The sequence below is a fragment of the Synchiropus splendidus genome, chromosome 1, assembly GCF_027744825.2.
Source record: "Synchiropus splendidus isolate RoL2022-P1 chromosome 1, RoL_Sspl_1.0, whole genome shotgun sequence".
NCBI classification, from domain to species: domain Eukaryota; kingdom Metazoa; phylum Chordata; class Actinopteri; order Syngnathiformes; family Callionymidae; genus Synchiropus; species Synchiropus splendidus.
The window spans coordinates 2,762,437-2,881,788 of NC_071334.1; the positions used below are offsets into that span (position 1 = coordinate 2,762,437).

The following is a 119,352-nucleotide window of genomic DNA, read 5'->3' on the forward strand; positions in this document are numbered from 1 at the left end:
TAGTTGACAGTTCATTGGGACTGGAGCATTACATGAGAGAAATGGGGCTGATTTTTGAGTTTTCCTCGCCTCTCCAAAACCTTGAGAAGCTTCCAGGTCTGGCTGCAGACCTGCTGCTGGATGGTTATCCATTAGAACTCCTGGATGGAGAAGCCTCCAACATCCCTCAGAGATGGATCTCACATGTGCTGATGGAACTGGACCAGAAGGTTGGAGGGAGAAGCCGACTGTTGGTGCTGACTGTGTTGGGAGTTCAAAGTTCAGGGAAGTCCACACTTCTGAACACCATGTTTGGAGTTAGATTTCCTGTCAGCAGTGGGCGCTGCACAAGAGGAGCCTACATGCTCTTTCTGAAGGTTGGAGAGGACATGCAATGTGGCTTTGACTTCATCCTTCTTATCGACACAGAGGGTCTGAAATCTCCTGAGTTAGCTCAGCTTGATGACAGTTATGAGCACGACAACCGACTGGCAACCTTTGTCATCGGCCTGAGTGACATCACCATCATCAACCTTGCGATGGAGAACGCTGCTGAGATTAAACTCGTTCTTCAGATTTTCATTCACGCCTCTTTGAGAATGAAAGAAATTCGTAAAATGCCCATTTGTCATTTTGTGCACCAGAATGTAGCAGGTGTTGCCGCTCATGGAAAGAACACAGCAGGAAGAAACCGTTTGTTGGACCACCTGAATGAAATGACTCGGCTTGCTGCTAAAATGGAGCAGAAGCCTTCTGTTCAGTCCTTCACTGATGTGCTGGATTACAACGTGGACACCAACAACTGGTACATCCCAGGACTCTGGCATGGAACCCCACCAATGGCACCTGTCAACACAGGTTACAGTGAAGCTGTGGCAGATTTCAAGAACAAGCTTCTGGAGAGTGTGAAACACAACCAGGACAGAGAACTCTCAACAATCCCAGAGTTCATTGAATGGATCACAAGTCTGTGGAGAGCAGTGAAATATGAAGACTTCATCTTCAGCTTCAGAAACACCCTGGTGGCTCAGGCCTATGACAACCTGTCTAAAGAGTTCAGCCAGTGGGAATGGGAGTTCAGGAAAGAGATTCTCTCCCAGAGTGGAGAGGCAGAGTTAGAAATCCAAAATGCTGATCTTGACTCAGACTTGTCTGCTTCAGTGAGGTCAAAGAAAACAGAGCTCATCGACAGCATTAAATCACAAGAGACCAAGATGAGAGAGAAGCTAAATGGCTACTACAAAAGAAAAGACAAACATGTGAAACTGATTGAAAAATACAAGTCTGACTTCTTGAACAGCATCACAAGTCTTTCAAATGAGATCAAGTCTGAAGTCAACACAAACCTAGACTCTGCACTGGAGCGGAAGAAGGCATCCGAAAAAGTTCAAAACATTCAGGGTGAATCCAGGACGATGATGGAGCAGGAGGTGATGAAGCTTCTGTCGAACGTTCGAGACGACACAATGTCTGATGAAGAACTGAGGCGTGAGTTTGATAAAATGTGGACTTCAGCAACTGATAATGTGCCTCAACAGAAGGAAAGAAACATTTCAGACCTTGTTCTTTACCAACTGAAGGAAAATCTTTGGGGTCAGAATGTGAATGAACTATTCTTTCATGTTGGAGATCTGAGTCAACATGGTCGAGGCCAGTTCCAGGTCAGAAATGAACACATTGACTCAAACTTCAAGAAAGGTCAACAACTGTGGAGCGATGAGCCCCAAGTGTTTACAAATAAAGTGATCGAGCATTCAGAAAAGTTCATGGCTGATAAATCCCAAACAAATCAGGACTACAGTGATTCATTCACCAGAGAGCTGCTGCAGGAAGTTGATCAATCTCTTGAAGAGAGTTACAATCGTCACAAGACAAACAAACAGTTTGGATCTGAGCTGAAACTTCACATTTGTGGAATCGCTGCGAGGAAGTTCCAACAGATGCACAAGAGATTCTTGTCCGATAATGATCCAAGATTGCAGCTGGAAAAGCAGAAGGAGCAGTGGTTTCAGGACTTCCTGGACTTGTACAGAGAGAGGGACGACTGCCAGCGCAAAGCAGAGTACTTTGTCACCCTTTGTATCAAACCAGCTGTGGAGGATTACATCAACAGGTCACTGGGAATCAACATTGTGGATGAGGTTCTGACAAGCTCACACGCAGTGTTCAGCTCTCGCTCCTTCTTCCAGTACAGCATCCTGAAAGAGTTGCTCCTGCAGGATGACTTCAAGGCTTTGGTCAAGTACTGTGGTGAATATGAAAGGTTTGTCAAGGATTGGATACGTCAGCATGTTTCACAGAAGCTGCAAGAGACTCTTCTTAAACTGCAGAGTAATATGCTTCACATAATTGTTGAGAAGATCAGAAGAGTGATAGAAGAGGCAGTGAGAAACTCACCAGATGACAATGAAAACATCACAGAGCTTGTTGATGGGATCCGCAGGAGTCTGATGAAAGACGTCTCAATATCTGAGGAGGCTGTCAGACGAAGCTTGTCCCAGATCAAAAGCACAAGTCATCAGTTTGGAAAGATGGTTTTAGAGTCCCTTAGTAAGATGACAGAATCCTTCCACACTGATTTCTTAAAACCTGAGGACGTCACAGAAACTCTGAACCAACTTCCTGTCAAACCAGAAGATGAGCTGTTCAAGAGGGTCTTTGGTTGTGGCCACCAATGTCCGTTTTGTAAAGTTCCCTGTGAGGCAGGAGGCAAAGATCATAAGAAGCACCATGCTTCCATCCATCTACCACAGGCTTTTGGAACATACCGTGAAAGAGACAGTCAAATATTAATGGACACCATCTGTACAACAAGTGTGACGACTGGCAGCATGTTTCGATCTCAAGAAACCAGGGAAGAGTTTGTTCCTTACACACGATATGCAGAGTATTATCCAGACTGGAACATCCCACCAGATGCCAGCATACAAGCATCTGACTATTGGAAGCATCTTCTTGTCAAATACAACCAACAACTGGCTCAAGAGTTCGACGCCAAACCAGCCAAGATTCCAGAACTCTGGAAAGAAATCACAGAGGAAAAAGCTCTGAAGGGCCTGAGAGAGGCCTTCAACATGATTGAATCTGGCTCTTCTGCAATGTTCTGACAAGTCAAAACAAATTATTGTCACATGAAACATATGGAAGGTGGGCAAGCTGAAAGCTACTGAAGACAGTATGTGAATATCTACCCTGATGAGTTTTAATAAGTACCTCAGTCGATGTGAACTTTAAGATGATCTTTCAGTGACCTTATGAAAACATGTTAGAAATGTCTTGACCACAGTGCTTAGACAGTCTGCAACAAAACTCTCTTGTAATAGAACGCTGATCAGGGTGTTGAGCGAAGTGCAGAATAATGTAATTCTGTGATTTATACAATGAAATACAATGAATACAACAACATTTCATGTCATCGTATTCCATTAGAAAGTAAATTAAAAATTAAAAGTAATTAATAGCTGTGTTGTGACACTAGAAATAACAAATATATGTATTGCTGTGTAACAGATGAAGTTTTGCCTTCCAATCATCATTCAGGAGAATTAGTTGGCTCTCATGACAAAGCATGTGATTGTAAATAAATTTAGATAAGAGGAATTTATTTGGCAAATTTTCTTCTTTCACTAATTCTCAAAAAAATAAATTTTCTATAACAAGTATCTCAGAATCAAATAAAGATGTGTGAAAACCAAACTTTGTCTGGTGACATATGTTAGGGGGTATGAGTTCAAATAGATTTTTTTGTTATTTTTTTTGGGCTGACTATGAGGGACACAGTTTGAAAATAGTATATCTGACAGCTCATGGAGACAAAGTATGGAAACTCAGATGTTTGGACTTGTGGAGAGGAGAGAAAGGTGTGAGGACACATACAATGAGGGGAACCCAAGTGCAGGAAGTGTGGGGGGGCTGGGAAACAAACTGTGGTCCTCGATCGGAAACTATATCAGATGGTAGACCGTGGTTCTTGAAAACATGCAACACTAACAAGTCAGCAGTCTCTATGGCGGATGGGAGCTTCGGCAGGGGAATAAAATGGGTCATCTTTGAGAATCTGTCAACCACTGTGAGTATAACTGTGTTACCTTGTGATGGAGGGAGACCGGTGATAAAGTCCACTGTGATGTGGGACCACGGGCGTCCCGGGACTGGGAGTGGCTGTAACAACCCTGCAGGGCACTTGCCCCTGGAGCAAACAGTACAGGCGAAAACATAGTCTCCAACGTCACGTGACATATTGGGCCACCAGAAGCGTTGACGTAGAAAGGAAAGTGTCCGATGAACTCCGGGGTGACAAGTAATCTTGGATGTATGACCCCACTGCAGGACCTGAGAACGAACAGCCAAGGGCACATAAAGGCAGTTATCAGGTCCGTTACCTGGGTCTGCTTCCAGCACCACGCGCTCAATATCCCAGGTGGCCACACGTAACATGACTCTGGCAGGATTGTCTCTGGTTCCAAAGTCTCCTGCGGAAGTTCAAATTGGCGAGACAGGGCATCGGGCTTAATGTTCTTAGATCCTGGGCGATAAGACATGGAGAAATTGAAACGGCCCAAAAAAAAGAGACCACCTGGCCTGACGAGAGTTTAGTCTTTTAGCCGTTCTCAAATAGGTCAAGTTCTTGTGGTCTGTTAGGATGACAAGCGTCATCTCCACACCCTCCAGCCAGTGCCTCCATTCCTGTAATGCGGCAACCACCACCAGGAGCTCCCAATTACCCACGTCGTAATTCCGTTCTGCCGGGGTGAGTTTGCGGGAGAAGAATGCACATGGGTGGACCTTGTCGTCAGAGGGATCCCGCTGGGAGAGTACTGCTCCAACACCGGTGTCTGAAGCATCCACCTCGACAATGAACGGCAGCGCCGGATCAGGGTGGCGAAGAATCGGTGCCGATGAGAAGAGCCGACGGAGCTGTTTGAAGGCGGAATCAGTATCCGGAGTCCAGACAAACGGACGTTGGGGAGAGGTGAGGAGAGTGAGCGGTGCAGCGACCTTGCTGTAGTCCCGTATGAACCGTCGATAAAAGTTTGCAAAACCAAGAAACTGCTGCAACTGCTTACGGGTTGTAGGTTGTGGCCACTGTGCTACCGCTTCAGTCTTGACAGGATCGGGCTGTCTCGGATGTAGCTCTCAAGTGCTTCTCTTTCGAGCCGGGACACGTTGTAAAGACGGCTAGATGGCAAAGAAGAACCCGGCAGGAGATCTATACAGCAGTCATAAGGGCGATGTGGAGGAAGCGAGTGATCGCGTTCCTTACTAAACACCTCACCTAGGTCATGATACTCTGGCGGTACAGCAGACAAGTCAGGAAGAGGTAAGGGTTCACTGGGGAAAGAACGAGACATGGACTGAGCAGGCAATGTGAACTCCAGCCTGAAATTGATGAAGACACCCAATCTATATGGGGATTGTGTCTCTTCAACCAGGGGAGACCCAGAACGATAGGTAAGGAGGAGTTAATCACTGGCAAACTAATAGATTCTGAGTGATTACCAGAAATTGTCAGGGACAAGGAAGCCGTTCGGTGTGTCACATCAGGGAGTGAGCTCCCGTCAATAGCGCAAAGGTGACGTCGGTAGTCTAGTCTATTTAGAGGTATATTCAGAGATTGGGCAAAATCTGAATTGATGAAGTTATCATCAGCATCGGAATCTATGAGTAACCGAACCGGAGTCTGGGTTCGGCCTGACATTAACAGGGCAGGAAAAGCAATGCGGTTATCAGACAGGTTTGGGGTCCGGGTGTGGCTCACCTGAGCTCTGGATGGATTGCTAGTCCGAGGGCGAGGAGGACGGGCGGGACAGCTCTGGAGCACGTGACCTGCCTGACCACAATAGAGGCAGAGACCATGGGATTGGCGGTGACGTCGCTCCTCCGGAGTGAGACAAGTGTGGCCGAGTTGCACCGGTTCGAGCTTGGAAACACCAAGCTCTATGGAAGATGACTTAGACGCAGGAATGCCACAACTAGGGAGAGGAGAAGACCAAAGACCCCTACATTCTTTGCTCACGTCGTTATTCCCGTAGCCGGTTGTCAAACCTAATGGCTTAACAGATTAATTCTTCTAGCGATTGCGGCTTGTCTCGTGTAGCCAGCTGATCTCGGATGTCACCTCCTAGCCCCTGGATGAAGGCAGATTTAAGAGCCGTCTCGTTCCACCCACTTTCTGAAGCGGCAATGCGGAATTTGACTTAGAACTCAGCAACAGAGGCGTTAGACTGTCAAAGACCAAGAAGACGACGTGAGGCTGAAGATGTGTTACGATAGGGAAGGTCAAAAACACGTCGCATCTCTGAGGCGAGTGACTCAAAAGTATCCAGAATGGGTGACTTGACCTCCTACAGAGGTGGCCCATTCTGCAGCACGACCCCCCAATAAGTTCAACAGGAAGGCGACACAAGCCCGGTCAGAGGCATAAGAACTCGGCTGCAGGTCAAACACAAGAGAACACTGTAATAAAAAGCGATTACATGAACCAATCTCGCCTGCGTAAGAGTCAGGCATGGGAATCACAGGTTCGCGAACAAAACCCTGAGCTCCAGCGCAGGTGTGAGAAACAGTGTAGGGCAGTTGTCCAGAGGAGGCCGAAGCCTGTCCAACAGAGTCTGACAGGGATGAAAAAGCCTTCAAAATCTCATGTGAAAAAATCTCCAATGTGGAGATCCTGGTGCCCAGTGCGCTTGCAGCTAACTGCCAATCCTCACTTCCTGCTGGGTTCATTGTGGCGAGATCGTACTGTGAGGACTCATACAATGAGGGGAACCCAAGTGCAGGAAGTGTAGAGAGGCTGATGTCAAAATGTCCAAAAAAACAGCGTTTAATAACAAAAACTGCAGAGCCAACACAAATGGGACGCAGCCCAAGTCCAAACAGATAACTAAAAGAGACTCCAACGGAGCAAGGTCAAACAAAGTCCAGGGAGTATCAAAAGAGTCCAGACCTGCAATGAAAACAGGTCAGGCACGAGTGATGAGGAACTAAGAAACAGGAAAACAAAAGTTAGAACAAACTTATGAAAACTCTCAGGCACGAAATCCCAAAAATGTTCAGCATAGAAGTCCACAGCATACCACGGCGTAGAAGCATTCACAATCTCGCGCTGCATCAACCTCCAGCTTCTCCTTAAGAAGTGGAGGCTCATCAGGGAAAATAGATTGCAGCTGCTGATCGTGCCCAACACTGTTAAGAGAGAAGAAGAAACACAGGAGCAGGAAGTAACTGACAAAATAAAAGCATGGCAGGAGGGGCCATGACAAAAGGGATAACATCATGAACAAAGAAGGTCTCAAATGTAAGTTCCAGGGATAAAAATGAATAAAATAAAACTAATACATTTAGTAAATACAATTAATGATGATCCACCTGCACTCTTAAGTAACACGAAAAACACATCCATTAACTACTGATCAGCTTGCTGTCATTTGCTGAGCACCTTCATCAGAACCAAGAACAGAACCAAAAGCCTTCAACACTCATCCAGAGTGCTCCATCAGACTTTGGCTGATCCAAGTTCTTGGAGAGACTGCTTCAGTCAGTTTTGGGACCAAAGACCCACGTCTGGGCTTTCTTCACCTCTGTGTAACTTAAATTTCTTGGTCCGTTGTGGTCCATGTCTAATGTCAGTTTAAAATACGCCCCAGTTTTGTCATATTTGTGATGGTAAATGCCTCTCAGAGAGCTGCTTCTGTTTCACCCTGTTCGGCATCCGATTTGCCTACATTTGGCTAGGACCACCCCCTATCCTCTGTATGGTCAGGTATGTTAGCACGGGAATCCCGCCCCCGCAATTGGAGAGAAAACAGTGCAGCTTTTGTTCAGCTTTTTGAAAATGTTGTAATCATGGCGGTTTATGTTTAAAGCAGTGGCTGACACAATCGGTAGGAGGCATTAGATAAAGTTCTGAGTGAACACATTAAGCTTGATGTTGACAGCAAATGTAATTAGGAAATCTAAATAATCAATTCATATGCATAATATAGATCACCAAAGTCGGCAACAGGTTGACCGGTTAATCTGTGTGGATTCCCACTGGAATGTCCTCAAGAGTCATTCTATGGCGAAACAGAGTACATTCTGTTGAACAGCAATTTACCTGCAATCAGTTGAGTGGTCTTCGATCATTTCCATAGTTCACAGTGTTTTTATTTTAGATAATGAGGTGTAAACACCCTTGCGTGATTTAACTGTTGAAAACTACTTTAATCATCATCTTGATGAGGTGACAATATGACAAAAAGCAAGGAAAAGTCACAGAAGGCTGTAGCAACTCGCTCTGAAAGCAAAGACGAGGGTCAACTGACCAAAGGCTCACCTAGCTCATTAAATCATGAGGAAACACATCAGGCTTCAGTCCCCCCTTCATTCATACTGGAGGCTATCAAGCGTGTGGAATAATCCATGAACGGAAGGTTCGATAACCTGGAGGCCACTCTCGAATGGATGAAAACTGCCTTAACAACTGCCTTCAAACAGCATAGGATTCTAAGCACCATACTTTGTGACTTGGAGGGATGTTCACAGCAAAACATCAAGATAATGCCTGGCATATCCACTGGACTCTCTCTAAGAGGTTCTGAGTAATATACAAGAAGACTGCAGACAGGGTCTGACTCTCTACAAAAGATCTCCTGCTGAGAGTAGATTCCTGTAAGTTGGCACCCATCTTCCCCATCTCCAAGGTCAATAACCCGGTCTCAGTTAGACTCAATTATTTCGTAGAGTTGCACTTCTGCTTTGTTCCTGCATGATCCTCCTGTCATATCAGTGATTTTTTCGTCTAGTGTCAGTTTGTCTCAGTGTATCCCAGTGAGAGAGTTCCAGCATTACATATTCTGTAAGTGACCCTCCATACAAGACTGCAGCTCCTCTTTAGCTTCACTTGTCCAGATCCTCATGCTCCTCACCACAGGCTTTGCCAGCTTCAGCTTCTGCTTGTATGTGGGAACAAGATGAACCATCAAGTGGTCAGAGAGTCCCAGTGCAGCTCGAGGGAGGGCGGTATAAGAGTTGCGGAGCGATGAGGAACAGTGATCCAGCACGCTCTGCTCTCTGGTGGGACATTTCACAACCTGCCTGCACCTGGGAAGCTCCTCACTCAGAGTCGCCTTGTTGAAGTCACACACTGAGCTTCACGTACATCTGCGCTTCGTGGAACGTAAAAAGCAGCCAGAATGAATGAAGCGAACTCACACGGGGAATAAAATGGCTTACAGTTCACGATTCACATTCCAGAGAGGGAGAGCAGTGCTAAAGAATCACCGTCACGTCTGTGCACCAGCGATCGTTGATGGAGAAACACACTACTCCACCTTTGGTTTTGACAGGGAGCTCCGGAACCCGGTCCATGTGGTCCTCCCTCCAGATGAAGCGCAGTAACCGTTCGCCACAACGGTGCCGTTCCTGGTGAGTTGAGACCTTTATTTACTTAAGTTTACTGAAGATATATTCGCCTAAACACGGTGTCTACCTAGTTTACATAGCGAATGTATTGCAGCAACTGTAGAAACTACGTATGTATGGCGACTGGGTAAATAAGTTTCTGATTTAATTTAATTCAGATGACATATCCTGGAAAAGTGGAAAGGTCTGTTTATATGCGGGGAGAAAGGTGACTGAGGAGCGTTGAAGTGACTGTCTCTCTTCTGGAGCCCTTCATCTCCAGGAGAGACCTTGGTGAACATGACTGGAGATGCAGCAACAGGTGAATCATGAGCTAGGTTTGTACGTTTGTTCATTGCTGACAATCTGAATGCTGGCTAAATAAAAAAAAAAAAAAAAAAAAAAAACATACATGCTTCCTGTTTAGCTTTTTTTCCCTGTATAGCTAGTACAATAATGTAATCACGCTATGCTGTCATTAATGAGAGGAGGAGGATGGATCCACTCATGATGTTGGTGACGATGAGGAGGAGAATGGACCTTCCTCCCGCCTCACCTGGTGCTGCTGCTGGATTTCCTCCAACTGCCACAGGCCCCTCCTCGTCGACTCCTGGTCCCGAGGTATGTACATATAGCACTTTTTAGTTTTATTCCATTTCTTATTAAATGTTATTGTTCTGCGTCATTCAAGAACTGACGTAGTGACATAACTAGCTTTAGGTTAACTCTATTGCTGTCCTATATGTCATGACTCCACTTCTTGGCTCAGTGTCCCTGAGCCATGTTTTGCTTATGTTTGGCATACAGCTGGAGCAGATTAACCCCTAATCAAGTACTTAAGCACCTGGACTCCAGCAACATGTGCCAGATCGTCACCTTCTCTCTGTTCCCCATGATCGTCACTTCCAGTTCCTTGGACTCACCCGTTGTTTCCCTTTCCTGGGATTTTGGACTTCTCTATCCCCCGTGGTAACTCCCGATTCGCGTGTCGCTCCCTCTCTGTTCGGCTTCTTGTTTTCTCATGCTAGCTAGCTCATTTAACTCCCGGTTCTCATTGTTTCGGTCTCTCATGCTAGCTAGCTCATTTAACTCCCGATTCTCATTGTTTCGGTCTCTCATGCTAGCTAGCTGGTTCTCGTGTCTCTCCCTCTCTGTTCGGCTTGTTGTTTTGTGTGCTAGCTAGCTCATTTAACTCCCGGTTCTCATTGTTTCGGTCTCTTGCCAAGGCCACCAGGGACAGTGAGGTAGACATTATTATTCAATCTATGTTTAAGGTGTTGCACTCAATGTCTGAGTCAGTTGCATGGCTGTCCTCCCACTCTTATCTGTCCAGTGCTCGGCTTGCTTCCTCTGCTCTTCCTCAAACGGGGGAGGAAACCCTGTCTGTTCCCGTCCGTGAATTTTTAGTCTGAGACTCTTGTGTTTTCCCTTTGCATGACGTGGACTCCGGCGCGGCATTCAGGCCGGCGCCTCCCTTAGACTCCACCGCAGCTCTCAAGCAGCCGCCTCCCTTAGACTCCGCCGCGGCTTCCAAGCAGCCGCCTCCTCCCAAAGACTCCTGCGCGACTCTCAAGTGCCCGCCTCCCGAGGACTCCAGCGTGGCTTCCAAGCCGCCGCCGCGGGCTACCGACGACTCCAGCGTGGCTTTCAAGCTGCCTCCCGATGGCTCCTTTAACTCCCGGTTCTCATTGTTTCGGTCTCTCATGCTAGCTAGCTGGTTCTCGTGTCTCTCCCTCTCTGTTGGGCTTGTTTTGTGTGCTAGCTAGCTCATTTAACTCCCGGTTCGGTGACGCTTTCCATTGTGTTTTCTTGTTTAATTATTAAATATTATTTCTCACTTGCTTCTCCCTCATTGTACCTTTCACCATTTGCATTTGGGTCCCGCTCCTCATCCCTTGACTCGTTACACTATATATATATATATATATATATATATATATATATATATATATATATGTGTGTGTATTTTATTAGTACGAATCACAATGGGATGTAAGTGAACCCAACTTTCATTATGTGCAGGACACAGAAGGAAGAGAGCAATGAAGGAAGGGGTCGCCGGATGCTGACGCTGAATTCAAGCATCTACTAATGAACTCCCTCACATACTCAGCTCAGAAGATGGGATAGTTTTCAAGGTCCTGGTTCTTTCCCGGTTCCACATCCATTTTAAATTTAATTATTTACCAAGCAAAACAACAGCTGATTGAAATTTGGATCATTCATTTTCTTTTTGGCCACAGTCTCATGGAAGAATTGGATGCTGCCCCACTTCCTACTTCACTCTTGACCCTCGTCCCTCCAGGGAAGATCCTTCCAAACACACCTACATAGTTCACTTCAAGTTTGACAATGATTCTGTGTGTGTTGAATGAGTATAACTGAATGAGTTATTTTAGTTTTGCAAATAAAAAGTTTGACAATGAATATTTGTTTCGTGGAAAATGGCTTCACAGAAAAAAAAAACAAAATCAAAAGAACTTTGCAAAATGTCAACAAAGTGATTTGAGCACAGCTTTGTTTCATTGCAGAGATTAATTATATATGCAAGGACCTTTGCTCTCTTAAAACAGGTGGGTGACTCTTAAACAAGCAGTTGTGGTGCACTGATAACAGTTTTTTCCAAAAAGGAGAAGCCTCATCTGCAACAAAAGCACACATGTTCCCTGGCTTTGGTCCTCTGGTCAGCTCCTGGTAGTGGACGGTCACACCAACACAGAAGCAGACATACAACAGTACATGTACCTCATAGAATTAATAGTTTGATCACAATGCAACTGTTGATTTTTTTTTTTTTTTTTTACCACAAAGTGGTGCTCACTTACAAGACAAAAATACAATTATCATTTCAAAAACTCTAGTTTTGGTGAGAAAATGAATGACTTCCAAAATTACTTCATACAGTAAATACGACTGCGGACTTCATCAATTGATGACAGTTCAGAAAGACTTCGCATACATAACTACACATCAAGGTGCTTCCCGAAGACAGACGTTCGCCAGAGGACAGACCGCAGGTACTTCGTGTCCTGTATTCAGCCACTGATCTGGACCAGCAGGTCATCCAACTGGCAGCGGTTCCTCCTGAAGTACTCCTTGTTGCGGGCGCATCCAGGTGGCGCTGCTGGTGGAGGTGGTTAAATTCACCAGTGAGCAGCTCTGGCAAATGCTACGAAATGAGCTATGTCTCTTTTTCCATGTTTTCTTTTAATAAGTAGCGATAGTTTGAGCGCCGGCTCCGCCATCTTCAATCCACCTTCCACAACTTGAGACCACGCCCCCCGGCGACTGACCTACTTTACTGATGTGTTCGAAGGGCAGGTGACAACTAATCACAACCTGAGCAAGCAACCAGCTACTGACGACTGGCGCTACCACGACTAAAAAGTCGGTCCCACTGTGAACATGCCTTAGGTCTGACAATTGGACTTGGGGTGGCAGCCAGAGGAGAGGCAGACAGTGGCACCGATGAGGTTGCAGAACTCCTTCCATAACTGCGAAATGAATTGTAGACCCTGCAGTCACCATATTCCTGGGAAACCCAAGAAAACGAAACACGTGATAGATTGGCCTCTGCTGTATCCTTTGCAAAGGGGAGCTTAGGCAGGGGAATGAACTGAACCATATTTGAAAATTGATCAACAGTCAAAGTTGCAGCGTTACCATCAGATGAGGGTAGTCCAATAGTGATGAGGGATCCAAAGTGATGTTGGACCAGGGATGATGCGGAATTGTAGGATTGCTGTAAGATTTTAGTGAGCGTCTTAGAAATGCATGAAAGGGACTCACATATGGGGGATCTGTGGCTCCATTCAGCAGTAGTCCAGGCCGCTGCTTTGCCAGAGAGATGAGAAATTAAGTACGCCATCTTTGATCGTTCAGTTGGGTACAAGGATACTTGGAGTTCAAAATGGATGTTGCACTGACCCAAGGAGGCCTTGCAGCCACCAGAATTACCAGAGAATCTTTCTGGTCTTGACAAGTGAGGATGTAGTGCAGGAGAAGCTCCATGAATAGGAGGGGACTGGACGTGTCTAAGCACCAAAGTTTCTTCAGACTCAAACTGTAGCTTTTTAACAGTTTCAGTCAAAAAAAACTCATTTGGTTACCACATGCCGTCATCATCTTCCCCAGTCTCTCAGGCATGTCTTTTAGGAACACATCAATCTTCTCGCCCTGATGGTGAATCCCGCAGAGACTCAGCTGAGTCCATTTTGGCCAGTTTGTTCTGTCAAAGGTGCAGGAAAGTGAACTCAAGCGCTCGACTCACACAGAAGGTACCAGTCAAACAGGTCTTTATTCCAGGCAAGGTTCGGTACACATGTGCAACTCTACAAAATAAAACAAGAAGTAACAGAAAGAATACGCAGAATGGGGAGTAAACAGATAAACACGACACAAAGATCTGCTTCACTATGAAATTCACATTTTTCAATGAAGGATTGGAAAGATTTGAGAACTTCAGGCAGAGATCACGCGAAACGCATTTTTATTTCCTGCTCACATCATCTTTACTCATGGAGCTATGACGAAACTACTCACCTCGCGATGCAAAGATTTTGATCACCACATCTGTACTGCTGGTGCTGGTGACTAAGTTGAAACTATGTGGTAATGTTTTTTTCTGCGCCTCCCATTTTGCTACTTTGAATTGTATTTTTTTTGTTGGGTTTTAACTTCAGTTCTCTGAATAACTCTCACACTTCTTCGTTTCTTTTAGTTTACTAATTTGCCAGTTTACCGTTGTAACTGACATGCTAGAGAGCTGATAAGCCGATAAGCTGGTGAGGTGGAGGTTTGCCTTAGGAAGGAGAGGAATGAAGGTCAGTCGCAGTAAGATGGAATCCATGTGTGTGAATGAGACGGAGCCAAGTGGACAGGTGAAGTTACAGGATGCAGAGATAAAGAAGGTGGAGGGTTTGAAGTACTGAGGCTCAACTGTCCAGAGCCATGGAGAGTGTGAGAGGGAGGTGAAGAAGCGGGTGCAGGCAGGATGGAATCATTGGAGAAATGTGTCAGGTGTGATGTGTGACAAAAGGGTGTCGACAAGGATGAAAGGGAAAGTGTCCAATAGGGTGGTGAGGCCAGCAATGTTGTATGGTTTGGAAACAGTGTCACTGAGGAGAAGACAGGAGGCAGAGCTGGAGGTAGCAGAGATGAAGGTGCTGAGCTTCTCTCTGGGAGTGAGCAGGATGATGATAGGATCAGAGGGACAGCACATGTGCTGAGGTGTTTAGGAGACCAAGTCAGAGAGGCTAGATGGAGAAGGTTTGGACATGTACAGAGGAGAGAGAGAGAGCCAGTACATTGGTAGATGAAGATGCTGAGCTTCTCTCTGGGAGTGAGAGCAGGATGATGATAGGATCAGAGGGACAGCACATGTGCTCAGGTGTTTAGGAGACCAAGTCAGAGAGGCTGGATGGAGAAGGTTTGGACATGTACAGAGGAGAGAGAGAGAGCCAGTACATTGGTAGATGAAGATGTTGAGCTTCTCTCTGGGAGTGAGAGCAGGATGATGATAGGATCAGAGGGACAGCACATGTGCTCAGGTGTTTAGGAGACCAAGTCAGAGAGGCTGGATGGAGATGGTTTGGACATGTACAGAGGAGAGAGAGAGAGAGAGCCAGTACATTGGTAGATGAAGATGTTGAGATGTTGGAACTGCCATTTCAAGGGCATTTCTTCTTCGGCATACGGCAGCATGACTTCTTCCAGTATTCTGATCTACTCAAACTGATCTATGATCACTGGTATGCGATAAATAGGACCAACACCATAGTACAGGAAACATCCCCATACCATGGGGATGCCTGCACCACCATGCTTCACTGTCTTCACTGTGTACTGTGGTTTGAATTCAGTGTTTTCAGGTTGTCTGACAACATCCCGAATTCGGTAGATATTGTCCACCACTTACCTGCCGGGCACACTATACGTCTGATCCCGGTGGATAATATGCTCCATGAGTCCCCTCAGCCTGGCCAAGGCTAGGACCTTGGACCAGAATGTAGTCCACAAACAGCACCGACACGGGCCACCAGTTACTTCATGAGAAGGCCGAACACCGCTCTCCTTCAGGACACTGGCAAGGCGGCGAAATGGGCATTGATGACATGACAATGACGTGTCATCGTGATAGGCCAATCAAATGACAAATGCAAGCTGATTTTGTATTATTAATTTATTTATTTATTTTACTAATATTGTATTTATATTCAGACATGCCAAATGAAAGTTTTACTTCACAATGTAAAAATGACATAGCAGGCCTTTCTCTGGAAAAAAAAATCACACAACTTGCAATGCTGCAGGCAGATGAAGGCAGCAGTTTGGCAATACATTTCTATCGAGGAAAATGACAACTGAATTGCAGTTCGCAACATGTGCACCCACAGATTCAGACGGAGCGTTAAAACATGACGCTTCATGCGCACATAATGTGCAGAACATGAGTCCTTCCATAGCTGGAGCTGTGCCCACGCAATGAAGGCAAACATATCGCCTGGCTCTTGCAGTGCCAAGGGTCTGGTCAAGGACTTCACCGCCCAAGCGAAGTGCTCTACTTACTGCCAAGTCTCGAGTCTCTAAACTCAGATCTTAAGATGCGCCATCTCCGGCTGCACACACAAGAGGTATGTTTTTGCAGTTTTGTCTGCAATTTACCAAGCTAAACCTGGCATGTCTCGGCGCGCGGATGAAGCCAGAGTGTTGTTGCACCACCGTTGCACCTTGACACACAGCATGGGGTGAGTGACTCCTCCTTTTCTTCACATGTGGACGGGTTAATGATGGAGATTCCATCCAGAGCCCTCCCTCTGTCGAACTACACACGGATATGAGAGGAGCGGTGTCCAGGGTTATCCAAATGGATAAAACAAACACTAAAGGTGGGCTATGGACTCCAATTCAAGTCTCAACCTCTACAGTTCAAAGGTGTTCTAAAGACCCAGCTGGAGAATCCCATAAAGATCTCCTGTCTCCAGGAGGAGGTTTGTACGCTGCTCAGAAAAGGAGTAATAGAACCAGTCTCCCCACAAAATCAGGTTTTTACTCTCATTATTGCCTGATCCCCAAGAAGTCGGGCGGCTGGAGACCGATTTTGGATCTCAGCAACCTAAACGACTTTATCGTGCCGCGTCCCTTCAGAATGTTAACAATAAAGAACCTTCTGAAGTGCGTATGTCAGGGAGATTGGATGACTTCCATAGATCTGACAGACGCTTATTTTCATGTGCCAATCTGGCCCAGTCACAGGAAATATCTCCGGTTTGCCCTCCAAAATCCGGTGTTTCAACACCGGAGACTTCCGTTCGGTTACTCGCTCGCCCCGAGAACCTTCACAAAAATTGTAGAGGCGGCTTTGGAACCCCTCAGAACCCAGGGTGTCAGAATTTTATCGTACCTGGACGATTGGCTAATCCTCGCCAGATCTCAGGAGGAGTCACTTGCTTACTCGAGGATGGTGTTGGAGCATATAAGTCAGCTCGGGTTTGCTGTGAACCTAGAGAAGAGCTCACTGAAGCCAGCCCAGTTGATGCCATACCTGGAAGTGCTCCTGAACTCATGATATGGGCATGCACGGTTAACAGACGACCAGATTCAGCCCATCTTAGTACTAAGAGCACATATTCTCCACCTCCACCTCACCAGGTGTGGTTCCAGCTCTGTGGCTTATGAGGCTCCTGGGTTTGATGGCGGCGGCCCACACAGTGGTCCAACTGGGTCTTCTGCAGAGGTGGTTCAGCTGTCTTGGACTTCATCCCGTAAAAGACCAAAGACGCCAGGTAAAAATACCATTGAAACCACTAAGAAATGCAATTTTCTGGAGCTCGAGAGCCAACCTGCTTCGCAACGTGCCACTGGGCTGTCCAAACAGGATTATTCAAATGTTTTCAGATGCCTCCTAGCAAGGCTGGGGAGGACCTCTGGGTCAAACCTGCATCAGCGGGACATGGAGCAGTTCCGAAGGTCGCCACATAAACCTCCTGGAACTGACAGCAATACAAAAGGTGTTGGTGGCTCTCTCTCCACATCTAGAAAGAGCCCACGTGACGGTAAGGTCAGACAGCTCCACTGCAGTAGATAATATCAACCGCCAGGGCGGGGTGAGATCCTCAGCTCTGCGCAAGCTGGCCAGAAAAAAATTTGGTGTTGGCATTGGTGTCACATGCCCGGCTTACTCAATGTAGCCGCGGACAGAATGTCCCATGGACCCCTCCCAGACGAATGGGGTTTGTCGCAGGACTCTGAATTTAATTTGGAAGAAGTTCGGGCACCCGGTCATGGACTTATTTGCGTGTCCCCTCTGGTTTTCTCTCTGCAGAACAGACAACCCACCACTAGGAGTGGACACTCTGGCACATGAAAGTGGCCAGAGGGTCTCCTCTGTGCCTTTCCTCCCCCTCACTTTCTGCTCAAAGTGTGGCTCCTGCAGGGCTGATAGTCAGTCACCGGTCCCCCGAGGTCCAATTAACCATTCAGAATGCGAAAGCACCATGGACCTGGAAAGCATATAATGCTAAGTGGTCGGTGTTTGTGCGATGGCGTTCAGCACGCTCTGCCCTTCCTGGGTCTGCCTCAATGGTACTAATTCTCTCTTTCCTGCAGGAGCTTTTGACTGAGGGAAGATCAATCTCCACCCTTCGTGTGTATGTAGCAGCCATTGTCCTCACTACACCAAGGTATGGATGGCCGCCCAGTAGGGGAACATCCGCTGGTAAGACGGTTCATGTGTTATGGTTTAAAGAGTTCGAGTTGAGAGTTAGGCCCCCCACAAAGCCCATCTGTCCTGATTGGGACCTGCAATTGGTGCTCGGAGCCCCCGCCGAGGCGCCCTTCGAGCCACTCGACCAGGCCCCTATAAAACTGGTGGCTTACAAGTCTACTCTTCTCCTGGCCCAGGTTTCAGCCACGAGAGTAGGGGAACTATGCGCCTTTTCACCTAGCCCTGATTGCATTTCATTTGCCGGCCGCGATTCAGGATTTAGGACAATGGGGGCAAGCACTATCAGCACAGCGCCTATCCTGATGGCTTAGACTAGCCATCACGAAAGCCTACGAGGTAGCAGGTAAAGAGGCCCAAGACTACCTGAGGGCTCACTCCACAAGGGGCCACAGTCACAGAAATTTGTCAAGCGGCTGCTTGGGCCTCCGTTTCTATGTTTCCAGATCTTATTATCTTATTTGTCAAATATAGCTGCACCTTCACTGTCTCATATTGTCCTGTCCACAGGTGCCACGGGTCGCGGGGACCAACGACGGGAACTGCCATACGGGAGCCAGGAGGGTGATCTGGCTCCCTAGTCTGATGGATGCGGTGCAGCACCTGCCCAGGGCCGGGCGCTGGCTGGACGCTGAGATTCATTTTACATTGCTCATACAATAAAAATTGCATGTCCATCTGCAGCACACATATGAGTCAAGCGTGTCTCCGTTGAAGGTTGTTTGTCCCACTCAGGTACGGGAGGTTATTGGTGCCCATCGTTGTTTCCACGCTGGGCTCAGAGTGGTGCCGCGATTAAAAGGATGTCCAGACCTCCTCATGGAGGACTGTTGCCTTGTTCCATACACTGAGCCGTCAATTCGGTGAGCAACCTTGGAGCAGGGTCGGTCGCACAAGAAGTATAGTAGGCTGGACTGGCGTGAGATTTTGCGGTTGGAGATATCCGCAGATCTCTGGGCACACCTCTTTCTTAACCGCGACAGGTCACCGGTGGTTCCACCTAGTTTGGTGGCCTCTCTCCCGCGCACAATGAAGCGCTGTGGTGCCCACCACTCAAGGTCTGGCTACAGTATTTCTGACGTGAGGTCGGGATGCTGTAGTGCTGTCCTGTTTCGCACTCCATTGGTGCCCCTGGCGGCGAAACGCGCATCTCCCTTGACGGCCGCTAAACCTATTGGGCAGCGAGTCCGCTCAGACGCCTGTCAGGGTGGCCATGGTTCACAAACCATGGTTTTAATGGTTAGACCGTGAGGAGAGACAAAGGTCTTTCATCTCGGTCAAGATGACATATATGGTGGCCTAGTGTCTTGGGTGGAACCCCAACTAGCGTGACTCTGTGCCCTCCTTTCCTCCCACCTCTGCTACACCCGTGCTTCAGCCACAGAGAGATGGAATGAGAGGCATGGGACCTCCTGCACTAAGGCACATCCGGTGGTCGGCAGGGTGCTCCTTTTGCCAAATGTTGCCTGCGTTTTCAGCTTAAACCAGGACGTAAGACAAGAACATGTCACACCTCCTGGTCACGGCATTTGGCGGTAACATAGAGTCTCGGGCACGGCCCCGGCTGACATGGTTCCATGCCTACCTTACTCGTCCCTTCTCTGCCACACTCGGACAACGGTCACATGGAGAGAAGGGAGCGAGAAGCGGTGAAAACTCTCAATCCTGGCTCACGAGAGTGACCGGTGGGGGTACATTCATCGCCGGTGTTTGCCGGTTTTCACCAATAGCGAAGCCCGGTCAGAGGGCTAAGCAAGCTGAAATAGAAAGCGTGGTTACTGAACTTAACACCCATTCTATGAAGCGTGCAATGCCCTCTGACCGCGTTGCCCACGGGCCCTTCCTGTTTGGAGGAAAAATTGAAGGGAGAGTTCCGGGATGGATGCCCTTTTATAGTAGAAGGGGCGGAGCCCTCTGCTGCCGGATTGGGCAGCGAGTTGATTCTTTTTACTCACTGGCTAAACAGAGGTTTACCAATAGCGAAGCCGGGTCAGAGGGCATCACACGCTTCATAGAACAGGTTTTACGTTCTGTAAGATGACATACGTCATTTGTGAATTTCTATTTAATTTTTTAGATATCTGTGGACACATAGCGCTTTCGGAGCCTCAGATTCAACCATGACATATTTATGATCCTTTTCTGAAATATTCTGACTGTGAATTGCAGTATGAGTAATTATTAATAACAATACTTTGATGAAACTGTGATTACAATTGTCTTATGTGTTTGTATGTGCTCATGTTCCTCACTGAAATGGCTGGCTAGTTGATCAACATTCTAATATACAAATTACCATCGTGATAAAAGGAAACAATCCTGTGTGCCTGTGATAACTGTATACAATGATAGGTTGATAAGGTTTCATCAAACTGTCCTGACTTTCCGAAGCCACCAGATGGCACTAGATGAGGACCACCATCATTGCTCACATCAGTCTGTTGTAAAATGTTGGGTAGATTTGAACAGCTAATGTAGTGAAACCTCACATCATTTCTAATCCAACAGCGTCATCTAGTGGCCACCATCAGTCCTGCAATTGATGATGCCTCATCGACCCATTACTTTTTGCTATGGAGAGTTTTCAGCTTCAGCACAGACATTCGAGTTGAACAATGTGAGTTCAGCAGTGTCCTCAGCTCTTAATGAATGAATTTGCAACTCCCTCCTTGTACTGAAAACAAAACATTGATATGTAGCGTCCTGTAAAAGGAAGTGCACAATGTGCTGCAGAGATACGGACAGTACTAAACATGCATGTACACATGTAATGTGTAGTATGTGTACTTTCCTGCAGCCGTCAGGGCTCATTGTGAGGCTTCCTGAGATTCTGACTTCCAGGCCTCATGCGAAGTTTCCTTCCATGGGAGCTCAGCCTGACTTGGAGAAGCAGCTGGCAGCTGAGCTTCAGCATGGATACCAGCTCTCTTGAAATATAGAGAGCAACTAGCTGGACTCCTCTTGATGACGAATTAATTCAGTGTGAGTGTGTGAGTGCAGTCATGAAGCCCAGGTCTGAAATGTAACCCTTGTAATCAAAGTAATGTTCCAATATTTCGCCTCCAGTTTTACTGGAGTGTGTGTCCTTACACCTAGCAATGAAGGCACATACCAGTCTACACATCAGTCCTTCTACACAAGCCATTGTTGATCAAACCATCTTAATTGGAGCTTCAGTTCCATCCTTATCACAAACGGTACCACCCATCCTCGAGTACATTACTAAACAGTTTTATTAAGTCATTGGGAAAAATTTGCATTTCTCAATATAAAACATTTAGAAATGTAAAAACAAAATGAAGACCACCTGATGATAATAGGACTAAAATAAGAACATAGCTTCCCTCTGAGTCAAGTCCTGGCTCACAGACGTTTCAGTAAAAGCCTACAAAGGTAGGGATAATAAAATGTTATATACATGACCTTGATGTTTGAGGTGTCTCTCCACCAGTCTAGTCAAGATGAAGCTCTCTACCTTGTCTGCATGAGAAATCTCTCTTGAATGACTCTCCGCCTGAAGGTTTGGATGGCTACTCGACCTCCAAAGACTTAACCTTCACTTCAAAAGCTTTGAGAACGGATGAAAGACTTTTGTATGTGTATTAATGTGTTTCCAGAGTCTCTTGACCTTTTATCCAATGTGACTTCCTATGTGCTCTACCGATTTGTGTATTTTGTCCAGTGTGAATTGTGAGGTGTGCCCTCAGGGCGATACTGCTTTTGATACATTTATCACACAGTGAGCAGCTGGAAGTTTGTTTCCCCAGTGTGCATCCTCACGTGATGTGTCAAGTTGCTTTTCTGAGTAAAACTTTGGTCACACTGAGAGCAGCTGAAATGTTTTTTCTCCAGTGTGAATTTTCATGTGAATCTTCAGGTAACTTTTCTGAGAATAAGCATTTACCACACCACCAAGTTTTTCCACTCGTCTTCATGTGTTTGTGATCAGCTTCATCTTTCTTCTCACTGACATGAACTGTTGGATTCTCCAGAGGTTGAAGGTGACCAGTCTTCAGTCACCGGTGTCAGATTCAGGACACTGCAAGCTCCGGTGGCAAGTGTGAAGAGATGTCTCCAAGTCACTTGCTGGGTTTGGTCCTCCAAACTCAAATCTATAGGCTTTTCCTTCTGGTCCTGGTGCCTCCTGATCCAGTCTGGAGCTGCACTCCTGCTGCAGAGTCATATATTCTTCTTTAATCTCCAGGCGCTGCAGGAACTCACACAACCACACAGGATTGTCTTACCATCTTTTTGAGGAACACCTTCCCCAGCCTCTCCCAATAAACCTCAGAATCAGAATCAGAATCAGAATCAGAATCAAATTTATTGCCATGGTCAGTGGGGAGCCCACTGACTAGGAAAGTGCCTTGGAATAAAGTGCAACAAAAAACAAATAAAATAGAATAAATAGAATAACATTACAAAAAGGCTGTTCATGAATTTAACAGTCTGACGGCCGAGGGAAAGAAGCTGTTCCTGTGACGGGAGGTTCTGGTCTGGATGGACCATAGCCTCCTGCCAGAGGGAAGAGGAACAAACAGTCCATGTCCAGGGTGAGAAGGGTCGGCTCTGATCCGACCTGCACGTCTCTGGGTCCTGGAGACACACAGGTCATGAAGAGGTGGCAGGCTGCAACCATCACCTTCTCAGCAGAACGTACGATGCGCTGCAGTCTGCTCTTGTCCCTGGAGGTGGCACTGTTGTACCAGACGGTGATAGAGGAGGTGAGGATGGACTGGATGATGGCCGTGTAGAACTCCACCAGCAACTTCGTCGGCAGTCGTAGTTTTCGTAGCTGCCTCAGAAAGAACATTCTCTGCTGGGCCTTCCTGATGAGGGACCTGATGGTTGGCTCCCATTTGAGGTCCTCAGTGATGGTGGTTCCCAGGAAGCAGAAGGAGTCCACAATAGGAATGGGTGAACCAGCCAACATGAGAGGGGACAGAGGAGCTGTGACTCTCCTGAAGTCCATGACCATCTCCACTGTCTTCTGAGCGTTGAGCTCCAGGTTGTTGTGGCTGCACCAGGACACCAGCCGCTCCACCTCCCTCCTGTAAGCCGACTCATCTCCATCTGAGATGAGCCCGATGATGGTGGTGTCATCCGCAAACTTGATCAGCTTCACGGACTCGTGGCTGGAGGTGCAGCAGTTAGTGTACAGAGAGAAGAGCCATGGAGAGAGAACACAGCCCTGAGGTTGTTGATGTTGAGGGTCCGAGTGTCGGAGACAGTCGTCCCCAGCCGCACACGCTGACTCCGGCTGGTCAGGAAGTCTGTCATCCATCTGCAGAGGGAGTCAGGCACGTCCAGCTGGCGAAGCTTGTCTTCAAGCAGAGCTGGAAGAATTGTGTTAAAGGCAGAGCTGAAGTCCACAAACAGGATCCTGGCATAGGTTCCTGGGCAGTCCAGATGCTCCAGAACGAAATGAAGGGCCTGGTTCACTGCATCGTCCACAGATCTGTTGGCTCTGTAGGCAAACTGCAATGAGTCCAGGTGAGAAGCAGTGATGGACTTCAGGTGAGAGAGAACCAGGCGCTCAAAGGACTTCATGAGCACAGACGTCAGTGCCACCTGTCTGTAGTCATTCAGTCCTGTGATCCTGGCCTTCTTGGGAACAGGGATGATAGTGGAGTATTTAAAGCAGGCAGGTACATGACAGGACACCAAGGAAGCATTGAAGATGTCCGTGAACACTGGAGCCAGCTCAGCAGCACAATGATTCAGGATGGCAGGGGAAACTCTGTCCGGACCTCCTGCCTTCCGAAGGTTCAGCCTCCTGAACTGAGTGAGCACGTCTTGCTCCATGATGTCAAGAGAAAGAGGGGGGAGGTGAGGGGGTGGCTCATCAAAAGTGACTGTGATCTTTGCTGTCTCAGTGACATCATTGGTCTTAGTTGTGTCACTAAGAGACAGCACAGTCCTTTGTTGTGAAGTGGAACATGGGGCTGGAGAGACCACAGAGGTGTTGGTGCAAAATGGCTGCTCAAAGCGACAGTAGAAGTTGTTCAGGTCCTGTGCAAGAGTGAGGTTGTTCAGACTGTGGGGGGCACGTGGCTTGTAGTTAGTGACCACCTTGAGCCCTCTCCACACCGCAGCCGAGTCATTGGCTGAGAACTGCTGCGTGAGTTTGTCAGAGTATGCGGCCTTAGCTTTCTTCAGCTCCCTCTGAAACCCATACTTCAGCTCTTTGTAGCACTTCCTGTCCCCACTCTTGCGAGCTGCCTCCTTCTCCCGTCTGATCTGGCTGAGTTTAGCTGTGAACCAAGGTTTGTCATTTGCATAACTCACCTTGGTGCGTGTTGGAACTGTGCACTCTTCACAGTAGCTGATCCATGAAGTCACAGTGTCTGTACACTCATCCAGATGATTGGTGGCAGCCCTGAACACCTCCCACTCTGTGGTCTCCATGCAAGACTGCAGCTCCTCTTTAGCTTCACTTGTCCAGATCTTCATGCTCCTCACCACAGGCTTTGCCAGCTTCAGCTTCTGCTTGTATGTGGGAACAAGATGAACCATCAAGTGGTCAGAGAGACCCAGTGCAGCTCGAGGGAGGGCGGTATAAGAGTTGCGGAGCGATGAGGAACAGTGATCCAGCACGCTCTGCTCTCTGGTGGGACATTTTACAAGCTGCCTGCACCTGGGAAGCTCCTCACTCAGAGTCGCCTTGTTGAAGTCACCAAGCACAATCACAGGAGAGTCCGGGAAAGTTCGCTCCACATGCAGAACCTGATCCGCGAGCGCACTCTGAGCCTCGCGTCCATCCGCGCTGGGCGGGATATATACGGCAGCCAGAATGAATGAAGCGAACTCACGTGGGGAGTAAAACGGCTTACAGTTGACGATCAGACATTCCAGAGAGGGAGAGCAGTGCTGGAAGATCACCGTCACGTCCGTACACCAGCGACTGTTGATGTAGAAACACAGTCCTCCGCCTCTGGTTTTGCCGGCGAGCTCCGGAACCCGGTCCGCGCGGTGAAGCTGGAAACCCTCCAGATGAAGCAGTGTCCGGGATGAGATTGCTCAACCACGTCTCTGTGAAACACAAAACACAAGAGGAGGAGAAGTCTCTGTTCCGTCTCAACATCAGCGCCAGTTCATCCGTCTTATTGCTGAGCGAGCGGACGTTGGAGAGGATTATCACGGGAAGCGCGATCCTCTTGGACGAAGGCGAACGAGCGCACTGTGCGGCACGTTTCCCTCTCCTCCTCAGTTTCTTCCGCCCCGCCAAAAGATGAACCAACTCCGAAAGTGACACCAAAAATACTGGTAGTAAGTCAGACGGAGTCATAGCCCTGATGTTCATCAACTGATCTCGTGTGTAAGAACACGCAGATGCTCCATCTAAACACAAAACTAAACAAAATAACATGCACGGTAATTCCAGGCCAGCCTTCGTCGGCGCCATCTTGAAACAACCAAAACGAATAGCTCACCTTCACCAGGACTGTTTACAAAACTTAAGCCCAATAATAATGACCCAGTTATTTTGAAGGCCCCATCCTCAAGTGGAGATTTCTTTGGAAGAAAGATTCCACAAAACAAGCACAAACATGACTCCACTGCCACAGATTTCGCTTTGAACAAGTTTAGCCGGGGCAATGTTTGCATATGTTGATATACAGGTTTGTATTTCATAGAAATTAAAAGTAATACGATATAATATTACAGTTAACTGAACATGTTTGATTTTTTTGTTTTGTTTAGAGATGCATGGATGTAAAATAGATGGTAACGTAGTTTTTGATCAGCCTCATTGTGTTGCTGCGGAGGGGCAAACAGAATGTGACCACATCTGCATTTGGTTGAGGCGGCAGTATTGGTTGATCTAAGTAAGAAGAATAAATGTCTTTGAATGACGAAAGCCTTTGCTGAAACTCGACCAGAGTGTCATCATGCTGCTGCTCTCTGATTTGGGGTTTGCAATTTTTTTTAGAAGTGAGGACAAATCCACACCGTCAGACTCAGAACTGGACCGCTCCTCTTCTGCCAAGTTGTTGGGCCTCACCTTCCACCAAGGTGCTTCAGACATTCAGAGGGCGGTTTATGATGGCTCACCTACTATGCTATAGATCTTAACCTCAAACGCTAATGTCCAATCTTCTACCGTCATGTTGGTTCATTTTTCATCCTGAAAAAAAAAATCAAGTCCTTGTCACAACTGCAACCTTGTTCAATAAAAACTTTGGATATATGTGGGAAACCAGTGAGAAAAGAAAAGGAAGATTTTTTTCGGATAAATTTACTTTGAAAAAAACATTTTGGAACGTTGATTTGCCATAATACAGGACCTTTAATACTCTTGTGTGGTCCAATCTTTGACACAGATCTTGTGAGGTCATTTTGCTTCTCGAGTATAAGGTTTTGAGGGTAAAAACGTCAAAATAACCAGGTCATTATAATTGGGTTTCCATTTGGTTCGGAGTCCTGATTCAGGTTAGCCATGTGTTTTGGTTCGGTTCAGGGGAAGAGGCTGGGAAAACGGCACGGAGAGGTCCCCACAAAGAGAGATATGCATGTGTACCTGCTCTCTTGGTCTCCATCTCCAGCAGGATTCTCTTTTGTTCTTTCTCATCATGTGGAATGATGACAGACGCCAATGATTCTGTCCATGAAGTTCAGGTATCTTGATCAAACTGTGAAACTACAATCTTACCGTATCATCTGGAGGAGGCTGGAAACAGCTAGTGTTTCAGACGATGAAGCCACACAGAGGTGGCCAAGGCCCAGGTCTTTGGTCCCAAATAAGGCTGACTCGTCCAAGAACTTGGACGAGTCAGTGTCTGATAGAGCATGTTGGATGAGCGGCAAAGGCTTTTGGTTTTTAACTGGTCTGCATCTCCAACTCAATTCCTAAAGTAGACTGGTCAGAACTGGCGTGTTCTGCTGAAACCCAGGATCATCCTGGTTGATGATTCCTCTGCATTCTACTGTACTTCACAGACTCATCATGCAGTGGTCAGTTAAACCCTTCCATGTCGCATGACTCGGAAGACAGCTGCTTGTTGGTCCACAGGTTTCGTTGAGTAACAGGAAATGGTGAAATTGAAATGTGAGGGGACAGAGGATTGTACTGTGCACCTTACATGGTCCTGATTCATGTTCTCAGTCGTAGTTACATTGTAATAAAATAAAAAATGAAAGATGAGAATCAGCCTTTAATGTCATTGCACCACAAGCAGTAACAATGAAATTTTACTGAAGAAACGCAGTAAGCAAAGACATGCGAGTCAGTAAATAAGTGTAACCCATTAGGTCCACCCTTAGCAATTCTCTTTTATTTTAGACGGCTGTTCGACATTGAGCACCACCGTTGCAAAATGTGTGAAAGGCAGCATCGCTGCATTCAAACAAGCCCAGCAGGAAATATGAAGCCTGATGTACAGTAGCTGCTACTTTACACAGGCAGATGGAGGACACCTGTAACCTCAATCTGACCAACATTTGTGGGCAAGAAGCCCCACCCCCCTGTAGAGGAGACAAGGGAGGTTGTGGTTTAGTTTCGGAGCATACCAGAGATGTGGAGAGCAAATGTGACTGACTCCGATTCTGCAGCCTCTCATGAAGATCATACAAGACAAAGTGGCACGCAGAAGAAGAACTACTTCAGCCCAAGGAGAAAGAGTGAATTTGCCATCACAGTCCAGAAGCAGTCTGTACTGGTGCTTTGCCGAGTCCCAGAAACAAATAAAATAAATAAATAAAAAATAAACACAGAAATACTGGCAGATGCTGTACAAGCCATGGGGGAAAAGGCAGTGGTAGCGCTTTCAAGCTACAACTTTGAGTTTTAACATTTGACGTCTCCATGAGTTTTCATGTGTCTTGTGAGGCTAACGCTATGTTTAAAACATTTTCCACACTGAGAGCAGCTGAAAGGTTTTTCTCCAGTGTGAACACTCATGTGTATCTGAAAGGAGTGTCTCCGTCTAAAGCATGCGCCGCAATGAGAGCAGACAAAAGGTTTTTCTCCAGTGTGAATTCTCATGTGGATATTCAGGGTCCCCCTTTCTTTGAAAGACTGTCCACACAGAGAGCAGCTGAAAGGTTTTTCTCCAGTGTGAAATTTCATGTGTTTCTTCAAGGTGTCTTTGCGTGTAAAACTCTTACAACACTGAGAGCAGTTAAAGGATTTTTCTCCATTGTGAATAGTCATATGTCGCTTCAGATTAGCTGCTTTGCTGAAACATTTCCCGCAATGAGAACAGTTGTATGACTTTCTGATGGAGCAGGTTTTGCCTTGTCCACAGCAGGATGCCACGTGTCTAGTCAGTCCAGACATTGCCGAACATCTCCTCGTCCATTCTGAGCAGATCGGTGATTTGGGATCAGCATCGTTCTTGTCACTGACATGACGTGCTGGATCCTCAGAGTTTGAACGAGACTGAGCGTCACTGGTTTCTCCCCAGTCCTCACTGTCATCAGTGTCATCAGATTCAGAGCACAGCGACCTCTGGTGGTCAGCATGAAGAGATGTCTCCACGTCGCTGGCTGGACTTGGTCCTCCACACTCGTCTCCATAACTATCCGTTTTCATTTGTTGAGTCGAGCTGCTGATTCCAAGTTCGTCATACTCACTCTTGACAACAGTGAGGGAGAACTGAGTGGCTTCTTCTTTTATTTTGTCCTCAACATCTTTCTCTTCTTTAAGGAGAGAAAGGTCTTGTCCCTCCTGATCCAGACTGGAGCTGCACTCCTGCTGCTCAGTAGCATCTTCTTCTTCTTTCATCACCAGCAGCTGCTGGACACCTGCAGGGACACACACACACCAGAGTCACTGAACAAACAGATTATACATGAACACTTGTTGGTGTTGTATCAAGTGATGACCTGTCAACATCTAAATCTCTCTGCTTGGGTGGACCAGGGCAACATGTGTCTCATTGTTGGAGTCAGTGGTTCACACTTCCTCAGGTCGTCGATCTTCACTTTGGCAATTGAACCTGTTTTCTGAGCCAGACTCATTGAACTCAACAGAAGTGAGGATCATCAGCAACTGTAAATGTGGCACGTACGAAACACAGTCACACTACTGTCAGGAGGTTGGGCTTCGCTGGAGTGTGAAATATATGAAGAAGTGATGCCTCATGTTGCAGAATGTTTGGAAAAACTTGTGAGTACATTTTGCTTGGTGGGGACATTTTTGCTCATCTGCAAAAGGTTAGGCCTCAATTTGAGGATTAAAACTTCAAAATAACTAGGTCATAATTTAAGCTTGGTTTAGAGTCCTGGTTACTGTTAGCCATGTGTTTTGGATGGTTAGGTTTAGGGGCTGCGCAACGCATGAAAGTCAGTGAATCATAATGGTACAAGTGTGTGTACATGCTCTATCAGTCACCATCTCCAGCACCACTCTCTTTTGTTCCTTCTCTTGTTTATACCCTTGAAACTGTTTTATGATGAAACATACTCAGCCGTCTGTCTGCTGTATCTCATGTCTCTGAACAGTTGACTTGAACTATGGAGCAGTCTGGACACAGTTCCTAGATGATGCTGAAGAAACATTAGAAACCATCAGGTGAAGAAATGATCATGGAGTCAGAGTCTATTCTCCAGATCATGATCCAAACTGTCAGTCCTTTGTCTTGTGTGGTGAAAAACCTTGTCACAATTCTCTCTCCTAAAATGCTTGTTTTCCATCACCTTATTGAAGATTTCGCAAATACTTTGACCACTTTAGAATTTGTTGATGGTCCCTAACTGATGACCGATTTATCGTGAGATGCAGAATTGTCATCACGGAGATTGTGTTTGCCAGTGTATTGTGTACGGTAAGCTATCGCCCAGCCCAAGTTCACACCAAACAAAATCCAAGCGACTAAAGTGACACAGCTCAGAACCAGGCTCCAGAGTGCGACTGAGAGTTTTCCTGGTCACACAGGTGCAGCCGGCTGGAGCCCGAGTGAAGAGACAGACTTCTGCGGTCCACAGACGCAGCAAGTCTGCGCCGTGCTGGATGGTTATAATGAAAATGTGGGAGCAACCAAAACCAAACATGAGTCTGGAGGCCCACAGAAGCCAGAATGATGGTGACAGACGACCTAACAGTAGTGATATATTACAATTTCTTTTGGACCTATTCCTGTCATTGAGGTATACTGTGATATAGGGCTGTGACGACTCCTCTAGTACACTGCGTCAATTGAACTAGGATCCAACTGAACATCAATTTAACGTGGTTTGGAAGTGTAATCTACCGATTGTATCAACACTCAAGTACAAAGCACTGCATTTCATCCTGGCAGAATTGACACAAGTGCGTTTTTCTGCATTCTTTGTGACGGTACTCAGACAACGCAGGACAACAGTGTGTGCGTGAAGACAAGTTCATTGTCAGGACCAAGTCCTTGTGCAGTTCAGCGGAGGAATGAGTCGCTGATCAACAAAGTCACTCCAGCATACAAGAAGAAAACGCACTCAACACGTCACAAACGCAGCAGCAAATCCAAGTACGTGACGTATTTTAAAAGAGCTGCACATGTCTTGACCACTAACCCTGTGAATCTGGGGCGACTTCACCGAAGAATTACGAAATAAATTGAGTTTACATGAAGTAAAAATGTCCACACTGCATTTTGGACTCGGTGAAACAGTCACTATGTGTTTATTTACTTTGCTCGGATGGTTGCTTAACTCCCGTCAACATGACAAAGATATACTGTATTTAGGATCAAAGGAAGTTCACAACGAAAACTAAACGAAAGAAAAGACAAGTCAAAACAAAGATACTCACCTCGCTCCCTTGGCTTCTTCAGTTAGCTTCAGGCTAAAGAGCCACAAAAATGACCGGATATCAACACGCATCGACAGACACGGAGTTTTCTAGATAGAATTTAGACGAATGTGAACTGAACCAGCAGAAAAATGGGCCGCTAACTTCCCTATAAAACAACGGCTGGTGCAATAAGAAACAGGAATAGCAGACGTCCGGCTCGAGGTCAAACCCCCGGATGTGTTGCCAAGATAAAGTTGGCGCCCCCAAGCGGCTCCAACGAGCCATTACTGGCATAAATTATTGAGAAGATCTTTACAGAGCCTTCTTCGACATTTTATGCGGCATATTGATGGTAATGACGATCATTCCACAGAGCTGAATTACCGAACGTCACCTAGTTGTCAAGTTTATTTTATTTATTTGTTTATTTTTAAACCTAGAATACGATGAGACGGTCATTCTCAGCTAAACCATAATCGATGTATCCATAACCAGGCTATGTTTTTACATGAAGAAAATCAGATTGTGTCCAACATTATTTCATCCCCTTTTTTTTTTTTTTTGGCAACTTCATTCATCCCGGCTTTGTTTATTTTTTCTTTCGCCAGTCAACGTCAACCACATGTATCCACACAACCAATTCTGCATTAATGCAATGCAAAACCAATAAGGAATATATTCATTGTTTATAACAGCTGAATATGTTGTGACAACTCTGTCTGGACATCTACATCCAGCGACTGAGGGAGAGAACTGGGATTCAGCTGCTTCAAAGTGGATTCTTGCACAAAAAAATAACATGCACAAGTTAAACGTTTTTCATCTGCTCTCAGTGCAGAGAAGTAAAGTCAAAGCAAAGTCTAGCAACCATCCAAAACATCGTGTGAAGCATCATTCAAGAGAGAGTTCTTCAGATTTGATGGTCTTCATTCGTCCCACAGTGGGGAAACTCAACGTGTCACAGCAGCTAATGACAACGAAGACACATACCAAAGACATTGAAGATACACAACAAACGTCCCATTCTGAGTCTTGGTCTCACTGAAGCCTGAGACGGTCTTCAGGCCCTTCACGACTCGTCTGTTGTCGTTCTGCTGCAGCTGCTGCTCCATCTTCTCCCTGTACACTTTTCCCCTCACCAGTCTTCCTGCTCAGCCGCCTCTACATCTCTAAGAGTTAATGATCATTTCTGTGTGGAATTCAGGAGTCTTTCTAAGTTTACAAAACATAATTCAGCAAAGTAAATAGCCTTAAAAGACAGCTTCATTTAATATATACACTGTCTGTTATGCACGTCTAACATGCTCATGAACCATGGCCTCTGCTTATATTGAGCATAAAAACATTTAAAATCATGCTTGTAGGTTTTCAAGTAGTAGGACGCAACACACACACATTCAATTTTCCATTGTATTAAAGGACCAACTGTTGCCATGTATTTGCCATATGTAGTTTCATATTGTTCACAATGTTTCCCTGACAGCTGGCGCTGGGACTTCCTTTCAGGAGACGCCATTTCTCCATTCCTCTGTTGTGTCGGACAGATAGGAAACTCTACTGGAGATTGTATCTGCGTTTGAATCTCTTCGTCCAAGTGTCTAGAAGCTGCAGTCATGAGTGTGGTCATAAAGGTTAGGAACTGATCTTGTGTAGTCACTGAAGGAACTGCACCCTGTGGGAAACACTTATGCTTTGAGAGTGGTGAGGGACATGTGATGCTTTGAGCCATGGCTGCTTTTGTCAGTGACCGTGAGCCTGGTGTAAAGGGATGGAAAAGTTCTGTCTTGTGTCTTTTATTCCATACTTTGTGAACATACAGCAGTTCTTGGAATAAAAGTCTTGTGACGCCAAATATCCAGAACAAACCTTTGCCTGGGGCCTGCACCTTCAGAGAAGCCATCACTGGAGTACCAGTAGGGGGCGCTCACTGCTGGTTGTCCTTCTCAAAACGTTGCCATCCATGCTGTTCGGGTGGACGCTCTGTTGAAACGGGTTGACGGTGAAACGCGACGTTGCAGACGTCGGCCACCTCAAGCGGAGGTGTTTGGAGTCGACACATTCAGCATGAGTTCTGGAATTCTCATGAAAAAGTTGTCCATGAAGCTGGCAACAGTGAGAGTTGCAGCCACTTGCAGAAGTCTCCTCTCAGAATGCTTCGGACGAATCACGACCACCTGATCTGGAGGCTGGGTGTGTGGCGATGACTCTGCCCTCACTTGAAATGCATCAGTAGATTTAGAGACACATTAATACAACAAATCAAGCCAATTTATGAACAATTCTGCAGCACAAAGTCTCCAAATCCACAGGAACTGTAGTCAAAAACACCTGAAACAAGAATCGAGGGAAAGTTTTCATTAACCTTTTACAAGAACATTCTGAGCTGTACAGGTGACATTATTACAACACATAGACATCATAGACAAGAATTCAGTGAAATCCTTTGTAGTTGTTTTTTAATACATCAGTTTTATTTCTCAGACGAGGGAGACTGTCAGGTTGAATCAATGATTTTAGCATTTCTGATGAAAGATCTTCATGTGGGTCTTATAGTTGTAGCTCCGTGTAAAATATTTGCCACAATGGGAGCAGAGATAGGGTTTTTCTCCAGTGTGAATTTTCATGTGTAGCTTCAGGTTCCCACGGTCTTTAAAAGAGCTACCACACTCAGAGCAGATATAAGGCCTTTCTCCAGTGTGACCTCTAATGTGAATATCCAACGAACATTTTTGAATAAAACATTTACCACACTGGGTGCAGCTGAAAGGTTTTTCTCCTGTGTGAATTCTCATGTGACTTGTCAAAATACTTTGCTGAGCAAAGCATTTATCACAGTGAGTGCAGCAATAAGGTTTTTCTCCTGTGTGAATTCTCATGTGACTTGTCATATTACTTTGATGAGCAAAACATTTACCACAGTGAGTGCAGCTATAAGGTTTTTCTCCTGTGTGAATCCTCATGTGCAGTTTTAGCTCTGTTGTATTCCTCAAACATTTACCACACTCAGTGCAGCTATAAGGTTTTTCTCCAGTGTGAATTCTCAGGTGTCGTTTCAGATGGGCTGTAATTCTGAAACATTTACCACACTCAGTGCAGCTGAAAGGTTTTTCTCCTGTGTGAATTCTCATGTGATTAGTCAAATTACTTTGATGAGCAAAACATTTGCCACAGTGAGTGCAGCGATAAGGTTTTTCTCCAGTGTGTATTCTCAAGTGTCGTTTCAGATGGGCTGTAATTCTGAAACATTTACCACAGTGAGTGCAGCTGAAAGGTTTTTCTCCTGTGTGTTTCCTCATGTGCCGAGTCAGGTTACCTGAAAGAGAGAAACATTCAACGCAATGGCAGTCCTTAAATGACTTTTTTTCCCTTTTTTGTCCACAAATGTTTGGATCCTCAACAGAGTTTGAACCAGAATGATTGTTACTGGTTTCTCCCCAGTCTTCACTGTCGTCAGTGTCAGATTCAGAGCACAGCGACCTCTGCTGGTCAGCATGAAGAGATGTGTCAAAGTCGCTGGCTGGGTTTGGTCCTCCACACTTGTCTCCATCAGCTTCTGTTTTCATTTGTTGAGTCGAGCTGCAGCATCCAAGTTCATCATCCTCGCTCTCCACAACAGTGAGAGATGGCTGTGTGGCTTCTTCCATTTCATTCTTAACTTTCTCTTCTTTAATGAGAGGAGGCTCTTGTCCCTCCTGACTGGAGCTGCACTCCTGCTGCTCTGTAGCATCTTCTTCTTTCATCTTCTGCACCCCTGCAGGGACACACACACTTGAGTCACTGAATCATCATTCACCTGTTGCAGAAACCCTGCTCATTCTGAACTTTGACGTGAGAATCTCTGCATGTCAACTCTGGAGCTGCTGTCATTGGCGTGAGTACAGTAACTTTGATACGTACTGAAACACCAACAAACTCCTATTGGATGAATACAACTGAACTTCACAGTGAATAAGGACAACCAAAGTGAAGAAAGCATCTTCACTCATCCAGAGTGACAGCACTCATGATTCAGCGTCTCAGTTGGGAGTTTTGCCATCACACTAAATCACGCATTAAAATGCAGCAACAACTCACATCTGACGGCAGCACTGTGTGCGATGTGACCGCAGTTCACCACCTGAACCGCTACAGTTCCATCGTCATGTGTGTCAGTTCCATTTTCTATCAACAAACTGCCTCATTTAAGCTGCTTTAAATGCTTTGGTGATGGACATTTGGGACCAGATGGGACGCAAAGGCAGGACTCATCCGCCCATGTTTGTAGTTAATCAGACTGTACAACTCTGCTGTGTAGTTAACACCACGTGCAATGACCTCTGGACCTGCTGACCACCTGTAACCAGCAACCATCACCATATACACCTCATCTGATACTGTGACATGTACATACCACCCCACATTGCACTAAACTATTGTAGATTTGTACATTTTGTAGTGATAGGTCCAGCGACACTGAGGCGTCGATGCGTGCGCCGAGCTTCCAGGGCAAACCCCGTGTCGGTGCGCGTACCGCTTTAAGAAAGTCACGTGACCACTACCGGAACCGTGTCGACACAGTGCTCCCGCGCCAAACTGTGTTTATAAGGAAGCGCATCTGTCAACAGGATGGACGCTCAAAACAAGCATCGAGTTATTGTCGCATTACTCTGCGTTAAATATCCGCAAGATGGAAGACGTCGCTGGTAAACGCAAGTTTTCTGCAGTGTGGGACTATTTCGGTCTTGTCTTTTCAGACGACCTGTGGCAGCACCTCGACCATGAAGTTGGCCAGATGATGCGCAACCCCATTGTTGATGCGCACTCAGAGGTGCAGCGCTATATGTCAACAGGACACGTTGCACGTACGGAAGACCCGCTCTTATACTGGAAGTCCATGGAGGCAACGTTCCCTCACCTATTTATATTGGCCACACAGGTGTTGTGCACACCGGCCTCTTCAGTGCCTTGTGAGAGGATCTTCTCAAAGGCGGGGGAAATTGCCTCAAAAAAAAGAAATAGACTGAATAACAAAACGCTGGAGAAACTAATTTTTTGGAATAAAAATCTTTAATTACAATGAGTCCATTGTCATTCACAACACTTTTACTTAGGCATTCAGACAGATGTTCACTTAATTTATCAACTGCGTCTCGAATATCAAAGATTTTTTTTTAATGAAATTACGTATATCTAAAAATAATGTGAATGCAAATGCCTAATCAATGGAATTGGATAAAATTGGTTTGACAGATCAGTGTCAGATGACCCTGTCAAATGTTTCCTGCAAGTCCACCAGGTGTCAGTATTCAGCAACACAGTGTCAACACAGTGTCAATACAGTGTGTCACTGTGTCGAAACGATACAGGATGCCTCATCTACCCATCACTAACATTTTGTATGTTATGTTTTCACTCACTACCTTCTTATTTCTGCACCTTATCGTAACCTTTACACCCACTGTGGCTCTAAGAGCTCCTGTAACAGTGAACTTCTCCTTGGTGAGATGAATAAAGTCTTATCTCTGCAGTCCTGAAACGGGAAAAGTGCATTTGACCAAAGCAGTCGTTTTTCAAACTTCAACTTGTTCTACATTTTTAGTTACAAGCGCTTCAAATGTCTGGATGTGAAGCCATGTTGTTAGTATGTTTTGATATCTTCTGACCACTGCTGGTCAAGACAGGAAGGAAGGAACAGACGATTCTGCACACAACGATCCATGTACGAACTGAAAATACTTCGTGTTAAAGCACTGTTTATAACACGTATGACAGGTTGATAATAGACGTAAAAGCCCACATTTAGATATTATTCAGACATAACACAAGCTGGAAGACAATCTGGTGTCATGTTGGTAAATCAACCAGAGAAAAGACCGGTCAAAACACAGGTGCTCACCTCGCTCCGGATACAGACGCAGCTTCCTTGGCTTCTTCAGTTAGCTTCAGGCTAAAGAGCCACAAGATGAGCGGATATCAACACGCATCGACAGACACGGAGTTTTCTGGATAGAACTTAGACGAATGTCTAGTGAATCCGAGGAACAATGATCCACTAACTGCCCAATAAAACAACTGTTGCACCAGCAGAAATCCAGGAATAAACCAGGAAGCTGACGGACGCAGCCAGAGAGACTCACTCGAGGTCAAACACCCGGATGTGTTCCCGAGAGAAAGGCTCACTGGCGCCCCCTGACGGCTCCAACGAGTCAGTTACAATTTAAACTCTTTCACGGTAAACACACAAGTATTAAAACAATAATCTATTAATGGAGCCTTGTTTGACAGTTCCATGCTGCATGTTGATCATAATGTAGCGACCTGGTGAACTGTGACACAAGGGTTTGTGGGCAGTGAAAAAAAAGTGTTTTGATGTGTTTGATTTGTTGTTCCTTTATTTGGTGCAGAAGACTCTCGCTGTGTTCAGTGGTTTGGGGGTGTGTTCTACACACACGATAAATCTGATCAACAAACACTGTGGGACCATTAACAGGCAGCTAATCTCATCTAAAACCCTGCTGCTTCATTGTCAACTCAGGTGCTGGAATAGTGAAGAAACCAGAGTGGACTGTCACCAATAGCCAGCGCTCCTAAAATCAGACCTGATAAATCCATCGGAAATGAACACGTGACATAGCAGCCTGATACTCTGAAGAAAACAAATGGCTGATCAGACACTTGTTAGTGATCTAAATCATGAAAAGCTCCCGACTTGACTCTCACCCAGGTGAGGACCCAGCTCAGGAAGATCAAGGTGAAGAAAGCTGCAGGTCCAGACGGCATCAGTTCCAGGCTTCTGAAATCCTGTGTGGACCAGCTGTTTGGACATGTCCAGCACATGTTCAACCTGAGTTTGAGGCTGGGCATCAACCCTCAGCTGTGGAAGACATCCTGCCTGGTTCTGGTGCCAGAGACCCTCCACCCAAAAGAGCTCAACCACTACAGGCCAGTGACGCTGACATCTCATCAGATGAAGACTCTGGAGAGACTCATCCTCGCCCACCTGCTCCCACTGCTGAGCTCCTCCATGGACCTGCTGCAGTTGGCCGACCAGCCTTGCATCGATGTGCTCTCTGGACTCAGTGGAGGAGGTGGGAGACAGGAGGACTGTGGCCAAGCTGTCACCCCTGATGGACCACCTGTCTCACCTCCTCCAGGAGACTCTGACAGCACTGGGCGGCTCCTTCAGTCACCAGCTGATCCACCATCGCTGCACCACGGAGCGATTTCCACGCTTCTTTCTGCTGTCAGGTTGTACAACAGTAAAACCTGAGGGAATCATTGTACATTTTTTCTCACAGTTATTGTTCATTTTATATTTGTTGATGAATTATGGGCATTTATCTATGTATTGACTTGTTTGATAGTTTGTGACTTGACTGTTTTTTGTAGCTTTGTGTTCTCATGTATGGTGGTGCGTTGTTGTTGTCGTGACCTTGGCACAAAAGGACACATCTAACGTGTGATATTCTTTGCTGATGTTCCTGTTTTGCAGCCTGCTGCTTTGTTGCCCATGATGCCCGAAAGATCTGCGGCGGATGGAAGTATGACCAGAAGCATGTTGCGCCTTTGAAACAATGTGCTGGGCTGACGTGTGCACGCACTCTGATTGATACATCATGAAGCTTCAGTGACTGCTCCAGCAGAGGGCGCTATAAAACAGCACGTCTGTGAAACTCGCGTGTGACTGCGCGTCTCAGGTCAGCTGTGATCCAGGAGATGGAGAGCCATCACGATACATGATCTAAGGGTTAACATCTGCAACATTCGGACTTCGGTTGGAAATTTCTTTCGACTTTTATTTTGGCGCAGAATATACAGCGTGAGACATTTTCATGGCATCTCTGCCTCTCGTGTGTCACGCTAATAACAGTCCCCCGGTCAACAACACGGAACAAAACTTGGCTCCAGGGTGAGTCTCTTTGTCCGCGTCCTTCGTCTTCGAGTCCTGGTTTTCCGTTTCACCTAAAGTTGTTTCACAGGCGAGTTTGCGGCTCATTTTTCCCGCCGATTCACCCCACATTTGTTTAAATAGTATCCAGACAAGTCAATTTCAGTCGATGCTTGTAGATGTCTGGTCATTTGTGGCTGTTTCGCTTCGCCTTGAAGCTCGCTGAAGATGCTACACCAGATCCATGTGAAACAGGAGCGAGGCGAGTCCCTTCGCTTTGACTCTCTCGACTCTTCTTCCCTTCTCATTTGCTCACATTCTTTGATGGTCAATATCTGCCAGATTGTTGGGATCTGTTTTATTGCCTCATTGTTGTGAATATCCACAGCGGGAACGTAATCCGATCTTTGCCGAGCATCGTTTCTTTTCAGACTTTAATGTCTTTGAAAGCGCCAGTCGCCAGCCTTCAGTACCGGACTGGCTGCTTTATTGACATCACAGTTCAGTGCGAATGGAGCCGAAGTCGGTGACACAGTATTGATGTAGAAATATGGCCACCAATAGGTCTTGGTGCATAGCTTCACTTTGACAGCGTTTTCTGAACATGGCTTTATTTATTTTTGGATACAAATTTCATAACGTGTAAATGTGCAAAGAAATAAAAAAAAAGTATAGATTGGCTAAATAACAGACGGGTATTTATTAACGGTGGGACTTTAACAAGTTAATTACGATTAATTAATTACAACAAAAAATAATTAAATGTAATTTAACAGTTTGCTTTTTTTTGTAACCTCTGATCCCACTGATGCACAAGACACGTGGCAGCTAGGATGAGAACAACAACAACAAACATGGAGGAATCCTCCCTGGAACAAAGCAAACAGATGCTTTTGTTTTTCACTACACAATGACCAGGGTTTCCAAGGTATTTGAAATTATTACACAATTGAAATTCTTACACAAATGTTTTCAAGACATGAAAATAGCTTCAGTTTAACTCAGGTGATATAAAACCTTGAATATAGCCACCATGGTGATTTATTGTGCTGTTGTCAAACTGACATTTTGTTCTTTAAATGTATTTATGTGTCGATCATTTGATTCAGTAATGTACCAAATTCATTGAAATTGAAAAATGTGGATTCTTGTGGCAAATGTTCTTATACCAATGAACTGCGATTAATTTAGATGAATTAATCACAAATTCTCTAATTAACTGGATACATTTTTGGAATCGAATCCCACCCCTAATATTTATATTAAATAGATAAAAAAAAAAACGTGAAGAATGTTTGGGTCATCTTAACACGCTATAAATGAAGTTCTCTGCTGTGTGAAAGTGAAAATCCTGGCTCTAGATCTTAAAGAACTCATGGCATCTTTTATATTTATTATTTTATTTATTATTATTTTATTATTTATATTTTATATTTATTTTCTCAAACGGATGGATCCATATACACTATATTCCGGGGTCACTCTTTGAACTGTGTTTTTGATGAGAAGGACCCTGTGTTGAGTTCAGAATCCCCAAATGATACACAGCACTTTGTCTCACACTGTGAAATGGTTCTGGGAACAGATGAGTCAATTTTGGGAGTAGCCTTGAATTCAGGCAGATATGATGCCGCCATACTCCCGGTGGTCTGTTGCAGTTGTTTTTGCAATGAGTTACCAAGTCGATGTGAATAAATGTGTCAGTATGATGGCAAATAATCCCATGAAGTCTAATTTGTCTTTGGTGTGAACATTCAGTGAGAGTTGAGTCCTGATTCAGGCAACATGCTTCGGGTGGTGGGTTGAGTGTTCTCTCTGTAAACTTTTCAGGGGGATCAAAATGTCCAGACTGGAACATTTGAAAGATTCCTTCAAGCAGCGGCTGATAGCTGCTGCCGACGATCATCTGCTGCCGAGTCTTCACGACATATTCATCGGGTATAAACGTGAGACGGAACGAAGGAGACTCCTGCTGGAGAAGGTGACAGAGGGAGCAGGTACACACACACACACACACACACACACACACACACACACACACACACACTGATGATTAGATTAGATTTGTGGGGAAATTCACAATGTCACGTTTTCATTTTCACTTGCCGAGGTTGAGAGACAGTTATCCTGGACTCTCACCAAATCGTCGTCGTTTTCGTTTCACTCGGTGTATCCGATACTTTTTGAAGCCAGGTCCCGGAGTGGATACATGTGACAATGCCGGATACGTGTCTCTGGTATACGATACTTTCTGAAAACTGACATGTCACTGCCCCGCCTCGCTCACGACCCAGAAGGCTTCGACAGTCACCCCACAACAACGACGACGACGACTACGGTGTTGCACTCTATCTGCGGCATCTGTTGTACTTGCTGGAACTTTTATCTGAGCACATGATCAACTAGCACTAGTACGGGTGAGACAATGTGCGGCTCCGTGTCGACAGAGTCTCAGTCCACTGAGGAAGTGTGAACCACTGACTCGGGGCAGATGCGTCGACGTCTCTGGTTCCTCTGCCAACAGATGTTTCACAACTGCTGACACGTAAAAAATAGCAAGAACAAAGCCTGCACCAAAACACATTTTGAAAATTGGTTTACTGATCCACCCAGCAGAAATATTACTGGACAACACCAGCAAGAGTTCATGAATAATTGGATTGTTCAGTGACTCAAGTGTGTGTGTGTGTGTCCCTGCAGGTGTCCAGCAGCTGCTGGTGATTAAGAATGAAGATATTACGAAGCAGCAGAGGTGCAGCTTTAGTCTGGATCAGGAGGGACCATCACCTCTTCTCGCTAATGAAGCAAAAGAAGTTGAGAGTGAAATCAAAGAAGAAGCGGAAGATGCAACCCAGGTCTCCATCACCGTTGTGAAGAGTGAGTTTGATGAACTGGCATCCAGCAGTTCAACTCACAAACAAATTCAAACAGAGTCTCATGGAGACGAGTGTGGAGGACTATTTCTAGCCAGCGACTGGGTTCACCACCAGAGGTTGCTGTGTTCTGAATCTGGCACTGATGACAGCGAAGACTGGGGGGAGAACAGTTGCACTCAGTCTGGTTCAAATTCTGTGGAGAATCCCGCAGTTCATGTCAATGAAAAGAAAGATGATCTTAAATCACTGATCTGCTCTAAATGTGGGGAGAAAATGTGTACAGATACTCGAGGCAATACTCACAGCTGTGGTCAATGCAAAACCTGGACTTGTGAAAAACCTGTTAGCTGCCCTCAGTGTGGTAAATGCTTTGCACATAAAGGCAATCTGAAACGACACATGGTTATTCACACGGGAGAAAAACCTTTTAGATGCTCTCGGTGTGATAAATGTTTTACTCAGAAAAGCAACCTCATGAGCCACATTAGAATTCACACTGAAGAAAAACCCTTCAGCTGCTCTCATTGTGGTAAATGTTTTACACTGAAATGCAGCTTGAAGATTCACATGAGACGACACACTGGAGAAAGACCTTTCAGCTGCTCTCAGTGTGCTAAATGTTTCAAAGACTGCGCAAACCTGAAGGCACACATGAGAATTCACACAGGAGAAAGTCCCTTTGTCTGCCCTCACTGTGGTAAATGTTTTACTCAGAAGTGCAACTTGAAGATTCACATGAGACTACACACTGGAGAAAACCCCTTCCGGTGCTCTCTGTGTCTCAAGTGTTTTAAACATAGCAGTAGCCTCAAGAAACACATGGTAACTCATGCAGAAGTCCAAAGTCTGTCTTCCGCTCACAGCGTGTAAAGGTTATGTCTTCAGTGAATATCAGCAGTAATTGTGGATAGTGGCTGTCATGTCTTTAGTGACAAGATTACTCAGATTAATCCTGCCGAGACTTTAAAAAATATTTATAAGAAAATATTTAATGGAACCCATGGTGGTGAGATGCCTCGCTCCTCACGCTTCATGTTGCAGTGTTCTGTTCCTTTGAGATTCTTCACACCTCTGCCTTGCTCAGCGTTTTCACTTCACCCACACAAGGGCAGCAAATACCGGAAGAGGCTTTGTTCATGCGAATGCGTCATCAGCAATGCGACGGCACAGTTCATGATCAAAACACACCTTGTTGTCGTGAGTGACGGACATCTGAGATCTGCTCCTCTTTATCTATGTACATCTTTCTACTAAGAAGTCATCAACATGACCAGCTTCTATACTTGTCAAACTTCCGTAGCCCGCCAGTAAAGAGTCTGATCTCGCTGTCTGGGTGGACAATATCATTCAAAAACAACTTCACAAACTGCTGAAACTACGGTACATCCTGCTTGGATTTACCCCCCAACTCACTGGATGGATGAGCTTCATTCTTCTCACCTTTTTTTCTTTTCAAAAGATGCCTTTAAGCTTTCTTTAGATTTCCAATGCATTTTGTCATGCTTTTCTGCAATATTCTGCAATAAATTATATAATGCTGTCGAGCTGTGATCCCTTTTCCCTCATAAGTCAATGGTTTGATAATGTCCTCGAGTATGGGCAGCATCGCTTGTAAAGCTTCAGAAATGGTAGGGTTTGATCCACATTGTGGAGATGGAGGGAGGGGCTGATGAGTGGGTTTGTTTACTGAGGAGATTCAAAGACAGCTCATCCTCCACCCTGAATCACCAACAATGACCGAAGGCTGTCACAGAGACAGCAGTAGGGTGACAACCGTGGCACAAAAGGCTTTGTATATTCTGATCAGGGACTGGTGAAACAGACTGTTAACACAGAGTTCTATTCTGAATTCACAGTTGTCTTCTTGGTCTGCATTCAGATTGTTCTGTACATCTTTACTGTCTGTTGTTTGTCTCGCAGGTGTAGTCAACTTTTTGGACATTAACTCATCTATGATGTTACCGGAATCCTCACATTTACCCATTCCAGTAGAGCTTTCAACTGCTGGCTGGACTCCGAAATGGACTGCTCCGCAAAGAGAACTTGCGGACCCTCCTAGACATTCAAAGAGCATTTTGTGTCGGCTGACGACTGCTGTTTTCCTGGGAAGGAAAGGGGAACAAATCTCTGATCACTGTAAAAAATGAGAAGCAAAACCTCCAAAAGGAGAATGTAATTTTACATAGCCAACATGCCCGTGCTGAGAATTTGGTCAGTCATAGACAGACAGACAGACAGATATACTGAACTGCAACATGCACGGCTGAGTCTCACCATATCGCCCACCGCGAGTAAAATGCCGTCTGTATGTTTCTTAAATGCTCCAATCCACTCTTCACCACCTGCGGTCAAACATGGCGATCTATTAGTTTCCACGGTCGGATCTTTCACTTCCCACGTACGGTACTGCAATACTTCCTGATTGTTGATAGCTTGTGCATCGGTCTGGAGCTCGTCTGCGCGCTCCCGTCTCTGACCTGATCTGGGCTGCGTTGCAGGGGCCGCTGCTCCATCTCCTAACACTGAAGCCAGTGCGATGGCCGCTAGCATCATATCATAAACACGCATTCGCATCTCCTCATTCCCTTCTATCAACTTTCTCAACTCCCTCTTTGTCAACCATGGAGCTGATTTCACCTCATCTTTCAACTTTTCTTTTTTCACAACTCTCCTTTCCTTCTACTGTAAATTCTCAGACTAATGTTCCACAGTGCATCTCTGCCTCAGAAACTCATTCTCCTTCTTTAACATCTTTATTGAAACTTTTTCTGTGCTTCTCTTTTCTCTCCTTATCAACTGCTGCCAAAACTTGTCTCGAATTCCACCAACAGGTCATCCATCTTTCTCTGACTCTTCTTACGATCCTTGTTGCATCCATGTAAAGTACACACATCTTACTCCTGTTCACTGAGCAACACATTCATTTCTCCTTCATTAGTTTACTTTTTTTTCACTTTTTTTTAAATCACAAAACGCATCCCTGACCTTGTGTGAACACTGAGCGTCAAACTCAGATAAAACTCTTGACGCTGTTTCAGGGGTTCCCAGCAACATTGCAGAATGACTACCAAAAACCCACAAGTTAAAATCTGAAAGAATGTATTCCCTGACAGAGCTGTGGGTCCACAACTACACCTGACTCAGCCTCAGCTCCAGTGGTGTAGAGTGACCAAGACTATCTCTGGCCCTGACCCTTTTATGACACATTTCAGTTCATCTTGAGGTGTAGTCTCCACTGATTGGTCCTGGTCTCTTGGGGTCCCGGTTGCCATGGTGCCAAATTCCTGATCCTGTGCTGACACCTCTGGGTTTGGAGCGACGTTGGTGAATCCTCTTGTTGTTGCCCATTTTCTGGCCTGTTTTGGGTGAGAAGCTGTGAGCAGATGATCCGGTCCTCTCCTCTGATAGTGTTGCTTCTGCTGGTGGACCGGCTCGTCCCATCTCTGCCTGGCTCCATCATTCCTCCGCCTCACCCGTATCGCTGTCCCAGAGGTTCATTATCTTCCACATTCCTTCACTGGGCTGTTTGGACCGGTTCTGATCCAAACAGCCACACCCAAAGTTGGATGTGTATATTATAGTGACGTGTCCGCTGTGTTGAGTACATGAACAGCGCACCGAGAAATGCTCCAATGACATAGCTGATGACATTGCTGAAGACAGTAGAAGCCTTTAACTGGCTGTACCACTTGACCGGTTCAGGAAGTGGGTCGAGCAGTTCAATTCCAGATTTAAGTGGCGCGAAACGCTATGGAAGTTCCCTGTTTTGTCACATTTTGTGAGCAGCTGTGTATCCATTATTGATTACTGTGGTCATGGAACCATCAAGAAAGAGAAGGTTTTCACCGGTTTGGGAAGACTTCGATCTCATCTCTGCCAACAAGATCAATACGATGGAGATATAGCAGGGCAGATTCTGTCAAAGAATAGAAACAGGCTCAGTCCAAAAACAGTTGAAAAATATATATTTTTGAATAAAAATTATTTAAATTAAATTTTGCTGTGTGTGTGTTTGCATCTTATCCATGTCTTCTCAAACCCCATCACAGCATTTCCCCCCATCTATGTCTTATATTGTTGATGACAATCCTACTGAAAGCTTTGGGCAACACAAGTTCATGCTTGCAGAATCTTATATTTAATGTCCACTTGCGCATATGAACATCATGTGTCGAACCAATTCCTCTAAATGCCTCAGTACGACAAGAAGCTTCATCTCGCCATCACTACAATGCCTTTTTATTAATTAATTTCAATAAAGTGTTAACCTTAAAAGTTTGGTGAGAACTTTTGCTGGTGACCGTGATACATTATTTCCCTATTTTCACAACAGTGCTGCCATCCACCTTAAATCTCCGTTCACATAAAATAGTACGACAAATGAAGTCATACTTAAGTCATTTATTTCACACATCCTTTCAGTCGTGGTATGAACATTTGTTTTACTGTAATCCTAAATTAACATTCAAATTACCCAGATACTACAACACTGTTTTATTCTTTTACCGGCATTAAAGAGTTTACTATCCACAGTCTTTTGCGTCACAGTTCACCAGGACGCTACATTATGATCAACATGCAGCATGAAACTGTCAAAGAAGGCTCCATTAATAGATTATTGTTTAAATACTTTTGTGTCTTTCAAGAAAGTTTAAATTGTAACTGACTCGTTGGAGCCGTCAGGGGGCGCCAGTGAGCCTTTGTCTCGGGAACACATCCGGGTGTTTGACCTCGAGTGAGTCTCTTTGTCTGCGTCCCTTGGCTTCATTGGTTTTCAGCCGTTGCAAAAGTTGTTTTATCGGGCAGTTAGTGGATCATTGTTCCTCGGATTCACTAGACATTCGTCTAAGTTCTATCCAGAAAACTCCGTGTCTGTCGATGCGTGTTGATATCCGCTCATCTTGTGGCTCTTTAGCCTGAAGCTAACTGAAGAAGCCAAGGAAGCTGCGTCTGTATCCGGAGCGAGGTGAGCGCCTGTGTTTTGACCGGTCTCTTCTCTGGTTTGGTTTTTAGATTAGACTCCCCTTGTCCTTCACATTCTTTGATTGATACTATATGTTGTTGTGTTGTCTTATTCGTCTGTCTGATCTCGGTTTATTCACCATTAAGACGCCAGAATGACTTCCAGCTTGTGTTGTGTCTGAATAATAGTGATGGGTAGATGAGGCATCCTGTACCGTTTCGACACAGTGACACACTGTATTGACACTGTGTTGACACTGTGTTGCTGACTGAAGAAGCCAAGGAAGCTGCGTCTGTATCCGGAGCGAGGTGAGCGCCTCTTTGTTTTGACCAGTCTGATCTCAGTTGATTTACCAACATGACACCAGATTGACTTCCAGCTTGTGTTATGTCTGAATAATATCTGAATGTGGGCTTTTACGTCTATTATCAACCTGTCATACGTGTTATAAACAGTGCTTTAATACGAAGTATTTTCAGTTCGTACATGGATCGTTGTGTGCAGAATCGTCTGTTCCTTCCTTCCTGTCTTGACCAGCAGTGGTCAGAAGATATCAAAACATACTAACAGGATGGCTTCACGTCCAGACATTTGAAGCGCTTGTAACTAAAAATGTAGAACAAGTTGAAGTTTGAAAAACGACTGCTTTGGTCAAATGCAGTTTTCACGTTTCAGGACTGCAGAGATAAGACTTTATTCATCTCACCAAGGAGAAGTTCACTGTTACAGGAGCTCTTAGAGCCACAGTGGGTGTAAAGGTTACGATAAGGTGCAGAAATAAGAAGGTAGTGAGTGAAAACATAACATACAAAATGTACAAATCTACAATAGTTTAGTGCAATGTGGGGTGGTATGTACATGTCACAGTATCAGATGAGGTGTATATGGTGATGGTTGCTGGTTACAGGTGGTCAGCAGGTCCAGAGGTCATTGCACGTGGTGTTAACTACACAGCAGAGTTGTACAGTCTGATGAACTACAAACATGGGCGGATGAGTCGTTCCTTTGCGTCCCATCTGGTCCCAATCACCAAAGCATTTAAAGCAGCTTAAATGAGGCAGTTTGTTTATAGAAAATGGAACTGACACACATGACGATGGAAATGTAGCGGTTCAGGTGGTGAACTGCGGTCACATCGCACACAGTGCTGCCGTCAGATGTGAGTTGTTGCTGCATTTTAATGCGTGATTTAGTGTGATGGCAAGACTCCCAACTGAGACGCTGAATCATGAGTGCTGTCACTCTGGATGAGTGAAGATGCTTTCTTCACTTTGGTTGTCCTTATTCACTGTGAAGTTCAGTTGTATTCATCCAATAGGAGTTTGTTGGTGTTTCAGTACGTATCAAAGTTCCTGTACTCACGCCAATGACAGCAGCTCCAGAGTTGACATGCAGAGATTCTCACGTCAAAGTTCAGAATGAGCAGGGTTTCTGCTCCATGTGAATGATAGTGGTGCACTGCCAGGGCTCATATGAGGGCTGCCACACTGAGAGTCTTATTTGTTGTTCCTCTGTCTCAGCTTCAAAAAGTCCAGGCAGAAGCCCTGAGGACTCGCGGATCCCATGATCCTTTGCGAAACACATGAACGTGCTTCGTGATGTCAAGCATCAACGGTTTAACATCTAAATCACTCTGAAATGGAAGAACGTGCTTCTTTTACACCATCAGTTCAGGTGCTGTGTCGTCCTGCAACACTGTAGAGAACTCTTCAGCCATGGTGCCATAGCTGCTCCCCTGTAATGACTATACTGAGTGATCAACCGACAGCTGTCTGTCACATCGACTCTGCACACAATCATCCGTTTGCAAAAGCTACATATTAAATTGTGGTGTCATGTTGAAAAGGAAAAGGTACATCAACTACAAAATCTACTTATTTTCTGCAGTTTGGAACTTAAATATTCCAATTTAACGATATGCAAGTCATATTAAATGTGATTTGGGTTTGGTGTGAACATACAGTGACTTCAGTTTTGATGCATGTAACATGCTTCTGCTTTTATGTTTTTGTTGAGTGTTGTTGTCTGTAAAATCTTCAGGTGGATTACAATGTCCAGACTGAAGAGATGGAAAGTGTCCTACAACAGAATCATGTTGGAGACTGGAGACAGCAGACCAGGTACAGGGACACCACACGTCAGACATTTTGGGCGTCTGGTGCCTAAGCTGGAAAAAAGGGCACCCATCACAAAAGTGACCTGTTTTTGCTGGGTTGGTTCAACACAGAAAAACTCCAGCCTCCATCAAAATCCATCATGTGTCTTCGCGGTTACAAAGTGGTCCAAGCATATCCATGTGGTTTATCACCAATCAATAAAGTAAAAAGTTTGTAACCAATACCTGGACCCTCAAGTTTCAATCTCAGTTGTGAGATTGTCAGATTTGCTAAGGGCTTGGACGATGATGGCTGTGGTGCAAGACTAGTTCCATCCATCCACCCATCCATCCATCCATCCATCCATCCATCCTAATCCGTTGCCGGGTCACAGGGGCCTCAAAAGGCTGTGCTAAACTCTCCTGGGTAACATCCAGCAGCTCCGGCCGGAGGATCCCCAGACGCTCCCAGGCCAGTGAAGTGATATCATCCCTCCACCTGCTCCTTGTATGTTGAGATCGTGTGTTGCTCAGAGTGACTTCAGGATTATTGTCAAGATACACGTGTTGCCTTCTTGAGCTGATGGAACTTAAATATAATACTGAGAACTGCATTTCACTCTGTTGGCTTTTTCTGTGTGTGTGTCCCTGCAGATCTCCAACAGCAGCTGATGGTCAAAGGAGAAGATACTTCAGAACAGCAGGAGTGCAGCTCCAGTATGAGTCAAGAGGGACAAGAACATCCTCTCATTAAAGAAGAAAAAGAAGAGATCCAGACCTTCCTCATTGATGTGAAGAGTGAATATGATGAGGCTGGAACCAGCAGCTTTGATCAACAACTGAAAACAGAAGAGGAAGAAATTGAGAGTCAAGTCAACAGAACCAGACTCTCCCCCCTGTCTCTTGTGAAGAGTGAGGATGATGAACTTGGAATCAGCAGCTTGACACAACAAGTGAAAACAGAAGCTGATGGAGACAAGTGTGGAGGACCAAACCCAGCCAGCGACTTGGACACATCTCTTCATGCTGACCAGCAGAGGTCGCTGTGCTCTGAATCTGACACTGATGACAGTGAAGACTGGGGAGAAACCAGTAACAATCATTCTGCTTCAAACTCTGTTGAGGATCCAAACATTTGTGGACAAAAAGGAGAAAACGATCAATTTAAGTGCTCACATTGCGGTAAATGTTTCACTCTTTCTGTTACCCTCACGCGGCACATGAGAAAACACACCGGACAAAAACTTTCTTGGTGCTCTCTGTGTGGTAAATCTTTTACTACAAACACTATATTGGGCAATCACATGAGAATCCACACAGGAGAGAAACCTTTCAGCTGCACTCACTGTGGTAAATGTTTCAGATTTACAGTCGATCTGAAACGCCACGCAAGAATTCACACAGGAGAAAAACCTTATAGCTGCACTCACTGCGGTAAATGTTTTGCTCAGCAAAGTACTTTGACAAAACACATGAGAATTCACACCGGAGAAAAACCTAATGGCTGCACTCAGTGTGGTAAATGTTTCAGAAGTACGACCGAGCTGAAAGAACACATGAGAATTCACACAGGCGAAAAACCTTATAGCTGCACTCACTGTGGTAAATGTTTTTCTCATCAAAGTAGTTTGACAAGTCACTTAAGAATTCACACAGGAGACAAACCAAATGTCTGCACTCAGTGTCCTAAACGTTTTATGAAGAAAAGTTTGCTGGATATTCACATGAGAGTTCACACTGGAGAAAGACCTTATATCTGCTCTGAGTGTGGAAGTTCTTTTAAAGCACGTGGGACCCTGAAGTTACACATGAGAAAACACACGGGAGATAAACTTTCGAGGTGCTCTCTGTGTGGTAAATCTTATACGACAAAAAGTAAATTGGCCGCTCACATGAAAATTCACACTGGAGTAAAACCTTTCAACTGCACTCACTGTGATAAACGTTTCACATTTGCAGCCGATCTGAAACGACACATGAGAATTCACACAGAATAAAAACCTTTCAGCTGCACTCACTGTGGTAAATGTTTTGATCAGAGAGGTGTGTTGAATATTCACTTGAGAGTCCACACTGGAGAAAAACCTTACACCTGCTCTGATTGTGGTCGCTCTTTTCGAGACAGTGGGACCCTGAAGTCACAGATCATAATTCACACTGGAGAAAAACCATATCTCTGCTCCCTTTGTGGGAAATATTTTACATGGAGAAAGAACTATATGGCCCACATGAGGGTCTTTCATGAGATCTCCCTTCATGGAGAAGTGAAGTCTTAAGCCTTTGGATGCCAGAGGTTGCCACATCACATATCACTATTTGAGAAGCTGTATCATGACTGTCAGAAATGAGGGTATACTATAAATGAGAAGTTCGCGTCACCCAAAGTTGGATGTGTATGTTCTCACAACGACAGTGATCATGGTGCATCCACTGTTATTCATCATTATCTACAAGCATCGACTGAAATTGAGTTGCTTGGATCCAATTTCAACAAATATGAGGTGAATTGGCAGAAAAATGAGCTGCTAACTCGCCTGTTAAACTACTTTTAAGAGAAACAGAAAACCAGGAATAAAAGATGAAGGACGCAGACAGAGAGACTCAACCTGTTGCGAAGTTTTGTTCCGTGTTGTTGACCGGTGGACTGTTATTAGTGTGACACAGGAGAGGCAGAGATGCCATGAAAATGTCTCACGCTGTATATTCTGCGCCAAAATAAAAGTTGAAAGTAATTCCCAACTGAAGTCTGAGATGAAATGTTGCAGATCTTTGTCCATATATCATGTATCGTGATGACTCTTCCTGGATCACATATGACCTGTGACGTATACTCAGAAGCTTGCTTTATAGCGCTCTCTGCTGGAGGAATGAGTGCTGTCTTTGTGCACACGTCAGTCCAGCACATTGTTTCAAAGCAGCAAAATGACTTCAGTCCTGCTGGTCATATTTCCATCCGCCACAGATCTTTAGGGCATCATGGGCAACAGTGGCAGTGTCAAAGAGGAGGACGAGTTTCCACATCATGCTCATAAACCCAATTCTTTCATTGAGGTTTTCATTGGGTCCTGGAGACATACAGGTCCTGAAGAGGTGGCAGCCTGCAACCCATCACCTTCTGAGCATGTTGGAAATACACCTCCCGTGTACCTCCGCGTGTTTGTTCACTCTATGTTATATCCAAGAAATGTCTTCCCTGACAGAGGAGTCTAATACAAAAGCAGAATTCTGGGTCAGCAGCTCTACATGACTTAGCCTTAGCAGAAGTCTGGTAGAGTGACAAAAAACTGTCTGAGGTCTTGACCCTTTATACCCAAAAGTTCCTCTACATGGGCTCCGTCCTCGTCCGATTGGTCCTCCACTGTTGACGCCAGTCCTGGTCGCTGGCTCCCTCGTAACCATGGCAACGACCACAAGGCATGCGCCCCCCTACCTGACACAGGTGGCTCTCATCAGGGCCAGCTCCTTCCAGCTCTGGAGAAGATGGTACTTCCCAGCCTCCTCTGTCTGACCTTGGACCCTCCAATGAGTTCTAATGTTTGTTCCTCCAGTGTGCTTCACTCCCGTCTTTGGACTTCACCTGCAACTTCAAATTCTCACACCCACTCAGCCACACTGCCTCCTCCAGCATTCCTGCATCTGTGAATAACTGCTTTATTAGTAGAACAAACAATGAATGATATTAATATTGTATAATAAATGCAAGGCACATTGCGCTGCAGTTTGCCCTTTTCCCTGGAGGTGGTGCTGTTGTACCAGACGGTGATAGAGGAGGAGGATTGACTCGATGGCTGTGTAGAACTCCACCAGCAACTTCGTCGGCAGTCGAAGTTTTCGTAGCTGCCTCAGGAAGGACATTCCTGTAAGCCGACTCATCTCCATCTGAGATTTGATCAGCTTCACCGACTGGTGGCTGGAGGTTCAGCAGTTAGTGTCCAGATTTTATTTTATTTTATTTTAGCACTTTCCTAGTTGGTGGGATCCCCAATAACCATGGCAATAAAGTTGATTCTGATTCTGATGTGTAACCGTGATCCAGCACGCTCTGCTCTCTGGTGGGACATTTTACCACCTGCTTGTACCTGGGAAGCTCCTCACTCAGAGTCGCCTTGTTGAAGTCACCAAGCACAATAATGGGAGAGTCCAGAGCAGTTCACTCCACATGCAGGTCCTGGTCTGTGAGCACCCACTGAGCCTCACGGACGTCTGCGCTGGGCAGGACGTAAACAGCAGCCAGAATGAATGAAGAGAACTTACGTGGGGAGTAAAATGGAGTTGCAGTTACATTCCAAAGGAGAGCAGTGCTGAAAAATCACTGATGGGGCGGTCAAGAGGCTGCCATTCTTACTTTTAAAGGGTTTTCAGGACAAGCTGCAAAACAAGAAAATCAGCGAAGAATATCACACATTAGATAAGATGTCCTTTATCTGTCCCACGGTGGGGAAATTTAACCTGTCACAGCGAAGATACACAACAAATATCAAAGACATTCAACAACCATCACCACACACAAAACTAACAAAAAACAGTGGCGTCACAAACTATCAAGCAAGACAAGAAATAAATATCATGAGATAAATAGATGACAATGATTCCATCAGGTTTTACTGTTGCACAACCTTACAGGAGGAAGAAGCGTCAAAATCGTTCCGCCGTGCAGCGATGGTGGATCAGCTGGTGACTGAAGGCGCCGTCCAGTGCTGTCAGAGTCTCCTGGAGGAGGTGAGACAGGTCCATCAGGGGTGACAGCTTGGCCACAGTCCTCCTGTCTCCCACCTCCTCCACTGAGTCCAGAGAGCACATCGATGCCAGGCTGGTCGGCCAACTGCAGCAGGTCCATGGAGGAGCTCAATAGTGACACTAACAAGTGTCTGATCAGCCATTTGTTTTCTTCAGAGTATCAGGCTGCTATGTCATGTGTTCATTTCCTATGGATTTATCAGGTCTGATTTTAGGAGCGCTGGCTATTGGTGACAGTCCACTCTGGTTTCTTCACTATTCCAGCACCTGAGTTGACAATGAAGCAGCAGGGTTTTAGATGAGATTAGCTGCCTGTTAATGGTCCCACAGTGTTTGTAGATCAGATTTATCGTGTGTGTAGAACACACCCCCAAACCACTGAACACAGCGAGAGTCTTCTGCTCCAAATAAAGGAACAACAAATGAAACACATCACAACACTGCTATTTACAGGAGAATTCACTACCCACAATCCCTTGCGTCACAGTTCACCAGGTCGCTACATTATGATCAACATGCAGCATGGAACTGTCAAACAAGGCTCCATTAATAGATGATTGTTTTAATACTTGTGTGTCTATCATGAAAGAGTTTAAATTGTAACTGACTCGTTGGAGCCGTCAGGGGGCGCCAGTGAGCCTTTCTCTCGGGAACACATCCGGGTGTTTGACCTCGAGTGAGTCTCTCTGGCTGCGTCCGTCAGCTTCCTGGTTTATTCCTGGATTTCTGCTGGTGCAACAGTTGTTTTATTGGGCAGTTAGTGGATCATTGTTCCTCGGATTCACTAGACATTCGTCTAAGTTCTATCCAGAAAACTCCGTGTCTGTCGATGCGTGTTGATATCCGCTCATCTTGTGGCTCTTTAGCCTGAAGCTAACTGAAGAAGCCAAGGAAGCTGCGTCTGTATCCGGAGCGAGGTGAGCGCCTGTGTTTTGACCGGTCTTTTCTCTGGTTTGGTTTTTAGATTAGACTCCCCTCGTCCTTCACATTCTTTGATTGATACTATATGTTGTTGTGTAGTCTTATTTGTCTGTCTGATCTCGGTTTATTCACCATTAAGACGCCAGAATGACTTCCAGCTTGTGTTGTGTCTGAATAATAGTGATGGGTAGATGAGGCATCCTGTATCGTTTCGACATAGTGACACACTGTGTTGACACTGTGTTGACACTGTATTGACACTGTGTTGACACTGTGTTGCTGAATACTGACACCTGGTGGACTTGCAGGAAACATTTGACAGGGTCATCTGACACTGATCTGTCAAACCAATTTTATCCAATTCCATTGATTAGGCATTTGCATTCACATTATTTTTACATATACGTAATTTCATTAAAAAAAAAAATCTTTGATATTCGAGACGCAGTTGATAAATTAAGTGAACATCTGTCTGAATGCCTAAGTAAAAGTGTTGTGAATGAGAATGGACTCATTGTAATTAAAGATTTTTATTCAAAAAAATTAGTTTCTCCAGCGTTTTGTTATTCAGTCCATTTCTTTTTTTTGAGGCAATTTCCCCCGCCTTTGAGAAGCTCCTCTCACAAGGCACTGAAGAGGCCGGTGTGCACAACACCTGTGTGGCCAATATAAATAGGTGAGGGAACGTTGCCTCCATGGACTTCCAGTATAAGAGCGGGTCTTCCGTACGTGCAACGTGTCCTGTTGACAGATGCGCTTCCTTATAAACACAGTTTGGCGCGGGACCGCTGTGTCGACACGGTTCCGGTAGTGGTCACGTGACTTTCTTAAAGCGGTACGTGCACCGACACGGGGTTTGCCCTGGAAGCTCGGCGCACGCATCGACGCCTCAGTGTCGCTGGACCCATCACTACTGAATAATAATATCATCCCATGATCCTTTGCGAAACACATGAACGTGCTTCGTGAGCATCAACGGTTTAACATCTAAATCACTCTGAAATGGAAGAACGTGCTTCTTTTCCACCATCAGTTCAGGTGCTGTGTCGTCCTGCAACACTGTAGAGAACTCTTCAGCCATGGTGCCATACCTGCTCCCCTGTAATGACTATACTGAGTGATCAACCGACAGCTGCCTGTCACATCGATTCTGCACACAATCATCCGTTTGCAAAAGTAAAGTAATTATGGTGTCATGTTGAAAAGGACATCAATTAAAATGAAGTCAGAAGTTTGGAACTTAAATAATCCAATTTAATGATCTGCAATATCATGCAATAAAGTCATATTCAATGTTGTTTGGGTTTGGTGTGAACATACAGTGACTTCAGTTTCGATTCATGTAACATACTTCTGTTTTTGTTGAGTGTTGTTCTCTGTGAAATCTTCAGGTGGATTAAAATGTCCAGACTGAAGAGATGGAAAGAGTCCTACAACAGAATCATGTTGGAGATGGGGAACAGCAGACCAGGTACAGGAACACTACTGTTTATTTCAACCGTCTGGTGCCCAAACTGGAATAAAAGGGCACTCATCACAAAAGTTACCTGTTTTTACTGATTTGGTTCAACACAGACATAAAGTTTTTGAAATCCATTATGGGTCGTCGCAGTGACATACTGGTCCGAGCATATCCAATAATGTAAAAGTTTGTAACCAATACCTGGACCCTCAAGTTTCGATCTCAGTTGTGAGATTGTCAGATTAGCGTAGGGCTTGGACAATGACGGCTGTGGTGCAAGACTAGTTCCATCCATCCATCCATCCATCCATCCATCCATCCATCCATCCATCCATCCATCCATCCATCCATCCACCCACCCACCCATCCACCCATCCATCCATCCATCCATCCATCCATCCATCCATCCACCCACCCACCCATCCATCCATCCATCCATCCATCCATCCATCATCCATCCATCCATCCACCCATCATCCATCCATCCATCCACCCATCCATCCATCCATCCATCCATCCATCCACCCATCCATCCATCCATCCATCCTAATCCGTTGCCGGGTCACAGGGGCCTCAAAAGGCTGTGCTAAACTCTCCTGGGTAACATCCAGCAGCTCCGGCTGGAGGATCCCCAGACACTCCCAGGCCAGTGAAGTGATATCATCCCTCCACCTGCTCCTTGTATGTTGAGATCGTGTGTTGCTCAGAGTGACTTCAGGATGATTGTCAAGATACACGTGTTGCCTTCTTGAGCTGATGGAACTTAAATATAATACTGAGAACTGCATTTCACTCTGTTGGCTTTTTCTGTGTGTGTGTCCCTGCAGATCTCCAACAGCAGCTGATGATCGAAGGAGAAGATACTTCAGAACAGCAGGAGTGCAGCTCCAGTATGAGTCAAGAGGGACGAGAACATCCTCTCATTAAAGAAGAAAAAGAAGAGATCCAGACCTTCCTCATTGATGTGAAGAGTGAATATGATGAGGCTGGAACCAGCAGCTTTGATCAACAACTGGAAACAGAAGAGAAAGAAATTGAGAGTCAAGTCAACAGAACCACAGCCTCCCCCCTGTCTCTTGTGAAGAGTGAGGATGATGAACTTGGAATCAGCAGCTTGACACAACAAGTGAAAACAGAAGCTGATGGAGACAAGTGTGGAGGACCAAACCCAGCCAGCGACTTGGACACATCTCTTCATGCTGACCAGCAGAGGTCGCTGTGCTCTGAATCTGACACTGACGACAGTGAAGACTGGGGAGAAACCAGTGACACTCGTTCTGGTTCAAACTTTGTTGAGGATCCAAACATTTGTGGACAAAAAGGGGAAAAAAAGTCATTTAAGTGCTCACATTGTGGTAAATGTTTCACTCATTCTCGTACCCTCACTGTGCACATGAGAAAACACACGGGAGAAAAACTTTCTAGCTGCTCTCTGTGTGGTAAATTTTTTACGACAAAAAGTTTTTTGAGTGCTCACATGAAAATGCACACTGGAAAAAAACCATTCAGCTGCACTCACTGTGGTAAATGTTTCAGATTTACATCTGATCTGAAACGCCACGCAAGAATTCACACAGGAGAAAAACCTTATAGCTGTACTCACTGCGGTAAACGCTTTTCTCAGAAAAGCTTTTTGACAAACCACATGAGAATTCACACAGGAGAAAAACTTATTGGCTGCACTCAGTGTGGTAAATGTTTCAGAAATACATCCGACCTGAAAAAACACATGAGAATTCACACAGGCGAAAAACCTTATAGCTGCACTCACTGTGGTAAATGTTTTTCTTGTCATAGTACTTTGACAAATCACTTAAGAATTCACACAGGAGACAAACCTAAGAGCTGCACTCAGTGTGATAAACGTTTTATTAAGAAAAGTTCGTTGGATATTCACATGAGAGTTCACACTGGAGAAAGACCTTATATCTGCTCTGAGTGTGGTCGCTCTTTTAGAGACAGTGGGACCCTGAACTCACACATAAGAAAACACACGGGTGAAAGACTTTCGAGGTGCTCTCTGTGCAGTCAATCATTTACTACAATAAATAAATTGGCCGTTCACATGAAAATTCACACTGGAGTAAAACCTTTCAACTGCACTCACTGTGGTAAATGTTTCACATTTGCAACCTATCTGAAACGACACATGAGAATTCACACAGAATAAAAACCTTTCAGCTGCACTCACTGTGGTAAATATGTCCCAAGTACAACTGAGCTGAAACAACACATTAGAATTCACACAGGAGAAAAAACATTAAGCTGCACTCAGTGTCGTGAATGTTTTGCTCATCGCAGTGGTTTGACAAGTCACATGAGAATTCACACTGGACAAAAATGTTTCGGCTCCACCAAGTGTGGTAAATGTTTTGCTCAGAGAGGTGTGTTGAATATTCACATCAGAGTTCACACTGGCGAAAGACCTTATATCTGCTCTGATTGTGGTCGCTCTTTTCGAGACAGTGGGACCCTGAAGTCACACATCATAATTCACAATGGAGAAAAACCATATCTCTGCTCCCATTGTGGGAAATATTTTACACAGACAGAACTATATGGCCCACATGAGGGTCTTTCATCAGAGCTCCCTTCACGGAGAACTTAAGTCTTAAGCCTTTGGACGCCAGAGGTTGCCCTATCACATCACATATCACTATTTGAGAAGCTGTATCATGACTGTCAGAAATGAGGGTATACTATAAAAGAGAAGTTGGTGGACTGTTATTAGCGTGACACACGAGAGGCAGAGATGCCATGAAAATGTCTCACGCTGTATATTCTGCGCCAAAATAAAAGTCGAAAGTAATTCCCAACTGAAATCTGAGACGAAATGTTGCAGATCTTGGTCCATATAACATGTATCGTGATGACTCTTCCTGGATCACATATGACCTGTGACGTATACTCAGAAGCTTGCTTTATAGCGCTCTCTGCTGGAGGAATGAGTGCTGTCTGTGTGCACACGTCAGTCCAGCACATTGTTTCAAAGACAAGAGATAAATATCATGAGAAAAATAAATGACAAAATTCACATCAGGTTTTACTGTTCTGGCACCAGAACCAGGCAGGATGTCTTCCACAGCAGAGGGTCGATGCCCAGCCTCAAACTCAGGTTGAACATGTGCTGGACATGTCCACACAGCTGGTCCACACAGGATTTCAGAAGCCTGGAACTGATGCCGTCTGGACCTGCTCTGCTTTCTTCACCTTAATCTTCCTGAGCTGGGTCCTCACCTGGGTGAGAGTCAAGTCGGGAACTTTTCATGATTTAGATCACTAACAAGTGTCTGATCAGCCATTTGTTTTCTTCAGAGTATCAGGCTGCTATGTCACGTGTTCATTTCCTATGGATTTATCAGGTCTGATTTTAGGAGCGCTGGCTATTGGTGACAGTCCACTCTGGTTTCTTCACTATTCCAGCACCTGAGTTGACAATGAAGCAGCAGGGTTTTAGATGAGATTAGCTGCCTGTTAATGGTCCCACAGTGTTTGTTGATCAGATTTATCGTGTGTGTAGAACACACCCCCAAACCACTGAACACAGCGAGAGTCTTCTGCTCCAAATAAAGGAACAACAAATCAAACACATCAAAACAGTTTTTTTCACTACCCACAAACCCTTGCGTCACAGTTCACCAGGTCGCTACATTATGATCAACATGCAACATGGAACTGTCAAACAAGGCTCCATTAATAGATTATTGTTTTAATACTTGCGTGTCTATCGTGAAAGAGTTTAAATTGTAACTGACTCGTTGGAGCCGTCAGGGGGCGCCAGTGAGCCTTTCTCTCGGGAACACATCCGGGTGTTTGACCTCGAGTGAGTCTCTCTGTCTGCGTCCGTCAGCTTCCTGGTTTATTCCTGGATTTCTGCTGGTGCAACAGTTGTTTTATTGGGCAGTTAGTGGATCATTGTTCCTCGGATTCACTAGACATTCGTCTAAATTCTATCCAGAAAACTCCGTGTCTGTCGATGCGTGTTGATATCCGCTCATCTTGTGGCTCTTTAGCCTGAAGCTAACTGAAGAAGCCAAGGAAGCTGCGTCTGTATCCGGAGCGAGGTCAGCGCCTGTGTTTTGACCAGTCTCTTTTCTCTGGTTTGGTTTTTAGATTAGACTTCATCGTTCACATTCTTTGATCGTGCATCTATTGTAACGTTCTGGGTTGATGTTCATGCTGTTCCTGTAAGGGTTCAGTGGTGACGGGTGAGTGGGGGTGGAGCGAGGGGCTGCGCTGCAGGGGAGAGGGAGCTGGGTTTTGGGAGCTGAAGTCAGAAGTTTGGAACTTAAATAATCCAATTTAATGATCTGCAATATCATGCAATAAAGTCATATTCAATGTTGTTTGGGTTTGGTGTGAACATACAGTGACTTCAGTTTCGATTCATGTGACATGCTTCTGTTTTTGTTGAGTGTTGTTCTCTGTGAAATCTTCAGGTGGATTAAAATGTCCAGACTGGAGAGATGGAAAGAGTCCTACAACAGAATCATGTTGGAGATGGGGAACAGCAGACCAGGTACAGGGACACTACTGTTTATTTCAACCGTCTGGTGCCCAAACTGGAATAAAAGGGCACTCATCACAAAAGTTACCTGTTTTCACTCCATCCTCCAGCCTCCATCAAGATCCATCACATGTCTTTGTGGTGACATGGTGATCTGAGCATATCCATGTGGTTTTCCACCAATAAATAAAGTAAAAAGTTTGTAACCAATACCTGCACCCTCAAGTTTCAATCTCAGTTGTGAGATTGTCAGATTTGCTAAGGGCTTGGACGATGACGGCTGTGGTGCAAGACTAGTTCCATCCATCCATCCATCCATCCATCCATCCATCCATCCATCCATCCATCCATCCATCCATCCTAATCCGTTGCCGGGTCACAGGGGCTTCAAAAGGCTGTGCTAAACTCTCCTGGGTAACATCCAGCAGCTCCGGCCGGAGGATCCCCAGACGCTCCCAGGCCAGTGAAGTGATATCATCCCTCCACCTGCTCCTTGTATGTTGAGATCGTGTGTTGCTCAGAGTGACTTCAGGATGATTGTCAAGATACACGTGTTGCCTTCTTGAGCTGATGGAACTTAAATATAATACTGAGAACTGCATTTCACTCTGTTGGCTTTTTCTGTGTGTGTGTCCCTGCAGATCTCCAACAGCAGCTGATGATCGAAGGAGAAGATACTTCAGAACAGCAGGAGTGCAGCTCCAGTATGAGTCAAGAGGGACAAGAACATCCTCTCATTAAAGAAGAAAAAGAAGAGATCCAGACCTTCCTCATTGATGTGAAGAGTGAATATGATGAGGCTGGAACCAGCAGCTTTGATCAACAACTGAAAACAGAAGAGGAAGAAATTGAGAGTCAAGTCAACAGAACCACAGCCTCCCCCCTGTCTCTTGTGAAGAGTGAGGATGATGAACTTGGAATCAGCAGCTTGACACAACAAGTGAAAACAGAAGCTGATGGAGACAAGTGTGGAGGACCAAACCCAGCCAGCGACTTGGACACATCTCTTCATGCTGACCAGCAGAGGTCGCTGTGCTCTGAATCTGACACTGACGACAGTGAAGACTGGGGAGAAACCAGTAACAATCATTCTGCTTCAAACTCTGTTGAGGATCCAAACATTTGTGGACAAAAAGGGGAAAAAAAGTCATTTAAGTGCTCACATTGCGGCAAATGTTTCTCTGCTTCACTTAACCTGACTCGGCACATGAGAAAACACACGGGAGAAAAAACTTCTAGGTGCTCTCTGTGTGGTAAATCTTTTACTAGAAAAAGTAAATTGGAAGCTCACATGAAAATTCACACTGGAGTAAAACCTTTCCACTGCACACACTGTGATAAACGTTTCACATTTACAGCCTATCTGAAACGACACATGAGAATTCACACAGGACAAAAACCTTTCAGCTGCACTCAGTGTGCTAAATATTTCCGAGGTACAACTGAGCTGAAACAACACATGAGAATCCACACAGGAGAAAAACCTTTTAGCTGTACTCATTGTGGTAAATGTTTTGCACATCCCAGTGGTTTGACAAGTCACATGAGAATTCACACTGGAGAAAAACCATTTGGCTGCACTCAGTGTGGCAAATGTTTTTCTCAGAAAGGTGTGTTGAATATTCACATGAGAGTTCACACTGGAGAGAGGCCTTACATCTGCTCTGAGTGTGGTAGCTCTTTTAAAGACAGTGGGACCCTGAAGTCTCACATGGCAGTTCACACTGGAGAAAAACCCTATCTCTGCTCCCATTGTGGGAAATATTTTACACGGAGAAAGAACTATATGGCCCACATGAGGGTCTTTCATCAGATCTCCCTTCATGGAGAAGTGAAGTCTTAAGCCTTTGGATGCCAGAGGTTGTCATGTCACTATTTTAAGTAGCTGTACTATGACTGTCAGAAATGATGGTACACTATTAAAGAGAAGTTGGTGTAACCCAAAGTCGGGTGTGTATGTTATGACGTCAGTCGGGGATATCCAATTCAATAGCTTTTTCAGATGTTTATCTTATTCATTGGTTATTCTTTTCTTCATCTCTCATGCAACGACAGTGATGATGGTGAGGCCCCATCACTGTTGTTTACAGCTGGACCACTGCTGCATTCACCGTCATTCATCGTTATCTACAAGCATCGACTGAAAATGAGTTGCCTGGATCCAATTTAAAAGGATATGAGGTGAATCAGCCGAAATATGACCCACTAAGTTGCCTGTAAAACAACTTTAGGAGAAACAGAAAATCAGGAATAAAAGACATGGGTAGCAGAAAAAGGGAGTCACCCTGTGAGGAGGTGAGGATGGACTGGATGATGGCTGTGTAGAACTCCACCAGCAACTTCGTCGGCAGTCGTAGTTTTCGTAGCTGCCTCAGAAAGAACATTCTCTGCTGGGCCTTTCTGATGAGGGACCTGATGGTTGGCTACCATTTGAGGTCCCCAGTGATGGTGGTTCCCATCACGAAATTGCTAAAGCCCAAGTGGAAAGCTAGCAAGGCTCGAAGCTTAGGAGCAGGTTTTAAACTCTTTTATCATGGTGTAGATAGCAAGTGGAATGGAGTGGGAGTCATCTTGAAGCAGGAGTTTGTCAGGAATGTTCTTGAGGTGAAAAGAGTATTGGACAGAGTCTCAAGTTAGAAACTCAATGGGTCATCTTCAATGTAGTTAGTGCTTATGCCCCACAGGCGGGGTGTGACCTTGAGGAGAAGGAGACCTTCTGGAGTGAATTAGATGAACTGCAGCAGAGTATCCCCAGAGGTGAGAGAGTGGACATGTTGGTGCAGGAAACAGAGGTGACGAGGAAGTGATGGGAAAGTTTGGTATCCAGGGTTGGAACACTGAAGGACAGATGGCTGTGGACTTGCAAAAAGGATGGAAATGGCTGTGGTCAATACTTTCTTCCAGAAGAGAGAGGAGCATAGGGTGACTTACAAGCGTGGAGGTGGGAACACACAGGTGGATTGTTGTGGAGATGATGTCACTTGAAGGAGATTAGTGGTTGTACAGTAGTAGTGGGTGAGAGTGTGGCCAGACAACATAGAATGGTGGTGTGCAGGATGACCATGGTGAAGAGAAGGTGAGGAGGGAAAAGGCAGAGAAGAAGAAGACAAAGTGGTGGAAGCTGAAAGAGGAAGAGTCTTGTATTGCTTTCACAGAGGGATTGAAGCAGGCTTTGGGTGGTTCAGAATGACTTCCAGATGACTGGACAGCTACATGATCAGCTGTAGATACAAAGGAAGATGTTAGAAGAACAGAAGAGAGTGGACAGGAGTACAGGGGGGCCCAGCAAAAGACAAAGGTAGTGGTGTCAATGGCCAAACAGAGGACTGGTATGTGAGGCTGGACAGTAAGGAGGGTGAGAGAGATTTGTACAATATTGCAAGGCAGAGAGGTAGAGAAGGGAAGGACGTGCAGCAGGTTAGGGTGATCAAGGATAGAGAGGGGGATGTTTTGACTGATAACAGAAGTGTGTTGCTGAGATGGAAAGAGTACTTTGATCAGCTTGTGATCAACTTGAACCCTCTCCACACCGCAGCCGAGTCATTGGCTGAGAACTGCTGCGTGAGTTTGTCAGAGTATGCGGCCTTAGCTTTCTTCAGCTCCCTCTGAAACCCATACTTCAGCTCTTTGTAGCAGTTCCTGTCCCCACTCTTGTGAGCTGCCTCCTTCTCCCGTCTGATCTGGCTGAGTTTAGCTGTGAACCAAGGTTTGTCATTTGCATAACTCACCTTGGTGCGTGTTGGAACTATGCACTCTTCACAGTAGCTGATCCATGAAGTCACAGTGTCTGAATCTTCGTCCAGATTATTGGTCGCAGCCCTGAACACCTCCACCTCGATGCCAGGCTGGTCGGCCAACTGCAGCAGGTCCATGGAGGAGCTCAGCAGTGGGAGCAGGTGGGCGAGGATGAGTCTCTCCAGAGTCTTCATCTGATGAGATGTCAGCGTCACTGGCCTGTAGTGGTTGAGCTCTTTTGGGTGGACGGTCTCTGGCACCAGAACCAGGCAGGATGTCTTCCACAGCTGAGGGTCGATGCCCAGCCTCAAACTCAGGTTGAACATGTGCTGGACATGTCCACACAGCTGGTCCACACAGGATTTCAGAAGCCTGGAACTGATGCCGTCTGGACCTGCAGCTTTCTTCACCTTGATCTTCCTGAGCTGGGTCCTCACCTGGGTGAGAGTCAAGTCGGGAGCTTGATTTAGATCACTAACAAGTGTCTGATCAGCCATTTGTTTTCTTCAGAGAATCAGGCTGCTATGTCACGTGTTCATTTCTGGCTATTGGTCGATCTATTGGTGACAGTCCACTCAGGTGGACTGTCACCAATAGCCACACTGGTCACACTGGTCACACTGTCACACTGGTTTTGTGTTTCACAGAGACGTGGTTGAGCGATCTCATCCCGGACACTGCGCTTCATCTGGAGGGTTTCCAGCTTCACCGCGCGGACCGGGTTCCGGAGCTCACCGGCAAAACCAGAGGCGGAGGACTGTGTTTCTACATCAACAATCGCTGGTGTACGGACGTGACGGTGATCTTTCAGCACTGCTCTCCCTCTCTGGAATGTCTGATCGTCAACTGTAAGCCGTTTTACTCCCCACGTGAGTTCGCTTCATTCATTCTGGCTGCCGTATATATCCCGCCCAGCGCGGATGGACGCTCGCGGATCAGGTTCTGCATGTGGAGCGAACTTTCCCGGACTCTCCTGTGATTGTGCTTGGTGACTTCAACAAGGCGACTCTGAGTGAGGAGCTCCCCAGGTGCAGGCAGCTTGTAAAATGTCCCACCAGAGAGCAGAGCGTGCTGGATCACTGTTCCTCATCGCTCCGCAACTCCTATACCGCCCTCCCTCGAGCTGCACTGGGACTCTCTGACCACTTGGTGATCATTCCTGTTCCCAAGAAGGCCAGGATCACAGGACTGAATGACTACAGACCGGTGGCACTGACGTCTGTGCTCATGAAGTCCTTCAAGCGCCTGGTTCTCTCTCACCTGAAGTCTATCACTGCTTCTCACCTGGACTCATTGCAGTTTGCCTACAGAGCCAACAGATCTGTGGACCATGCAGTGAACCAGGCCCTTCATCTCGTTCTGGAGCATCTGGACTGCCCAGGAACCTATGCCAGGATCCTGTTTGTGGACTTCAGCTCTGCCTTTAACACGATTCTTCCAGCTCTGCTTGAAGACAAGCTTCGCCAGCTGGACGTGCCTGACTCCCTCTGCAGATGGATGACAGACTTCCTGACCAGCCGAAGTCAGCGTGTGCGGCTGGGGACGACTGTCTCCGACACTCGGACCCTCAACATTAACAACCTCAGGGCTGTGTTCTCTCTCCATGGCTCTTCTCCCTGTACACTAACTGCTGCACCTCCAGCCACGAGTCCGTGAAGCTGATCAAGTTTGCGGATGACACCACCATCATGGGGCTCATCTCAGATGGAGATGAGTCGGCTTACAGGAGGGAGGTGGAGCGGCTGGTGTCCTGGTGCATCCACAACAACCTGGAGCTCAACGCCCAGAAGACAGTGGAGATGGTCATAGACTTCAGGAGAGTAACAGTTTCTCCGTCCCCTCTCATGTTGGCTGGTTCACCCATTCCTATTGTGGACTCCTTCTGCTTCCTGGGAACCACCATCACTGAGGACCAACCATCAGGTCCCTCATCAGGAAGGTCCAGCAGAGAATGTTCTTTCTGAGGCAGCGACAAAAACTATGACTGCCGACGAAGTTGCTGGTGGAGTTCTACACAGCCATCATCCAGTCCATCCTCACCTCCTCTATCACCGTCTGGTACAACAGCGCCACCTCCAGGGACAAGAGCAGACTGCAGCGCATCATACGTTCTGCTGAGAAGGTGATGGTTGCAGCCTGCCACCTCTTCAGGACCTGTATGTCTCCAGGACCCAGAGACGTGCAGGTGGGATCAGAGCCTTCGACCCTTCTCACCCTGGACATGGACTGTTTGTTCCTCTTCCCTCTGACAGGAGGCTACGGTCCATCCAGACCAGAACCTCCCGTCACAGGAACAGCTTCTTCCCCTCGGCCGTCACACTGTTGAAGTCGTGAACAGCCTTGTTGTTTATTTTATTTTATTTTATTTTATTTTATTTTATTTTATTTTATTTTATTTTATTTTATTTTATTTTATTTTATTTTATTTTTTGTCAGCACTTTATTCCAAATCACTTTCCTCGTTAGTGGGCTCCCCACTGACCATGGCAATAAATTTGATTCTGATTCTGATTCTGGTTTCTTCACTATTCCAGCACCTTAGTTGACAATGAAGCAGCAGGGTTTTAAATGAGATTAGCTGCCTGTTAATGGTTCCACAGTGTTTGTTGATCAGATTTATCGTGTGTGTAGAACACACCCCCCAAACCACTGAACACAGCGAGAGTCTTCTGCACCAAATAAAGGAACAACAAATCAAACACATCACAACCCTGCTATTTACAGGAGAATTCACTACCCACAATCCCTTGCGTCACAGTTCACCAGGTCGCTACATTATGATCAACATGCAGCATGGAACTGTCAAACAAGGCTCCATTAATAGATGATTGTTTTAATACTTGTGTGTCTATCGTGAAAGAGTTTAAATTATAACTGACTCGTTGGAGCCGTCAGGGGGCGCCAGTGAGCCTTTCTCTCGGGAACACATCCGGGTGTTTGACCTCGAGTGAGTCTCTCTGGCTGCGTCCGTCAGCTTCCTGGTTTATTCCTGGATTTCTGCTGGTGCAACAGTTGTTTTATTGGGCAGTTAGTGGATCATTGTTCCGCGGATTCACTAGACATTCGTCTAAGTTCTATCCAGAAAACTCCGTGTCTGTCGATGCGTGTTGATATCCGCTCATCTTGTGGCTCTTTAGCCTGAAGCTAACTGAAGAAGCCAAGGAAGCTGCGTCTGTATCCGGAGCGAGGTGAGCACCTGTGTTTTGACCGGTCTCTTTTCTCTGGTTTGGTTTTTAGATTAGACTTCATCGTTCACATTCTTTGATCGTGCATCTATTGTAACGTTCTGGGTTGATGTTCATGCTGTTCCTGTAAGGGTTCAGTGGTGACGGGTGGGTGGGGGTGGAGCGAGGGGCTGCGCTGCAGGGGAGAGGGAGCTGGGTTTAGGGAGCTGCTGTTGTTTCTATGAGACCGATCCACAGAGTTTCACGGAATTAAGAAGAGGATTGTCAACTACGGAACCGCTGTTTTTTGTGACTCCCAGCAGACGCTACAATATGTCGTTGTGTAGTCTTATTCGCAGTGTTATGAAGTAACGCGTTATAGGAACTATGTTATCTTTTGTAATAACCAGTGCCATAACGCGTTTATCATTGCTGTGATTTAAACATGCACATTGCTAGTTACTTCACATTCACAACTCTTTAAAAAGTTTAAAAAAAAACAGTGTCTTAATACGCGCTAAAAGCTTCAGTGGCGGACGTCAAGCCCACATTAGTCATGTGACGCAGCGCCGCGCATGTGAAAAAATAATGACTGCGAACGATGAGGGTCCAGGTGTGGGATTCTGATTGTGGATATATTCTCATTGTGTTTCCTTTTTAGCTGTAAAAGACCAGATATATGTTGTAGTGGCGTGCACGCTATGTGGAGGCTCGAAACCAAGTCACGAGCAATTCCAATCTGGAAAGTAAGCAGAAAGTGCACGTCGATCGACCAAGCTGGTGGGAAAAGAGGCCGAAGCAGACGCTGCTAAGGTTCGCTGGTCTGACACCACAGTAGAGAAGCCACTGCAGCCAGACAGCAGTAGCTTGACTTCGCAGTTGAACATACTCGTAGCAGCGAGGTGTGTTGTGGAAGACATGCTGCCTGTCGCAGCTGTGGAGGTGTCACTGCAGTTCGTGTTTCCAGTTGGTCTAGTTGTGTTGCTGTTGAGATGATAGTCAGCATCGGTTTGGCACCAGTGTTTGTTCCTCCTGTAAAAATAGTTTTTGTACTGCTAAAAGTATAGTTTGTAATCTAAATGATCACAATAAATATGCCCATCAAAAGTTTCAATATTGTCATTCGTTCACCTGCCATGGCACCTTTAGGTCACGAAGTGTCGCCTTTGTAATCTCATTACACTTGAAGTGGGTTGGAGTTTAGACATCAATAGATGGCCTTTATTAGCTGACTATCTAGTTTAGCAGGCCACACAAATAATGATAATTCTGTCCCAGTGTTGCTGGTTCCTGAGCCAACCCGATGACTGTGACTGTTCCAACATGGTTATGTTTGAGCTCCGCTATAATATACAGTGTTAAAAAAAAGTTTGTTTTGCTAGTAACCAGTTACTTTTAAAGTAATGAGTAACTTGAAGTAACAAAGTTACTTTTGAATGATAACTGTCTCAAAGTTACTTATTTAAGATTTACAATGATCCGTTTGCAAAAGTAAAGTCATTATGGTGTCATGTTGAAAAGGACATCAATTAAAGTGAAGTAAGAAGTTTGGAACTCAAATAGTCCAATTTCATGATCTGCAATATCATGAAATAAAGTCATATTAAATGTGATTTGGGTTTGGTGTGAACATACAGTGACTTCAGTTTCGATTCATGTGACATGCTTCTGTTTTTGTTGAGTGTTGTTCTCTGTGAAATCTTCAGGTGGATTAAAATGTCCAGACATAAATCAAAGCTTCAGAAATCCATCACGTGTCTTCGTGGTGACATAGTGGTCCGAGCATATCCATGTGGTTTTTCACCAATCAATAATCTAAAAAAAATGTCATCATTTCCTGGACCCTCAAGTTTCGATCTCAGTTGTGAGATTGTCAGATTAGCGTAGGGCTTGGACGATGATGGCTGTGGTGCAAGACTAGTTCCATCCATCCATCCACCCATCCATCCATCCATCCATCCATCCTAATCCGTTGCCGGGTCACAGGGGCTTCAAAAGGCTGTGCTAAACTCTCCTGGGTAACATCCAGCAGCTCCGGCCGGAGGATCCCCAGACGCTCCCAGGCCAGTGAAGTGATATCATCCCTCCACCTGCTCCTTGTATGTTGAGATCGTGTGTTGCTCAGAGTGACTTCAGGATTATTGTCAAGATACACGTGTTGCCTTCTTGAGCTGATGGAACTTAAATATAATACTGAGAACTGCATTTCACTCTGTTGGGTTTTTCTTTGTGTGTGTGTCCCTGCAGATCTCCAACAGCAGCTGATGATCGAAGGAGAAGATACTTCAGAACAGCAGGAGTGCAGCTCCAGTATGAGTCAAGAGGGACAAGAACATCCTCTCATTAAAGAAGAAAAAGACGAGATCCAGACCTTCCTCATTGATGTGAAGAGTGAATATGATGAGGCTGGAACCAGCAGCTTTGATCAACAACTGAAAACAGAAGAGGAAGAAATTGAGAGTCAAGTCAACAGAACCACAGCCTCCCCTCTGTCTCTTGTGAAGAGTGAGGATGATGAACTTGGAATCAGCAGCTTGACACAACAAGTGAAAACAGAAGCTGATGGAGACAAGTGTGGAGGACCAAACCCAGCCAGCGACTTGGACACATCTCTTCATGCTGACCAGCAGAGGTCGCTGTGCTCTGAATCTGACACTGACGACAGTGAAGACTGGGGAGAAACCAGTAACAATCATTCTGCTTCAAACTCTGTTGAGGATCCAAATATTTGTGGACAAAAAGGAGAAAAAAAGTCATTTAAGTGCTCACATTGTGGTAAATGTTTCTCTGCTTCACTTAACCTGACTCGGCACATGAGAAAACACAAGGGAGAAAAAACTACTAGGTTCTCTCTGTGTGATAAATCTTTTTCGACAACAACTACACTGGGCAGTCACATGAATATTCACGCTGAAGAAAAACCTTATTGCTGCACTCACTGTGGTAAATGTTTCAGATATCCGTCCGATCTGAAATATCACACAAGAATTCACACTGGAGAAAAACCCTATAGCTGCACTTGCTGTGGTAAATGTTTTTCTCTGCAACGCCATTTGACATGCCACATGAGAATTCACACAGGAGAAAAACCTTATGGCTGCACTAACTGTGGTAAATGTTTCAGAACTTCATCCGACCTGAAAAAACACATGAGAATTCACACAGGAGAAAATCCTTTCAGCTGCACTCAGTGTGGTAAATATTTCCGTGGTACAACAGAGCTGAAAAGACACATAAGAATTCACACTGGAGAAAAACCATACAGCTGCACACTGTGTGGCAAATGTTTTTCTCAGAAAGGTGTGTTGAATATTCACATGAGAGTTCACACTGGAGAAAGACCTTATATCTGCTCTGAGTGTGGTAGCTCTTTTAAAGACAGTGGGACTCTGAAGTCTCACATGGCAGTTCACACTGGAGAAAAACCCTATCTCTGCTCCCATTGTGGGAAATGTTTTACACGGAGAAAGAACTATATGGCCCACATGAGGGTCTTTCATCAAATGTCACTGAATGGAGAAGTGAAGTCTTAAGCCTTTGGATGCCAGAGGTTGTCATATCACTATTTTAAGTAGCTGTACCATGACTGTCAGAAATGAGGGTACACTATTAAAGAGAAGTTGGTGTCACCCAAAGTCGGGTGTGTATGTTATGACGTCAGTCGGGGATATCCAATTCAATAGCTTTTTCAGATGTGTATCTTATTCATTGGTTATTCTTTTCTTCATCTCTCATGCAACGACAGTGATGATGGTGAGGCCCCATCACTGAACACCAGGAATAAAAGACACAGGAGGCAGACAATGAGATCTGGACGACAGATGACTTGTGACGTGTAGTCAGAAGCTTGCTTCATAGACGTGCTAATATGCTGCAGATGTGCTGTTTTATAGCGCCCTCTGCTGGAGGAGTCACTGTAGCTTCATGATGAATCAATCAGCCTGTGTGCACGTGTCAGTCCAGCACATTGATTCAAAGCAGCAAAATGAGTTTAGTCTTCCTGGTCATATTTCCATCTGTCACATGCTCCTAAATACTAGTGATGGGTACATGAGGCATCATAAAGCGTTTCGACACAATGACTCACTGTGCTGATACTGTGTTGATACTGTGTGACTGAATACTGACACCTGCTGGCCATTAAAAATCCCTGCAGGCAACCGACTCCAGAGACTGAACTGACACTGATTTGATGACCAATTGTGTATAATAATTGATAATGATAATCATTTAAGTCTTTTCATTCATTATTATTCCATTTCTTTAAATAATGTGAAGTAATGTATCAGAATGTGAAAAACGTTTTTTTATTTAAAGAAATCCAATGTTTTTAATTTTTTCTAAATTAAATTATACCTTGAAATTAATTTGAATAAGGATGGAACAAGACAAGTCGAAAATCTGAGACAAACTGGGTAAAGACTGAAATAAATACATTCACAAAATGGTCCCACGTGGCAGACAACGTGCATAGCAAAGACTAGTAAGGCTGAAGTGGGAAGGGCCTTGAAGAGGATGAAGAGTGGAAAGGCAGTGGGTCCTGATGATATTGCTGTGGAGGTGTGGAAGTGTTCAGGAGAGGTGGCAGGAGACTTTCTGACTAGAACATTTCACAAGGTCTTTGAGAGTGAGAGGATTCCTGAGGAATGAAGGAGAAGTGTGCTGGGGCCCATCTTCAAGAGCAAGGGAGATGTCCACTGCTGTGGCAACAGTTTTGGCTTCATGCCAAAAAAGAGCAGCACAGATGCAGTGTTTGCTTTGAGGATGTTCATGGAGAAGTGCAGAGAAGGTCAGAAGGAGCTCCATTGTGTCTTTGTGGACCTGGAGAAAGCGTACGACAGAGTGCCAAGAGAAGAGTTGTGGTATTTTATGAGGAAGTCTGGAGTGGCAGAGAAGGATGTTGGAGTGGTGCAGGTGTCCAGTGTATGGCAGGTGTGAGACAGTGGTGAGGTGTGCTGCAGGTGGAACAGAGGAGCTCAAGGTGGAGGTGGGACTGCACCAGGGCTCAGCTCTGATTCTGGTTTTGAAGTACTCAACTGTCCATGTGTGGGAATCATCACATTTTCCTTATAATTATATGAATCAAAGTGTATTTTACATTACATAAACTGCTTTATAATTGACTCCAACAGACACAGTGATCATGGCTGAGGTCACCTCAGTTTGATCCAGCATGAGACGTGTGTGTTTGATAAGGATAGTGTGGGAAAGATGCCTGGATGGAAGAGTGAGTCATGAAAGGCAGGAACCACCTGGTACCAGGACCAAGGAGGAACCCAGGAGACATCCAACCCAGAACCGGACCGAGCCGGTCCACCAGCAGAAGCCAGCCAATCAGAGGAGAGGACCGGATCATCTGCTCACAGCTTCTCACCCAAAACAGGTCAGAAAATGGGCAACAACAAGAGGATTCATCAACGTCGCTCCAAACCAAGGGGTGTCAACACAGGATCAGGAATGTGGCACCATGGCAACCGGGACCCCAAGACACCAGGACCAATCAGTGGAGACTACACCTCAAGATGAACTGAAATGTGTCATAAAAGGGTCAGGGCCAGAGATAGTCTTGGTCACTCTACACCACTGGAGCTGAGGCTGAGTCAGGCGCAGTTGTGGACCCAGAGCTCTGTCAGGGAATACATTCTTTTAGATTTTAACTTTAACTTTATCATTAAAGTTAAAGTTAAAATCTAAACCCCCAAACCACTGAGCACAGCGAGAGTCTTCTGCACCAAATAAAGGAACAACAAATGAAACACATCAAAACACTTTTTTTCACTACCCACAATCCCTTGCGTCACAGTTCACCAGGTCGCTACATTATGATCAACATGCAGCATGGAACTGTCAAACAAGGCTCCATTAATAGATGATTGTTTTAATACTTGTGTGTCTATCGTGAAAGAGTTTAAATTGTAACTGACTCGTTGGAGCCGTCAGGGGGCGCCAGTGAGCCTTTCTCTCGGGAACACATCCGGGTGTTTGACCTCGAGTGAGTCTCTCTGTCTGCGTCCGTCAGCTTCCTGGTTTATTCCTGGATTTCTGCTGGTGCAACAGTTGTTTTATTGGGCAGTTAGTGGATCATTGTTCCTCGGATTCACTAGACATTCGTCTAAATTCTATCCAGAAAACTCCGTGTCTGTCGATGCGTGTTGATATCCGCTCATCTTGTGGCTCTTTAGCCTGAAGCTAACTGAAGAAGCCAAGGAAGCTGCGTCTGTATCCGGAGCGAGGTGAGCACCTGTGTTTTGACCGGTCTTTTCTCTGGTTTGGTTTTTAGATTAGACTCCACTTGTCCTTCACCATTATTTAATTGTTACTATATGTTACTGTGTAGTCTTATTCGTCTGTCTGATCTCGGTTTATTCACCATTAAGACGCCAGAATGACTTCCAGCTTGTGTTGTGTCTGAATAATAATATCATCCCATGATCCTTTGCGAAACACATGAACGTGCTTCGTGATGTCAAGCATCAACGGTTTAACATCTAAATCACTCTGAAATGGAAGAACGTGCTTCTTTTCCACCATCAGTTCAGGTGCTGTGTCGTCCTGCAACACTGTAGAGAACTCTTCAGCCATGGGTGCCATACTTGCTCCCCTGTCTGTCTGATCACAACCTGGTTCAACTACAGCCACTGTATATCCCCCTGGTCCAAAAGCAACCGGTTGAAACCCGATCCATCAGGAGGTGGTCCCCTGAGAAGGAAAGTGCCTTGAGAGACTGCTTTAACACCACCGTCTGGGATGTGCTGTTGAACCCGCCTGGTGAGGACATAGAGGAGATGACACACTGTCTGACAGATTATCTTAACATCTGCATAGACGTGGTCTCCCCTGTCAAGACCGTCCGCTACTACCCTAATAACAAGCCATGGGTTACGCGGGAAGTCAAGACTGTCCTCAACAAGAAGAAGGCTGCCTCCCGGAGTAGAGATAAGGAGGCCATGAAGGCAGCTCAGCAGGAGGTGAATCACTGTGTGAAGGAAGCTAAGGACAGCTATAGGAGGAAGGTGGAGCAGAAGCTGAGGGACAACAACATGAGGGAGGTCTGGCAAGGTGTGAGGACCATCACGGGTTTCAACACAAAGTCCAGAGCCGGCGGGGGGGACAGTGGAGAGGGCAAACGAACTGAATGACTTCTTCAACAGGTTCAATCAGCCCCTGCCCCCCCCACCCCCACCCTCACCACAGCCATCCCACCCTCCCCCCTTCACACAACAAAGCACAACAACACCCCCCTCCTCCCCCATATCAACCCCATCGCCACCACACCTCACCACAGACCAGAGGAGAGCTGAGGAAGCTCCGACCCAGGAAAGCTGCAGGCCCAGACAAAGTGTGTCCAAGACTACTGAAGACCTGCGCTGCAGAACTGGGGGAACCAGTACAACGGATCTTCAACCTCAGCCTCCAGACTGGGAGAGTGCCAACACTCTGGAAGACATCCCGCATTGTTCCAGTTCCGAAGAAGAACCGGCCCAGCGAGCTGAATGACCTCCGACCAGTGGCACTCACTTCACATCTGATGAAGACGTTGGAGTGGCTCTTCCTCAGCCTATAATAATCCCAATAATCTAAAAAAAATGTCATCAATACCTGGGCCCTCAAGTTCTGATATGAGTTGTGAGATTGTCAGATTAGCGCAGGGCTTGGACGATGATGGCTGTGGTGCAAGACTAGTTCCATCCATCCATCCATCCATCCATCCACCCATCCATCCATCCATCCATCCACCCATCCATCCATCCATCCATCCATCCATCCATCCATCCTAATCCGTTGCCGGGTCACAGGGGCCTCAAAAGGCTGTGCTAAACTCTCCTGGGTAACATCCAGCAGCTCCGGCCGGAGGATCCCCAGACGCTCCCAGGCCAGTGAAGTGATATCATCCCTCCACCTGCTCCTTGTATGTTGAGATTGTGTGTTGCTCAGAGTGACTTCAGGATGATTGTCAAGATACACGTGTTGCCTTCTTGAGCTGATGGAACTTAAATATAATACTGAGAACTGCATTTCACTCTGTTGGCTTTTTCTGTGTGTGTGTCCCTGCAGATCTCCAACAGCAGCTGATGATCGAAGGAGAAGATACTTCAGAACAGCAGGAGTGCAGCTCCAGTATGAGTCAAGAGGGACAAGAACATCCTCTCATTAAAGAAGAAAAAGAAGAGATCCAGACCTTCCTCATTGATGTGAAGAGTGAATATGATGAGGCTGGAACCAGCAGCTTTGATCAACAACTGAAAACAGAAGAGGAAGAAATTGAGAGTCAAGTCAACAGAACCACAGCCTCCCCCCTGTCTCTTGTGAAGAGTGAGGATGATGAACTTGGAATCAGCAGCTTGACACAACAAGTGAAAACAGAAGCTGATGGAGACAAGTGTGGAGGACCAAACCCAGCCAGCGACTTGGACACATCTGTTCATGCTGACCAGCAGAGGTCGCTGTGCTCTGAATCTGACACTGACGACAGTGAAGACTGGGGAGAAACCAGTAACAATCATTCTGCTTCAAACTCTGTTGAGGATCCAAACATTTGTGGACAAAAAGGGGGAAAAAAGCCATTTAAGTGCTCACAGTGCGGTAAATGTTTCTCTGCTTCACTTAACCTGACTCGGCACATGAGAAAACACACAGGAGAAAAAACTTCTACGTTCTCTCTGTGTGATAAATCTTTTTCGACAACAACTACACTGGGCAGTCACATGAATATTCACGCTGAAGAAAAACGTCATAGCTGCACTCACTGTGGTAAATGTTTCAGATATCCATCCGATCTGAAATATCACACAAGAATTCACACTGGAGAAAAGCCTTATAGCTGCACTTGCTGTGGTAAATGTTTTTCTCTGCAAAGCCATTTGACATGCCACATGAGAATTCACACAGGAGAAAAACCTTATGGCTGCACTAACTGTGGTAAATGTTTCAGAAATACATCCGACCTGAAAAAACACATGACAATTCACACAGGAGAAAACCCTTTCAGCTGCACTCAGTGTGGTAAATTTTTCCGTGGTACAACAGAGCTGAAACGACACATGAGGATTCACACAGGAGAAAAACCGTATAACTGCACTCATTGTGGTAAATGTTTTGCACATCCCAGTGGCTTGACAAGTCACTTGAGAATTCATACTGGAGAAAAACCATTCGGCTGCACTCAGTGTGGCAAATGTTTTGTTCAGAAAGGTGCATTGAATATTCACATGAGAGTTCACACTGGAGAGAGACCATATATCTGCTCTGAGTGTGGTTGTACTTTCAAAGACAATGGGACCCTGAAGTCACATATGACAAAACACATTGGAGAAAGACTTTCTAGGTGCACTCTATGTGGTCAATCTTTTAGTACAAAAAGTATTTTGGCCACTCACATGAAAATTCACACTGGAGTAAAATCTTTCAACTGCACTCACTGTGGTAAATTTTTCAGACTCACAGCCGGTCTGAAACGACACATGAGAATTCACACAGGAGAAAAACCTTTCAACTGCACTCGCTGTGATAAATGTTTCCGAAGTAAAACTGAGCTGAAACAACACATGAGGATTCACACCGGAGAAAAACCTTATTGCTGCACACAGTGTGGTAAATGTTTTTCTCAGAAAGGTGTGTTGAATATTCACATGAGAATTCACACTGGAGAAAGACCTTATATCTGCTCTGAGTGTGGTAGTTCTTTTAAAGACAGTGGGACCCTGAAGTCACACATGGTAGTTCACACTGGAGAAAAACCCTATCTCTGCTCCCATTGTGGGAAATATTTTACACAAAGAAAGAACTATATGGCCCACATGAGGGTCTTTCATCAAATGGAAAAGTGAAGTCTTAAGCCTTTGGATGCCAGAGGTTGTCATATCACTATTTTAAGTAGCTGTACCATGACTGTCAGAAATGAGGGTACACTATTAAAGAGAAGTTGGTGTCACCCAAAGTCGGGTGTGTATGTTATGACGTCAGTCGGGGATGTCCAATTCAATAGCTTTTTCAGATGTGTATCTTATTCATTGGTTATTCTTTTCTTCATCTCTCATGCAACGACAGTGATGATGGTGAGGCCCCATCACTGAACACCAGGAATAAAAGACACAGGAGGCAGACAATGAGATCTGGACGACAGATGACTTGTGACGTGTAGTCAGAAGCTTGCTTCATAGACGTGCTAATATGCTGCAGATGTGCTGTTTTATAGCGCCCTCTGCTGGAGGAGTCACTGTAGCTTCATGATGAATCAATCAGCCTGTGTGCACGTGTCAGTCCAGCACATTGATTCAAAGCAGCAAAATGAGTTTAGTCTTCCTGGTCATATTTCCATCTGTCACATGCTCCTAAATACTAGTGATGGGTACATGAGGCATCATAAAGCGTTTCGACACAATGACACACTGTGCTGATACTGTGTTGATACTGTGTGACTGAATACTGACACCTGCTGGACATTAAAAATCCCTGCAGGCAACCGACTCCAGAGACTGAACTGACACTGATTTGATGACCGATTGTGTATAATAATTGATAATGATCATCATTTAAGTCTCTTCATTCATTATTATTCCATTTCTTTAAATAATGTGAAGTAATGTATCAGAATGTGAAAAACGTTTTTTTTATTTAAAGAAATCCAATGTTTTTAATTTTTTCTAAATTAAATTATACCTTGAAATTAATTTGAATTAGGATGGAACAAGACAAGTCGAAAATCTGAGACAAATTGGGTAAAGACTGAAATAAATACATTCACAAAATGGTCCCACATGGCAGACAATGTGCATAGCAAAGACTAGTCAGGCTGAAGTGGGAAGGGCATTGAAGAGGATAAAGAGTGGAAAGGCAGTGGGTCCTGATGATATTGCTGTGGAGGTGTGGAAGTGTTCAGGAGAGGTGGCAGGAGACTTTCTGACTAGAACATTTAACAAGGTCTTTGAGAGTGAGAGGATTCTGAGGAATGAAGGAGAAGTGTGCTGGGGCCCATCTTCAAGAACAAGGGAGATGTCCACTGCTGTGGCAACAGTTTTGGCTTCATGCCAAACAAGAGCACCACAGATGCAACATTTGCTTTGAGGATGTTCATGGAGAAGCACAGAGAAGGTCAGAAGGAGCTCCATTGTGTCTTTGTGGACCTGGAGAAAGCGTACGACAGAGTGCCAAGAGAAGAGTTGTGGTATTGTATGAGGAAGTCTGGAGTGGCAGAGAAGGATGTTGGAGTGGTGCAGGTGTCCAGAGTATGTCAGGTGTGAGACAGTGGTGAGGTGTGCTGCAGGTGGAACAGAGGAGCTCAAGGTGGAGGTGGGACTGCACCAAGGCTCAGCTCTGAGCCCCTTGGACCATGATGTCTGCAGATGACATTGTGATCTGTGGTGAGAGCAGGGAGCCAGTGGAAGATCAGCTAGAGAGGTGGAGGTTTGCCTTCGAAAGGAGAGGAATGGTGGTTAGCTGCAGTGAGAGGGAATCCATGTGTGTGAATGAGAGGGAGCCAAGTGGACAGGTGAAGTTACAGGATGCAGAGATAAAGAAGGTGGAGGGTTTTGAAGTACTCAACTGTCCAGGTGTGGGAATCATCATATTTCCCTTATAATTATATGAATCAAAGTATATTTTTACATGACATAAACTGCTTTATAATTGACTCCAACAGACGCAGTGATCATGGCTGAGGTCACTTCAGTTTGATCCAGCATGAGAGGTGTGTGTTTGATAAGGATAGTGTGGGAAAGATGCCTGGATGGAAGAGTGAGTCATGAAAGGCAGGAACCACCTGGTACCAGGACCAAGGAGGAACCCAGGAGACATCCAACCCAGAACCGGACCGAGTCGGTCCACCAGCAGAAGCCAGCCAATCAGAGGAGAGGACCGGATCATCTGCTCACAGCTTCTCACCCAAAACAGGCCAGAAAATGGGCAACAACAAGAGGATTCATCAACATCGCTCCAAACCAAGGGGTGTCAACACAGGATCAGGAATGTGGCACCATGGCAACCGGGACCCCAAGACACCAGGACCAATCAGTGGAGACTACACCTCAAGATGAACTGAAATGTGTCATAAAAGGGTCCGGGACAGAGATGGTCTTTGTCACTCTACACCACTGGAGCTGAGGCTGAAGTCAGGTGGAGTTGTGGACCCACAGCTCTGTCAGGGAATACATTCTTTTTGATTTTAACTTTAACTTCATCGTTAAAGTTAAAGTTAAAATCTAAACCCCCAAACCACTGAACACAGCGAGAGTCTTCTGCACCAAATAAAGGAACAACAAATCAAACACATCAAAACACTTTTTTTCACTACCCACAAACCCTTGTGTCACAGTTCACCAGGTCGCTACATTATGATCAACATGCAGCATGGAACTGTCAAACAAGGCTCCATTAATAGATTATTGTTTTAATACTTGTGTGTCTATCGTGAAAGAGTTTAAATTGTAACTGACTCGTTGGAGCCGTCAGGGGGCGCCAGTGAGCCTTTCTCTCGGGAACACATCCGGGTGTTTGACCTCGAGTGAGTCTCTCTGTCTGCGTCCATCAGCTTCCTGGTTTATTCCTGGATTTCTGCTGGTGCAACAGTTGTTTTATTGGGCAGTTAGTGGATCATTGTTCCTCGGATTCACTAGACATTCGTCTAAATTCTATCCAGAAAACTCCGTGTCTGTCGATGCGTGTTGATATCCGCTCATCTTGTGGCTCTTTAGCCTGAAGCTAACTGAAGAAGCCAAGGAAGCTGCGTCTGTATCCGGAGCGAGGTGAGCGCCTGTGTTTTGACCGGTCTCTTCTCTGGTTTGGTTTTTAGATTAGACTCCCCTCGTCCTTCACCATTATTTGATTGTTACTATATGTTGCTGTGTAGTCTTATTCGTCTGTCTGATCTCGGTTTATTAACCATTAAGACGCCAGAATGACTTCCAGCTTGTGTTGTGTCTGAATCATAATATCATCCCATGATCCTTTGCGAAACACATGAACGTGCTTCGTGACGTCAAGCATCAACGGTTTCACATCTAAATCACTCTGAAATGGAAGAACGTGCTTCTTTTCCACCATCAGTTCAGGTGCTGTGTCGTCCTGCAACACTGTAGAGAACTCTTCAGCCATGGTGCCATACCTGCTCCCCTGTAATGACTATACTGAGTGATCAACCGACAGCTGCCTGTCACATCGGTTCTGCACACAATCATCCGTTTGCAAAAGTAAAATACTTAAATTATGGTGTCATGTTTGTATCACGCTTAGATGCGACTCAAGAAATCCTCTGTGTGTTATGTTGAATTCTCTTTATTTCTGCAAACACAGAACACGACACTCGATATGACCCGATGCAGCCACGATGGCTCCGCCTGATGTCATCCACCGGGGCTGGAACTGGATGTTAGAAACACACATGCGCAAGGTCTACGAATTATGTTTATTGGTTATATCGCGTAAATGTGTGTGTGTTTTTTGAATAGTTGTCAAAATAGTCTATATTTAACAGTAAAATCTGGAAATTATACGTTTTTACGCACATGCATGAGTACGATCTGGTCTGTCTGCCTGATGTGGTCCGCTGGAAATGATGGTGCTGGAGCAGGAAGTTACCGACGGACCGGTTTACGGTAAACAAGCGTGACTTTGGTTTATTTCTTTGTCACAGCCAAACTGCACAGACCTAACCCTAACCCTTAATCTAGACTGTAGAAGTCAACAAATATTTTAATAAGTTAAAAAAAAAAACTCGCCTGTGCATGATATAACCAGGGGCGCATGCACTTACCAGTAAACGTCAGCTGGTAAAACATGCGCAATTTCCGGTTCCAGTCCCGGAATTTCCCGGCGGACGGCATCAGGCAGGTGGACCACATCAGGCAGTGACACGATGCAATTTTGCTCGGGTCCTTCAACTTCTGAGGACCCATCAGCCGGAGCGCCAATCAACTCGTCTACATGGCTGCCCTGGCTACCGCCTGCATATAATGTTGTTTTTCCTATCCTGTGAATGTTGAGCCTCCAATAGTTACCAGCTAATACCAGCATAAATAAAATAACCAACTCAAGTATCTCACGTGTTGATAAGGAAAAGGCATGTCCACTGAACAAAAATTCTGAAGTTTGAAACTTGAATGACATGCAATATAATGAATGAATGAACTTAAGTTTCGATGCATGTAACATGCTTCTGCTTTTATGTTTTTGTTGAGTGTTTGTCTCTGTAAAATCTTCAGGTGGATTACAATGTCCAGACTGAAGAGATGGAAAGTGTCCTACAACAGAATCATGTTGGAGACTGGAGACAGCAGACCAGGTACAGGGACACCACGCGTCAGACATTTTGGGCGTCTGGTGCCTAAGCTGGAAAAAAGGGCACCCATCACAAAAGTGACCTGTTTTTGCTGCGTTGGTTCAACACAGAAAAAAACTCCGTCCTCCAGCCTCCATCAAAATCCATAACGTGTCTTCGCGGTGACATAGTGGTCCGAACATATGCATGTGGTTTATCACCAATCAATAAAGTAAAAAGTTCGTAACCAATACCTGGACCCTCAAGTTTCGATCTCAGTTGTGAGATTGTCAGATTAGCGCAGGGCTTGGACGATGACGGCTGTGGTGCAAGACTAGTTCCATCCATCCATCCATCCATCCATCCATCCATCCACCCATCCATCCATCCATCCATCCATCCATCCATCCATCCATCCATCCATCCATCCATCCATCCATCCATCCACCCATCCATCCATCCATCCATCCATCCATCCATCCATCCATCCTAATCCGTTGCCGGGTCACAGGGGCTTCAAAAGGCTGTGCTAAACTCTCCTGGGTAACATCCAGCAGCTCCGGCCGGAGGATCCCCAGACGCTCCCAGGCCAGTGAAGTGATATCATCCCTCCACCTGCTCCTTATATGTTGAGATCGTGTGTTGCTCTGAGTGACTTCAGGATTATTGTCAAGATACACGTGTTGCCTTCTTGAGCTGATGGAACTTAAATATAATACTGAGAACTGCATTTCACTCTGTTGGCTTTTTCTGTGTGTGTGTGTCCCTGCAGATCTCCAACAGCAGCTGATGATCGAAGGAGAAGATACTTCAGAACAGCAGGAGTGCAGCTCCAGTATGAGTCAAGAGGGACGAGAACATCCTCTCATTAAAGAAGAAAAAGAAGAGATCCAGACCTTCCTCATTGATGTGAAGAGTGAATATGATGAGGCTGGAACCAGCAGCTTTGATCAACAACTGGAAACAGAAGAGAAAGAAATTGAGAGTCAAGTCAACAGAACCACAGCCTCCCCCCTGTCTCTTGTGAAGAGTGAGGATGATGAACTTGGAATCAGCAGCTTGACACAACAAGTGAAAACAGAAGCTGATGGAGACAAGTGTGGAGGACCAAACCCAGCCAGCGACTTGGACACATCTCTTCATGCTGACCAGCAGAGGTCGCTGTGCTCTGAATCTGACACTGACGACAGTGAAGACTGGGGAGAAACCAGTAACAATCATTCTGCTTCAAACTCTGTTGAGGATCCAAACATTTGTGGACAAAAAAGAAAAAAAAAGTCATTTAAGTGCTCACATTGCGGTAAATGTTTCTCTTTTTCTCTTAGCCTCAACCGGCACATGAGAAAACACACGGGAGAAAAACTTTCTAGGTGCTCTCTGTGTGATAAATCTTTTACTACAAAAACTATATTGGGCAATCACATGAAAATCCACACAGGAGAGAAACCTTTCAGCTGCACTCACTGTGATAAATGTTTCAGAAATACAACCAAGCTGAAACAACACATGAGAATTCACACAGGAGAAAAGCCTTATAGCTGCACGCACTGTGGTAAATGCTTTGCTCAGAAAAGTACTTTGATAGGTCACATCAGGATTCACACAGGAGATAAACCTTTCAGCTGCACTCACTGTGGTAGAGGTTTCGGAAGTACAACCAAGCTGAAACAACACATCAGAATTCACACAGGAGAAAAGCCTTATAGCTGCACTCACTGTGGTAAATGCTTTGCTCAGAAAAGTACTTTGACAGGTCACATGAGAATTCACACCGGAGAAAAACCTTTCAGCTGCTCCCAGTGTGATAAACATTTTAGCAGAAGTTCAGACCTGAAAATGCACATGAGAATTCATACTGGAGAACAACCTTTCAGTTGCTCCCAGTGTGACAAACGTTTTACATGCAGCAAAACCCTGAAAATGCACACGCAAATGCACACTGGAGTAAGGCCTTTCAGCTGCCCAGAGTGCGATACACATTGTACCAGCAATTCAGCCCTGACAGTGCACATGAGAATTCACACAGGAGAAAAACCTTTCAACTGCTCCCAATGTGAGAAACATTTTCGTAGAAGTTCCTCCTTGAAAATGCACATGATAACGCATTCTGGAGAAAAAACTTTCAGCTGTTCCCAGTGTGATAAACGTTTTACACACAGCAAAACCCTGGAAATGCACATGCTGATGCACACCGGAGAAAAACCTTTCAGCTGCTCCCTGTGTGACAAACGTTTTATATCCAGCAAGACCCTGAAAAAGCACATGCGATTGCACACTGGAGAAAGGCCTTTCAGCTGCCCCCAGTGTGATAAACATTATACAGGCCGTTCGGCCCTGAAATTGCACATGAGAGTTCATACTTGTGAAAAGCCTTTTAGATGCTCCCAGTGTGAGCAATGTTTCATAGAGGTTGGGAAACTGACAAGACACATGAGAATTCACTCCGGAGAAAAACCTTTCAGCTGCCCCCAGTGTGAAAAAAGTTTTAATAGAAGGTGTGGCTTGAAAAGGCACATGACAATTCATACTCGAGATAAAGCTTTCTGTTGCCCATAGTGTGACAGAAGTTTTACAGTTATTGAAACTCTCAAGGCTTACGTCATACCACACTGGTGAGAAACCGTTGATTATAAAGTTTGGCATCGAAATGGAACCTGAATGAACAAGTTCCATTTCGAACTCATGCAAATGTAACAAACCATCTGCTCAGTGTGTAAAAGTCAAGTCTTCCATAATATTGGGGATTGTGGCTGACACGTCTTAAGTGACGTAAGATCATTCAGACAAGATCAAAGTCTTAATCTTGCCATGACTATTAAAAATATTTGTCACAAGCGTTTCTTTTGAGAAATGTATCCGGTTCTTCCTTGTCTCTTCTCTTTCTTCTCGCTCCACTTTTGCTGCAACGCCTTTGGTTCTTGTTATTGTGTGTGATTTATTTGTGTTTTTTGTAAAAAAAAAAAAAAAAAGAAGAAAAATCACTGCTCAACTTAAACCTTTTTGTTTGAGTTTTCTGTGGGTCAGTAGCTTCACTTGAGTAACCACTGACTGTTCTGCGATACCAAATCTCTCTGAGGGAATACCTGACTGCTCTGAGGAAATGGACCAAATACCCTGAGGTGGAAACTCAATAGTGCAGACTGTGTGGTGCAGGTGTGAGAATTATAGCCTCTGAATTAGATGTGTAGATCACCAACCCATTCGCTTCACACTCGGATGGAAACCCGTCTAGCAAGAGTTGAAGGTCGTACCGTGATGAAGCCACAAGAACCATATCATCTGCAAATAGCAGTGACTGGATCCTCAGGCCACCAAACTGCAAACCCAAACAAAGCACAACCCAGGTGGAGACCGAAGCCCACTGGAAACATACAGGATCCAGGCATGACACCTGCTCAGGGAATGCAGAGATTGAATGGCCTCCACTAGGGGGCCTCGTCAGAAGAAACACAGCTGCTTTAATGGACAATCATAAAATAGTGAACCGTTTTTGTCCAGGTAAACCTTTCCGTAAAAGTGAGACAATATAGGGAAACACTCAATATGAACAATATTGTTCTAAAATCAAACAAATCACATCCAGCATCTAACCTATTATCACCATTATCACTGTTGATGCTTGCTGGTATCTGATCATTTCGTGGCTGTTTAAGCGTGAACTGGCTGAAGAAGTAAAGACATCTTTGCATCGGGAGTGAAGTGAGTCACTTTGTTTTGACTGTGCTATTCTTTTCTCTGTTGTTTGTCTTTTTTGTCGATCGTAAATGTTGTTTTGTTGCTTCTGAGTTTTGTTGCTGTTGAAAAATAAAGGGCCTCCCGGTGACATTGTCCGACAACCTGTGATCGTGAAGTTGCCTTCTCCCATTGAAGTTCAGGTTAAAAGAACAAGGCTTTTCTTCTGGACATGCCGCGAGGTTGGCATCAATGAAACTTACATAGACTGTAAGTAGACTTCTCCACGAATGCACCCAGGAAGCGTGGTGAGTTGGTGAAATCATCTGCATTACACTCCCATCAGCAACTTCAAAGGGCCCTTATTTGGAAATGACCGGATATAGATGCACCAACGATCTCTGCACGCATTGGACAATTCTTGTTTTTGAGTTGGTTCTGCTTTAAATCTTTTCAGAAATATTTGCATGACAATTGTGGTGTTGGTGAAAGCAAGTACAGGAGATGGACACATCTCTTCATGCTGACCAGCAGAGGTCGCTGTGCTCTGAATCTGACACTGACGACAGTGAAGACTGGGGAGAAACCAATGACACTCATTCTGCTTTAAACTCTGTTGAGGATCCAAACATGTGTGGACAAAAAGGGGGGGAAAAAAGTCATTTAAGTGCTCCCATTGCGGTAAATGTTTCTCACTTTCAGGTAACCTGACTCGGCACATTAGAATTCACACTGGAGAAAAACCCTACTTTGCTCCCATTGTGGGAAATATTTAACACAGAGTAACTGCAATAGGACCTTTCATCAGATCTCTCTGCATGGAAAAGTTAAGTCTTAAGCCTTTGGACGCCAGAGGTTGCCATTGCACTGTTTTGAGAAGTTGTACCTAGACTGTCGCAAATGAGGGTATAGCATAAAAGAGAACTTGGTCTGGCCCAAACTTGGGGGGTGTGTCTGTCATGACGTCACTGGACTGTTACGCATGTGACCCAGAGAGACAGAGATGCCATGAAAATGTCTCGCGGCATATATTCTGCCCAAAATAAAAGTCAAAAGTAATTCCCAACTGAAATCTGAGACGAAATGTCGCAGATTTTGACCCATATATCATGTATCGTTCCTGGATCACACCACTACACCACAAGTTAGTGAATTTTATTTCTGGATGAGTTGGAGATCTCTTTATTTTGAAGGAGGAGGTGAGACAGGTGGACCATCAGGGGTGACAGCTTGGCCACAGTCCTCCTGTCTCCCACCTCCTCCACTGAGTCCAGAGAGCACATCGATGCCAGGCTGGTCGGCCAACTGCAGCAGGTCCATGGAGGAGCTCAGCAGTGGGAGCAGGTGGGCGAGGATGAGTCTCTCCAGAGTCTTCATCTGATGAGATGTCAGCGTCACTGGCCTGTAGTGGTTTAGATTATTATACACAGACGTTTGTGTCGGCGTTAGTTTAAATTGTAACTGACTCGTTGGAGCCGTCAGGGGGCGCCAGTGAGCCTTTCTCTCGGGAACACATCCGGGTGTTTGACCTCGAGTGAGTCTCTCTGTCTGCGTCCGTCAGCTTCCTGGTTTATTCCTGGATTTCTGCTGGTGCAACAGTTGTTTTATTGGGCAGTTAGTGGATCATTGTTCCTCGGATTCACTACACATTCGTCTAAGTTCTATCCAGAAAACTCCGTGTCTGTCGATGCGTGTTGATATCCGCTCATCTTGTGGCTCTTTAGCCTGAAGCTAACTGAAGAAGCCAAGGAAGCTGCGTCTGTATCCGGAGCGAGGTCAGCGCCTGTGTTTTGACCGGTCTTTTCTCTGGTTTGGTTTTTAGATTAGACTTTCTTCGTCCTTCACCATTATTTAATTGTTACCATATGTTGCTGTGTAGTCTTATTCGTCTGCCTGATCTCGGTTTATTGACCATCAAGACGCCAGAATGACTTCCAGCTTGTGTTGTGTCTGAATAATAATATCATCCCATGATCCTTTGCGAAACACATGAACGTGCTTCGTGACAACAAGCAGCAACGGTTTAACATCTAAATCACTCTGAAATGGAAGAACGTGCTTCTTTTCCACCATCAGTTCAGGTGCTGTGTCGTCCTGCAACACTGTAGAGAACTCTTCAGCCATGGGTGCCATACCTGCTCCCCTGTAATGACTATACTGAGTGATCAACCGACAGCTGTCTGTCACATCGGTTCTGCACACAATCATCCGTTTGCAAAAGCTACATATTAAATTATGGTGTCATGTTGAAAAGTAATTAGACTTGACTTTATTGATCCTTTTGGGAAGACTCCCTCCAGGAAATTTACATTTCCAGCAGCAATGGAGGCAAGAAAGGACATGCAGTCAGGAAGAGCATCACACAGAGAATAATAAGAATTCAAAATTAAACTAGATTAAAATAGGTTATTGCACCAGAGAGGCGGGTGTTTGAACAAGTGTCCATTACTATGTAGTGTAGCGTACCCTGCTACTTCCTCGCCCCAAGTGAGGAGTTGTAGAGTACGATGGCATGGTGTACTAAAGAGTTCTTGAGTCTGTTGGTCCGACACTTGGGGAGCAGCAGCCTTTCACTGAACAAGCTCCTCTGGTTGCTGAGGACGGTGTGCAGAGGGTGGCTGGTGTTGTCCATAATATCCAGCAGTTTGTCCAGAGTCCTCAACTCTGCCACGGTCACCAGAGAGTCCAGCCTCATGCCGACCACAGAGCCGGCCTGATCAGATTGTCCAGTCTGGAAGTGTCCTTCTTGGATATGTTGCCCCCCCCCAGCACACCACGATATAGAAAAGGACACCGGCAACCACAGACTGGTAAAACATCTGCAGCAGTGTACTGCAGATGTAGAAGGACCGCAGTCTCCTCAGGAAGTACATCCTGCCCTCTGTCTTCCTGTACAGAGGGCTGTTGTGTGTTGTCCAGTCCAGTTTATTGTCCAGCCACAGCCCAAGGTACTTGTAACAGTCCACAGCCTCCTCCTCAGCTCCCTCTAACAGGACTGGTTGCGGTCTTGGTCTGGACCTCCCGAAGTCAATAACCAGCTCCTTCGTTTTAGAGGTGTTGAGCTGTAGGTGGTTGGTGCGGCACCATGCAGCAAAGTCCCTGAGCAGTCTCCGATACTCCTCCTCTCTGTCGTCCCGTATGGTGTCATATTGACAAGGAAAAGTTTCATCAATTAAAATGAATTCTTAAACTTAAATAGTCCAATTTAATGATATGCCATATCGTGCAATAAAGCCAGATTAAATGTTATTTGGTTTTGGTGTGAACATGCAGCAGGATTTTAGCTAGGATTTTGAAACAGGGCGTCCATAGCCACGCCCACATGACACGCCCCCAACCCATAACCCCACCCCGGCCCATTCCCCTCCACGACACACCAGGACGTAAACATACAAGATTTGGTTTGGAAAATGTTTTATAACCCTTACATGAAAAAAGGACGGCAACATCTGTAAATATTTTTCTATAAAGTATGTACAAGTTAATACATACGTTTTTCGGCAAATGCTGGCAAACTCCCCAGCGCAGTTCTCGCTATGTGAGAAAGTCAGTGTCAAACAGCCAGCTGATAGCGTCGCTCTTCCATGCCTCGTCGACCAATGAAAATGCGAGTGTGGCAAATTGCGAGATGTGAATAACCGCATGATTTGGCCCGTAAACAAATAGGATGTCCACGATGGCCAAGGTTCCGGTGCCGGTGCAGGGTTGAGACGTGGCGAATTTATCGTACTCAGCGGAAATACTGCGCAGAAACTTCCTTTTCAGGAAAATATGATGAGACTATGATTGGGGCATTATGCAGGCACTGATTAAAATGTTAGGGCGTCCGTCTGAACGAGAAATTTGTCCAATTTGTCACATTTTGCAGTTCAGACGCCCCTCTCATTAAAAGCCTGACATACACTTTCATACATTAGTTTATGCTTCTGCTTTAGGTTTTTGTTGAGTGTTGTTGTCTGTAAAATCTTCAGGTGGATTACAATGTCCAGACTGAAGAGATGGAAAGAGTCCTACAACAGAATCATGTTGGAGACCGGAGACAGCAGACCAGGTACAGGGACACCACGCGTCAGACATTTTGGGCGTCTGGTGCCTAAGCTGGAAAAAAGGGCACCCATCACAAAAGTGACCTGTATTTGCTGGGTTGGTTCAACACAGAAATAAAACTCCATCTCCAGCCTCCATCAAAATCCATCCATCCATCCAACCATCCATCCATCCATCCAACCATCCATCCATCCATCCATCCATCCATCCATCCATCCATCCATCCTAATCCGTTGCCGGGTCACAGGGGCTTCAAAAGGCTGTGCTAAACTCTCCTGGGTAACATCCAGCAGCTCCGGCCGGAGGATCCCCAGACGCTCCCAGGCCAGTGAAGTGATATCATCCCTCCACCTGCTCCTTGTATGTTGAGATCGTGTGTTGCTCAGAGTGACTTCAGGATTATTGTCAAGATACACGTGTTTCCTTCTTGAGCTGATGGAACTTAAATATAATACTGAGAACTGCATTTCACTCTGTTGGCTTTTTCTGTGTGTGTGTCCCTGCAGATCTCCAACAGCAGCTGATGATCGAAGGAGAAGATACTTCAGAACAGCAGGAGTGCAGCTCCAGTATGAGTCAAGAGGGACAAGAACATCCTCTCATTAAAGAAGAAAAAGAAGAGATCCAGACCTTCCTCATTGATGTGAAGAGTGAATATGATGAGGCTGGAACCAGCAGCTTTGATCAACAACTGAAAACAGAAGAGGAAGAAATTGAGAGTCAAGTCAACAGAACCACAGCCTCCCCCCTGTCTCTTGTGAAGAGTGAGGATGATGAACTTGGAATCAGCAGCTTGACACAACAAGTGAAAACAGAAGCTGATGGAGACAAGTGTGGAGGACCAAACCCAGCCAGCGACTTGGACACATCTCTTCATGCTGACCAGCAGAGGTCGCTGTGCTCTGAATCTGACACTGACGACAGTGAAGACTGGGGAGAAACCAGTGATAAACATTTTAGTCAAAGTTCCTCCCTGAAAATGCACATGAGAACTCATAACGGAGAAAAACCTTCCAGCAGCTCCCAGTGCGATGGATGTTTTACACGCAGCAACAACCTGGAAATTCACATGCAGATGCACACTGGAGAAAGGCCTTTCAGCTGCCCCCAGTGTGAAAAACGTTTTCATAGAAGGTGCGGCTTGGAAATGCACATGCGGATGCACACTGGAGAAAGGCCTTTCAGCTGCCCCCAGTGTGATAAACATTATACAGCCAGTTCAGCACTGAAATTGCACATGAGAATTCATACTGGAGAAAAGCCTTTCAGATGCTCCCAGTGTGAACAATGTTTTACAGAGATCGGGAAACTGACAAGACACATGAGAATTCACTCCGGAGAAAAACCTTTCAGCTGCCCCCAGTGTGAAAAACGTTTTAATAGAAGGTGCAGCTTGAAAATGCACATGCGAATGCACACTGGAGAAAGGCCTTTCAGCTGCCCCCACTGTGATAAACATTATACAGGCCGTTCGGCCCTGAAATTGCACATGAGAATTCATACTGGTGAAAAACCTTTCACCTGCTCCCAGTGTGAACAATGTTTTATAGAGATTGGGAAACTGACAAGACACATGAGAATTCACTCCGGTGAAAAACCTTTCAGCTGCCCCCAGTGTGAAAAACGTTTTCATAGAAGTTGCGGCTTGAAAAAGCACATGACAATTCATACTCGAGATAAAGCTTTCTGTTGCCCATAGTGTGACAGAAGTTTTACTGTTATTGAGACACTGAAGGCATACGTCGAATTGGAACTCATGTAAATGTAACAAACCATCTGCTCAGTGTGTAAAAGTCAAGTCTTCTATAATATGTGGGGATTGTGGCTGACACGTCTTAAGTGACATAAGGTCATTCAGACAAGATCAAAGTCCTAACCTTGCCAAGAGTATGAAAAATATTTGTCACAGGCGTTTCTTTTGAGAAATGTATCGGATCCCATGTTGGAGAGGCATCTCACTTCTTAAGGTGTGAAGTGTTGAACTGCTGTGATGTTGTTTGTACCATGACTTCTACAAGCCATGACGTGCCTTATCTCACTGGAATAGATGGGCTCCATTTTCATCATTTATTTAATATCAAAATATGGTCTATACCTTTCTGTAGATGTTTTCATCTGAGGAATTAACTTTCATCTTTTTTCCCTCTCGATAATTGGTCTGGATCCCACTCTTTATTAATTTAGCTGTTTGGTTTGATAAACATCACGAGGATGGAGGGCAAGGCTCCTTGTTTTCAGGGCCCTGTTGGGTTTGTGTAAGGGAAGCAGGTCGTGGAGAGGGGCTGAACTACGGCCTGATGAGTGGGTTTGCTCTCAGCTGTGGAGTGTCTTTACTCTGCTGTAGCTTCCTGTCTATTCAGCTGGAGGTGTCATCGTCTTCGCCCCTTTCTTCCTTGTCTCACCTCTTCCTTCTCGCTCCACTTTTGCTGCAACACCTTCAGTTCTTCTAGTGTTTGTGATTTCTCTGTGTTTTTTTGTATAAAATTGACTGGTCAACTTGAACCTTGTTGTTCGAGTCTTCTGTGGGTCAGTGGGTGACAGGAGGACGCTAGCTTGTTTTTATATATTTTTCGTTTTGTTTTTTTTTGCTGCACATGAATTCAGATGTGACGTTTTGGAAATGTAACAAGCTGAGCGAGGTAATGCTGGAATGAAAGGGAGTCTTCACTTGAAATCACATCAAAATGAATGTATTCTTCAGTCATGTTTTACTTCAATGTCAATAATGGTTGAAGGAACATTAAGGCAGTTAGAGATTGACAACCTAATGAGAACTCAGGACCCGCCCGCAGAGCTTTGTATGTTTCGATCAAAGGGACTGGGGGCGCTGTTTACACTTGTTAACACAAAGTCCTATTACGGATGTATTGTGCAGAGTGATTTATGTTGGCCATGAATCCCTCCAGATCATGTAGCAGCAACAAACTCCTGGGACAGTTATTATTTTATCCAATGTCTGATTTCAGTCCATAACACTATTTCTCCCACAGACTTTCTTCCTCATCCATGCAGCAGCAGTTTTATCTGGACGAAATGCAACATGAAATTGCAATCTGAAAATCTAGCCAAATAACAAAATGTGATCATTGAAAGAGTGAACCCAAACTCCAACACAGATGGTTTCAAGTCATAAATCATTTCTCTTTAGTCAGAAAGCATCATGTGGAGCTCAGTATTTTACTCCTGAGTCCAGTTGAAAAGAGAGACTTTCATGCGATATTGGAGCCAAGTCTCTCTGAGAGAATATTTGACTGCTCTGACAAAAACCAAATCATGGGCAAATAGCAGTGACTGGATCCTCAGACCACCAAACTGCAAAGCCTCCTCCCCAGAGCTGCGCCTCGAACTCCTGTCCATGTGAACCAAGGACAGTGTTGGAGACAAAGCACAACCCTGGCGGAGACCGAGGCCCACTGGAAACATACAGGACCTGCATCCAAGGATCCGGACCCTACTACCGCTCCTGGAATACAGAGGTCGAACGGCCTCATCAGAAGAAACACAGCTGCTTTAATGGACGATCGTAAAACAGGTCACGACAAAAGCAGGAACCTTTGTTCAGGTTAACCTTTCCATAACAGTGAGACAATACAGGTTAACCCTCGATTTTAACACTTACTCTAAAACTAAAGGAATCACATCCAGCATGGAACCTTCCGACTTACTCCTGGTTCTCAATCCCGCTGGAAAGACAGTTTTTTCTGATGATAATCTGTCACGATGTGTCTGTCTCTCCTGCTTCCGTTTAGGAAAACTGTTGTGCCAGATCTTGGTTTCCTATCGATTCATCATGCGTCATTCTGGAGCGCTGTTTAAGCCCGAGTTGGTGTTTGGTGGGATGTCTGACGCTGGGCACAGGAGGAAACCGCAGACAAGTTCCACACTTTCACTCATAGCTTTTTCATCCCAGGAGGATTTTGGCACGGAGCTGACTTCATCTCTGTCAACCATTATTTAACTCAGATGTTTGATTGTATGAAAAGTAGAGGTAGGTTTCGATTGAAAAAAAATGAATCTAATTAATTTGAGAATTTGAGATTAATTAATCTCAATTAATCGCAGTTTAATGGTAAAAGAACATTTGCCACAAGAAGCCACATTTTTTCAATTTGATTGAATTTGGTATATTAGTGAAACTCATGATGGAGCCATACATACATTAAAACAACAAAATATTGTTTATTTTGCATCAGTTTGACCATAGCACAATAAATCACCATGGTGGCTACATTCAAGTTTTTATATCACCTTATTTAAACTAAAGCTCTTTTCATGTCTGGAAAATATTTGTATAAGAAAGTCAAGTCCATTCAGAGTGGTGGAAACCCTGGTCATTGTGTAGTGAAAAACCTCCCTGAACCAAAGCAAACAGATGCTTTTGTTTGCTTTGGTTCAGGGAGGATTCCTCCATGTTTGTTGTTGTTGTTCTCATCCTAGCTGCCACGTGTCTGCTGCATCAGTGGGATCAGTGGAGCAGGAACTCCTGCACTGACAAAGGTTCCCTGTTGTCTGGAGAGCAAACTGTTCAATTCAATTAAAACAATTAAATGCGATTCAAATATTTTAATGCGTTAATTACGATTAATTAATCGCGATTAACTCATGAAAGTCCCACCACTAATAAAAAGGTTTCTTTGTACAGAGCAAGCTGTTGTCGTGTAGTGTCTGGAGGTGAATGGCCTGGGGGCGGGGCTTTGGACACCCTGGTTCAAATTCCTAGCAAAAGCCTGCTAACGCGTGTCGTCACGTCCCAGGAAGGCTGGTGGTCGGTGACATGAATATGGCTGCCACAGCTCGGTGTTTGAGAAGATATTCCTGAAGAATGTTACAGTGGGAAATTTGAGAAGCGAATGTCTGTCGTGGCTTCATCGGGGAGGTCCTCTAAAAACAATGTGAATTATTACTTATTATTAATAATAGTAATGACATTTAGGGGTGAAAACTACATATCAAAGTGTTTCACTCATTTTTCAAAACAAGTCCAGTCAGAGTACATCTTTATACATATTGTCCAGGAACGTCATTGTTCATTGGACACTCTGATGTTCCTCTTATACTCCAGTGGCCTTTGCTTTTCAAAAACATAAGGGGGATTTCAAAAAAACGTCAGTCTGTTAAAGGCATTGCATTTCTCCTGTCGAGTGTTGAGACCAAATATTGCATTCAATTCTCTTGTTTCACGCTATCGAATAAGTGGAAGAAGATCCCAGGATTCTGGGCCTCGGAAGCAACAACGATGAGCCGCATTTTCAGGAACGCACACGTGAGACGGCCAAACATCACCTCGATGCAGTCTCTTGACACGTTGGTCTGATCATGGTGTTTTAGAACGGAATGTCTTTGTGAAGGAGCCCAGAAATCACATCCAGTTTGCGACAGAGCTCACAAAGTCGAGTGCTGGCATCATCAGTCAAGACGGGCAGCTTGTCCATGGCCAAAAGTGCTGCCAACGGTTACTGTACGTTATCAGAAAACCTTGTATCATAACTCCAATTATGAACACGTCTTCAACATCCGATTCAAGGATCAACAGCCACACAACCCTCCACCTCTCCCTTGAGTCCGCTGTGTATCTGGCAGCAAAGGTTCCGTCAGGGCAGGTGGGTTTGGTGTCGAGACACCCGAGTATGAATTCCGTGATTTGAATTTTTAAAAAGTTTTTTTATACTAGAAAACCATTTAAATATGTATATCGGCTGCTAGTTTTCTCTCCGATATTGCATTTTGTTTATTTAAAACAGAAGCTGTTGGGAACACAGTGGCACAGATGAAGACCGCAGAGAGGCTGGTAACATTCAGTCCGGTTCAAACTTCGAGGAGAATCCAAAAGTGCATGTCAGAGTGGAGAAAGATGCTGATGGTAACTTACTGAGATTCTCTGATAGTGGGAAGAAATGCTGCTCCACTGCTGGAATGGCACGACATGTGAAATCTCACGGAGTGCCTTTGACGACAAAGAAATTGAAGTGAACTGTTTTCAGTTGTTGAGTCGAGCTGCAGGATCCAAGTTCGTCATCCTCACTCTTCACAACAGTGAGAGATGATGTGGCTTCTTCTTTTATTTCATTCTCAACTTTCTCTTCTTTAATGAGAGGAGGCACTTGTCCCTCCTGAGTGGAGCTGCACTCCTGCTGCTCAGTAGCATCTTCTTCTTTCATCTTCTGGACACACACACACACTTGAGTCAGTCACCTCTAGTTGGGGTTTTCGCAGGTGATGTCTCACCTACATCTTTCTGCTGGGTGGACCAGCGCCCCTCATCTCAACATGTGTGTTGGTGCATTGTTTTTCCTGTTATTTTGAAGGTGTGTGTAGTTCTGAAACATCTGGTGGAAGTGGACATATAAAAATGCCCGCTGCAGAGTGGAGAGAGATTTGCTGCTCATGACAAAATCTAGCGTTTTCAATGTCACCAATTCAGAAAATGTCAAAAATTTAAATTCCCCCTTTGCTTCCTTCTTCATTTGTCATTTCTTGATCTTCCATTCTGTTTTGTTCTTTTTTATTTTTGTTTTTTAATCCCTGTCGCTTACCTCTAACCCAGGTGGAAAGCCTGATCCAGCAGGAGCTTCCTGCTATCACTTCAAACTTCACATACAAATACACAAATGTGATCCATTCACTGATACGCCTGTGCATGTGTACCTGTTCTGTTGGTCACCTTCTGCAGCAGGAGTCCTGAAAACTCGGCAGCAGATGATGGTCAGCAGCAGCTATCAGTCGCTGCAGTCTGGACATTTGATCCACCTGCAAACAGTGTTCAGACTTATTTCACTCTTAGAAAATGTGCAATAAAACCAGAAGATGGATGCTGCAGCTGGGTGGAAGAAGCTGGTGGGACACTTCCAGGCCAGATTTACATTTGCAAGTGCAACTTCACAAGGCTACACTTGTGAAGTAACGCATGACTGACCAAATCACACTTCACTGAGTGAAGGGACATGAGCTACTTTGCCGTGAGCCTAGCTAACGCGAGTGGCATTCTTTATGAAACAGAATAACACATCCTTTTTTTGTAAATCCTCCACTGAATCTACCTTACATCTTTTCTGGCTCCGCCCTGTTGTGAACATTTTCTGGCAAGAGATCTGTAACTTTATTAATGTCAATATAATAACTGGTTTTGAATTATTTTGGAAGAATATTGTTTTTGGTTTGTATGAAGAGCACTTGTGTCTTATGTTATTATGTTGTCTCATCTTATTTTATTATTAATTTTATTATAATCTCAGCCAAGTTTCATATCCACAAATCCAAAGTTACTCACAGATCCCCTTCCTCAGTTGGTTTCTTCATTGAAAGGAAACAATGTCTGAATTCAATTAAACATTCAACCAAACAAAGGGCACAAAAAGGTATGGAAGCCCATTTCTTAGTAAAACATTCATTACTGTCACTTGTATATTGATATCAATGTAAAATTACTCCAAACATTTGTGTGATTAACAAAATATAAAGTATTCATGGCGATTTCACCAGAAATCCAGTGAATTGCAACCAGAAAACAAGAACAAGACTAGAACACAATAACAAGACTATCAACGAGAAGAAATGCACATTTCCATGAACGCATCGCAGATGCACAGAGCACAACTGTTGTCTACAGTTACGGTGATACAGACCACTCACATTGAAGTGTGTCGTGTATGGACTATTTAGTCCATCGGAGTAATATTATCTGTTGTGCCTTGTCACGCACTATTTGTTGTTCTAGCGCATTGATCTGCCTGTCTAAGATTGACGCTCCAACCGCTCGCTGGTAAAGTTGTGCGATACGAAACTCTGCCTCCGTTTGGATTATTTGCCACAAACACCACAGAATGGACAACTAAGGTGAGTAAAAACGCTTCATGTTAACATGTCTGGGGGAACGAAACACCTTGTTTCTATTCCTTGTGACCGGGGGCGGCAAGCTTTGCGCCCGAGGTGCGTTCAAGGAACTCAGCATTTTATTGGCTTCGGCAGTTTTGGTATAAAATTATCTGGTGGCAATCGGGCGACATCGATATCATTTTCCATAGTTTACAAATCCCATAGATTTGTCGAGTGCTTTGACACCACTGACAATATATAAGTAAGAGCGATGAACGATTTACTAATGAGCAGTTCGTTTTCCCCACAGCATTTGAACGCATATTTTGGAAAAAAAAAACACAGTTGTGCTCTGTGCATCTGCGATGCGTTCATGGAAATGTGCATTTCTTCTCGTTGATAGTCTTGTTCTTGTTTTCTGGTTGCAATTCACTGGATTTCTGCTGAAATCGCCATGAATACTCTATATTTTGTTAATCACACAAATGTTTGGAGTAATTTTACATTGATATCAATATACAAGTGACAGTAATGAATGTTTTACTGATAGGGAGTAGGTTATTCCCCACAGTACCCAAACGCAATCTTTTTTTTAATCACCACTTGAAGCCCATTCTTGCCATGTGGGAAAAAAATAAAATCACCAAGCAAAAAAATAAATAAAAAATCACTCAGCAAAAACATCTTTTTTTATGCTTGGTGATTTTGTTTTTTTGTTTTTTTTGGCTTGGTGATTTTTTTTTTCTGCTTGGTTTACTGGTTTTTTTTTTTTTTTTTTTTTACCTGGCGGAAATGGGATTCCATAAAAATTAGTAACTGCTTGCTGCTTCATTTTTGGCTTGTTTTGTTTGTTTTTGTTTTTGTCGTTTTCAATTGTATATGTCTATGCTTTGTGTTGTCCGTCTGTGTATAAATGTACTGCCATTTGACGTTGTAATGGACGTGTTTGATTTTTAGTAATAAACGAATGCATCACAATAGAATGCAATAGAATTCCGACAGTCCATCTGACGAGAATTCCTGTGAATCGGACCCCGTGTTTCGCCGGACGATCATTTTAATTTCGGAAGCTCATTTCCGAGAACAAATTTGTGCCATTCACTCAACATCCACTAGATGGAGACAGAGACCGAGAAGAAGTTGGAGCGGTCCAGGGTTGAACTGCACGCAAAGGTGCTTTCAACATGTTTCAAGGACCCTTTGATTTACTCGTGACAAAAGAAGACATTCATTTTTAGATCCCACTGTTTAAAGGAGCAATAATCGGACTATGCACATTTCAAGTCAGCAACAAACCGTTATTTCAGAACATCATAAAAAAGTGGGTTTGTTGAGATTTTACTGAAGTATTTCTAAAATAAATTGAATTTATCAAACAATAATGTCATTAACGCCACATATCTTCAAGAAAAAAATCTATAAAATAATAATGTAAACTTGAAAAACTCTTAGCAGAATGGTGAATGAGAATAAAAACTACATTTAACGACTGTCTAATTGTGAATGATTACACTCATGATTGAATTTTTATTCAACTGCATTTTTCTCTTCATTGATTTTTTTTCGACAAATTTACAATTCCCTGTTTATAATTCATCATGCAATTCATTAGAACTGTGAGTGAGTTGATACCGCCACCATCCGTTGCCGGGTCGCGGGGGCAGCAGCTTCAGAAGGTGGCGCGGTCCCGAGACGCTCCCAGGCCGGAGAAGAGGTCTCATCACTCCACCTGGTCCTGGGTCGACCCCTCGGTCTCCTCCCAGCTGGCCGTGCCTGAAACACCTTCAGGAGGAGGCCTCCAGGGGGCGACCTCATGAGATGCCCGAAACACCTCAGCTGACTCCTCTCAGCAGCGGCTCAACTCCGAGTCTCTCCTGAGTGACAGAGCTCCTCACCCTGTCTCTAAGGGAGATGCCCACCACCCGTCGGAGAAAACTCATTCTTTCGGTCACGACACAAGTCACAGCTCATGACCATAGGATGAAGATCAGTAAACAGAGCTTTGCTGCCACCATGACTATGATACAGGCATTGGATGAACACAATACTTGTAAAGTGTTTGTCGTATCCTCCCTGGTCCCACTGACGCGGCAGTAGGGGTAGGAATTATCGAGGACACCCACGTCGAGAATATACCGATTCATATTTAAGAAATTGGAGAATCGGGCGCCGCCTCGAAGGAAACTGTTAAGGTGTTAAGAAAAGCACATTGAAGTTGTTGTTTGACTTTAATAGTGGAATCAACCACTTGATCTGGAGTCATGATTTGCTGTCGGGATTTAATGTTCTTCTTCTGATCACAGGATCTCGTGTTGATGTTCGTCCTCAGGAAACAAAAACAATGTGAATACAACTGGCTTGATTTTATAAGATTTATTAAAGGAAATTGACACGAGCAGAGGGTGAATTTCTGTCCCTAAGATGATGCGTAGGCCTCAAAACGAATCGCTCTCCTTGCACTTGCTCAGGCAATGAACACCGCGTTTGCTGTGTCCACCCTACGGTGCGTGCACCGAGTCATCTGGCAGCGAGTATATGAACAGCACACTGAGAAACGCGCCGATGACGGAGCTGAAGACGCTCGAAGCTTCGAACTGGCTGTACCACGTGACCGGTTCAGGAAGTGGGTCGAGCACAGCTTCTTCCCCTCGGCCGTCGGACTGTTGAATTCGTGAACAGCCTTGTTGTTTCTACTTATTTTATTTTTTATTTTTTATTTTTTTTGTCAGCACTTTATTCCAAAGCACTTTCCTAGTTGGTGGGCTCCCCACTGACCATGGCAATAAAGTTGATTCTGATTCTGATTGTATGTAAGCGGCATGAAACGCAATGGAGGTTCCCCGTTTTGTCAGGTTTCGTGAGCAGCTGTGTATCGATTATCAATTAATGTTGTCATGGAACCATTGAGAAAGAGACAGTTTTCCCCGGTTTGGGAACACTTCGATCGTATCTCTGCCAACAAGGTCAGTATGTATAACAGATATAGTGGAGGAAATTCTGTCAAAGAATAGAAACAAGCTCAGTCCAAAAACAGTTGAAAAAAATCTATTTTTGAATAAAAATAATTGGAATTAAATTTTGCTGTGTGTGTGTGTGCACATCTTATCCATGTCTTCTCAAACCCCATCACAGCATTTACCCCCATCTATGCCTTATGTTGTTGGTGACAATCCTACTGAAAGCTTTGGGCAACAGAAGTTCATGCTTGCAGAATCCTATATTTAATGTCCACTTGGTGGTGCCAGAGAGCAAATGAACCTTCTTGAAGAGTCGATGAAGTCGATCCAATTCCTCCAAAAGCCTCAGTTCTTCAGGAAGCTTCATCTCACCATCACTACCGCGTGCAGTGGACCAATCCCTGAGGTCCGTCTGACCTTATTTTGGTTTATTCAGTCAGAGCTACCCTTCAACAGCGATCCATTCCTTCAGTATCTGATTCAGGTTTACAAATATCTCAATAGAAATGTACCTGTCACACCTTCCACCTGTCACCTGCCACCTGCCGCCTGTACCGGCACACACTATTGCCGGTACAGGGTGAAGTGATATATTGGCGAGTCTCCTTCCCACTGAGAGTATGCCGTCAAAGACTATCCTTCTCGGATCAAACCTACGACACAGAATTTTTAAGGAAGGGGGATACCCTCTATACCTTACCGGGGAACACTCCTGACACCGGAATTGACCTGCCGCGGTTTCAAATACTCCCCAAAAGAAGGAGTTACATACTTGCCAGCTGTGGATGAAAAAGTAGGCTCAATTGGTTTTTATGCCAATTAGTTTTATTGAAGCGAATAAAAATGATATAGCCAAATTTGAAATGAAACAAACAAAGATTAAAAAAGATTTACAAAAATATTCCTAAGATGACGTATATCTTCTAGGTCCGTCTAATGCTGTCCCATACGGGGCTCATAATATGAGTCGCGGAGTTGAGATGCTGTAAGACAGCAACGTGCGTCTTGTGTTTTCTTTTCTTCTGCTCTCCTTCTATTTATATTCACCGTAATCCGTGCTTTAACCAGTAAATAAATCAATTGACGACAGGGTATTTCCCACATGATCGGAAGTTATGGCGAAATATGGTGACGTCAGAACTATGCTCAAATATGTACAAGCCGTTGCTACGGAGGTAGAACCATCTATGAGCTTCCTCCGTAGGAAGTAATTCCATATACCATGAGTCTGGTCCCTCACTACTGTGAGAGCCTCGCTTTTCTGCCGCTGCCCACCCGTGACAGTCGTCTCCACCCTCTTCACCTCCATTGAGGTCAGTCCATCAATATGACTGATCCAAAACACTTTAACTTTTTTGTTTTGACCACCTTTCTCCCCTGCATCTTCACCGAACCTCCTGCCTCTCTCTCATTTAAACAAGCGTATTGTGTCTTGGTTTTACTGAAACACATCCCTCTTGTCTCCAGCTCATGCCTCCAACTCTCCAGCTTCATCTCCAACTCATCTTTGCTCTCACTACAGATCACTATATTTTTGTCAAACATCATGGTCCATGGAGACACCCCCCGAACCGGGTCTGTGAATTGGCCTAGGACAATAGCAAACAAGAAGGGGCTGAGAGTTGACCCCTGAAGTAATCCCACCTTGGAGCACTCTGCAACTCCTGCAGCACCCCTCACCACAGTCTCACTGCCCTCATACATGTCCTGCACTATCCTCACATACTTCTCTGGTGCTCCTGAATCCCTCATACAGTTCCATAGGTCCTCCCTCGGAACTTTGTCGTAGGCGCTCTCCAGTTGCACATAGAGACAGTGCAACTCCTTCTGTCTTTTTCGGTAGTCGTCTCTCAGCTTCGTCAAAGCAGTCAGCAGGTCTGTGACCATGCGTCCCATTGTGAAACCATACTGCTGCTCACTGATGCTGACTTCTCGTTTCAGCATGGCCCCAATAACTTGTTCCCACATCTTCATGGTGTGACTCTTCAACGTGACACAAATGGTAGAACCTTGCTTGTTCTTACGAATCTGCACCAGAAAACTCTTCCTCCACTCATCAGGCATCCTCTCAGATTTTAAGATCGTGTTGAACAGTCTGGTCAGAAACTTCACTGCTTGCGCTCCTAAGCACTTCCACACCTCCACTGGGATGTTGTCGGGTCCAACTGCTTTCCCTTTCTTCACCTTCCTGAGAGCTTCCTTTACTTCGTGCTCACGAATTTCCTCTGGCTCTTGCTCCCTACATTAATTTGTTCCCTGGGGCAACTTTCTGTTGCACCCTCTTCAGTGAACCCATCTTCATTGTGCTCCTCTCTCGTCCATGACGATACTCCCAACACTTTCTTTGCCGTTCCCCTCAGCAGTTTTGCTGTAGTTTCCCAGTCCTCTGGTAGCTCTTCCTGTCCACCCAGAGCCTCTTTTAACTCCTCCTTGAACCGTAAAACGCAGTCTTCCTCCCTCAACTTCCACCATTGAATCCTGGGCTCTATCTCTAACCTCATTCTACAGATCACTAGCCTGTGCTGAAATTGGGGAACTGGCACCACCTCACAGTCTATTACCTCTTTCAGATTCACCCTTCTGCACATGATGTAATCTACCTGTGATCTCTTCTCTCCACTCTCAAACGTGACCCTGTACTCCTCTCTCTTCTGGAAAAACGTGTTCACCACCACCATCTCCATCCTCTTCGCAAAATCGATCAGCCTCTTTCCCGCAGGGTTCGGTTTCTTATATCCATGCAGACCCAACACTTCTTCATCTCCACTGTTCCCTTCACCCACATGGGCATTGAAGTCTGCTCCTATCACTACTCTCTCTGTCGGAGGGATCTGACCTATCAGCTCTTCCAGTTCGCTCCAGAACTTCTCTTTCTCCTCCTCCTTGCATCCAACCTGTGGGGCATAAGCACTGACAACGTTCATCACAACTCCACCAATGTTTAGCTTCAAGCTCATGATCCTGTCTGACTTATCTTGCCGATCTACAACATACTTCTCATGCTCTTTCTTCAAAATGATGCCACTTGGTTTCCTGCACGCACAATATCGACACCTTTTCTGTCCTCATCATATCACCTAGTTCTTTTCGTCTTATGGTCCCTACATTCAGCGTCCCCATACTCATGTCAGCACTGCGATCCATTTGTAAAGGTTCCTGGTACATCTCCCGTCCTGTCCACTGATCTCAACAGACATGTATGTCTCCGTGGTTTACCCCTCTTTCAAAGCGAGTGACTTCCTGGTGGAGACGGTTGGCTGTGTCCATCATGGGTGATGGCACGTGCGTATGAGAGCGTTCACCTAGAGAAGAAAGAAATGCAGAAACCACTGAACATTGTTTCCACTGTGAAACAAACACAATGAACACACATATTTTAGACTCATTTTTGGTGTGTACTATTGACAGCTCGACGAGGCATCATGAAACAGTGTTGCATTATAAATGAAACTCAGTCTATCCATCTAGTCCGTCCATTGTGTCTATTAGCTGTGAAACTATTGGAAATAACTGTAGAACACCATTGTGTTTTTATTTTTTATTATATTTCAAACTCCAAATCATCTCACCTGCTGATTCTGATTCTCCAGTTCCCGTCTTCACTCTGGCTCGGTGTCTCCGAACTCCTGGTGATGGCAGTCCTCGGTTCTTCTGGTTTGGTTAAAATGAATATCCAGGCAGCTGTGCTCACCTCTCTCCTCCTCAGCTCCTGCTGTAATGTCTATTGGGGTTGTTGTCCACCTGCTTCCTGACAGAAGAGCAATCGTCGACGAGCCATGTTGAAAACCATAACTATTTGAACTCATTTTAATTCTCCTTTTGACTGAAATCATATTTTTAAAGTGGAATAAGAACCTGTATGATAATGACTGACTTTATTCAAAGAGTATAGTGAATAAGTGTGGGAGTTAAAGGGGCCCTAATGTGCATTCTGGGGCCCCTTTCACTTGCAAAATTTGGAAAACGTCGTTTTTGTTCAATGAAGATATCACACAATATCAACAATTCACCCCTGGACGTGTGGACTGGTGTTTTATTTTATTTTATTTTATGCAACTGCCCTGCTGAGCGGACGGACTGTATGGACAGACCCCTCTGAAAAAAAACACTCAAAGTTTATGATTGTTGTGATTGTGACCAACCCTCATGTACATTTTCTTCCAGACTAAAGAAGGTTTGCAACCACATTCTTCCTCAGAGAGGATGCTCATGCTAAGAATCTAAACTCACAAGTGTCAAACTGAATACCAAAAAGACTTGTATCGGTGCAGGTTTTCAGCCCTTTTGGGACTCAGTTTGACACAACTTCTCTAAATCATAGGAAACTGACAAAGTGACAAACCGGAAGTAGCCGTTTCTGCGGTTAATCTGACAGCAGCCGGTATTTTTTTCGCTCTCTGTTTAAACATTCTCTTTAGCTGGTTGAGATGATGGCAGCTGATAGTGTTGCAGTCAAGAGTATCAAGACAGGAACCAACTTTGAGTTTGAAAGTGAGACAAGACCAAGGCTGTACAGATGAGGCGTCTCAAACTGATCCACTCATCTGTTGTAGTGGGTGTTGGTTTTGTGAAAAACAGAAAACAGAGCTCCACAAAACAGCCAGTATCTTTCTATTAGAACACACATGTACAGAGAAACACTTGACTCTCTGTACGTGTATGAGAGCATTTACCGAGAAAAGAAAGAAATGCTGAAACCATTTACTGATGTGAACATTGTTTCCACTGTCTGACAAACTCACAATTCTCACACGTTTTAGACTCATTTTTGGTGTGTACTATTGACGGCTCGACGAGGCATCATGAAACATTATTGCATTATAAATGAAACTCAGTCTATCCATCTAGTCCGTCCATTGTGTCTATTAGCTGTGAAACTATTGGAAATAACTGTAGAACACCATTGTGTTTTTATTTTTATTATTTTTCAAACTCCAAATCATCTCACCTGCTGATTCTGATTCTCCAGTTCCCGTCTTCACTCTGGCTCGGTGTCTCCGAACTCCTGGTGATGGCAGTCCTTGGTTCTTCTGGTTTGGTTAAAATGAATATCCAGGCAGCTGTGCTCACCTCTCTCCTCCTCAGCTCCTGCTGTAATGTCTATTGGGGTTGTTGTCCACCTGCTTCCTGACAAAAGAGCAATCGTCGACGAGCCATGTTAAAAACCATAACTATTTGAACTCATTTTAATGCTCCTTTTGACTGAAATCATATTTTTAAAGTGGAATAAGAATCTGTATGATAATGACTGACTATATTCAAAGAGTATAGTGAATAAGTGTGGGAGTTAAAGGGGCCCTAATGTGCATTCTGGGGCCCCTTTCACTTGCAAAATTTGGAAAACGTCGTTTTTGTTCAATGAAGATATCACACAATATCAACAATTCACCCCTGGACGTGTGGACTGGTGTTTTATTTTATTTTATTTTATGCAACTGCCCTGCTGAGCGGACGGACTGTATGGACAGACCCCTCTGAAAAAAAACACTCAAAGTTTATGATTGTTGTGATTGTGACCAACCCTCATGTACATTTTCTTCCAGACTAAAGAAGGTTTGCAACCACATTCTTCCTCAGAGAGGATGCTCATGCTAAGAATCTAAACTCACAAGTGTCAAACTGAATACCAAAAAGACTTGTATCGGTGCAGGTTTTCAGCCCTTTTGGGACTCAGTTTGACACAACATCTCTAAATCATAGGAAACTGACAAAGTGACAAACCGGAAGTAGCCGTTTCTGCGGTTAATCTGGCAGCAGCCGGTATTTTTTTCGCTCTCTGTTTAAACATTCTCTTTAGCTGGTTGAGATGATGGCAGCTGATAGTGTTGCAGTCAAGAGTATCAAGACAGGAACCAACTTTGAGTTTGAAAGTGAGACAAGACCAAGACTGTACAGATGAGACTGTACAGGCGTCTCAAACTGATCTGTTGTAGTGGGTGTTGGTTTTGTGAAAAACAGAAAACAGAGCTCCACAAAACAGCCAGTATCTTTCTATTAGAACACACATGTACAGAGAAACACTTGACTCTCTGTACGTGTATGAGAGCGTTTACCGGGAAAAGAAAGAAATGCTGAAACCATTTACTGATGTGAACATTGTTTCCACTGTCTGACAAACTCACAATTCTCACACGTTTTAGACTCATTTTTGGTGTGTACTATTGACGGCTCGACGAGGCATCATGAAACATTATTGCATTATAAATGAAACTCAGTCTATCCATCTAGTCCGTCCATTGTGTCTATTAGCTGTGAAACTATTGGAAATAACTGTAGAACACCGTTGTGCTTTTATTTTTATTATTTTTCAAACTCCAAATCATCTCACCTGCTGATTCTGATTCTCCAGTTCCCGTCTTCACTCTGGCTCGGTGTCTCCGAACTCCTGGTGATGGCAGTCCTTGGTTCTTCTGGTTTCTATTTCACAGAAATGAAAGTGAAGTATTCAGGCGGCTCTCTTGGCCCTTCGATAGGGCTTACACTCTTCGTGGAAGATTGGTGAGGAGACCGTCTCGCTCTAACAGTCATCTGCATGTTGACCCGACTTCCAACGGCTAATATTCTTTAAACTATAGCAGCCCACTCTTGATGGTTGAAGTAAGACGTGTCAGCAGCTCACAGGCATTTACGACTGTTCTCGTCCTTGTTACCGACAAGCATTTGTTTTAGTGGCACTTCAGTTGTGGTGGCAACTCTGGCCTGTTGGCTAGTAAGAATGAGGCTTCCTCCTCGCCGGGAGGAAAACCTCAACCCAACTTTGGCGCAGGAGTCCTCAGCGACAAAGGCCAATTGAAAGAATAAAAATGGTTTTACTGAAACTTCTAGTTTCAGTCAAATAATTATCTTCTCCTTACTTTGTGATGGTGATTTAACCCGAATGGGGGGTTGGTTATGGGGCCGCAGGTCCGAGGAGGCCGGTGGTGGGACTTGCTCCAGGTCTGAGGAACCTTGGCCGGGCTCTCGGGCCGGGGTGGGGCCCGCTGGCCTCAACCTCGAAGGGGAAGTAAAAAAGCAGCTGTCCTTCCTTTGCGGGTGGAGGAGCCGTGCCCAGCTCAAGGGAAACTTGAGGTTGGATAAAGGTCCTCGAAGTGGATTTCACTAGTTCATCTTGCAGAGGTTCCGTGAACAGCTGAGGTCTTTTCTGTTGTCAAAGAAGACGCTGGTCCCCGTCGGCTGGTTTGGGTTGAGAGCAGCGTTGTTCATCCAAAACTCCGAAGACGATATCTAAATTCTGCTTTTTATCAGCTGGTTTTATTACCTTTTGTGGTCACGCGGTGTCCGTCGCATCACACTTTGTGGTCCCCACACACTTTTTATGGACTTATCCGGGGTCGTTCAGACATGTCAGGACATCACCCGTCAGTAGCTGAACTTTTCTGCTTCCGGGAGCTCACTCAGGAAATACACACTTGAGATACACTCTCAGAGACACTGCAGACAAGCTATCAGACTCATCTGTGATCACAGTCAAGCAAAAAAAGAAATCATTGCACGTTTAGACGGAGCATTACGTCAGCAAAGTTTGCAAACCTCTGTCAGAACCAGCATCATATCCTGACAGAGGAAGGTAGTGTCTATCACATGACAACGTTTGGAGTTTTTTCAGAGAAAACCCTTGTTTCATTGTGTATTTCATGTAAACACAGGATGTTGTCTAAACTTTGATGAGAATTACAGAAAAAAATATCTGTCAAAAATGAAGAGTAATCGAATTACGGCGTTCTCAGATTTTTATGGGCAAACTAAGCAATGAAACCACAGATGTTTGGTAACCTTCCAGCACGTATCGCGCTGTTCTCCGCCCCTGTATTTACCTGGCATCTTCAGCCAGACCAACTACATAACCAGGTGGAGAACGTTCGCCACTTCCAATCCAGAAGCCACCGCAGGCTTAGTGGTGGTGGGTGCTGTCTGATTCTACTCTGACATGGTTCTAGTGCCGCTGTCGGCGAACTGTGGCCATCTGGTTGGAGTCTTCCTGATACGAAATGAGACTTTGCAAATGAGTTTACATGAGAGCTGCCACACCATCAGAACTCAAGTCGCGGTGGATTCCTGCCGGACATTTGAGGAGATGGACCACTGCTGTCTGGATACAGATGTACTTCTTATGATTAAAAACTGGCGTTTTTGCTGTCAGCAATTCAGTGAGTGACAAAAGCTCCCCTCTGTTTCTCCATCACTTCTTGGATGGAAACACTTGACTGAAGGCCTGGGCGTAAAATGCATGGCTCAGGACAGGAACCCTGGATAGTCCAATAAATATCATCCATTGAGGATCCTCAGGCAAGACGCGCAATGGTATAGCAGATTAATCGTCTCAGAATTCAGGACATACTTCAATATATATATAAAAATGTAAGAGTTCATCTGTGTGTTCTTCTATATGTGGTCCCCTATAAATCTTAATTATAATTATAAATATAATTATCTTAATTATATTGTGTCATGTAACATTTTTTTATTTGCTCTCTCAGCATATAATCTTCGAATTCGATTAAAACATGAATCTAATTAATTTGAGAATTTAAGATTAATTAATCTCAATTAATCACAGTTTAATGGTAGAAGAATATTTGCCACAAGAAGCCACATTTTTCAATTTGAATGAGTTTGGTATATTCCTGAATCAAACGATGGAGCCATACATACATTTAAACAACAAAATATTGTTCACTTTTTATTGCATCACTTTGTCAACAGCACAATAAATCACCATGGTGGCTATATTCAAGATTTTATATCACCTTATTTAAACTAAAGCTCTTTTCATGTCTTGAAAATATTTGTATAAGAAAGTCAAGTCCATTCAGAGTGGTGGAAACCCTGGTCATTGTGTAGTGAAAAACCTCCCTGAACCAAAGCAAACAGATGCTTTTGTTTGCTTTGGTTCAGGGAGGATTCCTCCATGTTTGTTGTTGTTGTTCTCATCCTAGCTGCCACGTGTCTGCTGCATCAGTGGGATCAGTGGAGCAGGAACTCCTGCACTGACAAAGGTTCCCTGTTGTCTGGAGAGAACACTGTTCTATTCAATTAAAATGATTATACGCGATTAAAATATTTTTAATTAATTAATTAATCGTTAAAGTCCCACAACTAATAATTATATATTCAATATATGCAACAATGTATGCATTTACTTTCATGTACCAGGAGCCACTTTGCTACTGGCTGCATCCCTATATTTACTGGCAGGGGAAAGTGGCTCCCCCACCAGGAATTTGGTCTTCCATCCTGGTTTGCTCTACAGTGCCACAATGCTGCAGATGCTTGCAGCGCTGCACACTTCCGGTGTGATGATTTCCCTTTTCTGCCGACACTGCACTTCCTCTTGAAGCTGCACCGTCGTTGAACCTTTGGAGAACTTCACCAGTTCAACATTCTCATCCGTCTCAAAGTTCCAAGTTACTCTCCTTCCAAAACAGAACATGAAGCAATACGACTCTGTTGCATTGTCAGCTTTCCATTTGGCTGGTTTTCTGAGGCGACAATACTCTCGATGGCCCTTGCTTACTCTGAGTTATCAGTGCCACGACCTCGCCCACTTCTTAAAGACAGACTTTTCCCAATCTGTGTCTGGATTAAGGAGGGATCACGATGCTGCTCGGCCCACAGTCGATTTGATGATTTTGCCGCCAAGAATTCCTGAAAGTAATTGAGCATCTTTCCCCCTTATGTATATACCACAGCTCAGAACACTGTCCAACGCACATGGAGATGAGTGAAAGCACAAGTTACAAGGAAAACCGAACAATGTTCCATAAATGAAAGCCTATAAAAGTTTGAGTGTTTCACTGCCTTCACATTTTTGTCACTTTCTGTGAGACACTATGATTTCCTCATTTTCAGCAACACATTTCTCAGCTACTCTCACTTCCCACATTGTTTTCACATCGTCCAGAATGCGGGTCCTCGTATCCCCTCATATCAGTCCAGTGTTTCGGCCTCTGTACGTTGCATTGTTTGGCTTTTGCTCACACTGAAATCCTCCACAGATCAAGCACATCATCAATTCCACAAATGGTCCAATGGCGATTCAGCAAAGTTGGTTCTGATTCTCAGCCTGGTTCTGTATCGTTCCTGTTGGAAATACACCTCCCGTGTATCTCCCGTCCGTTCACTCGTGAGAATGAAGAAACCAACAAGTTATATCCAAGACATGTCTTCCCTGACAGAGGAGTCTGATACATGAGCAGAATTCTGGCTCAGCAGCTATACGTGACTTAGCCTCAGCAGTCATCCAGTAGAGCGACAAAAAACTATCTGAGGTCTTGAGCCTTTATACACAAAAGTCCTCTACGTGGGCAGCATGCTCGTCTGATTGGTCCTCAGCCAGTGCCGGTCGCTGGCTCCCTCGTAACCATGGCAACGATCACAAGACATGCTCCCCTACTTCAGACCCAAGTGGTTCTTATTGGGACCAGCTCCATCCAGCCCAGGAGAAGATGATACTTCCCAGCCTCTTCCGTCTGACGTTGGACCTACCAACAAGTCACAAGTCTGCTCAGGCCTCCAGGGTCTGCTCATCTACGAAGTTAAAATCTTTCAAAACCATCATTCAACTCAGTGACCTGCCCCAAAGTTGGGGGCGATTGAAGCCCGTCCTCTAACTTTACGTCTTTCCTCAGCCCTCACGCAGAGCGATTGTCTTCTATCCGCTAGTTCTGCGTTGACTCCAGGCTTTTCTCCATCCATATTGGAGCTAAAGCAGGAACTGTTCCTATTATCAAATAAATAAACGCAGGTGTTTTCAGATATTACATCCATGCTACATGTCTTGTACTGTAGCTTATTTGACAATAAACTTACCTAGCCTAACCGAACCCAGGACTAAAGGCCACGCATGCAGCGCTGCTGTCTGTGTTGTCCTCTATTTGTGAACGGTACATAAACAACATACCCATCACATCATACATGCACAGCAGCGCACGACCCGTGTCTCTTCAGCTGTTGTTAGTGCCATTAGCTGTTGAGCGTTTGGACAGGGAAATAGCATTAAAGCTCGCCGTGACGGCGCTGCTATATTTGAGGACGGCTCATTCGCTTCTTCAGTGATTCGACAACCCTTTTCATGTCAAAACAATGACCTCTCCATTTACAGCCACGCTCGCCGACCATTTGTTTTGCCCCATAAAACCTTTTACTTTACTCTCAGCTTATTGACAGAAATGAAGGCCGTTCCTGTCTCGTTCTTTTTTTCTCTCTCTCCTTCTCTTTCGTCACGACTGCCTCAGAAGAAGGGTTCATCTGAGGTGGGACCGAGAGAAATGAACGGTGTCACAGACGCTCATGTCAGAGTCGCAAAACAATTAGACGGCACTTTCATTGTTGACTGGAGGAGCGAGTTTCTTTTTAACCCTTGCACTGCTGAGGAGGGCGGGGCTTTGTTGCAGGTCATTGGCCACGAGGAGGTGATTGACAGGGGCTGACGCTGGGCCCGGATTGGCTGGCGAAACCTCCTGATGTGTCTCCACCAGTCGTCGCCGATCAGCTGACTGTGACGCCGCCAAATCAATGTTATCAATCAGCCCTCGGGGGGAGGTGGGGAGGGGGGGGGGCGCGTGGGCGAGTGTTCGTGTGGGGGGTGGTGCTGGTGGTGTCTAAATTCTCTTCTGTCCCTCATTAAAGTGACATTTGTTTGTCGTTTCTCCCCAATTTGACTTTGATTGCTGACGTCCTCGTCTGCTTGGAGGAAAACGATTGACTCTTTTTGAGTCCAGGCCAAACACGGCATTGATGTGCCACGTCCAACATTATGGCTGCTTCTCTTTTAGCTTTAAAATGAACACTTGCTGAGCTGAGCTGAAGCTCACTGGCCAGTAGGGGGCCCCATTGCTATGATGTGAGAAGCAACTCTGTCTTGTCTCAAAGCAGCTGTCATGAGTCATGACATCATGGAGGGGAGGACGGGGCTGAAGAAGACCTGAGTTCTCGCTGCATGGACAGGAAGGGTTAAGCTAGCTTGGCTTAGCTAACATCATCTACATTGAGACTCGACAAACTATTCATCTGTGATTTCTCATTCATTCTTGTTTTGTCCCCTAAAACCTTCATCTCTGACTCATCGGACTATGACTCAGAGGAACGTGCATCATCGTCCCTTCCCTTTGGTTCATGCTGCTGCTCTGATGTCAGGGTCGCCGTCACCCTGCCTGCACTCCTCTCTTCACCTCTCTCCAGCCCATTACTCTGAGTGAGGCTTTCACTCCCTCCTCTTCACTCTTCTTCCTGCCTCCCTACGTTTTGTCCTCTGCATCATATCTCTTCATCTCAGACATCAAATCACTGTGTCATCAGCAAACACGATGGTCTGCGCCGTGGAGACTCCTCCTTCCCTCACCTCATCTGCCAGTCCCTTGATCGCCATGGCAACAAAGACCTTTGTCTTCAAGCTACCTGTCACTTCCACAGCGCACCTCACCTCTGCCTTCACACATGTTCCGCACAACCTCTGGGTCTACTGTGGGTCTACTACAGTATCGGGGGAAACTAAGACTCAGAACCAAACATGAGCATACTCAACATAAATATGAGCAAAGTAAAAACTGAACTTTGTTTTTTTCAACCCCTCAACAAGGAAAGACAGAAAAGACACTGTTGATAAAGTGCCTGACAATGGAGCAGTGAAAACATGATCCTTGTGAGGTCTAATTTTCGGGAAAACACCACTTTGTTGGGCCCTTTTGCCGGTCCCCACATGGTTAAGCCTCATTTTGAGGATGGAGACTTCAAAAGAACCGGGTCATTATAATTGTGTTGCAGTCTGGTTCAGAGTCCTGGTTCAGGTGAGCCATGTGTTTTGGATGGTTAGGTTTAGGGAGGAGGCTGGGGAAAGGGTGATGGCTGTGAGAGGTCCCCACAAGGATGATATGACAAACCTGAGTGTGTGTGTGTGTGTGTACATGCCGCATATTTAGGGTTGGGAATTGGGTCGACATGAGGAATCTCACAGGAGTTTGGGAAGAATACATTTGACTATATGATCTGGAAATATGACTGACACGCTCAAGATGTTCTTAGTGGCACGCACACACGTTTCACACGAGCAGACACAGTCCATGTTTCTATGTTTTGTGGGGACATTTCATTGACATAACCCTTTCCCCAGCCTCTCCTCCTACACATAACCATCCAACACAAACGGCAAACCTCAACCAGGACTCTGAACTTATTCTTTTTTTCATCAAATTGAGGCTTAATGTATAACGTCCCCATAAGTGGGTGTGTTTCCAAGGTGTGGTCCCCACAAGTATACCTATACAAGGACCACATGCAGACACGCGCAGATTTGAAGGTACATAATTCCAGATTTTGTTGAGGCACTAAACCTTAGAGCTGCCACTAAAATGACATTCACTCTCACCACAGGTGGCGCTACAACGCCAGTTGAGATCAGCTGTGTGGAGCTTGAAGATCATATTGATCACTGCTCCACCATGAGCTCGGCCTCCTCATTTCTACTGATGAGTATCAGCAGCCAAGTGCTCACGGAACCGATGGCGCCGTGATTTCCCTCTGACAAAGATCATCGATGCTCATGTGACACCTTCTCCGTCAGTCGCACTGCCGTCAACCTTCAGATGAAGATCCCCAGTCATTCCACACAAAAAAATGTCAACTGATTTAATAGAATCAAATGTTGTAATTGACAGCAGGGGGCACCATTTCTACATTACATTTTTTTTCTTCCCCCAAACGCAACTATTTTGCCAAAATGTTGCACAGTTCAACCTTTCTCCAAACAAAAGTGAGTGTGAGTCAGTGTAGAGAGGGACGAAAAGTGGACCAGGATCCCGTAACAAAACTGTCTTTGGGTGTGGGATAGTCGACCACCGAAACACTCCTTCTTTTGCAACACGTTTATATAAACACTGACCAAAGACACGCTACCATCCAGACCAGTGACCACTGCGCATCTTACGAACATGCTGTACAAACACAAACACCTAGAGTGGCTTCAAGTGTAGTTGGAAGCCAGCCATGTTTTTGTTGTTTTCCTGCAGTGACGGGTAGATGAAGTGTCTTGAAACAGAACTGCTGGCCACTAGATGGCGCCCTTCGCTTAGAAATGTAGATGTATAGTTTCATCAAATTAGCTGTTCAAGTCCAAACATTTCACAGCAGACAGTGCCATCTAGTGGCCTCTGAAAATCAGAACACTGTGTCATGAAACTTGACCAACTCTTCAATACTGTGTCATGAAACTTCACCAACCCTTCAATACTGTGTCATGAAACTTTACCAAGTCTTCAATACTGTGTCATGAAACTTCACCAACCCTTCAATACTGTGTCATGAAACTTCACCAACCCTTCAATACTGTGTCATGAAACTTTACCAACTCTTCAATACCGTGTCATGAAACCTCACCAACCCTTCAATACTGTGTCATGAAACTTTACCAACTCTTCAATACCGTGTCATGAAACCTCACCAACCCTTCAATACTGTGTCATGCAACTTTACCAACTCTTCAATACCGTGTCATGAAACTTCACCAACCCTTCAATACTGTGTCATGAAACTTCACCAACCCTTCAATACTGTGTCATGAAACTTCACCAACCCTTCAATACTGTGTCATGACACTTCACCAACCCTTCAATACTGTGTCATGAAACTTTACCAACCCTTCAATACTGTGTCATGAAACTTCACCAACCCTTCAATACTGTGTCATGACACTTCACCAACCCTTCAATACTGTGTCATGAAACTTTACCAACCCTTCAATACTGTGTCATGAAACTTGACCAACCCTTCAATACTGTGTCATGAAACTTCACCAACCCTTCAATACCGTGCCATGAAACTTCACCAACCCTTCAATACTGTGTCATGAAACTTCACCAACCCTTCAATACTGTGTCATGAAACCTCACCAACCCTTCAATACTGTGTCATGAAACTTCACCAACCCTCCAATACTGTGTCATGAAACTTTACCAAGTCTTCAATACTGTGTCATGAAACTTTACCAACTCTTCAATACCGTGTCATGAAACTTCACCAACCCTTCAATACTGTGTCATGAAACTTTACCAACTCTTCAATACCGTGTCATGAAACTTTACCAACTCTTCAATACTGTGTCATGAAACATCACCATCCCTTCAATACTGTGTCATGAAACATCACCATCCCTTCAATACTGTGTCATGGAACATCACCATCCCTTCAATACTGTGTCATGGAACGTCATATACCCATCACAGCGATAAGTCGATGGTGGTTTTTACTCCACCTGTGTGGCAGAACGCTGCAAGAAATTATACCAAGCAATTACAATGTTCATCTATGTTGTCACATCCGACTAGAAAACGAAAACACAAAACCTCAGATGGAACAAAAATACAAGCAGCAGCCTTGAAGACACCTCAAGTGTCAGTCCAGACCGCAGAGCAGCAGACGAAGGTCTGAGGATCACACAGGACGAGGTCTGCCACCCAAGTTCTGCTCGAGTTCGAAGCCGTGGCAGACAGCAGACACCTCATGTGAACAGTCAAAGACGAGCAGTGTTCAGGTACAGCCCGACATCCCTTGACAAATGCGTCACAAAGTAGAGCGAGAAAGAATTCTCTTACCCGAGTGTTGTGGTAGTGAGAGTGGTCTTGCTCTCAAGATCACTATTTTAGGGTCTTGTCTCGGTGCTGAATGCACCTGATCCACAAAAGTGACCCAGTGTGTGCAGGGTTTTGTTCCTAACTAATGAGGGCGTCTGAAGACCGATCTTTGTCAGACTGGTCCTGCTTGTTTCAGCTGACACCTGATTGAATCACCAATGTGGGTCAGTTTGGGACTCCTTATATGTACTGTATTGGTGTGGACCTCCAAATGTCTTGGTCTTGTCTCAATCTTGACCTCCAAATGTCTTGGTCTCCTCTTGGTCTTCACCTCCAAATATCTTGGTCTTGTCTTAATTTTGACTCCAAATGTCTTGGTCTCATCTTGGTATTGGTCTTGTCTTGGTCTTCACCTCCAAATGTCTTGGTCTTGACCACCAAATGCCTTGTTCTCGTCTTGGTCTTGTTCTCCAAATGTCTTGGTCTTGACCTCCAAATGTCTGGGTCTCATCTTCGTCTTGCTCCCCAAATGTCTTGGTCTTGTCTCAGTCTTGACCTCCAAATGTCTTGGTCTCCTCTTGGTCTTCACCTCCAAAAATCTTGGTCTTGTCTTGGTCTTTGTCGTCGGGTTTAGGTTTTCAAGGTTTTGTGTACAGGGCAATTGGCTTTAACATCAGCCGTCCCTAGTTCCGAGCACACTACCTCCCTTTGCCTCTCTGGTAAAGGGCCCCTCGGGTGGTCAACTCAGTCAGCCTCTTGTTGCGGACATGGTTCTAAGACTACTCAACTTTACCTTATTATATTAGTGAGTAGAGTCGGCGCTTCACTGAGCGGGTTATTTAATTCGCCCGACCTGTTTAGAAACAGGTTCTTGACCTTACAATGCTACACCTCTTACCGTAGTCTCTTCACTTTGTTTAGGGACTCATGATCGGATCCTCAATCCATTCCTACTAAATAACATATTTCCCCATAACTGCCTAAAACTACCACCTAATCATTGACACAATAATTCAGGATGGAATAATGCTGCCATTTGAGACATTCACTACATGTGCAACAGGAGGAAATCAAACAGTAACTCACCTATAACCCAGTTGATGGTAGTACAGGAGCCAGTCGATTCTTTAGTAGTCAGGGATCAACGCCGTTGTGCCTTTTCAGTACTTAATTCGTACTCAATTTTATTATGTTTTTGTTCCAAAAGTATTTCTTCAAAAAATAAAAGAATAATAAAAACAATAAAATCAATCAAGAATAATAAAATCCATAAACTCAAGGGTATCGCCAGACGCTGATACCCAACAGTATCAAAAGTACCGCCAGACGCTGGTACTAGTACATATACTTCAAAAACCATATAATCAAAATACATGCAATAAAAAGAATTAAATAATAAGAGAAAAATAAAAAATGAGTTAAATCAAATAGTCTGAGAGCAATAGCAAGAGCACCGTCCTAAGTTAAGATACAAGACCTTACTGCAGACAGATGAAGCTGAAAAGCCAAAAGAGCAGGACCCAGTGTCACATCTCCGATCGTTTATATAGCAACACATATGGTTTTGATGACGTATCCATGTACGTATCCCGTGCTCCGGTGATAAATCACATCTAGTTTTAACACAGCTGGCTTTGATGACATGCCCCTAAATGGATCGCGTGTTTCGGTGATTGATCACATTCTAGTTTCATTTACATCAGCACTTGCGTCAGCATTTGCGTCCACGGCGCCTGGTTCACCATATTCAGTCAACACATCTGCCCCATCTGCATCAGCACGTCCCGTTTACATGTTCAATCTAAGTTCAAAACACACACCTGTTCATGAGTTCAAACGTTCACATTCAAAAGCATACAGGTTCACTAAAGTTCAAACATCAAAATCAATGATAAAAATCAGAAATAATATCAAATATCATTTAGCAGGTTTTGATTATAATATTTTCGATTTTCCGGTATATACAACAGTCTTGAGCTCCAAATATCTTGGTCTTGTCTTGATTTTGACTCCAAATGTCTTGGTCTTGTCTCAGTTTGACCTCCAAATGTCTTGGTCTCCTCTTAAGAATCAGAGGTTCTCCATCCTGGGGAGGGAATGGAACAGCCCAGTTATCACTGTGTGCGTCACCCGTTTTTGGCCGGTGGTTAGCGAGGCCGCAGCTGCGCCACAGCCTCTGTAGAGACTGGACCACCACAGACAGTCATTCTGGTCTTTGTTTAAATGGGTCCTCAACATGGCTCCCGAGAAAGTGACGACGGTCGTCCAACTCCATCAGCGCATTTCTACCAGCCTGCAGACGTCTGTAACTTTAACATGAGCAACATGTTTCTGTCAAAGTTTTGGAGTAAAAAAACAGCGAGCAAGAGAGCGTAATAGGCGGTAACAGATTCGCACCGCACAGATATGCACCCGCTGGTGGTGATCGTGCAGTGGGACAGAAGCTAAGGGATCGGTTCTTCATGACAGCTCCACAAGACGACCATTCACGATCAACCATGGTGGAAGTAGCGTGAATGTGAAGACAAAACAAGGAGATTTCAGGAAATACACTTTGAAAAGACAACAGCGGTGGGTTGAGAAACAGAAAACAATGCTCTGGGTAAATCTGATAAGCATCTGTAAGTTATGTAACAGACTATGGTGACATCGTAACACTCTTTAGATGGGTCCCACTTACTCTTACAGTAGACTTGAATCTCTAGCTGTTTTCAAGCTTCATCCCTCTGAAATAGCGACATAAAAGCCAAGAATTTCATTGAAAAAACAGTGTTTTTATGTGTTCATGCATCTGCTCTGTTCATGTAGTTTTGTGCCATTCATGTTTGTCTTTCTATTGCTCTTTAATACATCCATTAAATCATGGTCAGAATAGTTAATATCATAACTGATTCACTCAACTCACACTCTGGTGAGGACAGCTCAGTTTATAATCTGAGGCTGCGAAAAAAGAAAAAAAAAACACTATAGGGCCCCTTTAAAGAGAGCAGACAGTCAAACCAACCAATGAGACTTTATCCTACGCGTGGACCCTTCAGGTTTGGTTGATGGAGAACATTGGCCGTGGGCCAGGTTACACTACCGACCCGCTTCCTAAAACTGAAAAACCTAAGTTAGCTGACTCAGGGCTTTCACTGAACCTGCTGTTCAGTTGAATGAAATCATGTGTGGCAAACGCCAATGCCGTTGTCGACACCAGCGACTGGCGCAGAGACAGTTTGGATCTTTTAAAGTCCCCACCAGATAGAGCAGATGAGTTGTCTTGAGTTACAGTTCCCTGTGCAGGTCGGCCCGATTAAAACTAGATGAATAAATCAATAAAGATCCAAATTTCATTTTCAGATTCAAAACTTTTATTCTTCATTCAAAACGAAAGATTACAATTTAAAGTATTTTGAGGGTCCGATTCAACAAGTTTTGAGTCAAATTTAGGTGCGCAGTTTTGCATTCTTAGCGACATCAATTCTGTTAGCAACATTAAAGAAGAGGGTTTTTTTGTTGTTTAAAATGATGAATTTACCCCTATTGCATATGTTTCCTTTTGCACACAACTTGCGGATAAATAAATGGATACTGAAATATTCCATCCATCCATCTTCGCGCATGTATCTGTCGAGGGGGTCAAGGGGGCAGCAGCTTCAAAGATACATCAGCGAATGTGGAAAATGAGTTCCAACCATCAAAAATGCTTTTTTTTTTTTTTTTTTTTGCTATGACGTCACATTGGGCTTCGCTCTCGCAACCTCTCGTCCACAAGGAGTTCAGAGAGGGGAGAGCTGTATGAAAAAGCCATTGGCTCATCACAATGAGGGACTTGCAGCATCACTAAGACTTGAGCATTTGAAATTTGTATCTCCAGGATAGGGCCTCCTTAAACAACAATCTTGACTGAGCGTCGATGCTGTTCCATCAGTTTGACAGTCAGC

The 119,352-nt window shown here is 44.9% G+C and overlaps 9 protein-coding genes and 1 pseudogene across 28 annotated transcripts in view; 8 read left to right on the forward strand and 2 right to left on the reverse strand.

Moving 5' to 3' along the window:
• LOC128751678 (up-regulator of cell proliferation-like) overlaps positions 1–3,086 on the forward strand; it is a 4,608-nt gene extending 1,522 nt beyond the window's left edge. The window contains exon 1 of the mRNA XM_053852898.1: positions 1–3,086. This exon is cut by the window's left edge and continues 1,522 nt beyond it. Coding sequence (XP_053708873.1) covers positions 1–3,086 — 3,086 coding nt within the window.
• A 24,196-nt stretch (positions 3,087–27,282) lies between these two features.
• LOC128752746 (oocyte zinc finger protein XlCOF19-like) lies at positions 27,283–31,014 on the reverse strand. 3 transcript variants are annotated; one of them, XM_053854352.1, is made up of 3 exons: positions 30,816–31,014; positions 29,493–29,575; positions 27,283–28,831 (listed from the first exon to the last, which is right to left on the reverse strand). In XM_053854352.1, the coding sequence occupies exon 3, from the start codon at positions 28,809–28,811 to the stop codon at positions 27,873–27,875; it is 939 nt and encodes a 312-aa protein (XP_053710327.1). In that variant the 5' UTR covers positions 28,812–28,831; positions 29,493–29,575; positions 30,816–31,014; the 3' UTR covers positions 27,283–27,872. The 3 variants fall into 3 exon arrangements, with proteins under 3 accessions (XP_053710327.1, XP_053710318.1, XP_053710308.1); XM_053854333.1 differs by having other exon boundaries at positions 27,286–28,831; positions 28,913–29,575; XM_053854343.1 differs by lacking the exon at positions 29,493–29,575.
• A 1,211-nt stretch (positions 31,015–32,225) lies between these two features.
• LOC128752495 (oocyte zinc finger protein XlCOF6.1-like) lies at positions 32,226–37,617 on the reverse strand. 3 transcript variants are annotated; one of them, XM_053853781.1, is made up of 3 exons: positions 37,497–37,617; positions 34,048–34,548; positions 32,226–33,125 (listed from the first exon to the last, which is right to left on the reverse strand). In XM_053853781.1, the coding sequence occupies exons 1-3, from the start codon at positions 37,600–37,602 to the stop codon at positions 33,067–33,069; spliced, it is 666 nt and encodes a 221-aa protein (XP_053709756.1). In that variant the 5' UTR covers positions 37,603–37,617; the 3' UTR covers positions 32,226–33,066. The 3 variants fall into 3 exon arrangements, with proteins under 3 accessions (XP_053709756.1, XP_053709739.1, XP_053709748.1); XM_053853764.1 differs by lacking the exon at positions 32,226–33,125 and having other exon boundaries at positions 33,143–34,548; XM_053853773.1 differs by lacking the exons at positions 32,226–33,125; positions 37,497–37,617 and adding an exon at positions 36,673–37,011 and having other exon boundaries at positions 33,143–34,548.
• Positions 37,618–38,431: 814 nt separating this feature from the next.
• On the forward strand, positions 38,432–44,714 carry LOC128752592 (gastrula zinc finger protein XlCGF57.1-like). Of its 2 annotated transcripts, XM_053853976.1 has the most exons (4): positions 38,433–38,685; positions 39,482–39,592; positions 40,495–40,661; positions 41,365–44,714. In XM_053853976.1, the coding sequence occupies exons 3-4, from the start codon at positions 40,505–40,507 to the stop codon at positions 42,408–42,410; spliced, it is 1,203 nt and encodes a 400-aa protein (XP_053709951.1). In that variant the 5' UTR covers positions 38,433–38,685; positions 39,482–39,592; positions 40,495–40,504; the 3' UTR covers positions 42,411–44,714. The 2 variants fall into 2 exon arrangements, with proteins under 2 accessions (XP_053709943.1, XP_053709951.1); XM_053853968.1 differs by lacking the exon at positions 39,482–39,592 and having other exon boundaries at positions 38,432–38,685; positions 41,365–44,710.
• Positions 44,715–46,260: 1,546 nt separating this feature from the next.
• On the forward strand, positions 46,261–51,329 carry LOC128752562 (zinc finger protein 501-like). Its single transcript, XM_053853891.1, has 3 exons — positions 46,261–46,506; positions 46,692–48,623; positions 49,253–51,329. The coding sequence occupies exons 2-3, from the start codon at positions 48,506–48,508 to the stop codon at positions 50,593–50,595; spliced, it is 1,461 nt and encodes a 486-aa protein (XP_053709866.1). The 5' UTR covers positions 46,261–46,506; positions 46,692–48,505; the 3' UTR covers positions 50,596–51,329.
• A 2,685-nt stretch (positions 51,330–54,014) lies between these two features.
• LOC128752431 (gastrula zinc finger protein XlCGF26.1-like) lies at positions 54,015–58,856 on the forward strand (annotated as a pseudogene).
• A 685-nt stretch (positions 58,857–59,541) lies between these two features.
• LOC128752624 (oocyte zinc finger protein XlCOF6.1-like) lies at positions 59,542–62,159 on the forward strand. Of its 4 annotated transcripts, none has more exons than XM_053854053.1 (4): positions 59,542–59,782; positions 60,158–60,237; positions 60,336–60,720; positions 60,867–62,159. In XM_053854053.1, the coding sequence occupies exon 4, from the start codon at positions 60,884–60,886 to the stop codon at positions 62,066–62,068; it is 1,185 nt and encodes a 394-aa protein (XP_053710028.1). In that variant the 5' UTR covers positions 59,542–59,782; positions 60,158–60,237; positions 60,336–60,720; positions 60,867–60,883; the 3' UTR covers positions 62,069–62,159. The 4 variants fall into 4 exon arrangements, with proteins under 4 accessions (XP_053710028.1, XP_053710019.1, XP_053710002.1 ...); XM_053854044.1 differs by having other exon boundaries at positions 60,336–60,684; XM_053854027.1 differs by lacking the exon at positions 60,336–60,720.
• A 4,774-nt stretch (positions 62,160–66,933) lies between these two features.
• On the forward strand, positions 66,934–71,316 carry LOC128752648 (oocyte zinc finger protein XlCOF20-like). 2 transcript variants are annotated; one of them, XM_053854081.1, is made up of 2 exons: positions 66,934–67,148; positions 69,372–71,316. In XM_053854081.1, exon 2 carries the CDS (start codon positions 69,389–69,391, stop codon positions 70,655–70,657), a length of 1,269 nt encoding a protein of 422 aa, XP_053710056.1. In that variant the 5' UTR covers positions 66,934–67,148; positions 69,372–69,388; the 3' UTR covers positions 70,658–71,316. The 2 variants fall into 2 exon arrangements, with proteins under 2 accessions (XP_053710056.1, XP_053710065.1); XM_053854090.1 differs by lacking the exon at positions 66,934–67,148 and adding an exon at positions 68,949–69,223.
• A 1,800-nt stretch (positions 71,317–73,116) lies between these two features.
• Positions 73,117–77,772, forward strand: LOC128752453 (gastrula zinc finger protein XlCGF57.1-like). 2 transcript variants are annotated; one of them, XM_053853666.1, is made up of 2 exons: positions 73,117–73,357; positions 75,180–77,770. In XM_053853666.1, exon 2 carries the CDS (start codon positions 75,197–75,199, stop codon positions 76,949–76,951), a length of 1,755 nt encoding a protein of 584 aa, XP_053709641.1. In that variant the 5' UTR covers positions 73,117–73,357; positions 75,180–75,196; the 3' UTR covers positions 76,952–77,770. The 2 variants fall into 2 exon arrangements, with proteins under 2 accessions (XP_053709641.1, XP_053709650.1); XM_053853675.1 differs by lacking the exon at positions 73,117–73,357 and adding an exon at positions 74,833–75,033 and having other exon boundaries at positions 75,180–77,772.
• A 1,854-nt stretch (positions 77,773–79,626) lies between these two features.
• LOC128752374 (gastrula zinc finger protein XlCGF57.1-like) lies at positions 79,627–91,630 on the forward strand. 10 transcript variants are annotated; one of them, XM_053853541.1, is made up of 5 exons: positions 79,627–79,864; positions 80,166–80,308; positions 80,412–80,508; positions 81,320–81,399; positions 82,148–84,209. In XM_053853541.1, exons 4-5 carry the CDS (start codon positions 81,330–81,332, stop codon positions 83,929–83,931), a joined length of 1,854 nt encoding a protein of 617 aa, XP_053709516.1. In that variant the 5' UTR covers positions 79,627–79,864; positions 80,166–80,308; positions 80,412–80,508; positions 81,320–81,329; the 3' UTR covers positions 83,932–84,209. The 10 variants fall into 10 exon arrangements, with proteins under 10 accessions (XP_053709516.1, XP_053709497.1, XP_053709525.1 ...); XM_053853522.1 differs by having other exon boundaries at positions 80,412–81,399; XM_053853550.1 differs by lacking the exon at positions 80,166–80,308.
• The last annotated feature ends 27,722 nt before the right edge of the window (positions 91,631–119,352 follow it).

Bases quoted from the DNA above. Each gene is read 5' to 3' on its own strand.
- LOC128752453 (XM_053853666.1), top strand. From the start codon at position 75,197: ATGATCGAAGGAGAAGATACTTCAGAACAGCAGGAGTGCAGCTCCAGT.
- LOC128752592 (XM_053853968.1), top strand. From the start codon at position 38,609: ATGGCATCTCTGCCTCTCGTGTGTCACGCTAATAACAGTCCCCCGGTC. The intron at 38,686-40,494 runs GTGAGTCTCTTT...TAAACTTTTCAG, and splicing joins GAACAAAACTTGGCTCCAGG to GGGGATCAAAATGTCCAGAC. The intron at 40,662-41,364 runs GTACACACACAC...GTGTCCCTGCAG, and splicing joins GAAGGTGACAGAGGGAGCAG to GTGTCCAGCAGCTGCTGGTG.
- LOC128752624 (XM_053854027.1), top strand. From the start codon at position 60,168: ATGTCCAGACTGGAGAGATGGAAAGAGTCCTACAACAGAATCATGTTG. The intron at 60,238-60,866 runs GTACAGGGACAC...GTGTCCCTGCAG, and splicing joins GATGGGGAACAGCAGACCAG to ATCTCCAACAGCAGCTGATG.
- LOC128752374 (XM_053853522.1), top strand. From the start codon at position 81,282: ATGTTTTTGTTGAGTGTTTGTCTCTGTAAAATCTTCAGGTGGATTACA. The intron at 81,400-82,147 runs GTACAGGGACAC...GTGTCCCTGCAG, and splicing joins GACTGGAGACAGCAGACCAG to ATCTCCAACAGCAGCTGATG.
- LOC128752495 (XM_053853764.1), bottom strand. From the start codon at position 37,602: ATGTCCAAACAGCTGGTCCACACAGGATTTCAGAAGCCTGGAACTGAT. The intron at 34,549-37,496 runs GTGAGAGTCAAG...GTGTCCCTGCAG, and splicing joins TGAGCTGGGTCCTCACCTGG to GGGTGCAGAAGATGAAAGAA.
- LOC128752562 (XM_053853891.1), top strand. From the start codon at position 48,506: ATGTTTTTGTTGAGTGTTGTTGTCTGTAAAATCTTCAGGTGGATTACA. The intron at 48,624-49,252 runs GTACAGGGACAC...GTGTCCCTGCAG, and splicing joins GACTGGAGACAGCAGACCAG to ATCTCCAACAGCAGCTGATG.
- LOC128752648 (XM_053854081.1), top strand. From the start codon at position 69,389: ATGATCGAAGGAGAAGATACTTCAGAACAGCAGGAGTGCAGCTCCAGT.